This window comes from Corella eumyota, chromosome 2, assembly GCF_963082875.1.
Source record: "Corella eumyota chromosome 2, kaCorEumy4.1, whole genome shotgun sequence".
In the NCBI taxonomy this organism is placed as follows: Eukaryota; Metazoa; Chordata; class Ascidiacea; order Phlebobranchia; family Corellidae; genus Corella; species Corella eumyota.
This window is the reverse complement of record NC_137491.1, coordinates 7,329,247-7,454,798: the sequence shown is the minus strand read 5'-3', so window position 1 is coordinate 7,454,798 and position 125,552 is coordinate 7,329,247. Positions and strand designations below refer to the sequence as shown.

The window sequence follows — 125,552 nt, the reverse complement described above, 5'->3', positions numbered from 1 at the left end:
TTGATCAAAAACAAGCTGTTTTTTGTGAAGGAAATTTTGACTGTATTTTATTTGAGGCAACTTCAAGAAATGAGGTTCCTGGGGTTGGAATTGTACCGGGTAAAAATTTGTTTTTATGTTGATTGGTTATTCTTTTGAACTTTAATTTATTCTTTTTGATATGGTTTAAATTGCACCAAACAATTTAGTGCAAATCCTTAATTGAATTTTTGATGTATATACACTTTTCATATCTATTCTGTTAAATATTAAAAGTTTTAAAATATATATATATCTATAATATTATGTTTCAAACTACTTATTCTAATTTTAATTTTTTGTATGAAAACTTAAATATTAAAATATTTTAGGTAAAGTAACTTATGGTAGTTGCGCTCCTCCTGGAGGTTGTGAGTTAATGACTTGTGAAACCTTAAACAATCAGTTTCAATCAACTGGAGTTCCTATTGAGCTTGAAGGTTGTAATATACATTGTTGTAATGGAGATTTGTGCAATGATGATATTGCTGATAATTCAACTGATGGTATTTAATAAGTAATAAACATAATATTGTAGTTTTTAATAAATAATGTTGTTAAGGTGAATGTAATTGTACATTACTTTTTAAATTTTAGTTGTGTTAAATTTTAGTTGTGTTAGTTACTGCTATTGCTTTATTTAACATGTTTAGTTGAGGTACCTGATATGGTGACACAAACAGAAACCACAACACTTGGAACAACAACAGGTAACATGTTGTTTTAAATATTTTTGTTAAATTTAGGTAAAGCTCAAAAAAGTAAGTATTTTATAACTATTTTTAATAAAATGTTTTAATATATCAATGATATCTTTTCTAGAAATATTTAAAAAAATAATATGACTAGAAAAAATATTAATAACAGAACAATGTACTGGTGGCATGGTTTATTCAACTTGTGGAGGTTGTATAACCACTTGTGCAGAAAGAGGAATACCAAAACCGTGTACATTTATTTGTCGCGTTGGCTGTACTTGCCCACATGATACCTATCTTGATGGGGATCAATGTGTTACTGCCGATAAATGCCCATCTTGTAGGTTTTTACAAAATAGTATACTTAGTGATTGTTATGAAAAAAAAATATTTTACTAGATGAAAATGTTTAATTGGTAACCATGGCCTTGTTGACCTAGTCTTACTTTTTAAAGGCTATTTATAAAGTAACTTTATTTTTTTAAAAGGCTTGGAAATTGTATATACTTAAACATATATATTTTTGTTTTAATAAATGTTTTTGTTTTGCAAAAAAATGGTCAGTTGAAGCACCTGACATGAATACACAAACACAAGCAATGACTCCCCAATCTACAACAGGTAAAAGATTAAGTGTATCATTTTTTAAATAATTTAAATTTTGCAATATAAAACTAGTAATTTTAAACTTTAGAACAATGTACTGGTGGCATGATTTATTCAACTTGTGGAGGCTGTATAACCACTTGTGCAGAAAGAGGAATACCAAAACCCTGTGCTCTATTTTGTCGCATTGGTTGTACTTGCCCCCCTGATACTTTTCTTGACGGTGACCAATGTGTTACTGCAGATGAATGTCCATCTTGTATGTACTTTAATTATTCTGCTACTATTTAAGTCAAAAAACGAACCATATAAAAATTGTTAACATTTTGTTTTATTTTTAAAGGCTATTTTATTCTTAAATAAGAGTTATTTTATTTTTAGCTACTATTAGTCAGTGCTATTCAATTCTTAAAACTACTGCATTTGGCGTTAATGTACTTGAACAAAAGGAAGCTGTTCAATGTGAAGGAGATTCAAGTTGTATTTTGGTTGAGGCAACAACAAGTATAAATACTGTTGCTGGAAATGTTAATGGTAAAAATTCAATACATGTTTTATTCTTTTACTTGTGTATAATTTAAATATATCTGTTTAAAAACACTGTTTTAATATTGATACTTTAAAAATTGTTGTTGTGACTGTTTTAGTACTTATTTTTTTATGTATGTTACCCATTTAATATTATTTTTAGCTGATGTCATTTATGGTAGTTGCGCACCTCACGGAGGCTGTGAAGCCATGACTTGTGACATGTTAAACTCACAACTTCAATCAAGTGGAATGCCTACTAATCTTGAAGATTGTAATATACAATGTTGTAATGGAGACTTGTGCAATGATGATGTTGTTAATAATTCAACTGATGGTAACCAATTAGTGACAATACAATATTTTGTAATTTTTTTTGATATATATTGCCATTATGGCGAAGAAAAATATACATTAATATTTTTTTCAACAATTTTTAATTTTAAATATTATTTATTTAAGTTACAGCTATTGGTATATTTTATATATTTAGTTGAGGTACCTGATATGGTGACACAAACAGAAACCACAACACTTGAAACAACAACAGGTAACATTTTGTTTTAATTATTTTTGTGCTTTCAATGTAAGATTAAAAAAGTATGTATGTTATATCTACTTCTAATGAATTGTTATAATATGTCGATAATATCTTTTAAAGAAATTAAAAAAAAAAAATTATCTAACAACAAATAATAATAACAGAACAATGTACTGGTGGCATGGTTTATTCAACTTGTGGAGGTTGTATAACAACTTGTTCAGAAAGAGGAATACCAAAACCTTGTGCTGCAATTTGTCGAATTGGTTGTACTTGCCCCCCTGATACATTTCTTGATGGAGAACAATGTGTTACTGCAAATGAATGCCCATCTCGTACGGATTTTGATTATCATGCAACAATTTAATTCTATAAACTATATATACATTTAAAATATTAACAATTTGTTTTTGTTTTTTAATGCTATTTTATTCTTAAATAAAGTTCTTTTTTTAGCTACGACCAGTCAGTGCTATTCAATTCTTACAACTACTGCATTTGGCATTAATGTTGTTGAACAAAAAGAAGCTGTTCAATGTGAAGGAGATTCAAGTTGTATTTTAGTTAAGGCAACAACAAGTATAAATACTGTTGCTGGAAATGTTAATGGTAAAAATTCAAACATGTTTTTTTTATTGTGTATAATTTAAATATAATTATTTAAAAATACTGTTTTATTATTAATGCTAAAAAAATTGTTGTGAATGTTTTAGTACTTTTTTTATGTATGTTACTTAATTAATATTTTTTTTAGCCAAAGTAACTTATGGTAGTTGCGCTCCTCTTGGAGGCTGTGAAGCAATGACTTGTGATATGTTGAACTTACAACTTCAATCAACTGGATTGCCTAATGAGCTTGAAGATTGTAATATACAATGTTGTAATGGAGATTTGTGCAATGATGATGTTGATAATACAACTGAAGGTAATATATTTTAATTTTTTTAGTTTGAATAATAAATTGTATTAAATTAAACAATGTTATTCGTCATTTTATTTAATAAACATTAATTAATGTTTAATTAATTAACAAGATAGTTTATTAATTTTACAATATTGATAGTTTAAATGGAAGAAAAAATTTTGTGAGTTTTTTTAACAAACTTTTTTTTAATATCTTAGCAACAACAGAATCTCAAACATTTACAACACCCATTCAGACCACTTCAAGTGGAGGTAAACATTAATATTAGACTTTTATGGTGCAACATTTGGTAATAAAGCAAAATTTATGAAAAATTATCGCTAATTCTAAATATTTTATTCAAATTTATCATTAAAATTATAAAAAAATTTTAAATATTTTTTTAAACATACAGGATGTGGTGATAAAACTCTTTCTGCCGAAATGGGTGTTGAAAAATTTTTGACATCACCCAATTATCCAAATTTTTATTCGTCTCATTCGTTGTGTTATTGGACAGTAACTGCCCCTGCCAATTTTATTGTCCAGTTCACAATAAATGAGTTTATAACAGAATCATGTTGTGATACATTGGAGGTAAACTTATATTATTTATTAAAAGAATATTTGCAAATTTTTTATTTTTTTACTTTAATGGTAATTTTTTATAATGTTTAAATTGAACCAGCTTTATCAAAATTTATTTTTTAAAACCAAATTTAAATTTTAGTTCTATGACAGTCCTGGAAAGCTTAACATATCTGGTTTGCCTAATAATAATTTTAAAGGAATGTTGTCATCAGAATCAACTTATTACACTTCACACAATTATGTTACATTAAAATTTGACAGCGACAGTTCGGTTAACAAAAAGGGTTTTAACATCAGTTACACTGCAGTGGGTATGTAAATATAATTTAAATATTTTGGTAACATTAATTTAAAAATGTTTTTAATTGTTTTATAAATGCAGGTGCTAAATATGTTAATATATTTTTATATTTTGGAACAGCAAAATATATTTTCAAACTAAAATAATTACTTATTATTTAATGATTTGGTTTGCAGAACACATTCAAACAACCACAGTTGCTCAAACTACCCAACCTGGAGGTAAAATAACTTTAAACCTATTTTTATTGTACTAGCTAGTGCAACACATTTATAAGCTTAACAGGGGTTTAAATATTTAATGATAACAAGTAAAAAATATATGATTTAAATACTTGCTTGTAATACTAAGGTATTTTTACAGGCTGCGTGCTAAGTTTAACAGCAGAGATGGGTGTTAACAAAATTTTAACCTCGCCTTATTATCCGTCACTTTATCCAAGTCATTCAAGATGTGAATGGCGAATAGGTGCTCCTGATGGAATGATTGTTATTATAACATTTCATGAGTTCAGCACAGAAGAATGTTGTGACCCTTTAACAGTAATTAAGTATATTAGAAAAATGTTAAGTAAACTGATATTAAAAAAATTGACTTAAATTTTATTATTTTTTAAATCTGTCATTTGTTTAAATTGGTTTTTTAAAGGGTTTTAGTGTTGATAGTGGCAGTCTTGAACACGACCTTTTCAGCTTGGCTGGCGAAAAAATCAACGTTCCATTTACATACTATTCAACTTATAAAGATGCAGTACTTCGTTTTACAAGTGATAGTTCAGTTGAAAGAAGGGGTTTTAACTTGACATACTCAGCCATATGTAAGTTATTACTGAAGTAGAAAATTTTATTCAATTTTCATGTATGTTTTAATGTTACTAAATTGTTAAAAAAATGTATTTTTATAATGCTAGTTCCTGGTGAAATACCTACTACCCCTGCAACAACTACTACCAAGTTAACTAGTAAGTTTATTTATTCAAAATTTTAGATAATTTTTTTTAAATATGTTTAATTAAATATAAATATAAATTTAAAGTTAATAAGAAAATTTTAATGGTATTGTATTTTTACAGCTGAGGCACTATCAATCACTCAACTAGGTAAAGCTTTTTGTTGGTCCTTGTGTTTGTAATATAGAACTATTCTTATTCTATGAAAAAGAAATGTTTCAAATTAATTTGCACAATTAATTTACTAGCTATGCAGTCTGTATTAAAATACAAAACATGTAAATTATTGTTTTTCTAGCTTGCACTGGTCACGTTAATCTAACTGCAACCAATAATTCGGTTGGTGTTATTACATCACCTGGTTTCAGTTCAAGTTATCCACCAAATATGGATTGCTGGTGGATAATAAAAGCACCAGTTGGGTTTCTCATCAAGTTGACAGTAGTTGATTTTCATACTGAGGAATGCTGTGACAAAATTAAAGTAAATAGAATTATATTAAAATGGTATACTAGTTGTTTTAATAGAAGAGTACTTTATGGTACAAAGCAAGGTAAAAAAAAATTAATTCTTAAATTAATATTAAAATGTAAACATGTAATATTTACTAAGGTGTATATTTGTTAGGGATATGACTCAAGTTCTCCAAATGTGAGAAATAGTAATCAACAGATCTTAGAACTTTCTGGTGAAGCTCGACCTGGTATCACAGGAATGTCTCGGCAAAACTTTATTGCAATTAACTTTAAATCTGACTCAAGTGTAACTAGATCTGGATTCAATATTACTTATACAGCAATAGGTCAGTTAGATATGTATTTGCTTAAAAAAAGTAAATTTTTAATTTTTTTTAAAGCACGTTTAATTTATTATTTTTTCTTTTTTTAGCCCATTTAATAAATATACAATATTTGCAGTATGAAAGCTTTGGTTTTTTTAAAAAAAGTTTTTTTAATTTTTTAAAAACATTATAGCTATGAAAATGACAACCACTGTTGCTCCAACAAATCCACCAACAACAACAGATAGTGGTTTGTTTATATTTTAATTAATTTAAGTGAGGTATTATATTGTTTTCAACACAACAATTTATACTTAAAATTGAGTCAGCAAATAAAAAATTATACTTGAAATGAAATAAGAAAAAACATTAAAATATTTCATGTAAATACTTATAAAAGGCAACTTTTTGTTTTGGTAGTTTGTGGGGCTTCTAATCTTTCAGCTTCATTTACACCAAAAAGTTTTTCTTCACCTAACTATCCATCCCCTTACGTAACCGATAAAATTTGTACTTGGACAATTCATGCACCTGCTGGGCTCTTTATTAGACTCGACATTACAGCTTTCGCAACTGAAAGATGTTGTGATAGACTTGAGGTAAATTAAAAAAAAATTTTGATAGTGTTAATATTTTTAAAGTGTATTTATTTAACCAAAGCATAGTTGTAACAATTTTTTTTTTAAATTTCTTGTATAATTATTAATAACCCAATATTTTTTTAAAGTTTTACAACAGCACAGAGGTCGCAGCTTTAGGCGCAACTTTTCTTTCCGACCTTCGTGGTCATCTAGATCCACCAATAACTCGCTATTCTGCAACTAATTTTATCACTTTAAGATTTTTAAGTGACGGCTCTTCTGTTTCTGAGGGATTTAATATTACATATTACACTGTTGGTAAGTTAATATTATTTATTTTCTTGAAAATATAGTAATCACTTCTTCGTGTTATAAATAATTATTTCATCAAGCTTAATAAAAAGTTACTTTGTTACTATTTAAATAAGGAACACAGGATTGTATTTAAAACTTTATATATATATTTTTTTTATAAGTTTTTGTTTAATAAAATTTATAAATTAGGAGAGAACCAACTCCCGACAACAACAACACCTGAAAGTAAGTTTAGGCTATTATATTTAAAACAAAGTAACATTAGTATTTTGTTATATTTTTTTATGCAATAAAAAAGTTTTAATCTATTATAACTTTTTGATTTTTTAGCTACAACACCATCAGCAGCACGAAGAGGTAATATATTTATACTCCTAATTAAAAATTCTACAAAACTTTTTTTACATAAACAAAATCTACTAAGCGTTAAGTAAATAATTTATTTTTATGTTGTTTTTAAATAGATTTATTTCCACTGCATTATTTTTTTTTAGTTTTGTTAGGTGCAACACTTAATATTTTTGCTTTAGCTTGTCATGGTGGTGTAAATTTGGAAGCCACATCTACCGCTCAATTTTTAACTTCTCCTGGATATCCAGGTTATTATCCAAACAGAGCTGGTTGCTGGTGGATAATTACAGCTCCAGAAAATACTAGAATTTCACTAACTTTGGTTGATTTTGAAGCTGAATCATGTTGTGATACACTTAGGGCAAGTTATCACTTAACTAAAAATTAAGCGTAGATATTTTTAGATACAGTTTTCTATATTATTATAATTTACATCAAGCATTACCTAGATAAAATAACTCAAAAGCATTGCGTTTAATTTTATATTATATGTATTACAGTCTAATTTTTTGTTCTTAGAAATCATATTTAGTCTCTTTGTACTGAAATATTTTTTATTATTTTTAGGCATACGACACACGCCGCCGTCATACTGAAAACTTTCTGTTTAGTATTAATTCAATAATGGGAAACACAAAGATCTCTTCAACAAATGTAGTTGCTCTTAATTTTGTTTCGGACGGTAGTGCACAGAGAAAAGGTTTTAATCTCACATACACTGCAATTTGTAAGTTTGGTTTATATTTGTTTATATTTTTTTTTTAAAAAGCTAATATTATAAAATTAACTCGGAATTTTACACAAATTTAAAGCTGATCTTTATTTTAAAATTTTCAATCAGTTAAATGTTTGTGCTAACTTTATTAAATTATATTTGAATATTTCTTTAGCATCAACTAGTACTGAAATTCATCATCGTTTAACAACCACAAGAGGTAATTTTAATACAATTTGATTTATGTAATAAATTTGGTTATAAATTGTATAATTAATAAATGGCATCGCAAGTGAAGTAAAGTAAAAGTTTACTGCAATGAAAATGAAAATTTGCTGCACTAAATAAAAAATAAAATTGTTTTACTTGCATTATTTAAAATTAAAAAAATTGTTAATAGCTTGTGAAGATCAGGTGGAACTGCCAGCTAATAGCAATTCAACAGGTTCTATAATTTCACCGGATTATGGTGGCAAATATCCTAATTTAGCAAATTGCTGGTGGATAATTACTGCACCTGTTGGATACAGAATTCTGTTTACCTTTGCTGCTGAATTTAAAACAGAAAGTTGTTGTGATAAATTAAAGGTAGTCTTATGTCCTCACATAGTTTTTTTACCTTAACAATGTATTGCTAATACTAAAAAAATTAAAATTAAAATTATTGTTTGTAATATTTGAAAAACTTATTGATATATATAGCCACCTATAGGTAAATTTTAATTGTTTAAAACCCGCAACTGATAATTGCTTGCAATACTTACCTGTGGCATACAAATAGCTTTTTTTATTGTAAATGCCTAAGCAGTGAACATATGCATAAAAAAAACTGTACACTTATCTACATTACATAGATGTAATAAAATTTATACATGTCAAATTTAAACAATTTTTGTATTTAGATTTATAATTCTGACTCAAGGTCTTCTGCTATTATTCCATTTTCTGAAAATTCTGGTACTATTGTTTCTGGTACTACGCGACTAACGCCAAGTAATGTTGCTGCCGTGTCATTTACTTCAGATGCAAGTGTGTTTGAAGATGGTTTTAATATTTCTTTTACTGCTATAGGTAATAATTAAAAAGTATTTGTGTGAAACATGTACTAAAATGATTTAATCAATTCCAACTTTTGATAAAAAAACTTGAATTTGTTAAAGGTAAATTTTATCTACTTATTAAAATTCTTTATAAAGATTTAAAAAAAATACTGTTTAGTTATTAAATTTTTTTGTTAAAATTACAAATTTTGTAATCTTTTAACATTGTTTGTTTAGACGAAAATTCAATTCCATCTACGATTGCACCTTTAAGTAAGTTTAATTATTCTAATCAATTTTGTTGAATATAATTTGTAATATAAGTTTGAATAATTTTTAATGTCCTTTTTTCTTTTTTAGCTACAACTGCTTCTGTAGTGGAAAGAGGTAAAAGTTGATATATTTTTAAATTTATTTTTAATTAAAACACAAATTTTCATATTTATATTGTACACAAAATTAAATATTATTAAAATTAAACAGACATTGTTTTTTCTCTTTCAGCATGTAGTAGTAATGGTGCACATTTAATTGCAACGTTCACACTTTCTTCATTCATATCTTCCAATTACCCTGATTCATATCCAAATAGTGAAACATGTTGGTGGATAATATCAGCACCAGCTGGTCTCAATATCGTTATGACACTTGGTGATCTTGAAATTGAATCTTGCTGTGATAAATTACGGGTATAACATTTGTTGTGTGATGTTAATACTAGGCTTACATAGCAGATACAACAAAATAATTTAAATTTTTTTAAATATACAAGGTATTAATTTTTAGCTTAACAATGTTATTGTAATATGATGTTTAAATTAAACTTTTACTTATTTGTTAGTTTTTTTCATTATTTTTTTTACTATTAAATGAAAATGTAAAAGATTCAATAATTTAATTTATTTTTTAAAGGTTTATGACACTAACATTACAGCAGAAGACAATCTTTTACTGGAATATGATACTAACATGATCGGACGAAGAAGGTCTTTTCAAACAAATCATGTTGCTATAAAATTTAGTTCAGATTCATCTGCGACTAAAAGGGGTTTTAATATTTCATATGTAGCAATGAGTAAGTAAAGAATACATAATTGGTATAATTAAAATTTATCTAAAATTTTTAATTTATTTTAAATTTTTGTAACAACTTTCTTATAACGTAGCGATGTAGTACATACTAACAAAAGTTACTTCATGGTTAAGAGAATATGGTTTTAAGTTTTATTGTATATTAAATTTTTTGGCAGATCGGACTGAATTTCAATTACAATCATTACAAGGTAAAACATTTTTGTTATTTCCTAAGTTTACTAATACAATAAAATAACATTTTTTTGTTGTTTTACAATTAAAAAGTAAATCTATAAATTAATTATTTTTTGTGCAATATGGATAATATATAACTTGGTTTTTATAGCATGTTCTGGCGGCATTGACTTATTTGCATCAACGAACATAACCAAATACATTACTTCACCCAATTTTCCAAATGACTACCCATCTAATGCTAACTGTTCGTGGATAATCACAGCTCCTGTTGGTTTTGTTGTTGAGTTTACTGTTGAACAACTTAATACAGAACAATGTTGCGATGAATTAAAGGTGAGTTATACTAAATGTTGATTAAATATAACAACAAACCAAGGCCTGTTAAGATTTACTAAACAATTTTTTATTGTAATTTTTATAAAATCTATTTTTAGATGTTTGACACTAATGTGACGTCGCCTGAAAACCAAATTTTTAAAGTCTCTGGGGAGGCACCTAGTGGTGTGTCCAAACTTTCACTGCATCACGTTGTTGCTCTTCAATTTACCTCTGATCCAACTGCACAGAAAGCTGGTTTCAACATTTCCTACATAGCTCGAGGTAGATTTTGATATGGCTTTCAAAAAAACAATTTATCAAAAACTATTTAAGAAAACTATTGCAAAAGAAAAAATCTCTACATAAGATATTTTGTGTAAACAAAATACAAAATATTATTTTATTAACAGAAAACTCATTTTTAGTAATTAGGTTTTTTATTGTTATATCTATTTGTAAAGTTAAAAAATATATTAATAAAATTAACACATATGTAAATTATGTGGCATATCAAAAATTTATTCAAGTAAGGTAAGTTGCATTTTTTTAACAAAATATTAACCTAGATCGAGCTGCTTTGACTACTACTACAACAGCACCAACCACAATTGCAATTAGTAAGTTGTTATTATTATAGCGTATGTTATTAGGTTATTATAAACTCATACAGTATGTTTAATTTACCTGCTTTTAATATTGAATAATTTTTAATTATTTTGTGTTTGATTTTAAGCTACAACTGGACCAGCTGTAAATCAAGGTAACGTTTTTACTCGACTGTAAATTACTGTATAAATGATCCAATATTTTGTTTAAATAAACATAAAAATAAAACCTTTATTTATTTAAACCTTTATATTTTAGTGTGTAGTGAACAAAGATTGAATCTAACGGCTACAGATGATGTAGGTTACTTTACATCACCTCAATATCCTGGTCATTATCCAAGTTATTCAGATTGCTGGTTGTCTATAACTGCTCCTGAGAACTATGTTATTGGTTTGACTTTTATTGCCTTCAGTACCGAAGAATGTTGTGATAAATTGGAGGTAAATAAAATTTTATTTTTAAACATGTTTTAACAGTTTTTTAATGATTTTGTCAGGTCCATACAAATTTGGGTTATATAATTCGGGTTTTCCTTAAATCGGGTATACTTTTTTATTTTTTTGGTGATGGGGTTATAAAAAAGGGGAAATTCTTTTTGAGGGGGTGGGGATGGGATCTTTTTTATTGTGTTATTTTTTAAATTTTGTATTGGTAATTAAATTACTTTTTTGCAGCTGTCCTATGGCAATTACACAAACAGGGCACTACATGAAGAATTTAAAGGCGAATTGGCTGGAGAAAAAAGGGTTACTCTTACAAATCAAATTTTCCTTCAGTTTGTGTCAGATGGAAGTGTTACAAAAATGGGATTCTATATTTCATACATAGCACTTAGTTAGTTCAAATTTTATATTTTAAAATATATGTTGTTCCACTATATCTATACTTTTATTTATTCGAAAAATACGATCCACTAACTAATTTTAATAAATTTAAACTGATGTCTCAAAATGTCTTTTCAAAGGTATTCATGATGTTGCTGAATTTTCAAGGCAGTCAATTTCGGTTCAAGGTATTCTTTTACATTTAAAATAAGTTTGGTGTGTTGTTGTAAATATATTTTGGTTTTACTTACTTTAATTTACATTTTTTGTATTACAGACCATTAAAAGCAATACAAAATTTTTATTTATTTATTTATTTTACTTAACATATGTTTTTTGCATTTGTTAAGCTTGTGAAGGAACGGTGAATATCAGTGTCGCTCTGAATGAGACAAAATCAATAAGATCCTCGAACTATCCAGAATCTTATAATAGGCATGATTCGTGTTGGTGGATAATTAAATCACCACCCGGAACAGTTATTCAGTTTACTACCGAAGATTTTTACACCGAACCATGCTGTGACAAACTCAAGGTTGCTTTATTTTTTGTGTATTATTATCAAGAGTATGTTAAAATGCTTATACTATTTAATATGAATTCAGTTTAAAGTTTTCGAAAAAAGTTTATGGCAATTTTTATGCAAAATTTTTGTTTGCAATGTTTTATTTGCAACATGATTTATAAATTTTTTTGTTTTGTTTGGGTTATACTTATGGTCACTTTAAATTAATTTAAACTTTGTTTAGATTTTTAGTACGAATCGGTCAGAGGAAGTTAACTTAATCAAAACACTTTCTGGCATAAAAAACACTACAGTATTTTTTTCTAAAAGCAATTATGCTGCTGTACAATTTAAATCTGATTCAGGAGTAGAACGCAGAGGTTTTAACATATCATACACTGTTATTCGTAAGTTAATTTTAAGGTTGTATTTTGTACAAAACAAGGGTTTAGGGGTTTATTAGCCCTTTACTCAATGGTGCTATGGCAGTGGGAATGAAACCTAAGACTTAAAGTAGTAATTTCAAGTATGTTTTATCTTATTATTCGACAGATTATGTTCTATATTTAATCACATTATGTTTCTATAAATTTAATGTTTAAACCTTATTTAGAGTGACAATGTTCAACTTAAGTTTAGATGTTATATAATATATCTTTTAAACACAAACACTAAATATAAACTAAATAAAACACTGTTTATTTTTTAGCTGCAAATTTTGTGCCAACTACAAACATATCAAACACAGTAAATACTACTTCTTCACCACTACCAGGTTGAAATATAAATTAAATTAAAATTTGTAGTTTAATAATAAAATTATCAATTATTGTTTTAAAAATGATTTAAAAAATGGCTTTATTGTTTATTATTTTGTGTCCAAGATTATTTCATCTTTGTTTTAATTGATTTTTGTGTTGTGATATAGAATGTTCCGAACCAGTTCATCTTATTGCAACTTTGTTACCTCAGTATTTCCAATCTCCAAATTATGATAATAATTATCCTAACTCAGCATCATGTTGGTGGCTGTTCAGAGCTCCTGAGGGATTTGTCATCGCCTTTGATTTTATTGAATTCGAAACTGAGCAAACATGGGATGCCTTAAGAGTAAGCCTCCCTTTGGTTAACGTTTTATGGATAAATAAAAATTTTCGTTTGGTTAACGTTTTATGGACACATAACGTTTTTATGTTACCGAGATTAAAGTTTTTGGTAAAAAAATTTTTTTAATTATTATGTTATATTAATTTCTGAAAAAATTTGTTTTAACATAATTTTTATTTTGACTTAAAAACCATTCGTTTTGAACAAATTTAATTAGTTTAAAAATGTTTACTAATTCTTTTTAATTTTCAGTTTTACTCTTCTGAAACAGCAGAGGAGATCAGGTTTGAGGAGGTAGTGTGGGGTTTACGAAGTGGTTTTACTTGGCAGTCAAGCAGGAATTATGTTGCCGCTAGTTTCTTTAGTGATTCTGGGACCAATATGAAAGGATTCAACATTTCCTACAGTGCAATTCGTGAGCAATTTAAAAATTTATTTTTTTTGTTTGGTTAGATTTATGAAACTATTGCGTAACTTTTATTTATTTTTATTTTTTAGCTTTAACAACTACAGAAAGGACAGGTTGGTCTTGCTTATTTTGGTCGAATAATAAATTATTTTGAAACTTAATTTAAAATGTATTGTATTGTTTAAATGGATTTACAACAGTTCTTATATTTTGTATAATTATATTCTTATATTTTGTAAGTAAGAATTTTGTTTCTAAATATTTTTAATTTTGTAAAATTGCAGATTTAATCATTTCATTTTTATACTAAAGAACTAAATATATTGTAGGTTATTTAAAAAAAAAGTTTTAAGTACTTTATTAAGTACTAAGAAAAAAATTATTACATAGGACCCAACTGTCAGACAATGTTAACTGCAGGAGTGGTATCTGGTCATATAGCATCACCAAACTGGCCTACACCTTATGATGCCAACCTTGACTGTCGATGGAGTATTTCATCGCCAGTTGATGGACAACTTGAGCTCACACTTACCAACTTTGAAGTTCAAAAATGTTGTGATTTTTTGGCGGCAAGTTTTTTTATCTTTTTTTAGCATAGTTAATATCACTTATATATCTTAAAAGCCGATATTGTTTTTCTTTGCTAAAAAAAAATTGTAATAAATAAAAACCTTTTGTAACAATATAACAATTACTACTTATAGTAATTAGTAATAGGTTTTAAAAATAATTTTTTTTTTAGATTTTTGATGGTCCTGAAATAGTCTTCAGTTCAAGGTATGCTGATATAGCAGAATTGCCAATGACATATATTTCTAGAACAAGTAATATTGAAGTAAGTTTTAAAACTGATGGCACAGTTAATATGCAAGGATTCAAAATTGAATATAGGCAACGTAAGTTTAACATTAAATGTTTACAGTGAGATAATAAATTTCATTTATCTTGTTAAATATTTTAATACGTAAAAGCTTTTAAAAAAATGTATAAATAAGAGGGTAACTAAACCCTCTTATTTATACATTTTTTTTAAAAGTTTTGTTTTTAGTAATGCAATAATATGTTTAAACATAATCAAAAATGCCTTTTTTAATTTTAGTTCCTTCTGAGGAACCGATATCTACCAGTAAGTTCAATTTTATTTTTTTACTCTTAAATTTAAATAGAAAAATCTGGACTCATATTTATTTATATGTTAGTCCTATATAGTATTTTAAATAAAAATATTTTGTAAATTTTATTTTTTTATTTTGCAGCTGTACCATCTACTGTAACTTCAGGTATGTCAAATTAATTTTTTAATTAATTTTTAAAATTGCGTATCATTTAATATATAGATTTTTAAATGTTTGGTAAAATGAAAATTATTTTGGTGTTTTACTTTAAGGGGGTGAATGTGCATCAGTGTATAGTGCAGGAGTATTGTCTGGTCATATTACATCTCCAAACTGGCCCCAACCTTATGATGCCAACCTTAACTGTCAATGGACTATAACATCACCTATTGATGGTCAAATTGAGCTCACGATTCCTAACTTTGAAGTTCAAAAGTGTTGTGATGTTGTCAAGGTAAGTTCTTACATTTTTAGAATCTTAGGAATAGACATTCTTGACATACAAATTTAATTTTTTTTAATTTTTTGCATTTATTTAAAAATTATTCTATTTATTTTTTGTATTTTTAAAAGTAGTAAGTTCAGCTACATATCCAAACATAAAATTACATTTGTTGGTCTTAAGTTTCATATTTTAAATATATTTCCTGATTATAAATCTACTAATTATTAAGTAGCCTGGCAAAAGTTTAGACTGTTTATAGAACCAACCTTAAAGGTGCTATAGTGTGGAATCAGTGGGAATTAAACTCATGATCTTTTTTTTTTGACTGTCGATGGAGTATTTCATCGCCAGTTCATGGACAACTTGAGCTCACACTTACCAACTTTGAGGTTCAAAAATGTTGTGATTTTTTGGCGGCAAGTTTTTTTTATCTTTTTTAGCATAGGTAATATCACTTATATATCTTAAAAGCCGATATTGTTTTTCTTTGCTAAAAAAATTGTAATAAATAAAAACCTTTTGTAACAATATAACAATTACTTCTTATAGTAATTAGTAATAAGTTTTAAAAATAATTTTTTTTTTAGATTTTTGATGGTCCTGAAATAGTCTTCAGTTCAAGGTATGCTGATATAGAAGTATTGCCAATGACATATATTTCTAGAACAAGTAATATTATTGTAAGAATGCAAACTGATGGCACAGTACAAATGAATGGATTTAGAATTGAATATAGGCATCGTAAGTTTAACATTAAATGTTTACAGTGAGATAATAAATTTCATTTATCTTGTTAAATATTTTAATACGTAAAAGCTTTTAAAAAAATGTATAAATAAGAGGGTAACTAAACCCTCTTATTTATACATTTTTTTTAAAAGTTTTGTTTTTAGTAATGCAATAATATGTTTAAACATAATTGAAAATGCCTTTTTTAATTTTAGTTCCTTCTGAGGAACCGATATCTACCAGTAAGTTCAATTTTATTTTTTTACTCTTAAATTTAAATAGAAAAATCTGGACTCATATTTATTTATATGTTAGTCCTATATAGTATTTTAAATAAAAATATTTTGTAAATTTTATTTTTTTATTTTGCAGCTGTACCATCTACTGTAACTTCAGGTATGTCAAATTAATTTTTTAATTAATTTTTAAAATTGCGTATCATTTAATATATAGATTTTTAAATGTTTGGTAAAATAAAAATTATTTTGGTGTTTTACTCTAAGGGGGTGAATGTACATCAGTGTATAGTGCAGGAGTATTGTCTGGTCATATTACATCTCCAAACTGGCCCCAACCTTATGATGCCAACCTTAACTGTCAATGGACTATAACATCACCTATTGATGGTCAAATTGAGCTCACGCTTGCTAACTTTGAAGTTCAAAAGTGTTGTGATGTTGTCATGGTAAGTTCTTACATTTTTAGAATTTTAGGAATAGACATTCTTTATTTAAAAATTATTCTATACATTTTTTGTATTTTCAAAAGTAGTAAGTTCAGCTACATATCCAAACATAAAATTACATTTGTTGGCTTAAGGTTTCATATTTCAAATATAATTTCTGATAATAATTTTATTAATTATTAAGTAGCCTGGCAAAAGTTTAGACTGTTTATAGAATCAACCTTAAGGGTGCTATAGTATAGAAGCAGTGGAAATCAAACTCATGATCTCATACCACTACATCGTGTTTGCCAAGTTATTGGTTAGTACAAATTAATATTGACTACCATTTGTTAAGGTTTTTGATGGTCCCAATCAAGTGTTTAATTCACAAGAAAATGATATACCAGAATTGCCAATGGTATATGTTTCTAGAACAAGTAATATTATTGTAAGAATGCAAACTGATGGCACAGTACAAATGAATGGATTTAGAATAGAATATCGACAAGGTAAAATAAATTGTTTTAATATTAAAAATAAAATAAATTGTTTACTTTGTGTTATAATCACATTTCTAGTAATATAAGCAAGATATGATATATGTTCTTAGATTTATTTGTAGTAATTAAAACAGTTTGTAAAAGTCCTGTATTTTACTTAGCTTACTTTTGACAGTTTGTCAAATATTTTATATTTAGCGCCTATTGAACAACCTACTGAAATACCCAGATCTGAACGTAAGTTTAAGTTTACATTTGCTGATTTAATTTTAAGTGCAAAAATTAAATAATATATAAGTGAATAATTGTAAAATTTTTCAATAAAAATATATATTTCCAGCGTTAAGGTGCTATAACTTAATGGAAACTACAATATTTGGTGAAAAAATTGGAACAAGAACCATTGAAACTTGTGATGAAGGTTCTAGTTGCATGTTGATGTTTGCAGGGGAATCTGATCCTGAAACTGCGGAAGATATGCAAAGTAGGAACACTAGTTATTTTACCTTTTTTGATGGGAGTGGGGAGGGGTTGTACTTTTGCTGTTTTGTACCCTTAAGGGTTAAAAATAATGTGGCATCAGTTTGGCACCCTTAATCATTTTATGTGTAACCCCTTTATAATTACTTTTCTTGTTTTCAAAAAAAAATTGTGCTTATAGCTCCTGGTGCATTTGGAAGATGTGTACAGACTGAATTATGTGCAACATTAGACTGTGGCGTGCTTAAGGCAGATATGGGAGATTATGTTAATGCTCTTCAGTTTGATATCTGTAATGTAAGATGTTGTGATACTGATCTTTGCAACGGAGATACGCAATATTCTCCAGGTTTGTATTGTATAGCAATAAAAATGTATTTGATTTTTATTTAAAAAAATTCGCCAAACTTAGTTAAATAAATTGTAATCATTTTACAGCTCCTACAACTACAGATGAGCCAGGTAAATCTTTATTTTAACGCTTTACATTTTATACCTTTAAACAACATATTTAAAATTTAAATTATAATCCCTCAATATAATAACATTTATGCTTTAAGTGTAAATTTATTTATATGTTTGCAACCAAGTGTGTGCACTGTGTTTAGACTAAATGCAAATAATTTTAACAATTTTCTCTTATTTTATTAAATTTTATAAAACAATTTTTAAATGTGTAGATTTAACTTTTTTAATTATAAGTGTTTGTAAACAATATAATAGTTTATTAGTTATATAGCAAATTATTATTAAAACACTGTTTAAAAACTTTTATTTGAAATTAATAATTTTGTTAAAGTGAAGGGATTTGCTTCAGTGATTGTAGCAGATGTTGAATCCAAATCGATCACTACACCAAACTGGCCCCAACCTTATGATGCTAACCTTGATGGCCTATGGACTATTTCATCACCATTTGGTGGACAACTCGAACTCGTACTTGTTGAGTTTGATGTTCAAAAATGTTGCGATATAGTGACGGTATGTTTTATTTAATAAATTTTAAACGTAATTTAATTATGTTATATTTAAGGTAAATTTTGTATGTTAATAAATAGTAAAAACACTCTTTTATTAAAGTAATAGAATAAATATTGCTCTTTGTAGGTATTTGATGGTCCTAATGAAGTACTTAATTCTGTGAAAAACGAAATATTCCAGTTACCAATGACTTATGTTTCTCAAACCAGTGAGATTACTATTCGAATAAAAACTGACAATCGTATACAATTGCAAGGATTCAGAATAGACTACAGACAATGTAAGTTTAAACTTTTATATATTATAAACTATTTAAAAATAATAATAATAGAAAAATTTTCTAGTTCCTGGTAGTGTTTTGCCTCCAGCTGTTGTTCCTGTTAACTGTGGTGACGAAATTCAATTGACCACCAGAAATATTGAAAATCCCTACTTTATTCATTCACCAAATTACCCTGACAACTATCCATCCAATTCTAATTGCACTTATAGCTTCATGGCTCCACCTGGCAGCAGAGCTTTGTTAACTATCTTTAATATTAATGTGGAAGCGTGCTGTGACTACTTAGGCGTAAGATATAAATTCAAAAATATTAAAATTATTAGCATATTATACATTTTATTTACACTGCATTTGGCAATTTAAATAATTTTGACAATTTAAATAAGAGGTTTAATTTTTGGTGCGAATATATGAAGGTACGTTCAATTTTTTTGTTGTTGTTTATTATAGGTTTATGATGGAACCGAAAGACGATTAATAAAAAAAGTTAATGGTAGAAATATTCAGCAACAAAATATCTTCACATCAACCTTTTCAACTTTGGAAATCACTTTTATTTCTAATCCCTTTATTAACGGAGTGGGGTACAATGCTTCAGTTACCATTATTCCATGTAAGTGTTTTGACAACTGATACATATGTTTAAAATATTGTATGTTGTACAGACAATATACATAGTCAACTTGCAAACGTTTTTATTTTTAAACAGTCGAAACTAATATTTCCAATTCTGCATGCGGATTTACTGGCTTAAGTGAAACTTATCCTAAAGTTCTAAGTTCACCGAATTACCCATTTGATTATGACTCGAACAGTGAGTGTCAGTGGTTATTGGGCTCTGAAGCTTTTGGCCAGATTGAAATTACTTTTAATGACTTTTTTAGTGAGGAATGCTGTGACATATTATCGGTAAAAAATTCCTAGATTAAATATAGTAATGCAAAACTAATTTTTGAAAAAAAATTAGTTGAATAATTTATAATTATTTTGGTTGTACTTCATTTATTTTATAAATATATATAACTTTTTGACCATGGAATTGAAAGTAAATTATATTTATCTCTGTTAATATAGTGATCAACAATGTTTATGTTTTTGTGTAAATTAAGTTATTTTTACTAATAGATTTATGATGGCGAAAATGAAAATGGAAAGTTGTTGGGTGAATTAAAAGGAAGGTTGTTGACCGTTACAACTTTCACAGCAGAATCTGGAAAAATGTTTTTGAAATTTAAATCAAATGGTTTTAACAATCAGTATGGCTTTAACAGTACTTATAGATTAAGTAAGTGGTGAATTTTAACATACTTGCTAAAATATTTACTAAATCTAAATTAGGTTGAAACTAAATATTTCTTAGTTATAGATCATTTTAGTTTGATTTTGTATTTGTAAACTATATAAATTCTAATAATACAAAAAATTTTATTGTCTTGTCTACAAAAAACTATTTTATTTATTTTAACCTTGAATCAAACCTGTAAAGTTTCTTTTTTTAATAAATATAAGGAAACAAAAACAACAATAAATAGACTAAATCGTTTATGTTAAAATTTGTTTTTTTTTAGTTCTTCCAACCTATGAACCAATTTCTGATCGTAAGTTACATTATTTAAAAAAAATTGTGTGCAATAGGCCTATAGCTTCATTTGAAAATACTTAAAACTTTAATTTTAAAATTATAAAACAATTTTTTGTGTAGGTTTTGGAGAGGATAGTAACGAAGGGGATGGTAAAAACAATTTTTTAAACATTTTATATTTTTAAATAATTTTTTGTAACTAGCATAAATTCAAAGTTAAATTAAATGTTTTTTCAGATTATGGATTACCAATTTTTGAAGGAGATGATGGTCCAAGTAAGCACAACTTAATTTATTTTTATATACACTTTATTTTGCGGGCTTTTCAATATGTTTTTGTAACAAATTGTTTTACAATTTCAGTTGCAAATGTGACCCACGAAGTGATTGTGAATGGAGCTTCAGGTTATAACAGTTTTAATTTCTCTATGCATTTATGATGTAAAAATACATTTTATAGCTTTAATTGTATATAAATATTTGTATAGAAATTAAAAAAAACATCATTGCTAAAATGTTTTGTAGGCCCTGATGAAGAAATTTCTGTAGGCCCTGTGGAAGAAAATGTTTTAGATAATGATGTCCCATTTTTACCTGGTTGTACATTTTCTGAGTTTTATGAAGGTTCTTGGCTATGCACAACTTTGTTTTTTAATGAGTTTCCTTACACCAATCTTAATAGATGCGGGTATGTTTATTGTAAATATCCTAGTTACCAATAAGTGTGATAAAAATATAAAATTTTGAAAATTCTATTAAAATAGCAAGGCTTTGTTTTTATTTAAAAATATTTGATAAAATATATTTTGGTTATAAATTTTGTTTTTTTACTGAAATTTTGTATTATTTATTTATAAATTGTGGGGAAAAATTTAATTTCTTGTTTAAAAATTTTAATAAATTGAAACCCTTTTAGGACCAATTTGGTATTTTATAAGAGTTGTTTAGAGAGGTTTATTAATACATGTGCTATTGGAGATAAGCCATCATTCCTAGGAAAAATATTATCAACTGAGGTAACAATCATAAATTTAAAAACATATTAAAAAACTTAAAAAAAAATCTGGTTGTGCGTGTCTTATTATTGGTTTTTATTTTAGGCGATAGTTGCACAGCTGAGAAATAGCTCAACTGTCCTTGTGCCCACCTATGACTTGTACTGCTTGAAGGAGGTTGATGTGCTTGATAACCTTGAAGATAGTTTGTTAAACTCTTTGCCTGGTCTGCAAGGCTTTGGTCAGGGTTCGAACGAATTTTGTGATTTAGACAAATTGGTTACATTAGGTAATGCATCTTTACAGTTTACAAAACAGCTGATTCTTGCTCCAAGCAAAAACAAATTTTGCAGGTAAGTAAACATAAAGAAAAATGTTAAAATCAATATTAAAGCCAATAATTTGTTTTTTAAATTAAAAGTTTAGTTTAGTTGCTTTTAATTTTTTTTTAGAAAATAAGAAACAATTATTTTACGTAATAAAATCTAAATTATATCTTCTTATTATACTGGTTACTCTCACAGGTTGTACAATGAATTTTCAACACTTATGAAAGATAGTTTCGAGGGACTTTGTGATTTTAAACCCCTGATTGCACAACTTGAAAGCCTTGTACCTCAAGGCAATCCAGCTTTAGAGTCTTTACGGCTTGCTGAAAAGATGTTTAATTTAATACCAGAGCTTGTAGAAAAAAGCTTTTTACCAAGATGCTATGGTAGGGTATTGATAATTAAATTTTAGAGAATTTAAAATTTGCTATTAACTTATATGAGAAGCTCTAATAGTTCTTTTTGTTTGAAAAATGTTAACGATGAAAAAATATTTTTATTTTTAGCTCTTAATGCAATGCAGGCTGCTGTTAATGGTAAGTTGTAAATGTGTTATCTTAGTTAATTATAAATCTTCAGTTCAAGTTAAGCTAAAAAAAAATATAATTTAAAAGTAATAGTGCAAATTAAAAAATAAAAGGAATTTTCTGTACATACAGTAGTTTCCAAAAAATATCTATATACCTGAGTTGGTTATTTTTTGTTTTATATTGTGTTATTAAATACTGTTTTTACCAAATACAGTTTCATTAGATAAACTATGTTTTGCAACATTTTTTTAATTACTTGATTTAGAAAATAACGAAAACAATGAGGAACTAAATCATGAGAGAAGTAAAGATGTTGAAGAACCTGAAGCAATTATTGAAGGTAATTTTCAACCTTGACCAGATATAGTATACTCCAAATGGGGCTAATACTATAGTTTTGGCTAGACTTGGCAAATTTTAAAAGCTCTTTTAATGTATTTGAATTATAATTTAGGCGACAAAATTGACTTGTTATTCTTATTGGATGGATCTGGTTCTGTTACTAGCAAAGATTTTAGACATATGATTGATTTCGTAAAGAACGTTGTAAGAGGTTACGATTTAGAAAGAATAAGAATTGGGGTGATGCAATTTTCCCATTGGTTTCCTAGAAGGTAATCATAAGTAAAGTACTATAAGGTCTATTTATTTTATGTATATAAAACATTGTTCCATTTTGTACTTATCAAATGCTCTTCATCAAATATAGACAATACGACAAACAACAATATTTGGGGACAGAAATTGAAATGGGAGAATTTAGAACACACGCCACATTTCACGTTAGTATTTTACCCTTTCTTATTATAATTTTATAGTATTTAATTATTTATGTTTTTGAAAACTTTTAAATGTTTTTAGCAAGCTATTGACAGCATTGAGCACCATGGATTTACAACATATACCGGCCATGCCATAGAAAAAGCTTTGCTGATTGACTTTGCCAATTCAGAACGATTAAATGATACTGAAACCAAGAATGCTATTGTTATTATTACTGACGGAAGGTATTCTATTTTTAAGATTTATTTATCGAAAGTTAACATTTTTATTTTGTTTAAAAAAAATATTTAAAAATTTTTAGAGCATCTGATCCCCAATATTTGGAAACAAGTGCCAGCGATGCAAGAGCGGCAGGAATTACAATGTTCGCTGTTGGAGTTCGCAACTACAACCCTGAAGAGTTGCAGGTATTCTATTAGGAAATACATATTTATTCAGAAGCATTGATTTTTTACTATAATTTTTCCTTTTGTGGAAATTTCAGGTTATAGTTGGTGATGGTAGTGATAGCAGTTCGAGAATAACAGAAGTTGCGAATTTTAAAGAACTAAATGCAAATGTTACGCATTTAAGGCAGGCTATTTTGAATATTCCGGGTAAGTAAAAACCAAATTTGATTTTTTTAAATTTCTTTAGTAGCCACTTGAGTGTAAAACATCGACTAAATGGTTCTTTTTTTGTATTTGTATTTATAGACATTGATGAAGAATAGATGAACTATTGATAATGTGATCTGTACATAACACCATTCCATGATAAAACTGGCCGAATTTTTACAATGTTGCAAAAACTAAATTGTGTGTATTCATTATGTTGCAAATCGTTCGTAGCTTGTGCATTGAAGTTATCAGTTTACATGTATATATTCAACATAAACAATGCTTTAAAATTGTGTAAAACATTTCACTTTGGTAAAAACACGGGTAATGATAATTTTAGACACGTTTTTATCATTTACTCACATAAAATATTTTTTAGTAATTACTAATGTCACACTAAAAACTGTTTTGTCTATATAGATGTGCCATAAATACTCAAAATGTCAAATAGTTGTATTTTTTCATAGAATCAAGTAGTAGAAAACAGAAAGGCGGTTTACTCGCTTTATATAGACGTAACCTTTTTGACGACATGCGCTGGTTATACGTATTAGAACGGGAATTTTTATCACAGCACGTTTTTGTGGTTGTGTATGAAGCCTGAGTTAAGTTATTCTACTTAGCGGTAAAACAAGTGAATATACTAAAGAAATACCTTTACTACTTTGGCAGTTATATATAGTAGTAGCATTTAGCGCACACTACACAAAAGGATTAAAGTTAAGCCTGTTTTGATAATGTTTAGGCTAGGTAGACTGTTCCGGAAACTTTAGATACCTCATTTCCCTAAATTGTTTGATTGATTGTGTAGCCACAAGCCAACGCTTAATTAATTTTAAACTTAACTATGTTAATATAAAGTTTTAATTTGTTCATTATACAAAAGGGATAAGGTTCATAAAACTGCATTAAAATAAAGCACACCGAAAAATACTGCAAGTGAGTTTGTAAAATATAACAGTTTGTTACATAACGACTACCTTGAAAGTTACAAGATATTTTAACAAACTGTGAGCTTATTCTAAATGAGTTGCAAGGACATAGCAGCTGTTGTACTAACAGTACTAGAATGCGCTTTTCTAAGTGGAATAGGATATGGATGGTCATTTCTGATAGGTAGCTTTGAAGGCGAAAAGATTTATAATAATCTTTGTTACGAAGATACTGTAAATAGAACCCGACATTTGAACATGTCGAATTTAACATTATCGACTTGTTTAAAGCAAAGAGAACATTTTAATCTAATATATACAATTGTAAGCTCAACAGTACCGGGGTGCACTGTTTTGGTTGGATTTTTTTACGACCGTTATGGAACTTGGATTAGTCGAATACTGTTAACGCTTCTATATTGCTTAAGTTGCCTATTAATATCGATGATATCACCTACGCAACAGTGGGTTTTGTTACCAGGCATGTTTTTAATAATGCTGTCTGGCATCGTGGTATTGGTAGTAAGCTTTCAATTTGCGAACCTAATACCAAAACATCGTTCTACTATAATAGGTCTAATTAACGGAGGATTTGATTCGTCTTCAATAATTTTTTATTTTTTTAAACTAGTCGGCGACCAAGGCATTTCATTGAGGACTATATTTCTTTCCATGTCAAGTATATCCTTATATTTTTTGGTGAGAACGTTTGTATTATCGCCTGTTATGCAAATACCATATAACATTCCTGATGATTTTACCTATGGTCTGAAAAATGTTAAAAAGCAATATAAAAATTTTAAACAAATTACACGAGGTGAACGAAGTAAACTTAAATATTCTCTCATGAACAAGTTCTTTTACGGAAATGTTGCTTTTCTTGTTGTTCTCCGAATAAGGGAAATTTTTTTTATGGGTACTCTTTACTATTGGCTGGAAAGTATGAAAATTGAGACAATAGTTGTTGATCAATATTTATTTTATGCTGGTATTGCATCACCCATTGCATTTCTGATATCGCCTTTATGCGGTTACATAATAGATAAAACTACATGTAGATTTAACAAAAATAATAAAAAAGATAATAAATCAAACAACGTCAAATCTATAAGCCTATCATTAGGCATTACGTCATTGCTCGCAACTTTATTTTCTGTTCTAGTTGTTATTCCCTGTCTGCCTTTACAGATTGTATCATTTGTTTTATTTACAGTTTTTCGTAGTTACCTGTATACATGTGTTATTACTTATATATCAATAGCTTTTTCAGCATTTCACTTTGGGACATTACTGGGCATTACGCTTACTTCATCTGGACTAGCAACATTTGTTCAAATTCCACTTTTAAATTTAGTCTTGTACTATTTTAACGGGAACTTTTTTGTTGTTAACTGCACGTTTATATTCTTGTGTTTATTAACGTTTTATCATCCAATTACGCTTTATAATTCTTCCAACAGTATAATGATGACAGCTTTTAAAAATCATAATATTGTCATTGATGTTGATAATAGCTCAAAGAAATTTATTGGTAATAAAACTGTTGTTTAGGATTGTGACTTGTTATTTACCTTTAATTTGAACCTATGAAAAAAAGTATTAAAAACTTAATAGTTATATAAAAAAAATAATAAATAACATGCAGCATTTCTTAAAGTTTAAATTGGTGTAATATTATACAAATTAGGAAACAGTTTAAACAAAAAAATTTAGTAATTTATTTTCTAAAAACAGGAGTAAGCATTTATCCGAAGTCATATGTCGGTTACAAGTTTTACTCTCCAGTTGCGAAATTTTCTTTCCCGCGCCAGCTTTGCCCTTGGCTTATGTATTTTATTTTGATAAATTTATAGAAACTATAAGAAGTGTTGGATACTTTAAATAGTCAAGCAACTAGAATGTTATTAAATAGTGAATTTAAAATATTTGGTTACTAGGTATAAGCTGTACGAGCATAGCAATCAGGCCAACAGAGAATGGCATTTTGAAAATTGAAATCACAAGATTTTGATAATATAATTCGTCTAATATGATCGTAAGCATGTTATTATTTTTTAGAATTGCCTGAATAACTACTAGGTTAAGTTCATCTGTTACATTCTCTGACAAAGTGACAATCAGAAAAACCTTAAAGACCTAACATAAAGATGGCAGATCGACGACGCAGAAGAGCGAATATTGATCATGAAGAAGTTTTGTCAGAAGGAGAGTCACAACATCATAACAGTTTATCACTGACCCAATCGGTAATTTACTTATATTTTAAGATGAAATCATGTTTTATTTTAATTCTGAGTAAAATTTTTTACTATTGTTAATTACAATTTTTAACATTTAATTAGGTCCATGATTATGATGAAGATTATGGTGATTTGTCGGAATATGAAAGTGCTGAAGAAGAAGAAGAAGTCAGTGAACATTCTGATACTGTAAGATTTTGATATATATTTAATCAGTTCATCGTAAAATCTTTTGCAATATATACAATTTTTTATTTCAAATTTTTCAATATTGTATTGAGTTGTTATAAGAAAGGAATCGTAGACAAATTGTGTAATGTGAGTAACTTACTAAGGCCATAAAATATTTTGTGTTAAATTACATTTATAATTTAATGTATTTATTTATAGTCTTGTTACGTTCTTACTTTTTATGAATACAATCTTGTTTTTATTAAACAAAGTTTTGATAATATTGTGAATCTTTTCAAAGAATGTTTGAATTTTATATAAGAATTTTTTATGTTTAATAGGAGGATGAAACAAAAGCTGCAGCACATAAAGAAGAGGATGCAGATTTGAATATTTCCAGAAATGTCAATAGGAATGAGGAACAAGTTTACGAAGAGGATGTTGTTACAAGGGAGCAAGGAGATGGGCAGGTTAGGTTTTTTATTGTTGAATTAAATATTGGAGTTTACAGGTGTGCCAGTGTTTTTTTTTTATAATAAATGTTTTCTAAACATAAGATCAAAAAATTGTGGTATTACGTTCAATTTAAACTTTATGTTATTTTTGTTAAAAAAAATTTGTGATTTTTAGGAACAATCAGATGATGCGGATTCAACCTCCCTAAAGATAAAGGAAAACAAGGACGAAGAAAATCTTCCGACTTTTATACCAACAAAGGGACAATTTTTTCAACATGATGTAAGGAATGATGAAAACTCTCGAGGAGGGTAAATATTTTGTTTTTAATTTTAACAGATGGTTACTGTTTAGCATTTTTAGCAAAAATATGTATAGTTTTTATTGCAAGCTATTATTTGTGTAAATATATGCAGTTTTAAAGTGGTTTATTTTTGCCATTCTTAAAAAAAAATTTAATCCAACCTTATCTAAACATTTATGTCTATTTTTATTTAATGTCTAAACTTTATAAAATGCCACCCCCACCTATATTTTGTTTAAAGCACTATATACTAATAATTCTAACAATAAGTGTCTAAGAATTTAATCTTTATTTATTTTTTTTTCCCAATTTGTATATATATATATATTTATTGAATTTTTGTTGAATAATTTTTTTAGGAAGTCTAATCGAGGATTTCGTGATTCAGACAAGTCAAGATGGTTGCATGATAAATTTGATGAAATCGACCAAACACCAAAATGTAAAGCACAACTTATTGCTGAGTATGGTTATGATATCAGAGCTTTTGATTATAATAGTGGACCAAATTATTCCAGAGGGTAAGTTTTTTTGGGTTTTTAAATGTTTTTGTTAAGGCGAGGTAGTGTTTATAGATCTTAGCTTTTATTTACTGTATTGGAAATGAAAAAAGGGCTTAAAATTATGAAATACTATTCAATCAATGTGTTAAGTCACCATCAAGAAATATTATATATATATATACTTGAAATTAATATTCATAAATAATTTTATAGCCAAAGAGGTGGAGGTAAAAGAAGACCCATCAACAGAAGGGGGATTTCCCGTTCCCAATACAACCAGCAACCACAAAGAGAACAAAGTAGTAAAAATAAGGAGACTGTTTCGACTTCCAACCAACAAGAATGGCCAGAACTAAATCAGGTACAAAATTTAATTTTTTAAAGAACACTTTTATTTTTTATTATTGACTAAATACGGAAATCGATTTAAAATTTATCATGTTATATTTTTATAGCCTTCGAAACCAGAAAAATCCCAACCCATTAAGTCTCAAAATTTCCATTCTTCCAAACAAAACAAACCAGCAGATGACAACTATAAAAGTCAGTTTTTGCAATTTATTTTAAGTTTTGTATTTAAAGTATGTATAATTTTCAAGTTAGAAATTACATTTTTTGCCTAAATATAAGAATGGTGCATGATTACCTATTTTGAATATTATTTGTTATTAAAACCGCAATAAAAAATGATTGTGTTGAACAAGAACCATTCTTAAGGAATACATTTTTATCAAATTTACCTTTTATTTTAGAGAGTAATAGGCAACCCTATCCGGAAAGAAGAGCAGCTGATATTGAGGTATCAAATAAAAAAGAGAGTAGTCACCAAAATGAAAATAAAAACAAAAGTCCTTCCTCAGTAAGTTGAATTCTACTTGCAATCATATTTATTGTTAAATTTTTTATTTTAATACTTATTTTATTTTTTTGAATATTTGAAAATTAAATTGCATAAATAAATGAAACTATTTAGAGTAAGAAAAAACAAAATACCGAAAATAACCTTGAAACAATGTTGAATGTTATTGACAAACATGAAAAGTCAAAACGACAACAACAACAACAACCACCAAGAGACAAATCTTATTCTCATCAAAGGTATGTAGTTATTATCCACAATCAAATAATTTGGGTTTAAAATTTTATGCCATAATGTAATAATTAAAGTTTATAATTTTAATTTTAGGCATGGAAGAAAATATGAGGAGAATTTATCTGACCGAATAAAAAATGTTTCTGTTTCTGGAAGCAAAGAAGTATTCATAATATACATTTCTTTAAATAAAAATTTAAATGTTAACGAATTTTGCCTTGAAAATAACTTAATCTATTTTTGTTTTGTGTTTAGTCAAACCAACCTCGTAGGTATTCATCTCTGCGACAAAAAGCTGTCGAGACCTCGGTTGACCATCAACGACAACCAGTTTTACCTCCTGAATGGTCAAAATCAAAATCAGAAAACAAGCAACAACCCAAGGGTAAGGAGTTAAAATTTAATTTGCATATGCTAGATAACACAACAATTTTTGAATTATTATTTTATATTGTGCTTTAACCATAGTAGCACCAGCCCAAAATAAACCATCACCAGTGCAATACGAACAAAAGGAACAACAACCAGTTGTTACCAACCAGACACCACCTTTAATGCATGGCTCACCTCATAGTGTTTCTACGCCACCAATTAACCAGTACGAACCAGAGCAAGCCCATGAAATTACCAATATGAGTGAACCAATGGGCATGCCTCCTAATATTGGTAATTTTCTTTGATCCTTCTTATTTTTTAGTAAAAAAAATTTTACATTTTCAAAAAGCACTTATTTTTCATGTATTGAAACTTTGGACTTTAGATTTTTAAGCCATTTTTCTATCATAATTTAATTTTTGTGTGTTGTTTTAGTTGGACTGGCAAACCATGTAATGAGCATTCCAAAATCTGATGTGTTGTTAAGTGGCATGGATCCAGCATTAGCATCAATGCAATATTATGAAAGTAAGATTTTATTTCCTTTGTTTAAAGAGACATCATATTTTTAAACTTCATCGTAATAGTTTTCTATTGTGGAAACTAAACTTATGTAATTGCTCACTGATTACTTAACATTTAGTATATTGTTGCAATTGCCACTATGAACACTAAACTAGTAATGTTGTTGTTCTTATTTTGCTAGCATACCAGCAACAACAAAGAATGATGTCAACCTTAACACCTCCCTCTCACCTAAGTTCAATGATGCCACAACAACAACAACCTGTACTTAACATACAGGCTCTTGAACAGGTGCTAACAATTGAAATATACTATTTCTAAGTCGATAGTTATTGTTTATTTGACTTATTCCAAATTAAATCGTCATTTTTGTATTATAAAAAAACAAACCATTTAATTTTTATTAACTAATATTGTTTTAGATGCATCATAATAATATGTTGATGACATCAAGCGAAGAGCATAAAATAACAAGTCCACCAAGATCTCATATTAACACACTTCCTAATGCAGGTTTGTGAAATACTTTATTCAAAATTTTTTTTAGATTATATTTCTTGCATGATAATTTTGCCAATTTTTGTGATAAAGATAGGAATACTATTTCACAATATTATTTTTAGTTATTGCACCAATATCATTATATTTTTTAATTTTAATTTTTTGATTTAAGAGTAAACAGTGAATTGTTGTATTTAGGTGATCTAACTGGGTCTTTAACTTTTCCCCCTCCACTTCCACACAACTTTCCTCCTAATACTTATATGCCGAGGTAAGCTTACCAATTAAGGTTCAGTGTATATTAACAATTCCAGATTGTTTTTTGTTGTAATCTATAATGTTATTAAACATTTTCTTTCAGAAATGTTCTTCAAGAACCACCTCAACTTCCCCCGCTTCCCTTTCCCCCCAACCACCATTTACTTGGTCAACAAGTCCACGGGGTTACTTATTACACCCAACCAAATGTTCCCAATATGGGGATATCTCCAGACGGTTCACCCATTAGGAAGTTGAACAGCAACGCAATTCCAATCAGGCCTCCATTACATTACAACAAGATGATGTGAAGAGTCATTTTTAAAATATATTTTCCAATTTAAAATATTAAGTTAAAACTATTTAGAAATGCAGTTATTATAAATATTAATTATCTATCAAAAAAAATTTAAATTGCTTTTTGTCGAAAGGGCAAATAGTAACTGTTAATGCACATAGTGCAGTAGATAAAGTATCAGTTCATATGATTTTTTATTACTATACCTGATAAATATATACCTTCATTGTGTAAAAAAAATGTGGTGATTAGTGCAGTAATTTTACTGCTAGTGGTGCCTTCATTTTTGCGAATTGTTTACATTTAAAAACCCAACGTGATCAGTATATAGATTCTGATTACCTTTTTTATACCAAACCTGTAAGACTTGAAGTTGACATTGCTGAGAAGTAAGTTTAGTTTATTTGGGAAAAATTAGGCATATTGTATATTTGGCAATTAATTATTAGTAGTAACTGTTTTGTATCATTTTACTTTGTCCTAATTTGGTTCTAAACCAACTATAGAAATTATTTTTTTTTTAATATTCAATTGTAAATATGTTTTTATTTTAGCCATTGCTTATACCAATAATTCAATTGATTTTTTTTCTATTTTTACCAGAATTTTGTTACAATACATTTTCTTGAAGTATTCTTTGTCTTGAAACTAAATTATTGTTGTAGGATATTTTATATTAGAAAAAATAAAAAATGATGCGGTTTGCTAAATTAGTAGCCATATTAGGTCGTTAGATACTTTGTCAAAGTATGACATTGATTAATGCTGTGACCAGCCTTTTTAGGAGTTTAATAATTGTATAGTTTTCTTTTTAGTGAAAGAAGAATGGTTTATTTAAAACAGATATAAAGAGCTTAACAATGCACAATAGAATAAAAGTCGGGCATGGTTACAATTTCAATGGGTTTATAAATGCCTATTTGCAAAATTATCTATTCAATATTTATGAATTATTTTTTATACAATTTTCAGAAATTTTAATATCATTAATCGATTTTAACCTTTTGACTTTTGTTATTAGCAACACAAACATTATGTCATAACACGATCGTTAATGTTGTGGGTTCGTGTTAAGGTCCGCAGAGTTTGTCACCTTCCTTTTTAATGCAGTAGCAATAAATGAACAACGAACGGAAAGTTATTACATCACAAAATTTATTTTTAAAGCAAAAACTACTCAAAAACTAGCCTTCAACCAAAATAACAAAACTGCCAGCCTTTTAATTTTGCATATTTGTAACTTGTGCGGTTCTTGGTTTATAAAAGTGTGAAAACTATACCATACAAGAACATTTGTTTGATTTTTATTAGTTAATACCGGATATTGTTATCGAATAATTCGTTCTGACAACAACGTCATTTGTAGTTAGCAGCAGCTGGCCTAGCGACCTCGCGCAGTATAGTAATTAACTTGCGGTAAAGACGTGTTAAAATGATGACAAGTCGGTTATTCGATTAGTGACGTCATCTGTATTATTGTGGTCGCGTAAAGGTCACAAATCGTGTGAGCAGCGCACGCGTTGCGCTAAAAATTCTATGCATTTTGCCGTTGAATATTGGCACTGTGAATTGTTCGCGGGTTTAAATTTGCTCACAACAAAAAAGTGATTTCTTAATTAGTTTATGACACTTACCGGCTTGTTGTTAACTAGTGCAGTTTGTTTGAATTCAGATTTTTTATATATCGCTCTGTGAGAAAGTGAACATAGTATTAACAGTATTAAGCAAGTCAAAAACAGAACGGGTTTAAAGACTTTAGCTTATATACATTAAAAATGGTTTACAGTTATTTAAATAGAGATTATTTTAGCAAAAATAATTTAACGTGCAAAGTAGTATTTCATTAAAAATCTTCTAGACCAACGAGCTTCGTAAACTCGTATAGATTTACAGAAAAAATCTTCAGCAAAGATACTTTCACTAAATAAAACTATAAAATTTTAAACAAATTCAAGATTACATAGCATCAATAGCAACTGTTTACTTTGGCAACACACGAAGGGAGTTGACTGGTTCAGTTAGAAATCCAACGTGTACAATGCCATTACACACACGCAATGTAAACAGTGAATCTAGCAATCTCTAGCGTTTTATTCCTAACTAAACAAAATGTTTTATTAATAAGAGTAGTAGATAGTTTTATAGTTAAAGTATATTTTATTCAGGAACTAAAAGTTTTTTTCTTCTTTTAGATTTTAAATTAGTTGAAATCAGAAAAGTATTGCAATCGAATAAAAAGTAATATCTAAATTTGTAGTATACTAAATTGTGTTTTAAAATTGTTATAGAAGTTAGTAAAACTAGTAGGGAATGGATTGTGTATTAATAGACCCCCGACATCAAAGAGGAATTGGAAAGTTTGCCAATATCGGATCGTACAGTGATCTTAACGATAACGTAAGACTTTTATTTAAATTTACGTAGGCGGAATATGTATTTCAATCTCAATGGATTCATTTACCGTTTAAAAAAATAAGACTGAAACAACGATAAAATTTAAATATCTTGTTCTAAATAATTGAGTTTACATTTTAGACGTATATTATTAACAATACAAAAAACCTAGGGGCAACTAACTAATCAAAACATTACAGTTATATTGTTATAGTTGTTTAGTGATCGACTTTTGACAGTTACTTGTTATATTGTAAAGACACAATAACAAAACGCGTATCAACTAGGACTAAAAACAAATTTTAAGCAATTTTATTTTTGAACCCGTTTTTTTGTATAATTTTACTTATTTTTTGTGTATTTTTAAAATTCATAGGTTACAAGTTTTTAAAGTCTTATTGTATAAACTTGCTTAAGTTACTTGGTTCTCAAACGGATAAAAAAATGCAAACATTTACACAGTGACGTACGACATTGACGTCAATTGAAAACCATGGCTGCAGTTTAAACACTCTTCTACTGTTTGATATAATAATTGAAGAAGTCGTTTAAATAAAGTGCATATTGCACAACACATTTTTGAACAAACTAAATTAAAATGCGAAATTAGTTTTATGAGTTTAAGTTATGTAAAATTTTGAATTTTATTGTTTAGGTTTCAAGAGCGTCTCTTACTCCGCCCTTTGACAAAAAACACAATGTTGGACATTTTAGCGAATTAAGTCCGCCCAACAAATGGGATTATCCGCAGAATCGTAAGTATTTTATCGCCTTATCACACATGTGTATTAAATTGCGCGCATCCCAATTTTTGCTTTGCGCCGAAAGGTCGAACCTTTGACGACGATATAACACGAAAATTGATGTCACTGTGGTCGTATTAAACCTCATGTACAAGCTCAATACAAATATCAGATGTCAATACACGGTTAGGTAGCAAAAGGTTATTACATTCCCTTAGTATTTGTGATCAGTCATTTAGTTAATTAAATAACGGATAACAATTTTTTCGAAAGGATATGAACGGTTATGGGCATTTTTTACGAACATAATACTTAAATCTCAAAAAATAACAAATATGTGCTAAACATTCTGTGTCTGCAAAGTATTTGTTGTTTTACTGTCTTTTGATAAGAGCGTATCGATGTAAACCTAGAATATTGCTTAAAATAACATGACCTTGACTTCACACCACCCATAAGGCGGATATATCAATTTGTAAATTTCTTTTAACACCATTGAACCGTTTCGATTACTTCCAAGTACGTTAATGAAATAGGGAAATACTTTGTTATATCGTCTTAATATTACTACGTCACATGACGTCAATTTGCATGTTTTTAATAGACTTTCGTTTTTTAATAAAAAAAAACGTTTTTAGCATTATTTGTTCAATCTGTTGGTATTGTGTGGACAAAAGGCTTGTTTGATTTTAATTATAATTTTCCTTATTTCCGCATTTGTTAAAATTTTAACCTAAAAATAGCATTACTATTTTACACTAACAATACGTTCAACTTCCCGTAACCTTTCGAATAGAAAATTAGTAATTTTTGCATACACAAATTCGTTGAACGATGCGTTGAATGTCTGGAGAAAGCGCTTGACCGTTACTTGAACCAGATTTCATTACTTAAGTGAACGATCGATGACCCAAGTAAACTGTTAACCTGTTGTTGGTATTTTTCTCGACACCTACGATTTGGGTGGGAGACAAAAGCCAAAAATAACTTTTCGTTAATAATGTTGAACGTCATTATACCCTTATTTGAACTAAAAACCTAAATGTTTTGTTTTTAATTAAACGGTGATTTGACAAGTTTTTTGTTTGTTGTAATAATAATATAAAATTTAACTTAATAAAATATGAGAATTACAAAGCAATGAATTATTGTCATTAATTTTTATTTAGCCTAACAAATAAACATATTAAGCCTAAAGCACTATAGGTTGAAAAAATTGATATTTGAAATTATGTTTTTTCGTGTAATTGGTGTAAAGTTGCATCTAAATATACCAAAAATGTTGTTGCAAATGTATATTTTTAGAGAGTGTCTGTGGCATAACGCTTAAGGGCATGGTAGCACATATGGTTAAAACAAATAACTGTACATACGAGAACTGGGTTTAGATAAATATATTAATTGTAACGTTTACATTGTGTATAAATATGTAAATGGTTGATACAAGTAATTCAATATCTTAAATAAATATTGAAAACGTCCTTATTGGAAAACATTTTACAACATGTAATTATTGAAATTTTTATTCTTATGTTTTTCTTTTTTCTTAAGACCCAATATTTGTTTTTAATGTAAAACTTTGCTTTTAGACACAAGTAACTCGGACGGCAACAGTCCTTCCTCCAGCGAAAGATCGAGTGATTACGAGGCGATTGGCTATGTGACGTCACCAGAGTCTCCGTTGCCCCCTCGTGTGTACAAACCATGTTTTGTTTGTGGGGATCGATCTTCTGGGTATCATTACGGGGTGGCATCGTGCGAGGGATGCAAAGTAAAAATTTTAAATTAATGAAAATTTTTTGTTTTATGCTGGGGTTGTTAAAATAGATTTTTTTGTTTGTTAAATTTATTTAATGACTAAGTAAATATTTTTATTTTTAAAAATGTCAGTATTTAAAAATAGGTACTTCATGGCGCAATAAGTGCTGTTAAAAGTTCACTTATTGTGTTTTCTTGATAACATGTCATTGTAATTCTCAAGCAAACTTTTAACCCTTAAAATTTTAAATTAATAATAAAAATTTTTCAAAATACAATACTAAAATTGTTAATTGTTAATTTTAGGGATTTTTTCGACGAAGCGTTCAAAAGAATGTGCAGTATGTATGTCACAGAGCGGGTAAATGTGTCATCAACAAAATGACAAGAAGTAGATGTCAGTTTTGTCGCTTACAAAAATGCTTGGAGGTCGGAATGATGAAGGAATGTAAGTTACTTTTTTCGATTATTGCTTTTGACGTTTTTTATTTAAACCCGTCAAGGTAATTTACAACTCTGTCTTTACAACTGTTTTCTATATAGCTGTACGAAATGACCGTAGAAAAAAGCGAGGCAAAGAAAAGAAGGAACTTTCAACCACTGGTGGCGTTAGGGTACACTCGTCATGCTCTTTACCGCCTCGTGTGGAAGGAATAATTCGTGTGATTTCAGAGGCTCATATCAGTACCTCGCCCAGCCTTAGTGCAATAAATCGTTTTAAACTAACGGTATGTTTTAGACTAAGCCTATAGATTTAAACATTGTTTTTAAGCTTTTTTGACATTTCTTTTTAATTGATTTAAAAATTTAAAAACTTCCTACCGCACGATTGTGCTGTAGAGCTACATAGTCAAATTTATTTTGCTTTTGTTATGTTAGTACCAATATTTTAGCACATTTTTTTACTTTAACATAAATGTATTACATTAAATAAACACATGCTCTGTAACAAATACATTTATTTTAGAATGCTAATACCGCCAACAACTTTGATAACATAGATGCCGATCTTTGGGATAAATTTTCGGATAGATCAACAAAATGTATCGTAAAAATTGTCGACTTTGCAAAACTGATTCCTGGTTTTACGGAATGTTTAATTACTGATAAAATAACGTTGATTAAAGCCGCAAGTTTAGATGTACTAGTAAGTAAACATTTATTGTAAAAAATAAACATTTACTCTTTATGATTTGTGTAACTACTTGTAATTTTATGAAAGGGTTTTGAAAATATATTGCCAAGTCATGTTTAGCAAATATGTTATTTTGTATGTTAACTTTTAAACTTAAAATAGCAGAAAATCTATAAAGTTGTTTTACCTTTAGTTGTATGTTGTGTTTTTTATTTTTTTTAGTTTATTTATTTTGTTTTAATTTCAAGGTTTTGCGACTCTGTTCTCGATATGACCCCTTGGAAGACACCATGACCTTTTCCGATGGGTTGACTTTGGATAGGGGTCAACTACGTAGATGCGGTTTTGGACCAATTACTGAATCTGTTTACTCGTTTGCAAAAGGACTTCGGCCTCTCGATTTGGACCAAGTTGAAATCAGTCTGTTATGTGCTATTTGTATAATGTGTGCAGGTAGATAATCAAATAATATAAAATAGAATTCTTTAACAAAATAAGCGCTTCTAAAAATTCTTTTAATCTTTTGTAAATGTTTGACATTTCAAAAATCAACAAATAATAAAAAATTATTGTTTTATCCTAGATCGACCTGATTTGAAAGAAACTTCCAGAATCGAGAAAGCCCAGGAACCTCTAATCGAGGCTCTTCGTCTTTACAGCCGAAGAAGACGTCCAAAGTTCCCGCAAATATTTCCCCGAATTTTAATGAAAATCTCCGACCTTCGCACCATCAGCGTAAAAGGTTACTATTTTATTTCAATTTTCGAATATTAAAGTTATCCAGAAAATAAATGTTACCAATTATTGTCAATCAGTCAAATTATCTGATTTTACTTCAACCAATACAATCATACTTAAGATAGCATCGAGATGTTATCAAATCTGCGCGGTATTGTCTTAGCCTAAATGCGCATTTATTGGTCTTTATGACGTCACTAACATTTGTTTTACGTCACACAGGAGCGGAGAGGGTGATAACCTTGAACATGGAAGTGCCGTGTGGCACAATGCCCCCCTTAATGTCGGAGATGTTGTTGAGGGAAAATTATTAAAGTTCTTAACATATTTGATGTCGACTTTTGTTAAATTCGCGCCAAGTGCCTTAATTCAAGCGGTGTTTGAATGGAAGTATTACTGGTTAAAAGAAGAAATGTTATTTTTATTTTCGATCAGCGTTTTTGATATTAATAAACAAAAATAACAGACTGATAACATGTGATAATTAAACGTTTCAAAATTATTTAAGAAACAAACTATGGAGAACTTTTATGCAAATAATTGTACAATCTTACAAAACAAAAATATCGGCTTATCGTTATATTAATTAAAACAATGTTTTATTAACAAATATTTTCTAGCTTATTAAATCTTGTTTCTTTAAAAGAGATATTATGAAATAAAAACTTTAAAATTTTGTAAAATTATTTTTAATTTTTTTTGCTATTATTTTTTAATATTATTTGTTAATAGAAATGAACTTTAATTCTTTTACGTACTTAAAACTCCTGCATTTATTTTTGTGCTTTTCCACTTTTTGGTTAAGGAAATCGTGCTTTGCGTGTACTTGGATAAAGATCTGATATTAATATAATTGTGTAATTCCTTCGTGGTATTAAACAAGACAACATATTACTGTTTTTTTTGTGGTTGTACAATAAACTTTTTTGACCTTTTGGAAAAATTAAGTAATTCCACGTGATTTGTTGAAGGTGAAATACGTGACTTATTGGTGCAGCAGAGTTCTGCATTTTTGGCCGTGATTTGAAATTTCCAACGTTATGCTTGCCAATTTTGTGTATTTTTGTGCGGTGGTGTTATATAAAATAATTCTAGCCAAACGTAAAATTTGGCAAAACTTTAGGTTTTTTTAAACGATAATATCAAAGATGACGCACGTTGATAAAATAAAATGCTGGCGCTTTGTTTGAACGTGTTTTGCAAATTACGAATTCTTGTTACTTGGTCGGGGAATAAATATCGTATCACCGATATTAATATAAACGCTTTGCTCTTAATAGATGTTAAGTGGAAGAAAGCGAGATGTTCGTAGTATCCTTACGCATCGTCGCTGATCTTATCAGTTAAATTGAGGATAGAAATTAAAGCAGCGAACACGACAGCATTCAAAGCATGTGGTATCTGAATTTGAAATCAAATGGCTCGAGGGTACGGTTTGAAGCAAAAACCATAATAGATATTTAAGACAAAATACTGAAACCTAATTTAGAATTTTAATTGCAAAGACATTGTTGGTTAAAAATGCTTACTAAAAAAAGGCTAGGTAAATAATTTTGCAAAGACTTAGCCTAAAGTGAATATTTAGTATTACGAGCACTAGTTTTTGGACTACAAAATATTATTTACAAAAAGGAAGGGTATGGGTGATGGTATGATGTTTCAAAAGTTAAAAATAACTTTCTTAAGCTGTTATCATATTTTAATAAAAAACTTCGCGTTTCTTTTCTTAATAACAGCAAGTACTTTGATGTTTTCTGAATAATTTTTAAATAACAATATTTTTAGTTTTAAAGAATGTTAGTGTAAGTTTTAATGTTAGTAATTTGTTATTTATAAATATATATAATATAAAAAAATTATTGCATATATTAATGGAAAAAGCAATATGAACTACTACAAAATTTGTATATTTGTAATATATTTAATTTTTGTTACTACAAAAGTAAAATGTCAAGTGTCACGTAAGTACATTTTAAATTAAAAATGTAAATATATTTAAAATTTGGTAATAAAAACAAAAAAAATTTAATTAAATGACAACACTTATCATAGGGGGAACTCCCTTAAAATTAAAATTTAAATTTTATTTATAATTTTAAACCACGTGCATTGTGGCAAACGTTTTCACGTGTGTTGGCTAAAGTTTAATTTTTGTTATTTTTATAATACATAAAACTAGGATGTGGGAACAATAATCTGCGGGGAAGTCTTGCAAGAACCAAGACAATTACGTCGCCTAATTATCCTTCTCGGTATGGGAACAATGAAGATTGCTGGTGGATAATTAGGGCACCACGACGATTCAGGATCAAACTTACCTTCACTTTTTTCGCAACAGAAGAATGCTGTGATATTTTAAGAGTAAGTGATTTATTAACATAACAAAATACTCATCAGAATATTTAGATATAAAAAAAGTTAAATTAAATTTTTAATTGTTTTTGTGGTCTTTTATTCTAAAAGTTATTCTAAACTACACGTAAAATAGCAATCACATTTTTTTACATTAAATTATTTAATAATAAATAAATTTTTTTTAATATTTTAAATAATTAAAATGTATTTCATGTTTAGAGAATCTATAAATTTAAAAAGATTTGGTGTTTTTGTTTAGCACTTTCATGCATAATTTTATTGTGTGTTAAGTAAGATGTCATTATGTAAGTTTAGCTTTATTTATGTTGGTTTTTGCGGTCATACATTTTATTAAATATGGAATTTTTTTAGATTAGATGTTACCAAATATAGTATCCAATTTTATTTTAAAATTTGTTAAATTTTTTTTGCAAAATTATCTTATAAATCGGCAATAGCTAAATAAATAAAATAATGATCAATAAGTCAGCCAATTAAATGAATCATGATGTGGTGACATCGACATTTAAGTTGATCTTATCTACAAGATTAAAAAAATTGATCAACGCACGACGCACCCAAACAAATTTGACATTAAGCTTTCTTTTTTCTTTGTTTGTTGAAGTTCCTCTTTAAATAGTATTATCCATATTTGTTACTTATTTTAAAATGTATTTTTTATATATACACATTTATAATTTATGTCTTTTTATATATATATATATATATATATATAAAATTTAATGTGTATAACAAAATGTGTTGTTATGGTAACATAAACTTAAATGATAAAATATAATACTGATTTACTAACTTATTTTAGATCTACAACAGTAATCAAGCAGTAGCAGAAGATTCTCTGTTAAAAGAAACTTTTCAAGGAACAATTGGCCCTGATCAACTTCAAATTCTTATTTCAGACACTAACAATGTTGCACTTAATTTTGTCTCTGATGGTTCAAACAACTTTAGGGGATTCTCTATTGAATATGAAGCTGTTTGTAAGTAACTGATTATATATATTTTTAAACTTTATCTTTTTACATTAGTTTTTGTATATCATTAGTTTCTTTAAATTAAAACTAAAAAAAAATTGTTTTAATTAAAGCATTTTTTAAATTAGAAATTTGAAGAACATTTAATACTTATTTAGGTGAATCGTTTTTTTATTATATTTATTTATATCTGCAGGTTACGTGTCAGTTTAAAATTTTGTTTTATTTTTTCAGCTGAAAGAGAAGTATTGGGGAGCGGCCTAATTGCAACAACAACAACGCCAACTAGCTCCACACCTCGAGGTAATTTATTTAATTAAATGCTATTTTTGGTATGAAAATTGTTTGACTATTTTGAAAAGTGTCATAATATTAGGTGAGCTGGATCTATAAATATATGCTAATAACTGTAATGTTTTTTAAATATTTTTGTGTTTAATTATATTTTTAGAGTTTAATGTTTACTTAAAAAAGATATTTTTATTTTGGTTTAAAGTAATAATTGATATATTATAATGTAACTTTTTATTGTTAGCAAGGGGTTGTGGTTTGGATATTAGTGCAAGAATAAATGTACACGAGATAACTACACCAAACTTTCCGAGCTTGTATCAACCTAACCTCAACTGTCTGTGGGTGATCAACCCTCAACCAAATGAAATTGTTCAACTTAATGTTGGAGATGTGGACACTGAAAAGAACTTTGATGAAATAGAGGTTAAGTTAAAAAACCACTCAGTTTAAAATTTTTTTAGAGCATAAAATTTGGACAATATTTTTTTATGTTTAAAAATATTTTTGTATATATATATATATGAAAATATTATTTTATTTTAAAATTAAATATTACTTCATTTCGATTCTAGGTAACTGTGGGCTCCAATTCAAGATCTCAGAAGATAAGTGGGGCATTGAATGACCAAGTTTTCATGTTTACATCAGGTGTTGGTGAAAGTATAATGATTATGTTTACAAGTGATGGAAGCATTAACAGAGGGGGATTTCGATCAGCTTTTCGCAGTGGTAGAATTTTAGTTAACTTAAAAATATTTATTCATGATTTTTTGTACAAATTCTTTTGTTGTATTATTTATATAAGTTTTATATTTAAATTTTTCCTCAGTTAAATTTTGTTTAATATTTAGTGCCAACAACATTTCAAGGTGGTCAAGCTAATTTACTCGATATGAGTAAGTTAAAAATTATTTAGTTTTGGTAAAAATCAATGAATACATATATAAACTTTAATTTATTTACAACTTTTCAAGTACATATCTTTAGTTGTATAAATTTATTAATTGTTTTCTAATCATGTTGTTCATTTTTTTGTAGTTACTTGCGGAGTTAACTTGACAGCTTCAATTGGAAGAAATGTTTTATCATCACCTAATTATCCGGGTCGGTATCCTGGCAACTCTAATTGTGAGTGGTTTATTAAAGCACAGAATCCTGGATACCAGGTCGAACTTAACTTTGGTCAAATCAATATTGAATCATGTTGCGACGCAGTTGAGGTAATTCAAGTCAAAGATTAATTTTACAGAGTTTGAAGTTTTTTTAAATTTTAAGTTAGAGTGGATATGTAAAATGATAACAAACATTGATTATTTTTTATTTTATTATTCTAACATTTTTTATATGTAAAATTGTGTAATAACTTAATTTGTATAATTTGTATATCCAGTAAAATGTCAGGAATTTTTGGATAATGTTGATCTCTTAAGTTAGGGTTTCAACTGTTTAAAGATTAAATCTAGTATTAGTCTTATCACATTCTTAAAATCTGTTTTTTACAATGTTTACCAACGCTCTTTAATTGTTTTTTTTTTCATAAAACAAAGGCTTTACTGTTTAAAATTTTTTTATCATAAATATCACGGTTTTGTTATATTTATTTGTTGTTATTCAGGTTTTCGAAGGTGGTTCCTCCACACAAATTATTAAAGTGACAGGGTTGCTTAGAGATGGTGGTACTTACAGATCAACTGGAAATCTTGTTCGAGTTATTTTTTATTCTGATGAGACTAACAGTAGATCTGGTTTCCAAGTTCAATATAGAGAAGGTTTGAATTTGAAATAATAAAAATGTTAAAAATTATCTATGTAATAAAATGTAATTTCTTAACTATTAAAATCATATTGCTTTAGTGTAAAATACAAACCTAAATTTTTAAGCATTTTTATCTGTAAATTAAATTGTGTTAATTTTATTTAGTTGTACCTACGACAACAACTACAACAACGACAACCACTACAACTACTACAACAACAGCACCCACGACTCCATGTATGTTAGAAAAAAAAAAAAAAAAATTCTTAAATATAAAAAGTAAAATATAATTAATCCAAAAAAAACTTTTAAATTGTTAGCTCCTGAGTTAAGGTGTGGCTTAAGTAACAGAGAAGCTCCACTTGGTGAATTTTCATCTTTAAGTATTTCTATTACTGAACCAGAGAGCATTTGTTGGTGGACAATTATTACTTCGGAGGGCAGAAATGTTTACTTACAGTTTCATAAGATCAACTTAAATGCTTGCTGTGACAATGTGATGGTAAATATAATTATAATTAATGTGTAATTATAAATGGTTTAAGTATTTTCAGTGGATTTGAAAAAAAAACATTTTATTTAGGGGATATAGTTTTAGTTATAATTTGTTAATTTTAAATTAAAATAATTTGTGTTTCTTTTGTCTTTTGTCTCTTTTTAGATTTACAATTCAAGGGATCAAGTCCATGATGAAAGTTTATTAATCCAAAGGTTGGATGGAAGCGAATCAACACCACTGCAAATAATTTCATCAGAAAATTATTTAACTGTCTTTTTACAAGCTGGTTCAAACCAGTTGGAACCTGAATGGGGGTTTCAAGCTCAATTTACTTCAATCAGTATGTTAACCAGAATGTTTCTTTCATTTTGTGTTAATTTATTAAACCTACTCAAAAACATTTTAATGTAATTACTGATACTTTTTTATAAGAAATTACTGTAATTATAAAATTATTTATATTACTACTTAGATGGAGGGGCATCAGATACTCCTTTTGGTGAACAATTTGAAGGTAAGGTATTTAAATATTATTCTCTATTTGACAAAACAAAACGTCTAAAGATCTTATTAACACAACTGTATTATAAAAAAAATTTAATGCTGATTTTACACAAAAGTTTTTGTTAAAAAAAATGTCCTTTTTAATTTAATTTAAATACTTAGTTGGATCTTGTGGATTTCGAACAATTGCCGGCAAAAACGAATCTTTGTTTCAATCACCTGGTTATCCTAACCTGTATCCTAGCAACTCTGATTGTGAGTGGAGAATTTCTGCCCCTAGTGGCTATCAAGTTCAACTCACTGTTGGAGAAGTCGCCACTGAAGTTTGCTGTGACTTTTTATTGGTAAGTAACAAATTGTAAAAAGAGGTTTTGTATATAATTTTACCAATTGTTGACTAAGAATTGTTAAAAAGGTTTTTAATAATATTTCGCAATATACTTCATAATTGTATTTTTTTGATTACAAATTACACTACAATGATTGTCAATAATTTATTTAGATTCGGGAGAAGGGAGGTAGAGTGTTAAGTAGAGTGGTGGGTGAAAGAGATAATGAAACTTGGGTGTCAGAAAATGATGGCGGCTTTATCCTCATTTTTCACTCAGATGTGAGCGGAAATTTAAAGGGCTTTAGATCAGTGTACAGAGCAGGTTTGTCTTAATACTATCTAATAATAAAAATTTGCTTTGTAAGAAACGAAGTTATATGTTGATTAATTTTAAATTAAAATTGGTTTTTATAAAGTATTTAAATGTGACTTTTTTATTTTTAGTAAAATCTTCTGAAACTATTCCACCACTGCCTTTACCTCGTAAGTTTTTTATTTAAATGAAAGCCTGTAAAAAATTTCAAACTAAATTTAATTCAATCATTACTGCATTTGATTTATTTATTTTTGTTTATTGTAAAGGTGAATGTGGCTTTGATGTGGAAGCCACACTAGAATTTCAGACGCTCAGTTCCCCCAATTATCCTCAAAATTACATTCAAAACTTGGATTGTGAGTGGAATATAAGAGCCTCCAAAGGTTTTTCTCTTCAATTATTTATAAGGGGTGGCAGGACTGAAACTTGTTGTGACCTTATTGATGTAAGTTTTAATTTTTATTTTTTTTATTGGGGTTGTGTTTAAAGTAAGTATTTGTTAAAATTATTATGATAATGTCAATTAGTAATTAGTTGGAAATATAAATTTTCTCTAAAATTGTATTTGTTGTAAAATTATTTGTTTAAACTTCTGGTATTATTTAGGTAAATCTTTTTGATGGAAGATCATTTCAACTTTCTGGTTTAATAAGACCTCAAAATTATACAACTTTATCAGAAAGAATTCAAATTATGTTTCAAACAGATAACAATCATTTTCAGCAAGGATTTACAACTGAATTTAAACAAGGTATTTCGAATTCTTCGCTTTGTTAAAGTGAATTTAAACAACGCATTTTTAGTTATTTAATCTGTAAAAAATTTAATTTTAAAGCGATATTGCAAAATTAGTTTTTAAATGATTATGAATGTATTTCGAAGTTTTTTATGTTTTCCAAATTTAAATTGTTTTTAAATTTTATTATTTTGTTAGTTGCACCAAGAATAGATCCAATCACTATTCCAACTGCAGTACCAGAAGGTTAGTTAATGTTAAAACTTAAGTTTTTAATATTTTTTTTATTTTAATTTTGTCGATCGTAAATTCGTAGCGATAATTTAAAAAATAAAAATTGGAATGCTTTTATTTAAACAATACATGTTTTTAATATAAATATAACTTAGTGTAGTTATGTTTTTTGTTTAAATGTTTGTTTTATTGTTTTAGGATCTTGTGGGTTTGAAGCATTGGCTATTGGTATTCCCCAGGAAATAATGTCACCAAACTATCCCAACCCATATAATCCAAATGAAGATTGCATTTGGATAATAAGGGCTGCGAATAATGAAAGCTTTGTTCGAGTTTTGTTGACTGATTTTTTAACAGAATTCTGTTGTGATCGATTGGAGGTATGTATACCTTTTTGTTATATTATCAAATAATTTTAATAACTGTCGAAGAAACCTATTTTTGAATATTTTTTAAAATTATTATTAAGCAGCCATTTTGAACTCAAAATTTCCCAGATTTCAGGTAGCAGAAGTGGTCAACCAAGATTAGCTGGAGATCATTCGGGTGAAGAATATTACTCAAGTGGTTCAACTCTCACTCTGTTGTTTCAATCTGATTCTTCAACCGAAAGAAGAGGATTTGTTATCAGTTACTCTAGTGGTAAATATATGATAGTTATATAATTTTTTACTTAAATTTTTGTTGATTCCTTTTCTTTTTGGTGCAACATTGTTTTTTTTTAAATGTTTTGATTTATTATTTTTTATTGTTTATTCTTTTTTTGTGTTAAAAACTCTGTTACATTTTAGTAAATGAATTGCCTGCTGAAACAACTGAGCAACCAACCACTAGTGTCTTAATTGACAGTAAGTTTAAAAAAATATTTTTTTAACAGAATATAAACAGAAAAAACATTGTAAAGTTTAAATTGAAAAATTTTTGCCTTTTATAGGTTGTGTTAGGGATTTAAATGCATCTGAGGTTATATCAGTATTGACATCTCCAAACTTTCCATCTCACTACCCACATAACTCACAGTGTATGTGGACTATTTATGCCTCTGAGGAACACACTCTGGTTCTTAACTTTACTGCCTTTAAAACTGAAAATCGCAATGATGTGTTAGTGGTTAGTAATATTTTACTATTTTAAACGTTAAAGTTGTAACATACAAAAAACTTAAACACATAGAGACAATTTTTATTTTAAATTAAAAAAAAACATATTTATTTATGTTTTTTTAGATTACTGACAATGAAGGAAATTCTGAAACATTAACTGGTGATTTAGATTCAGAAATATCAGCACGATCCTTTGTTTATGAAAATTTACCAATTACACTTCAATTTACATCTGATGACAGCATTCGTTTCTCTGGGTTTCGAACACTTTTTTACTCAGGTTTTATATGACATTGTTTAATTTTGTAACTTTTTTGAATTACTACCGTTAATTATATTTATTATGAGATATAAACTATGTTGTTTTAGTTGCCCCTCCAACAACTACAACAACAACGACAACAACCACTACTACTACAACAACTACGACAACCACAACAACAACTACAACAACCACTCCTGAATCAACAACAACCTCAACAACTACACCAGAATCAACAACAACTACAGAAGTGCCAACAACTACACAATCAACAACCATGCTTACAACTTCAGCACCAGAAGTGACAATGCCAGTTACAGTTGAATTAAAACCAACAATTCCAACAGAAAAAACAACTACAGTTTTGCTAGCCATAGCAACAGAAACACAAACAACACAAGTTGCAGAAAGAATTATTGATGGAACACAGATTTTATCTACAGAAGAAACTACTACAACAGAGCTTATGAATAATTGTAAGAATTTAAAAAATATAAATATAATGAATATAAATTATTTAGTATAAAATACATTTAAAAAGGCTTACATTTTCTCCATTGATTTGTAGTTGGTTGTGGATATCAAATTCCTGTTGGATTAAATTCAACCACTTTCACTTCTCCAAATTATCCGAATTTGTATTCATCAAATCTGAATTGTACCTGGGTCCTTGAAGTGCCCTTTGGAAACAGAGTTTTGTTAAACTTTTCGTTTATTGAACTTGAAACATGCTGCGACTCCATACAGGTGACTAAAATGAGCATTTGTTTAAATGTCCACAACTTTTGTTAGCCTGATGGCAATTTTATGTGATAATATTTTTAGGTTTTTGATATGGGACAAAGAATTGCGAATATTAATTTAGGTTCTTTGAAATCAAATCTAATATATCAGTCAACTGGTAATGTGTTGACTGTTAATTTTATGTCGGATAGTTCTTTGAGTAAAAGAGGATTTGTTGCTTCTACCCAATATGCTCCAGGTAACATTTAACTACTGTAATTAAGGAGTTTAATATACTTTTTAATAGTAATATAAGCCTGGTGTTATGTTATATTATAACAAGAGCTTTTTAAATCGCACATTTAGAAAGCTTTTTAATTTAACTTTTAGTTACTATAAGAAAATGTCTAATACAATTAGTTAATAGTTTTGTTGTTACAATTAATAGATGAACTAAGTGATTCTTGTGGATCAATCATATCTCTTGCAAACAGTCCTCTCAGAATAAAATCAACAAATTATCCCACAAATTATCCAGTTGGAATAAATTGTAGTTGGACGTTGGTGGCTATGGAAGGAATGCAAGTGTTTATAAACTTCACTGATATTCAGTTGGAAGCTTGTTGTGACTATATTGAGGTAATTATACTTAACCAGATTTAGGTTGAAAAATTATTTATTTTTTTGGTTGTGGATTTTGTGGAGATTTTATATTTTATTTTGCTAGTGTAAAAATTTAATTTGCTTAGGAAAAATATGATTATAATTTAAACCACTTCATCTTTTTTTTGACTTGCAACTTAGTTATTTTATTATGTGGAAGCTGCAGATATTTTAAACTATTGTCGTTTTATTTCTCTAAAAAATTTTTTGTTGTTTTTAGTTATTTGATGGAAAAGAAAAGCGAAAAATAGCTAGAATTAAAATGGAGGATTTTGATAAATCTCTATCTTTTCAATCGATGACAAATATATTAACAGTTTATATTTGTTCAGACATTACAAATAGTGAGCGCGGATTTCTGGCCACTGCATCTCAGGCACCTGGTAGGTCATTGAATAATACAGTTGAAACATATTAGTTTTTGAAGCAAAATTATTATGTTGTAATCATAGTTGTGTTATTTTTTTAATTCAATATTTTTTGATATCTTTATAAGATTTTGAGTTATTTTTTAGTTTGTGTTTTATCATTACCTTATTCTTACAGCAAACAAGTTAATAGACACAAAGGGTTGTGGTTTTACAACATTCGCCGGAGAAACTCCAGTTTCATTTAGTTCACCTGGGTACCCACTTAACTATGACCCAAACATGGAATGTCATTGGTTAATTATGTCACCTGACCCTTTTAGACAAGTTCAACTTTTACTCTTTGATCTGAGATTAGAAAGTTGTTGTGATCATTTGGAGGTGCGTATTGCAAAAAAAACTTTAAAATAATATATATACATTCGTATTTGCTAAAAGATCTTAAATTTTTAAATCATTGTTTTAACTAAGATGTGACAATATTCAATAGCTTACAATTCTTTTTTTTAGATTTTTGATGGTACTTCTGCATCTGCTCCCCTTATTCGCTCTATAAGTTATATTTTACCTGATGACAATGCATTCAAGTCTCTGAGTGGATCTTTGTATATCAAGTTAACTACTGATATGACCGATCATTTTAGAGGATTTAATGCAACATTTCAATTAGGCAAAATACATTTTTACATACTGTCAGCTTATAGTTTAGTTTAGTCTGAAAGCTTAATGATCATTTTTTACTGCAGGGCCAAAGTTAAATCATTCTTGTGGATCTCGGTTACCTGCTAAACTAGAACCAACAACTTTAACTTCAGACAATTATCCCGAAAACTATCCACCCAATCAAAACTGTTCGTGGGTCTTGGTTGCTCCTAGTGGTCACATTGTTCAGTTGAAATTCCAGGAATTAAGCATGGAAACTTGTTGCGACTATTTAGAGGTTATAGTTTGACATTTTTATTTAGTTTGATCCTAATTTTTTATTTAATTATTTGATTTTTGGATTAAGAATTGTTTATAATTTAAAATAAATTAAAGTTTGTTTGATTTAGAAACTAAGCACTTAGTTCTCCTTACATAAAAAATTATGCAAGGGTAAATTTAGTAAAATTTTAATATTTTATAAAATTTGTTTAAGATTTTTGATGGAGATGAGGGAAGCAGGCTCATCAGCAAAATTTCATCTCAAGAAGATATTGTTTATACTTCAAGCACTAACCGAATGGTGATAAGGTTTTATTCTGATGAAACTGAGCAAGAGAAAGGATTTATTGCCACTTTTGATGCCATACCAGGTATTGGAAATATTAGAAGCATACATTGTAAAGCTTCTATTAGTATATGTGTAGTATATATTGCTTTTATTCTGGTAATATAAAGACAAATTTGTTAAGTTTATTTATTTCTATACTTTTTTAAAACATATTTTAGTTAAAAATACTTTATTTATAATTTTTATCAAAATTTTTATTTTATTATTTAAGCAACCCTGTCGTTACAAAATGATGCTTGTGGGTTTACAGTAGAAGCACAAGAGAATCCAATTCAGTTTTTATCCCCTCATCATCCTCGTGAATACCCACCCAACTCTGACTGTCATTGGTTAATATTGGCACGTGATCAGGGCAGACAAGTCTCAATTGAATTTGATGATTTAAATGTTGAAGAATGTTGTGACTTTGTCGAAGTAAATTTTTTATTTAGTTTTTTAGAATTGTTTATTTTAAGAAATTTTATAAAATTTCACTGTATATTTTTCTGCCTTATTTTATATTGTTTCTGATTAAATATTGGTTTGAAAAAGATAAGAGATGGAAGTAACATGTTTGCCCCTGTGATTGAGAGACTTGAATCTGTGTTAACAAACAACACAGTATTTACATCAAGTTCTGGATCGCTTTATGTTATATTTCACTCTGATGATTCTGGTCATGAGCGAGGATTTTCAGCTACCTATAAACTTGGTAAAAAAGATTTACATCAAACTATAAAAAAAAACATATACAAAGATATTTATTTACATTTTTAAAAAAATTATTTCGCATATAATGTATATCTTCTATTTTTAGTTGAAGACACATTTTCTTCATTGTGTGCGGATAGGATGTTAGCTTATATTGGAAGTACCCTTGTTGTGAACCACAATGAAGAAATGAGTTGTGATTTGAACTCAAAATGTCTTCAAGTGATTGCCACCACAACAATAACCGTGTTCGGTAGTTTTGTCCCCTTTGAAGGTGATAATTTAAATTTTAAATGTTGAGTATATATGACATATCGTTTTGCTTCAGAATTTTAAAAAACCTACAATTTTTTTTTGTAATTATTTATTCATTTTAGGACAAATATTGTACGGCACATGTGTTCCATCAGTTGTGTGTCCTGTTGCGACTTGTGATTTACTCACCGACAGGTTACCTAAAAACACACCCTACACGATGACACTTACTGACTGTGATCTAAGATGTTGTACTGATGATTTATGCAACAATAAAGATACTATTTTACCTACTGGTAATAGTTTTTGTGTTTTTAGTATTTTTTAAAAATTTTTTATTTTTTTACTAGTCAAATTTTTGTTTATTTTGCTTTGTAATTAAATGTTTTTTGTGCCTTATTTTTGTTAAAACTGAAGAGCCAGCGCCTAGACTTCCAGCAACACCACCTACACCTTCTGTTACTACTGATGCCAATGGTAAGACATTGTTAAAATAACTATAGTTAAGAATTCTGCTCTATTTTAAACAGTTAAAATACATTTCTTTTTTGCACTCCTTTTACAAGGTTGTTATTCTTTCAATTTGGATGTGATGTTTCTGCTGGATAGTTCAGGCTCTTTAACAGATGGCGAGTTTGCGCAAGAAGTCAAGTTTACCACAGACGTCGTGTCTGGGTTTAACTTACTACATACAAGAGTTGGTGTTCTGCAATTTTCACATTGGTACAGAAATAGGTAAATCTAAAATCCTTTTTTTAATATATTAACTTTAATAGATAATAATGTTAATGTGCGTTGTTTTAGGCCGCTTAGTAGTGAAGCACAAACCTTATTTCAAACCCATGTTGATGTGGGCGAATACAACACACATTCTCAATTTAACGTAAGTATTAAATTTTTAAAATAATATTTGATTAAAAATAAATTTATTAACAATATTTAAATTTGTAACTGTCAATCATAGGCGGCATTAAACAACTTGAGACATCATGGTTTCACGTCGTTTACTGCACATGCTATCGAGAAAGCTGTGTTAATCGACTTAACTGCATCACCTAGGTTCACTGACCCGTGTACTAGAAAGGCTATAGTAGTTATTACTGACGGACCGTAAGTACAGATTGTTTACATTATTGTGTTATCGAGTTAAATGTCTTTTTTATCATTTATTTTTGTGTAGTGCATTAGATGGCCAGTATTTATCAACAAGTTCTGGATTAGCGAGAGGTCTAGGTGTTCACTTATTTGCTGTCGGCATTAAAGGATATGTTCCAAGACAGTTACAGGTAAGTAATTGTTTAAAGTATAAACTCAAGTTAAACAATATTGAGACATTTTTACCTATATTTATTAACAGATAATAACTGGGGAAAGACCTGGTGGTACTGAACGAGTTTTTGTTGTCGAAGAGTTCGGTGATTTACCAACCATTGTGGATAGTTTACAAACCGCCTTACTTAGTTTAAGATAATTGCTTTTACGCTATTCTGTTCATTGCCAGCATTTGTATTTATAATCAACTAATGGTTAAGCTTATTAGGTAACACATATTTGCATATTTATATTAAACTTATATACATCTGTATATTTGTTTATACTTTTTTAATTTTCTCATACCCACTAAAGAAGAAAAGAGATGTAAGTTGCTTTTGTATTAGTCTTATGGAAACTATTCTAAGTTCAACTTCTGGCTTTTCTTTAACATTTTTTTTCTTTGGGGGCAAACAAAGCATTTTGGGCTTGAAATCATTTAATCACAAGTTATTTAAATTTAAAAAAAATTGAATGTTCAAACTTGAAAGAAGTATTAATTGGAAATATATTTTAAAGCTTTTTACTATATTAAGTAACTAAAAAATCGAAAACAATTTACAATTAAACGACACAATTCTTGGTTACATTTTTAAAGCACTTTTGTAATAATTGCAGAAGAATTTTGTTCACTGATAAACACAATTTTTCAGTGTCTGTTCTGTTGTTAATTTTTTTAAATTTTTGATGGGATATCTCTGCTGAAATATCTTTTTGTGTTAAATTTGTCTGGTTACATTTCATAGGTTGATTCTTGTTTGGGTTGTTGAAAAGTCATGTTTTGGTATTTGTCGTTGTTTTGAATTGGATCTTAAGAAATAAATCTCGTCATTTAAATTCTTGTTTTTTTTACAAATTTAAAACAAAAGAAAATAGGTCCATAACTAACCTTCGTAATCTGTTACTTGGTTTGGTTTTGGTTCCACATTTTGATAATGAGAACCCAGTGAAACTTGTTCTTGGTTGTTATAAACATCTTTAAAACAAAGTTACGTTAATGCGCATTTAACCAAATATGGTTGATCATTTACAAAACTTAAGACACTGCAAAAATGTTACTTGGAATCGTTGGTTCTGTCTTATTTGATTGTGAACTTCTTTTAAATACCAAAGAGCTTAGACGTGTTCTAGAGATTTAAAAAAAGTTTTTAAACAGCTTTGTTATTTACCTTATTTTATTATTTTTAATGTTTCTTTTTTATTGTTTATAAAAATAAGAAGTTTGTAACCGTTTACTCATTTAAAATATTAACTTTTTACATAAAATATTTTTTTACTTTTTTTGGTAAGCAACTATTGCACACGCAGTTAGTGTGAGAAGCATTACTGTAACAACTACACCAATAACCAGACTGTTTGAATCTGTAAAAAAAATATAAAAAATTGTTAATTTTATTTTTTTGGCAAAAAATTGTTAATTGTAATGTGTTATTCTTTTGTAAAAATTGTTAATTTTATAATGTTGCTCCTTGTCGTAAGTTTTTAACTTACCGTTTGACGAATCAACTTTAAAAAGAAACGGTTTTGAGATCGAACTTGTAGCATATAATATTGTCGGTTCATCATTAAAGTTTTCGCCACTAACAGGCGTAGAAGTAATGACGTAATATTGGTACATAGACCCCGAGATTAAAGGTTGATTTTTTCCCTTTATAATCAAATCAATTTGTTGGCGTTGTTGGTTGGTTTCGATGGAGTCTGAACAGAGTGTTACCGCGTTGCCAGTAACATCACAACATGTTATACGATTGTCTCCTAGCTTTACAGTTTTACTATTAGAAAATCTAAGATAACATTTGGAGGTCGAGTTTAATTTTAGTTATGTCTTTAATCAGTATGTTAATAATTGAAATATTAAATTTATTTTTGTCTCATACCCATTTAGTGCCAATGCAATGTAACTGTTATTAAAAAGGTTGTTTGGATTTTTCGAAAGTGTGATATTTAACTCGTTCTGAGCTAAAGCGATTACGACAAAGTAGCAGCTAAAATGTATAAGGTTTAACATAACTATTTTACTATTATAAAATGGTTTAAATATAACAACATTAAGTTACCTTATTATTCCATTTCTTTCATTTACATTTTTCAAAGTTAAAGTTACTTCACCGCCAGTAACTTTGTGTTGTGGTGATGTAATATATGATGGAACTAAAAAATTACAAACCAGTTGATACATTACATGATTTGTTTTAAACCGTGTTAAAATATCAAATTATACAACAAGAAAAGTTAATGTTAAATATCTGATAAATACCCGACGGCAACGTTATACATATTTCTGAAACAGACGGTGACCAGCTTTTAACGTCACATGTGCTATCACCAACTAATCCAACTTGAAATTTGGAATCGGTATTTGGCTTAGTTAAAGTGACTGTAAAACTAGTTTGATTTAATGGTAATATTATTGTGATAGCCTGATTGAAAGGAAATGTGACGTCATTTCGTTTTATATTTACTTCCTCGTAATAGCGTACCTTAAAATAATAGCGTACCTTAAATACAATTGACTTTAACGAAGTCTTAAAAATTAAAAGTTCTAACAGGTTTATATTTAATGAAACCTTGTATACTTCAGCACCATTGTTTTGTTTTAGTTCTATCCATGAGAAGGTGCAAGCGTTTTTGGTTTTATTAAAAAATAAAGATGTATATTGAGGTGGAATTAAGTTCGTATTTAACGTTTTTACTTCCCTAAACATTTGTGAAGTTGAGTTTTGGCATCCTTCATAAAGAGGAATTACCTTGAAAAACAAAATTATTGCTGTTTTTCCATTTATATAGAATTCTTATAATTACAACTGACCTGTATCAGATATATTGCATTTAAATTAAGATAAGAAGCCAAATAGTTTGTTACTCTTTGTTTTAATATAACTGTGTTATTTGACGTTCTGAAATAAACAAGCGTCTTGAAAAATATGTTTTTTATTTAGTTAGGTAAAATGTTTACGTAAAAAACACCAAAATTAACAAAAGTTTACCCTGATAAAGCTTTGTATATAAGTTTATGTTGGAAAGATAATGCTCCTGGCAAAATATTCCAAGAAATATTTAGTTTTGTTTCATCACAAATATCACTCTCAACTGTAATATTGGGTTGAATTGCGTTTTCAACTAAAAATTTTAATGTAAATAATTAGTAAACGTTCTACCAAATTTTTACATTTAAAATAAAAAAGTAACATTTTATAAAACAAATAAGAAATATTTACCACCGAAATTATACAACATTTATAATTAAATTAAATGCAATAATAAATACTGTACCTGCACAAAGTGCAGAGGCATTACGTACGTATCCAACAAACTGTTTATTATAAACACGAACACAACCATCAGGGTGGGGTTGAGTACCCGGATATTTCCAGTTCGTAAAATAATTAACTGTTTGTGAAGAAATCCAATATGATCCAACTTCTAAATTATACCTTAACATAATATTTTATTATTTTAAAATATTATTTAATTTTTTTACCTAAAAATGAAATAGAAGTTTGACTTCGAAAAGTTGCTAAACTTCCACCTTGTTGTTTGCAGTAATTTGAAGCCTGTTCACAATTTACTATCTTGTCGCCAAAAATTAAATTATTTTTGTCTGTAAAAAGTTAAATATTTTACCAAAAAAACTAATGTGAGGTTTTGTTTTGAATCTCACCTTTATCAACAACAAATTGTTCACTTGTTACAAATGTTAAAGCTATAGAATTTAAAGACAAACATTGATATTTCATCAAAGCAACTTGTTTGCAAGATGTTCCATATACAGTTAAAGTACTTTCCGTTCGAAATATTTTAGAATATGTTGTGTAATTCAGCTACCAAAAATCAGCAAACAGTAGATTAGAAAAACTATAATTTAAAATAATATTTTTTTACCTTAAATTGACTTGTGGTTGGAATAGTTGTGTTGTCAACAAATCTCCATTCAATATTAGGTAAAGGATTTCCATCAAAGGCACATGTAAATTGAACTTTGTTGTTAGACGGAAAACCCAAGTAATTTAGTGGAACAACAATTTCCGGGATTCCTATCATATACAGTGCATTTTAAACATAAGTTAGAAAATTTATATTCTTTAATACCCATTTATTCATGTTAAACTAAATATACTCATTAAATTTGTGTGGTAATAAAAAAACGATTTGCATACCCATTACAACAACCGTAATAGTTTTCGTTACTTGATGTTGTGTCATAGTCATACCAATAACATTTGATGCAATACAGACATATTCACCTGAATCTGTAAACTTAGCCTAAAAATTTTGTTGTTGGTAATAAAGTGCTTTTAGAATCAAGTTTTTTAATTAATCCACATTTTACTTACATTTTTAAAAGTTAAAGTCGTTTTTTGTATTGGGTAGGTGGATAACCGAATTTGATAAACATTATTAGTATTTGTCGTTATATCAACTTCATTATTTTTCCAAGTAACACTTGGTATTGGATTACCAGTTGAAGTACATTCAATTGTGGTTTGTTGAGATTGTAAAGTTCTTGTTATTTTAACGTTAGTTTTAGATACTTCTATATTTGCAGGAACTGTAAAAATGTTTACAATCGTAAATTTAAAAATAAAAATGTTAGGGTCATTTACATTTAACTTTTTTTTATAAAGTTTACGTTTACACAATACTCAAATTGAGTTGTTGTTTTTGTATTAAAAATAAATCAGAGCATTATTTAACTTACTATGTACCACAACATGTAATTCATAGGTTACTTCAGAAACATCTCCACTAGGTGATGTAAATTTACATCTTAGCAAATAATTACCGCCATTATTAGATTGTACATTTTTAATAACATGAGTTACATTCAAAGATCTAAAAAACAATAATAATTGATTTCTTTAAAGTAATAAAATAAAAGTACCACCCACCTTTGTTGATATTGAATAATAAGCGATGTAAATATAATATTTCCGCCAAAGTTTAAGTAACAGCGAACACTTCCTTCAACATTTACAAAAACCTTAAACCACATTGTTAAGTCTTCACCTTTGATTACAGTTCGGGAACTTGAATAACGAACCTCAAATTTAACTATAAAATAAGTTAAAATGTTAATAGTGAGTCGATTATATTACTATATATTTATGCACTTTCTTATACCACAATTTTTTCCAGCATAACCAGTTGGACAACTGCATTTATAATCATTAATCATATCAACACAAGTTCCAGCGTTTTGACATGGGTTTGGTTGACATCCGTTTATATCTAAAATTACAACCTTTAAACATTTTTTATTTTTAATGTTGTCTATCTAATTTCAATCGAATTTTACTAGTTTGACATTGATTTCCAGTAAAACCAGCGCCACACAAACACTCGTACGAGTTAATGAGATCGCTACATGTTCCACCATTTCTACATGGGCTCGAGTTACATTCATTTATATCTTAAAAAATGTTAAATGTTATATTTTTTTAAAAAGTTTATTTTTTTTAAAGTTATTTTTTTTAAATCAATTTTTTAAAACTAACGCAGTCTTTTGAATACCCGTTTGACATTGATTTCCAATATAACCATGTTTACAATTACACGTATAATGATTAACATTATCAATACAAGTTCCTTCATTTCTACATGGACTTGAATTGCATTCGTTTATGTCTATATTCGTTATAAGTTGTAAAAATATTTATTTTTTAGTAAAAATTTTATGGTAAAGTAATTTAACATAACATAATAAGTTGATTATTTTAATTTAATTAATGTTTGTTAATATATATTAAGGAAAGTATATTTTACTTGTTTGACATTGATATCCACTATACCCAGGTATACAATTACAAGTATAACTATTAATAACATCAATACAAGTTCCACTGTTTTGACATGGATTTGGAGCACAATCATTTATGTCTGTAAAAAGCATACAAAGTAACGTAAACAATAGATAAAATAATTAAAAATTTAATTTTAGGGATTAAATTTAAACTAAAGAACCATGAGTATGTAAAATATACAAGCAAGTAATTTTGTTAATTTACTTATATGACATGTTGATCCAGTATAACCAGAATTCCCACAATCACAGCTAAACATGTTAACTCCATCACGACATGTTTGCCCATTACAGGGTGACGATAAACACTCGTTTATATCTAAAAAATCAGTCTTTGCTTAAAATAAAAAGTAAAAAATATTATTATTAAAACTAAAGTTTAACAATAATATATAAACATTTAGCAAGAATACGGGCTAGACTTTAAAAATGTGTAAACAAATTTACAATTGTTACCTGTGATTTATACATAATACCGAAAAACATTTAAAAAAAATATTATTACATTTTTTAAATTATTGAAAAGGCGAACAAGAAATACATAAAGAAAACCTCCTGAATGTAGTATTTTTGTATTGAGAGATTTTAGAAATAATACCTGTTTGACACCCGTTTCCATTATAACCAGGTTTGCAATTACAAGTATAACGATTAACGTCATCAATACATGTTCCACCGTTATAACATGGGTTCGAATTACATTCGTTTATATCTGTTTATCATGTTTTTAGTTTAAGAAAAAATAAGAACTATAAAAATAATGTTGGTATGTACATTGATAAGACGATAAAGTACAATGAAAACATTAACAGTTAATGTTATTTATTTTAATAAGATAAACCTGTTTGACACTGGATTCCATTATAACCAGGTTTACAATTACAATTATAAGTATTAAGACCATCAATACACGTTCCACCGTTACTACATGGATTTGAAGCACATTCGTATATATCTATTTTTAAAAAATAGAGTTTTTCAAAGCGATTGATTTAATTTAATTTGTAAATTTAATAGAATGTAAATTTAGTTTAATTGTTTTTATCTACAAGTTGTTAAATACATAGTTAAAATCAGTTGCAAATTCTTTCTAATTAAAAGTTCTAAAATTATCAGAAAAAACTTTTTTACTTATATGACACGTTGTTCCAGTATAACCAGAGTTTCCACAATCACAGCTAAACATATTTACTCCATCACGACATGTTTGCCCATTACAGGGTGACGATAAACATTCGTTTATGTCTGGAATTATAAAAGTTTGTGATGTTTTGTTAAATACAAGTAAGGTAAAATATTTATTGTAATAGAATTAAAAAAATAATTTTGGAAAATTAACCATTACCTATGCTTTACTAGAATGTGGTTAAGTTGACTTTTAAATTTGAATATTGTTAAAAATATGTATTTATATATTTAACTTCTTTTTTTTTATTAACAATTTATTAGCAAAAATGCAAAATCTTTTTATATTAAATATAAAAATTACTGCATTAATTTTATTTTACCTTTCGAGCACGCTATTCCAGTATATCCAGGTGTACAATAACATGAATAAGAATTAACTCGATCTACACATATTCCATATATGCATGGGTTAGAGCTACATTCGTCTATGTCTGTTAAAATTTAATAACTAATAAAAATCTTGTTTTAAACATACTATTTTTTTCCTTTTTTTAAATATGACAAATTTTGTTTAACAACATGTAAAATAGCTTTGTGATAGCCCTCTGTTATATTTTTACATCATTATTTGAAATTAATATAAAATCACATACCTGTTTGACATTGGTTTCCACTATAACCAGGTTTACAATTACAACTGTAAATATTACTGCCACTAATACACGTTCCACCGTTTTGACATGGGGATGAGTTACATGCAATTCCTTTTGTTAATAAATAAAAAACTATTAACAAGTTAAAGTTTAATAAATTTAAGATTAACGTAGACTAACAACGCAATTTTTAATAAAAATTTTAAAAACTTTTAACAAAATATACAATTTTTTTACATGAACTAATAACCAGAAATTATGTAAATGTTTTTTTTATGATCATGCAACTTACCCAATTAAAACTGATTTTTTATAATAAAACTGTTTTAAGTAAAAAAAAAATATTACTTTGTCCAAGTTTTTTAAAACTATGCTTTAAAAATGGGAAATTACTATTAAATTAAATGGTAATATCTATATTTTACTTTTACTTTCTGAACAAGTTGTTCCTATATAATCTGTACTACATGAACAAACAAAACCTCCAGTAGGAGCGGTTGAACAAACACCTGCGTTTTCACATGGGTTTGACTGACAAGGACCAGTGTCTGTAAATTAATTTTTATTAAATTTAAAATAATTTGACATCAACAATTAAGGTGTTTTTACTTACTTACACACTGCGTTTTCTGAATTGTTGCATAAATTATTAACATGACTCCTACATACCAACTAATCATTGACATTTTATCCTTTTATTAACATAAACTAAAAAAGATTGTTTGATCTTATTACATTATACTATAAGTTTGTTGGTTATTTTAAACTTATATTTTTAGACAGTAGATGTACAAGGAACGTTAGTATATTTATTTAGATTTATTAAATGTATATTGTTTTTATAAAGCGTAGTGTTTTTATAAGACTAAATTGAAGAAGTTCTGGTTACTAACAAAATATTGATGTTTACCCCACACACAATGCAATATAATGCATGCGATTTATTAATGACATTTACTTAAGTATAATATTCTTTTATTTATACATTTTAATGTTTTACGCAATTACATAAAATTAGGTTAGCCTGTGAAACCCACATTTTTATTTTTATGATAATTGCCAAAATGTTTATAAACGTTGTTAGAAAATATTATATATATAAAAAAAGATATTTGTGTATTATTGACATAAAATCCTAAAACAAAATTAAAAAAATGTTAGATTAATTTCTTTTTTATCTATCGTTTAACGTAATTTTTGATTTGCGTATTTTGCTCTAAAATTATTGCACGATTTTTACCTAAATCAAAAATAAAACCTCTAGGTTAACCAGCACAACTTTATTGCTTTAAAAATTAGCAATTAGATTAGAAAAATACAAAGTTTAACTGGTGCAACCTATAAGCCTAAGGTTATCAATGAGAAAGAGTTATTCTAAATGTAAAGTTGTATATTTTATGAATATAAAAGATAATTTTAAATAAAACAACTAACATGACAAATATAACAGCTTGGGGTAAAAAAAATAATTTAACTATAACTTGAAATGGTAATTATTCATTTTATATGCAATTGTTTAAAATAAAAATAACCACGTATAGATTTAAAAGTTTACTTTATATGCACGTAAAAAATAACGTAACAAATTAACCTTCAATTTTTTGCAAACAAGATTGACTCTAACACATTAAATTATAAAATCGTTACAAAAATATTTAGCATTTTCTTGTATAATATTTATATGATTAATTAAGTATATTTATATATAGTTGTTAGGTTTTTTTTGCTGTTCTTGAGTACTAGCAAATTCATATGGATTTAAGTTTTGCATCTTTACTGCATAGAAATTGAAAACCATAAGGTTAAAAAATTAAAAAAAGGTTAATTTAGTTACCTAGATCTCCGTTTTGCGGTTGTTGATTTTGAAAATGCACTTGTACTAAAAAAATAAATTCGATTTTACAGTAGCTTAAATTAAAAAAAAAATGTTTATAAAGTTACTTCTTACCAGTTATAGAATGAGGTGTCTCTGTTTGTCTACTATTTTTGACTACTGTGTTGCACACCCTAAAAAGTTATGTATCGTTTGATTTTACCATTTTTTACAATAAGAGTTTAAAGTATTTCAATAAGTTAAAGTTATGCATGTTCAGGACTTACCTTTTTTGACAGACAACTACTGCAACGACACCTAGCCCAAGAAAAGTTACTACTCCGACTACGACGCCAAACATAAGGATACCATTTATACCTACAAATATATAAAATCTTTAACTATGGCTCTTCTAATTTTAATTACATATAGCCTATTTAATTAACTAGGCACCAGTATAACAGTAATAAAATTATTTTCTGTTTTAATTTTTTCTTAAATTGCTATTGTACATAAGTTACCGCTTGGTGGTGAGTTGATTGTATTTAGTACAAATATAGAAGTTAAACTTGTAGCAAATAATATTTTTGTTTCATCATTTACGTTTTCACCATAAACGGGCGTAGAAGTAATAATGTAATATTGATAAATTAAACCCGGGGTCAAAGGTCGATTTTGTCCCCATATCAAGCCGGTTTCACTTTTCGTATCGTTTTGACATTGCGGTTCTTTGTTACCAGTGACGTCACAGCAAGTTGTGCTGTTGTCACCTAAAACTATTACAGTTGATCCGGAAAATCTAAAAGGTTTTGTCGAATAAGTTTATGTATTCATTAAAAATATATAAAGAAAGGCATGTGTCTGCATTACTTAAGCTGAATAAAAAGGAAAAATGTTTTATACCCAGGTATAGCCAAAGCAACATAACTCCCGTTCGAAATATTATACGGATTGCTATTAGTTGTAATTTTCTTGTTCCTTTTTTGTTGCTTAACTATTATGAAATAACAGCTGGGACATAAAAAAAGAGTTAATTTTATGTTATTATATATATTTTTATATTGGCAATTTATAGTTGCTTGCTCACCTTATCAAACCATTATTTTCGTTAGTACTTTGTAAGGTCAGGGTAACTTGGTTGTTGGTAATAGAAGGATTGGTCGGTAGATCAACGGTTTTAGGAACTTAAAAAAAACATTGTACAAGTACTCTGTTAACTATTTAATTAATATATTTCACCAAACCTATAACAGCGTCTTACTTTTGCTTAAAAATTTCAATTACCTTTCGGTAATGTTATACAATTTCCTGTAACGTTGTAAGAAAAGTTTATTCGAACTTTATTGTCACATGGACTACTTGCAACTGATCCTACTTGAAATTTGTAGTTTGTATTTGGTTGAGTTAGATTGATTGTATAACTAGTTTGTTTTAACAGTAATGTTTTTGTTTTAGCTTGACTGGGAGAAAATGTGACATCATTTCGTTTTATGTTTACTTCTTCGTAGTAGCGTACCTTAACAAGTTTTATTCAAAATCTTTGATTAAAAATGATTTTATTCGATTTTTCTTTTATAATCATTGTGTTTTATACATATATTTGCTGCATAGGCAATATAATGTTTTGCAAAATTTAGTTTTAAATATTTACTTGATATGCTCCAAGGTAATTGTAGAAAGAAGGTTGGGTCCAAGATATTGTACAAGTAAGCTCATTATTATTTTGAGTTACATAAATATTTTGTGGTGGATAAAGTTGCATGTCTGATGTTTTTGCTTTTGTTGGGACTTGTGTAATAGAACTTTTACATTCTTTAAATAATGGAATAACCTATAAACCCGATATTATTTTTTTAATTTACGCTGAAATACGAATTTTATACTAAAATTCTAGGTGTATTTTACCTGTATTTGATATGTTTTATTAGGCTTAAGATTGGAAACCAAATAGCTTGTAATTCTCTTTTCTGTGATAACTGTCATTTTGGACACTCTGTAATTTAAAAAATTGTATAAACAAAAAACCTATAAAAAATCAAGAAATTATTATTAAAATGAATTATTAATCTCATTAATTAACATTTGGGTTTGTGGTAGTTTAATTAGGTAAAAATCTAAATATTTTAGTTTGTATTTTTTAATTCAAATATTTGCTGGTTTTTTCTTTAAAACCAATACGTCTTTAACTTTTCTTCTGCACTCATACCACTTTAACAACATTAAACATTTGTTTTACAGTTTCTTAAAATATATAAAATACATGTTAACACGTTTTTATACTTTAAATAAACAAATATATTACCCTATTATGTTTTGGTAAATAACCTCATGTTGTAAAGGAGAATATCCTGGTAAGATTGTCCAAGTAATATTTAGTTTTGTTCCATCACAAACATCATTTGTAACTCTAATCTTTGGTTGTTGCAACGTTGTGTATATGTTGCATTTACTATTTTCTAACAAATATTAACGCTGTTAATTTTAGAGGTATGTTTTTATTGGGTGTAGCTTTGTTCTTACAAAAAAAAGGATTGTTATGCTTACCTGTTTGGCATTGTTTTCCAGTATGTTCTATTGGACAATTACAAGTATATTTGTTAACACTATTAAGACACGTTCCTCCGTTTTGACATGGATTTGAGTTGCATTCGTTTATATCTGCATATAACAATTTCTGTTTTTTTAGCAGGCATAACTGTTAATACTTTCATTTATTTAATTCGTATTTTATTACAGATTTTAAATATATTGGTAATTTTTGTAAAAAAGTTAATTGGTGTACCAATATAAATGCTTAAGTTATACACACTTTAACTATAAGATTTGACATTAAATAACCAAGGTCAAATTTATATAATAAACCTTGTAAGCATGTAGTTCCGATATAACCAGATGAACACGAACATAAATAAGAATTCACTTGGTCTTTACAACTTCCATGTATGCATGGGTTGGAGCTACATTCGTCTATGTCTGTTTATTGGTCAAAATATGATTTTAATATTTAACATTTTAACTTTTAAATTTTTACGTATATAATAAAAACTGACAGGTTTTCTAAAAATCCACCTGATTGACATCTGATTCCATTATAACCAGGTTTACAATTACAAGTATAGTGATTAACACCATTAATACATGTTCCACCGTTATAACATGGGCTGGAATTGCATTCGTTAAAATCTGTTCAATACATTTGCTTAATATGTGTCTTTAGTATTGTAACATATAATAGTATTACAGGTATAACTGGTAGAACCTTAATATATTTGTAATTAATTGTTTTCACGAATTTTAGGCTCATTTAAATATATGAGCTTGTTTTGGTGAAAAGTTAATTAGTAAATATAGTTTTTACAAATATAATTTTTTTTATAAAATAAACAAAAATTAACCACGTATATTAACATTAAAGTCCTAGATCGAATAAATAATAAACCTTGTGAGCATTTAGTTCCAATATAACCAGGTGAACAATAACATAAATAAGAATTAATTTTATCTATACAAGTTCCATGTACGCATGGGTTAGAGCTACATTCGTCTATGTCTGTTAAATAATTAGTTTTCTAATTTAAAAACTTATTAGTTGAACATGAGATTTTTCATTCTAATTTTAGTTTACGTGAGTAACAAAAATTTAAAAATTGTAATTGTTTGCAATTATTTTAAGTTAAAACATATAAAACTATGTGAATCGACCTGTTTGACACCGGATCCCATTATAACCAGGTTTACAATTACAAGTATATCGATTAACACCGTCAATACATATCCCACCGTTGTAACATGAGTTTGGTACGCATTCGTTTATATCTGTTTAATGAAAAAATCTTCCAAAAACATGTACGCTTGGAATAAAGTTCGTTTTAGATAGATATATATGTAAGGTTTTTAACAAAATTAGTTAAATATGCCAAATATATTTCATGTATTTTTTAGTATTTTTTAAAAGTTTTGTACATTAAACAGGGTTTTTATTATAAACTAACCCGAAATATTGTTACGGACTTTTATGAGTGTAATGGTTGACGTAAAAATCGATTTTTACTAACTTGTTTGACACCGTATTTCATTATACCCAGGTTTACAAATACAAGTGTAATAATTATCCCCATCAACACATGTTCCACCGTTATAACATGGGTTTGAATTGCATTCGTTTATATCTGTTTAAAGATGTAAAGTTGTTCAGATAATGTTCTCTTTTAGGTAACAATATAAACTAAATACTAGATTTAATAATATTTGTTTTAGTATTAAAATTACTTAATCGTTTAGTGGTTAATCATATGTCATTATTATTGTTACACATTACAATATAACATGCGTAACTAATAGACTTCAAAAATATATTTAATTCGCTATTGTAGCAAATCTCACGCTTATTTGAATATCGGCTTATTCGTTAAATAGTTAATTTGTAAATACAGTTTTAACCAGTATTTATTTTTTTTAAATGAGCCACACTTTAACCATGGGATTTAACAATAAATAACCTAGATCGTATTTACAAAATAAAACACACTTAAACTACGTGAATTAAATTTAAATAACCTAGATCAAATTGATATACTAAACCTTGCGAGCATGTAGTTCCAATATAACCAGGTAAACACGAACATGAAAAAAAACTCACTTCGTCATTACAACTTCCATGTACGCATGGGTTAGAGTTGCATTCGTCTATGTCTGTTAGTTGGTCAAAATATAATTTTAGTATATAATGTTTCAAATTTAATATTTTAACGTTTGTGATAAATCTGACATCTTAATTTTAATTCATTTAAGTAGCGATTTTTAAAAATTACATTTATTTGCATGCAAAGTAAGTTAAACTTTTAAAAATATGTTAATTTTTTATAAACAGACCTGTTTGACACTGGATTCCATTATACCCAGGTTTACAATTACAAGTGTAATGATTATCACCATCTATACACGTTCCGCCGTTATAACATGGGTTGGAATTGCATTCGTTTACGTTGTCTGTTTTATGCAGTACAAAAAATAACCTTACTGTGTGTTTAATGACTTGCTCAAATTATTTCTAAATTTTCTATAAATGTTAGTAGTTTTGTATTAATTAATTTAAAAAATAAAACGCGTAATTTTTACGGGTATTGGCTACTTTCATTTGTATTTGTTTAACTGCTCTTAAACTAATAGAATATTTTAAATATATTTTATAATGGTAAAGTATACATGTAATATTTTCAATATTTTACCGGGTACTTGACACTGAAATCCAATATACCCCGATGTACAAGTACAACGATAGCTAATAAAGTTTTTTGTCGAACATGTTCCACCATTTTTACATGGATTGGGAAAACATGCTTCTAAAATAAGTTTTGTGTTAGTAAAATTTGTTCAACGCTTTGTTACGCATGCAATTGTCATTTACCTATTGGGCAGGATTCATAATCAACCGTTTTTTGACAAGGTGTTATGGTAGAAACTGCAATTTATTAAAAATATTTTTTTAAATTTTTTAAATTTATTTTTTTTGGTTATTTTTATTTAAACATATATTTACCTGAAAAATAAATTGTTTCATAGAAATAAAGAAAAATTAAATTATAACTAAAAGCTGACACCATTGTTTAATTAAAAATTAATTACACTTTTCTTAACAATTTGCACCATCTTATATAATGTTAGGTTAAGGAAATGACTTGAAAAAACAACCCACATGTTAAAAAAAATATAAAAATACTTCTACAGGGAGATGGTGGGTGTGATAATTCCGCTGTTTTATTTAATTTAGACACTACTCAATTTACAAAACGTTGCAAAGATTAATTGCAGCCTATAAAAAACAGCGTTTTAAACAAAAGCATAAAAATATGTATTCACCTAAAATGCTAATGATTTCTTATAAATGTTTTAAAATAAATTTATATTTTATAAACATCAAGCATGCTTTATGAAATTATACGATTCATGTAACGTTAAATTAAAATACTAACATTTACGTTTCTAAGTTTTTTACCACTTTTACGCTTAAAAAATGTATATATATTTGTACTCCAACTACACCCTAATATATATTTCATAATCCGAACTTGTTAATTACTATATTTTGGTTTTTTAATTAATTTATATATACTAATAAACATCGTTGTTTTTGTTATATTTACGGTTTTTGTTTCTAACTTATTTTACGGATACAAATGAGCTGTTAAGTACATACTTTCCAATTATATGTATTCACATATGAACCATAAGTACGCATGTGTTTGCTTTTTTGTGTATATTTTATAAAGATTTAAACGCCTATAACAGCGTTATAAAAATACAAATAATTTGCAATTTATTTTAGCATTTCTTCGCCTTTTTCACATTTTTCCTTAAACTAAATTCTATGTCTGTCTTGCCTGCGTGTATTGATCAATCCTTTGTTTAAGCTTAAACAATCTGTGCTACATTTTTGTAGTCAAGTAGAAAAATAGCTAACAAAAAATTTGTTAAAATGTAGAATAGTATATTTCAAAAATAATAAGCAAAATTTATCTTAGCACACGATGACAATGTTTTGGATATATAAAAAAGGAACATAACTCTCAAGGTAAAATATTTAATTTCATTTTTTAACTTTGTAATCTTGAATTAATTTAACTGTTTAAGACTGTTAATTGCCCTGCTTTTTTATAAAATTTTTCAAAGTTTGTATTTATGTTAACTGAGTTTTTGGTAATTTTATTGTCGTTGGTTTTGCAAAGCTATACTGAGTTGATTTTTTACTCGCAATCTCCGTACAACAAGTTTACATTTCGTAAGCTGTTTCTTGTTTAGTTCGTTGTTCAAAGGCGATATTTTCGTATTGAGTGTGTTGTATTGGTTCTGCACACAATATAATATGTTGTTAATGTTTTAATAAATATTATAAGACAAAAAACTTACCTTCGTAATGTGATGATGGATTTTCTGTTTTTGTTTCCACGTTTTGATAATGGGCTGACACTATAACAGGTAGTGGCACTGCAAAAAATTAAAATTTAAACATTTAAGATATTTTTTTATTATGTTAATATTTGATAATAATATTATGACTTTTTACCGATATTGGAGTGAGTTTCTTCTGCGTTTGCTACCTGACCACTTTTAAAAATAAGAAAGTTTAGCGTTGTTCTGAAAAATAAGATAAAATCGACTTTTGCTATACTTATCTTAATTTAATAAATATTATCTGAAAACTTTAAAAAAAAATTTACGAGTTGTAAAGAAACCTACGTTGTGGCTTAGGCAATTTAAAACTTACCTTTTTTGATAAATAACTATTGCACACACGCTGGTTACAAGAATTAATAATCCCACGACTACCCCGGTCACTATACCGCTGGAACCTATTTAAAATTAACTTAAACATCATTTAATTAGAAAACAACTGTATAATGATGTAACTATTATAGATCAAACTCCTGTTATTTGTTTAAAATGTTTGTATTTAAAAAATCAGATTACTGAGTAGCAACTTAATTCGTTACTATAACTAACCTTTTGACGAATCAGATTTGAAGAGAAAGGGGTTAGAAATTGAACTTGTTGCATATAATATTGTTGGTATATCATTTGGGTTTTTACCACTAAGAGGCGTAGAGGTAATAACGTAATATTGGTACATAGACCCCGAAATTAAAGGTTGATTTTGTCCTCGTATTACCAAATTAATCTGACGTCGTCGACGGTTGGTTTCATTTGAGTTCGAGCAATGTGTTACGTCATTACTTGTGACGTCACAACAAGTGACGCGATTGTCTCCTAATTTAACACTTGAGTTGTTCGAAAATCTACAATTACGTATATTTAGGTTTAATATGTTACAGATATTTAAGTAGAGAATGTTATTATTTCGTACCTGGAATAGGCTAAGGCTACGTAACTGTTGTTGGCAAGACTGTTCGGGTCTTTTTGAATTGTAAAATTCTGTGTATTTTGAACTGATGTGACAATAACAAAAAAGCAACTAAAATTAACAAATAAAATAAATAGTTAAATGTTTTAAGTATTTGTTTAACAGAATTTTGCTTACGTCACTATTCCATTTCTTTCATTGACATTGTTTAATATTAAAGTTATTTGATAGTCAGCATTAATGTACTGAGGTAGTGTAATCGTTGATGGAACTAAAATAAAAGGAAACCGCATAAACTTTTATTTTTTGGCTTTAAGATTTCGGTGTTTATGTAATTTAAATATAATTGTAAATACCAACCTGTTTGTAGCGTTATGCATATTCCGGAAATAAAACCAGACCAATCTCTGACATCACATATACTATTGGCAACTGAGCCAACTTGAAATTTGTAGTCGGTATTTGGTTGAGTAAGATTAATTGTTAGGCTTGTTTGATCTATATACAATGTTGTTGTTTTAGCGCTAAAAGGAAATATGACATCACCTCGTTTCATGTTAGCTTCTTCGTAATAGCGTACCTTGAAATAATAACACAACTAAACCATGACACCTGATTCAGAATCTAAAAAAATAAATTATTTAAAATTGTAACTTACTTTGTAAAACTCTGCATTGTTCACTTGTTCATTTTTAATCCATGAAAAAGTACACAAATTTGTTGTTTTGTCATAATCTAAGCTCGTGTATTGGGGCGGACTTTGATTTATATTTAACGTTGTTGTTTTTGTGAATGTTTGAGAAATTGAATTTTGACAACCTTCGTACTGTGAAATGATCTAAAAAGTAAAAAAAAATTGTTGCCAATTTGTTTTATGGTTTTATTTGTTTATTTATAGTATTAGTTTAGACCTGAATCCAGTAAGTGTTGTTTGGAGTAACATTAGGGATCAAATAGTTAGTTACACCTTTATCCAAAATAACTGCTGTATTTAATGTTCTAAAATGAATATATAATTTAGGTAGCTTAACAAACAATCTTTTTAAAAAATTATTCGAGGTCTGATAAAAGTTATGTAATATACGTTGCATTAAATTAAAAAATTTACAATTTTATGAATAAAAAATTAAAGAATGTATATTACAAATCATTGTAGTTAAGTTTTTGTTGAAAATATGAAGCCCCTGGTAGAATTGCCCATGAAATATTCAACTTTGTTTCATCACAAACTACATTGTTAATTTCAATCGCAGGTTGAATCACATTATTGACTGAAATTAAAATGTGCCGCTTTTTACAAATGTTAGCATAAGTAAAATTAAATGTTGAAGGTAATTACCTTCACAAATTGCAGAGGCATTATGTGCGTATCCAACAAATTGTTTATTATGAAAACGAAGACAACCATCAGGGTGGGGTTGAGTACCCAGAAATTCCCAATTTGTAAAATAATCAACTGTTTGTGAAGAAATCCAATATGGTCTAACTCCTAAATTATACCTTAACATAATACTTTGTTATTACAAAATATTATTTAATTGATTTACCTAAAAATGAAATAGAAGTTTGACTTGGAAAAGTTGCTAAACTTCCACCTTGTTGTTTGCAGTAGTTAAAAGCCTGTTTACAATTTACTATCTTGTCGCCAAAAATCAGATTATTTTTGTCTGCAAATAATTGAGGAATTTTTACCTTATTTACTTTTATCCCTTATATAAAAACGACACGTTCTAAACAACAATAACGTAGGTTCTCCGACCCAATTTTGAACTACCCGTCACAGTTTTGGATTTTATTGATAAATATTCCCAAAATTTATTGGGCCAATAAGTTTATAACTTACTAGAAATTTTTATGACAGCCTATTTAAGAGCGTTACATTATGAAAGCAGCTGGTTCGAGAAGGACCTTAGAAGTTGGGGTCAAAAAATGTAATTAAGCTTATCGTTCTTATAAATACGCTTACCTTTATCAACAACAAATTGATCACTTGTTTCAAATGTAGAAATTATCGAATTCGAAGCAAAACATTTAAATCTCATTAACGAAACTTTTTTACAAGAGGTTCCAAACACAGTTAAAGTACTTTTCACTCGAAAACGTTCAGAAACAGTCGAGTTACTTATCTATTGAAAATTATACAAAACATTAGTTATGTGCATGTTGCTTTTAAAAACAATAATGACATTACCTTAAATTGACTTGTGGTTGAAATAGTTGTGTTGTCAACAAATCTCCATTCAATATTAGGTAAAGGATTTCCATCAAAGGCACATGTAAATTGAACATTGTTGTTAGATGGCAACACCAAGTAATTAAGTGGAACAACAATTTCCGGTGTTCCTTCAAATATATATTAGAAATTTACATATATGTATTTAGCTTCAAATTAAATACAGGTTGCATACCTGTAACATCAATTGTAAGAATTTTTGTAACTTGATATGTTTTTGGGTTCGATCCAATGTTGTTTGTTGCAACACAAACATATTCACCTGAATCTGAAAACTTGGCCTAAAATACAATTAGAGTTTTTCAATTTTTTAAATTAACACTGGAAATTTCCTATTTAAATATTTTGTTGTCTCACTTACATTTGAAATTGTTAAAGTTGTGTTTCGTTTTGTGGAAGTAGTAGAAAAAATTTGATAAACATTGTTTGTACTACTTGTTATATCAACTTCATTTTTTTTCCAAGTAACACTTGGTGATGGATTACCAGTTGAAGAACAACCAATTGAAGTTGGTTGAGTTTGTGATTTTGTTTCCATTATTTTAACGTTAGTTTGTGATATTATGATAGTTGCCGGAACTTTAAAAATAAAACCATAACATGTTAAAAAAAAATTAATAAATTATAGATTTTATATATTGTTTAAAAACATATGTTTATGTGACATTAGTTCTACATATTTTAATCTGTTGCGTTACATTACGTTTTTCCTACCATGAACAACAACTTTTGAGGTGTAGTTTATTTTAGCAATATTTCCACTACTTGGTGTAAACTCACATATTAGCAAATATGTACCAGAATTATCAGATTGAACATTTTTTATCATATGAGTCACATTTGAAGATCTAAAAATGATATTACTTTGTTTTTTTGTTAAGTTACAATATAGTACACCTACGTCTGTTGAAATGTTATAACATCCGATGTGAATATATTATTTCCCCCGAAGTTTAAGTAACAACGAACACTTTCTTCAAATTGTTAAGTCTTCACCTTTAATAACAGTATGTGAACTTGGGTAAATCACTTCAAACTGATCTAAACATAAAAATGACAGTTCAGAAATTTTGCAAAAATCTAATAGTTACTACAAGGTTAAAGTTTAATGTTTGTAAAGTAGTCTGAATTTAAAATTTTTTTAAACTGAAATTTTTTTAAACTGTAACGAGGAAAATTTTAATAATAAAAAAACGCAAATATTTTTTTTTCTATTTTATAACACATCGTAAAACATCTTTATTTTGACCATAATATATAAATTTTACCCTCATAAAATTTGTAAATAACATTAACTTACTTTGATCGCAATTTTTTCCTTGATAACCGAATATACAATTACATTTGTAATCATTAACTTTATCAATACAAGTTCCTTCATTTTGACATGGATTTGGTTGACATTCATTTATATCTAAAATGTTACAGAATTTTTTTTTCTATGTACCTTTCTTAAAATCATTTTTACTATAGCAATAGTAAGTCATCTGCTTTAATCAAACATTACCTGTTTGACATTGGTTTCCAGTATAACCAACAAAACACAAACACGCATAAGAGTTTATGCCATCGGTACATGTTCCACTATTTAAACATGGGTTTGGGTTACATTCATTTATATCTGCAAATAGTTTTATGTTTTATTGTAAAATTATTCAGTCAAAATTAAAGTCACACTTACTAAACTTAAAAAAGATGCAGTGTACATATTTACCAACTAAAAAAAAGCAATCGCTTTTAAATAAAGTTGGTTGTGTTTACCTTCACACCATTAAATAAAGCTTGGTATTCTTTAATTGAATAACATTAGCACACTTTTATGTATTTTTTAATAACTTATCATTAACTTTAACACAAGCGTTTCTGTATTGACATGGGTTTACATTTATTCAAGTCTTAAAAAATTATTAACTTGGTATTAAACAAGTTTTTTTTATATAAAGTATCAGATTGTTATGTTAAAAACTGTTAAAGCCATACAATTTTGGAAATTTATATTTAAAATATTGCATATTTAAAACGTGTTTACTTGTTTGACATTGGTTTCCAGTGTAACCGGCAGCACACGAACACGCATAAGAGTTTATACCATCGGTACATGTTCCACTATTTACACATGGGTTTCCGTTACACTCGTTTATATCTGTATTTAGATTTATATTTTATTAAAAAGTTTATATGTCGCTAAAATTTTTTATGAACATAATTAAAATTGTAATTTTTAAATATATTTACTTATTCAACTTTTTTTTTACCTGTTCGACATTGATTACCGGTATACCCAGGTATACAATTACAAGTATAACTATTAACACCATCTATACATGTTCCACCGTTGTAGCACAAGTTTACAGCACAGTCATCTATGTCTGTTATTACGAAAAAAAATATAAATTTGTTAAAAAACCTGACTACTAACTTAAACTTATTTCTTTAAACAAATTTTAAATTTGTATCAATTTTAATTTTGTTACTTGTATGACATGTTGATCCAGTATAACCAGAGTTTCCACAATCACAGCTAAACATATTAACTCCATCACGACATATTTGCCCATTACAGGGTGCTGACGCACATTCGTTTATGTCTAAAAAGTATGATATTGAAGATAAGTTTTGTTATCTATAAACGTTTAAACTTATTGCATAATACCGTCTTGAAATAAACAACATTATGCTTTGCCCTACTTATTCAACCTAACAAAAATTTTTAAAATTGGTAAAATATTCACCTGTTTGACACCGGATCCCATTATAACCAGGTTTACAACTACAAGTATAAGTAGTAAGACCATCAATACATGTTCCACCGTTATGGCATGAGTTTACAGAACAGTCATTTATGTCTGTTAATTAAAAAAAATTATAACTATGTTAGAAAATCTGACTACTAACTAAAATTTATTTCTTTAATGAATATTTGAAATTGTGTCAATTTATTTTTTTTACTTATATGACATGTTGTTCCAGTATAACCAGAATTTCCACAATCACAGCTAAACATATTAACTCCATCACGACATGTTTGCCCATTACAGGGTGATGATGCACATTCGTTCATGTCTAAAAAGTATGATATTAAAGATAAGTTTCGTTATTTATAAATGTTTAAAATCATTTTATAAAGCCTTTATTTAATTTATTACGTTAATTTTTAATATTATCGTCTTAAAATAAACAACATTATGCTTTTATTATTTTGCGTGAAAAAACTTTTAATCAAGTTATAAAAAACTTGCAATACTTTTTTTAAACAATCAATGTAACAATTTATAGTTAAATTAATAATTTTAAGCAATGGATACTAACAATTTAAAAATATTGTTTTAATTTTACTTAATAAGCATGTTGCACCATTTAAACCAAATTTACAGTAAGGTTTTTATTTTTGATTGACAGTGTAACTTATTTATATTTTTACAAATAATTAATACATATTCCTAAAATTGTTTTACTTACTAATTGAGCATGTAGTTCCAGTATAACCAGGTGTACATGAACATGAATAAGAATTGACTTGATTTACGCAAGTTGAATTTACACATGGGTTGGATAAACATTCGTTTATATCTGTTGAAATGCAATATAAAAATATATCAAATAATATTAATAATACATTTTACATTATTTAATGTTTAGCAACATCTATGTCCCATTATGCAATTTTTTTTATGCTTATATTTTTTTTAGTTGATTTTTTATAGTGCTTACCATTTTGACATTGATTTCCGGTATAACCTGATATACAGTCACAAGTATAACTGTTAACACCATCAATACACGTCCCACCGTTATTACATGGGTTTGTAACACAATCATCAATATCTGTTAAAAAGGGGTTATTTTTAATATAATAAAAAAAAGTTGTTGTAATTACTATTTACTATACTTGTTTTACAGTATTTAATATGTTAATATCCATTAGTGGAAATTAAGACTATTTAAAATATAATTTCGTTATAAATTTTTTTTTATATTTAAAAAAATTGTATCATTATGTTAGATAAACAAAATCTTCAGTAAATTATGATCTTACATAAAACATAATTTTGATATTAGGCTAAATATTAAAAATCGCAAACTTTGTAAGGAATCACATCATTTTATTACATTACTAACTATTTGCTTTCAAACACAGTCAAAAAAATAAGCTTAAAAGGGTATATAAACACATCACACCCAACCACAATGTAAAAACGTATTTTTACAGTAAAATCAGATTTTGTAACAAATATTTACCTTCTGAGCAAGTCGGCCCTGTATAACCTTCATTACATGAACAAACAAAACCTCCAGAAGCAGTTGAACAAACACCTGCGTTATTACATGGGTTCGACTGACAAGGCCCGGTGTCTGTAATTTTATATTTTTGTACTTAAGACCTAACTAATATGCAATGACTTAAGGTATAAGCTTTTTCGTATTAATTTAAGTTTAACTGTGGTTAATACAAATCACGACGGCAAACAAAAAATGTTAAAAAAAATGTATACTTACTAACAGCATTTATACTTACTAACAGCATTAGTTGTTAATACGTTATTCTCATAAAGAATAACAATAATCAAAATAATACAATAACTTAACTTCATTTCTTTATATATTTTTATTAAATTAGTTTTTACCAACAAAGGTTATAAAAATACATGCTGAGTTAATTAAAAAATGTTTTAGAAATATTATCCACATATTTATAATATATTATTTTATATATAAAGTATTAATTTAAGTTTTTAATTTATACCTAACTAATATTAAGTTGCGTTATAAACTTAGTAAAATAAATCCTAACCAGACATAGATTGTATAGCCCACACGTTTAAGGAATTTCATATCATCAAATATCAAAACAAAGAGATTGCCTACTTTATACTGTTGTAATGACATGGGGTTTTTAATTTAGTGAGCAATAAATGTTGGAGATCTTTTTTAATAAATGTTTTTTTTCATAAGTAAAACTAATTTTACAACCCAACACATTATTAAAACCAATATATTCAAAATTAAGCCAAAAAAATGCTTTTTGTTACTTTTATTAAAGTCCGGACGTTTTAAAATAAGCCAGGTTAAGCAATAGAGTCGATATTGGTACGCTTTTATTTTATTAACCCATATTATAAATTATGTCTTGTGGTTTTAGTATTATTGATTTGTTTTATATCACTTTATACCAGTTATTATACTGTCAATATTAGTAGCACTGATATATCAGGAAACAACCACACGGAAATGCTGCTCGCTGTAGGGCCTCCTTTAAAAATATTTACAGGTAGTAAGCTATTTTTTAAACCAAAAATTTGCATTGCGTGGTGTTACTCATCCTTTGTTAAGCTGGTATAACCTATTTTTATTTTTATATTATAATTTGTTGTTGTTAGTAGAAAAGTTATATAATATTTTAAGTTATACTTTGTTTAAGATACATACATGTGTTTTAGAATTTTTTTTTGTATTTATATATAATCAATTTATAAATAAAAAATTATATAGATGGTGTTTCCCATATTTTTATGAGAAACTTTAAAATATATTTATTACATGAAGTTGAGTTTATACATTTAAGCAATATACATATGTAATAAATATTAATAAACTAATGGAGTTACGTTATCGACTTTTTTTGGTAATTGTTATTTTCTATGAAAACGATGTATCAACAACCAACGCTGTTAGTAAGTTAAAAACAAAACTATTATCTTAACTTTTAATTTTCCTTTATTTAAATATAACAATTTTGGTTTGTTTTTTTACTTTTTAAAATATCATATGTGTGAAAAGGTTAAACGTTAAGCCTTCGCTTATTAGGTTTATTACATAATCAGTAATAAATAATTTATTAACAGACACCGGGCCTTGTCGGTCAGGACCATGTAATAACGCAGGTGTTTGTTCAACTACTCCTGGAGGTTTTGTTTGCTCATGTAATGCAGGTTATACAGGAGAAACTTGTTCAATAGGTAAGAATACTTTTTAATGGAGGTGTTATTATTCCTCGTGGACGTAATATTTATAAACATTAATAAGAAAAGAAAAGCTTATCATTCAGGAACAAATTTCTAAACTAAAATTGTAATTATGTTTGGCGTCTTATCGCAATTACAACCTTTTACAATGTAGCTCTTATTAATGCGAGCTACTCTTATTAAATTAAAACTAAAATTGTAAAAGCTATAAACTTGGATTTTGAATTTTAAATCTTTAATTTTTAAATCGTCGTTTATAAAGTAAAAATTAATTATATTTTTGAATAATTTTTAAAAATTATTTTATGAAAATCTATGAAAATTTTTTATGTGTTATCAAAATATATTTTTTCGCTATTTGGTTTGCTAATGATTAGTTTTTGCGTTAAAGTTTAAACAAAAAGTGTCATTTATCAATTCGAAGCGGGATGAATGATGCGATTAGTCTCCCATCACTTTTATAAACGTTTAAATCGATTAAATTAATTGAATAATATATAATTTGGCAAAGGTGTACTAAATAATGTTAATGCAGTTAATTTACCAATCATGTTATCAAATATTTTATTTTTTTTTTAAATTATTACTTAAAATTTTTTGTTGTTGAGGTAGTATATTTAATTATTCAAAAATTAAATATTTTTAATTTTTATTTTAAAATTGGTTAATTAATCGCCTAAACGCTATAAAATACGGCTTAAAACACTAATTTACGTACGTTTGTCAGAAATAGCAAATTTACTACTATTTGTTTTAAAGAGACTCATTTTTTTTTATTTTAAAGGCCTACTTGGACATACGTACGAAAATTAAGTTTAAGCTTTACTATTATATTCTTGTTTATATTATTGTTTGTTGAAATATATAATTTGGCAAAAAAACAATATCGTTCAATTTTTTAAAATTTTATAAATTTTTTTTTATTTTGTTCTCTCTTTATAAATATCTATTTTGTTTTTTTAACGACATTAGTAAGTATGTTAAAAAACGTATTTTCAGATATGAACGAATGTGCATCATCACCCTGTCATGGGCAAACATGTCGTGATGGAGTTAACATGTTTACCTGTGATTGTATAAACTCGGGCTATACTGGAGAATTATGCGAAATTAGTAACTTTACAAAATATTTTTTATATTTATAAAAAAATTTAAAGGTTGTTAATTTAACACGGTAAATTTGTTATTTTTAAAAATTTAAATTCTGTTTATATAAACAATATAATTTGCACAATGAATTGATATGGGTTAAAATAACGTTTATTAACATTAGATATAAATGAGTGCCAGCCAAACCCTTGTCAAAATGGAGGAACTTGTAGTGATGGAGTTAATGATTACATATGTAGTTGTTCGATTGGATATGAAGGAAAAAATTGCGAAAAGAGTAAGATATATTTTGATATTTATCATTATAACAATAAGGATTAATTTGAGATATAATTTTTTAAGAAAAGGGTTTAAGCGCCAAACATAAAATTCATTTTAATTAATATTTTTTTATTGCAGGCGATTTTTTTTAAATACGCACATTTCACATTACTTTATTCTCTTTATATACTGTGAATTAATATGACTATAACGTTTAAATAAGGATTATTTATTGTGAATTTAAAATAATCGTCAGCTTTCTAATTTTGTTATAGTTCAATTTAAAGTGGTTTACCCGAGCTCACAAACTATTATTCAGGGTCAAGACCTAACAATATGGTTTAAGGTCTTTGTTTATGCTAGGGAAAGCGTTCGTTGTTACTTAAACTTTGACGGAAAAAATATATTTACATCTAATGTTATAGCATTTGAACAGAGGTAGATAAACTTGATTTTTTATTATTAATAAATTAATATCATTTTAATAAAAAATAAATTAATATCATTTTAATAAAAAATAAATTAATATCATTTTAATAAAAAATAAATTAATATTATTTTAATAAAAAATAAATTAATATCATTTTAATAAAAGCAATAAAAAATAATAATAATGTGTTTAGATCTTTAAATGTTACCCACGTAATTAAAGACGTTGATTCTGGTAGTGCTGATAGCTATTCACTTAGATGTGAATTTACATCAACTAGTGAAGATGTTGCTCAAGTAAACTACAAATTAGATGTTGTTGTTCATGGTAAGTACAGAACATTTTGGCGCCTCTTGTTAGTTTTAACGTTGATAATTTTCGTTTTTTGCGTATACCCACATATTTTAGATAAAAGTTAAGTACAATATTTTATCATGATTTTTTTTACCAATGTCTTAAATTTTATAAAAAAGATCACTTTACAAAACTTGCATTAAATACGTCCCTATTTAGATATTTTCACATAAAACACAAGAAGTATAAAGCCTACCATACTTTATAAAAACCATGGTTGCTTAAACTGGCTGATTGCCAGTCTCTGAAAGGAAATGTGAAATCGCCTAACTTTACTGCAAGTGTTAGAAAGAGTATTTAAAACGATAATCTAATAGAGTTATAACAAAACGTTTTAATTTGTATTTAAAATAAAGTTTTGAATCATGATTGTGACTTATGTAACGAATTTGCCATTTTCTTGTTTACGCTAAGTGCTACCTGTAGTCACGTGTTTAGACCTTAAAGTCACATGTTTACACCGTATTAACTGTATTTGATTGTAGTGGATCAAAGTATTTATGATACGAGTTAATGGGGATTGTACGAAACTTTCCGCTATAAAGTACTAATAAATGTACAACCGCCCATTATACAAAATCTATAAGGTAATTTACGTTACGCTAATTACATCACATGCATTGTTTTACAGTTCCTGCAACAATAGAAATATCTCAAGCAAGCGTAAACGTAACAAGAACTTTATCACGAACTCAACCAACTACAATTGTTTGTTCCTCATCTGGTTATCCACTACCAAGTGTTACTTGGAAAAAAGGGGGAGTTGACATAACAAGGAACACAAACGATGTATATCAAATTTATTCTCCTACATACCCAATACAGGCAACAACTTTAATGATTTCAAATAGGGTAAAAGCATAAACATTTTAAAACATAATTTTATAAGCAATTTTGATAGAACATTAAATTTTAATGTACTTTTACATTGTAGGCTCAATTTACTGATTCAGGTGTATACAATTGTGATGCTTCAAATGTTATCGGATCGACCATGGCAGTATATCAAGTTACTCAAAACACAACTGTGGTGGTGTTGGGTATGCGAGTATAAGTAAAAATATTAACTATGTTATTTAAATGACTAGCTAAATAAATATTTTTCGTTAGGAATACCGGAAATTGTTGTTCCACTTAATTACTTGGGTTTTCCGTCTAACAACAAAGTTCAATTTACATGTGCCTTTGATGGCAATCCTTTAGCTAATATTGAATGGAGATTTGTTGACAACACAACTATACCTCGCACAAGTCAATTTAAGGTAAATATTTTTTTACATTTCACAACAATTTTGGTTAAATAAAATTGTGTTTGAATTTTATTAGATATTTCATAAAAAAAATTCTGAGATGTATCGAGTAGAAAGTACTTTAACTGTTTATGGAACATCTTGTAAAGAAGTTGCTTTAACGAGATATAGATGTTTTGCTTCAAACTCTTTAACTTCGACATTTATACAGAGTGAACAATTTGTTATTAACAAAGGTGAGATGTGAATTTTTTTTTATTAGGCACATTTTAGTAAAATTTTTATGTGAATTGCAGACACCAGTAATTTAATTTTTGGGAAAGAAAGGTTAAGTTGTAAAGAGGCTTCAAACTACTGCAAACAACAAGGTGGAAGTTTAGCAGTTTTTTCAAGTCAATCTTCTTTGGTATCATCCTCAACATCTATAGGTAATTAATTAATTTTATATTAAATTAATAGTTTAAAGTAGCATGTTATATAAAATATAAAAATTCAACACTTTAAAGTTATATTAAATAAGGTAAAAATAGTAGTGTAACATTGAAATGTATAATTTAGGAGCCGGACCATTTTGGATTTCTTCACAAACAGTTGAATATTTTACAAATTGGAGATATCCTGGTACTCAACCCCACCCTGATGGTTGTCTTCGTATTTATTTAAAGAAATTTGTTGGATATGCATATAATGCCTATGTAATTTGTGAAGGTAAATATACTTACCGTTTATATTTTTCCTTAACAACGTTGTCGATAACGTACGAATAATAAATAATAAACACAATATTTGTTAGTGGAAAATGTGATTGAACCAGAAATAAAAGTTAAAAGTGAAGTTTGTGATGGAACTAAACTAAATATTTCGTGGTCCATTATACCAGGAGCTTCATCTTTTCAACATAAACTTATTTATCAAGATTTATTCGGGTAAAAAGCTATTAAAAATAAAATTAGTTTGTATGTAATTTATATTTTTTGTATATACTTTAATTTTATTATAATCAAAAAACTAATGCATTTTTTATTAAAATTTTTTTTTTAGTTTAAAGATATAATTTAAACACTAAATGTTCATTGCAAAAATGTTGGTAATTGTAGGGTTTATCCAACCTTACCCCACGTGACCAACAATAGGTTGATCGGAGAATAAAATACGCCCCCTGATCACAGATTGATTCCAGTTAATATAAAAATAATGCCAATAACGGGCCCAGAATTGCAACTGTCTAACTCGACTGAAACAACAATTGAAATACTCTAAAATGTATTCAAATTCAGTACATAAGAAAAACAATTAACAAAAACAATACTGGCCTAACACTTACAAATCGATATTACTTTTAACAAAAACTAACTAAAGACCATTTATGAATTATTAGAACAGAGCGAATCGTATTCTAAAATATATGACGTACTAAAAATAACTCCGAAATCATTCCAAGTTGCCACACAAAAAATATAACACAAAAAAAGCGAAACACAAATCACGTGATTTCCTAAGAACGTTGGAAAACGGAAAAAACTTAAATGACCAGGCGATAAGGCGATACAAAAAAGAAACGCACAAAGGCGGCTAATGGTGTCCAACTGAGTGTAAAATTGCATTTAAAATTAATGGAAAATATAAATTGTTTTTTCATATAAATGGACTTAACAGTAATAATTTCAACTATTTAAAAACTTTTGGTGTTTTGTTAGTTTTAACATTTGTAACTGTTTATAACATTCTATTATTGCGGATTTATTTAAGTTTTTTTACTTTAGCACATCAAAAAAGACAATCTTGACAGATGTTAAAGTTGCAAATTATTTGGTTTCTGATTTACGGCCAGATAGTATTTATCAAATACAGGTTTGTACTATATTTTTGTAGTAAATATTTACGTTAAAACAATTTTAACATGTACAGGTTATTCCACAACTTGAAGGTTGTCAAAATTCAGTTTCACAAACATATACATATGCAACTACGTCTAATTTAAAGTTAAGTCCGCCATTTAACCCCAAATTGACTTACAACCCATCTGTACAAACTTGTACTCTAACTTGGACAAAACCAAAATTTTACAATTTTACAGGATTATATCAGGTATGAAAATTTATTAGGTGTTAGGTATATAAAAAATAAACAAGCTGTAAAAATTATATTTTAAATTGCTAAAACTACCTTTATTTTTGATGTACTAATGATTCCAAAACAGGCTTATTTAAAAGTTTAAGTTGGATGTATTTTTCAGGTGCGTTACTATGAGGAAGTAAACATAAAACGCAATGACGTAACGTTTCCTACTAGTCAAGCTATTACAGCAGTTTTGCCGTTAAATCAAACTAGTTTTACAATCACAATAACCAAACCAAATACTGACTACACATTTCAAGTTGGAGCAGTTGCTATTAGTCCGTGCGAAAATAGAGTGCCAAAAAGTTTTTCTGAACACTTGATTGGGATCTGCATTACGTTATCAGAAGGTGTGTTACCAAGTTACTTCATAAATCGTTAAACAACTTATTTTAAAATAACTCCTACAATTGTTATATGTTTATTATTTAGAAAACGTTAATTAAGATTCACTTTTTAATACTTTTAGCGCCAATAAATGTCAATGTTCCTACTGAATCTTCTATAACCAACAATCAAGTAACTTTAACCTTAGAAAGTTCTAACGAAAGAAATGGAGCAATAAGGTAAGTTGACAAGTTGTAAAATTTTTCTGTTTTTTGTTTTAATCACAATTGTAATGAAACTAAATTGACTACATTTTTTTTTTATTTTTAGCTGTTATTTTGTAATAGTTAAACAAGGGCAAACAAACAAAAGTTATAAGACTAAGGACAATCCAAACGATATCTCAGATGATAGTTATATTGCCTTGGCTCTAGCAGGGTAATAAAATAAAATGTATTTTAATTTAAAAGATTATACATTTTTTTATCAAGAAATGAAACATATTTATTTACTTTGTAGATTTTCTGAAACCATTGAAATAGTTTTAGGAGATAACACAGATACATGCTGTGGTGTCAATGGTGAAACCACGTCCTGTAATAACGAAACAAAACGTAAGCGACGGCAGTCCAACCCGGTAATAAGAGGACAGAATCGACCTTTGACCCAAGGTTCTACATATCAATACTACGTCATTACTGCGACAGCTGTTGGTGATGGAACTATTGACTATAGAAGCAGTCCCATATCTGAACCCATAATTTTACCGTTAGAAAAAGGTAATTTTTTTAATCTCGTTTAAAAAAAATACTTTAGTGCACTTAATTATTTTAAATTTAATCATATTTAACAGAAGGCAACAACACGGGCTTAATAATCGGAGTTGTGATTGCTGCTGTGTTGATATTCATTATATTTGGAATTGTATTTTTTCAAAGGTGAGATTAAAAATAATTAACATAAGTAATATTCGATCAATTTTAATTAAGTTTTTTATTGTTAATTTTATTTATGTTTAATTACAAGAACCATTTTTGAATTCTTTGTTTAAGATGTATATTTATTTTAGAAATAAAATACAAGGTTATTTTATGAAACAAAAATCAGCAACACCAAATACCCATGAATACGGGGGACCAATTTCTATGGGTGGTATTATTGATCACAGAGGTAAACTGTCAGTTTAAAAACACAATCATACAATTCACTAAATATATTCTTATTTTTTCATAGAAAGCCAGGAGCTTGTAAATGCTGATATCTATGAAAACGTTGATCGTGTTGATCAATTCCAATCTTATGTAATACAGGCTAGTGATCTCATTACAGTTTATAACTTTAAACGTGAACAAGAAGACAAAGAATTTGTAAAAGAATTCAAGGTAACTTATAGTTTTTTAAAAAATTTTAATGTACAAATTGTGCTAATAAATAAATATTTTTTTGTAAAGCAAAACAAACTGGCCGGGGCCTATTTCAGTGAGTAGATTGTTGTACCTTGTTGGTACCTTATGCTGTAAATTATTGACACAAGACAATATAATACTATCACACTAAGATTATTTAAAGCAATATTTTAAACGAGGCAAACATATAATAGCAAGTTGTATTAGTAAGGGGGTAGCTTAAATATATTTAAAAAAAATTTTTGTTATGTTAGTTTATTGTTTTATACGTTATTTTTAGACGGATTTGCCTGAGGTGCTCTCTAACTCTAAAGTAACAAACGTGGTTGCAAGAACGGAGGAAAATATAGCAAAAAATCGATATAAAAATATAAGTCCAAGTAAGATCTTATTTTTAATCGAAATATTAAAGTAATGTTTACACGATCTTTAAAACACTCAATCATAACGACAATTTAAGATTTTTTTAATAAAAAGTATCATTTTTTTGTTGAATGGTTTATAAAAAGGTGATATTTCTCGAGTTGTGTTGCAAAAGATTGGGGGAGATTCTCATTCAGACTACATTAATGCATCGTACATCGACGTAAGTTATGTAAATCCCATTTTACTATATTTTTTATATTGTACAAGATACTTATAGTTTATTTATAATAAAGGGCGCCAATAAGGCAAAGAAATTCATAGCAGCTCAAGGACCTAAAGATAATACCGTAAACGATTTTTGGAGAATGATACTGGAAAATAATTGCAATGTTATAGTTATGCTAGCGCTAGTTAGAGAAAATGAAAAGGTAAAAAATATATTAATAAATGAAATTCGCCTCGATATGTCATTTTTTAAAATTTAACTTTTGTCAATTGTTGAAGATAAATACAAATTGTACAAATTTTAATTGTTGCATGTACCTTGAAAATCAAGACTGCTGCACTTTTGCTCTAGACTTTGTTGGTTATCACTATAGTGCTTCGCTATAATAGATTATAATAGAACAAATCGTTATAATAGATTGATTAAGACCTATTACTTTAAGGATAAATGTGCCAAATATTGGCCTGATCTCGGGGAGAAAGTAACTTATGGTTTAATAATAATCAAGTCAGTTGTTGAAGTCAATGTTGGAGAATATACAAAGAGAACATTTAAAATTTCACTAAAGGAATCTAAAGTAAGATTTTTTGAAAATTAAATTAAATATTTCAAATTTTGAGGGATACCGATTTTTAAGTTTAAAAGTATATTATATACATGAAGTGATCTTTATATATATGTTGGTATTTTTTTATTTTTAATATATCTATTGTATCAGGTTTAAACCTATTTCATGTAATATATTTTTTGTTACATTGCTCTTTTAGAAAACCATGGCTGTTGAACAATTTCAATATCTGTCCTGGCCAGATCACGGTATACCAGACACAACATCTACTCTGATAAGATTACACCGAGCTGTTGTACAAATGTCTGTATCTGGACCTATAGTTGTTCACTGCAGGTTTTTTGTTTGTTTTGATAAATTTAAAAATTTTTAAAGCATAAATAAAACTGTTTTATTAAAAATATGTGATTGTTAGTGCTGGAGTAGGAAGAACTGGAACGTTTATCGGGCTTGATTTATTACAAGAAGAATTGCAAAAAACTAATAGCGTTAATGTGTTTAAATGTGTTCATGATATGAGGCTGAACAGAACCGACATGGTGCAATCAGTGGTAATTAAACATTAACTAAATCACTTTTTAAAATATTTTCTAGTCGCCATGCAAAATAAATTGTTTAACAGATCTGTTTAAAACGTGTTATAAATTTTAACATAAGGATTCAACATATTAGACAAACCCTTTAACAAACAATTTTTTTGTTTGTGCATTAAAAGTTTTTATTCCAATTCAATCCAAGTTTTACAATTTTTATGTAGGGACAATACATGATGTTGCATAAAATGCTGGCAGAAATAGCAACTTTCGGAAATACTGAGATTGGTGCACAAAACTTTAGTGACCATTTGGCAATGTTAAAAAAGTATTTTGAAATATAAAATTTAAACATTGTTTAACTTTTAAAGATTTTTTATAAAGATACTAACGCAGCATTCATATTTATAGGGTATCTCAAGAAAGAGATAGGACCATCGTTCAAACTGAGTTTAAAAACCTGTCTTGTATACCACCATCATTTACGGAAACAAAACGAGCTTATCAAGAAACAAATAAGATAGTTTACAAAAAATCGTCGATTATACCATGTGCGTGTAAAAAAAAATTGGCATAAATTTTTGCTTACATTTATTTAAATACATTTAAACACTGACTGACATTTAAATATAACTTATACATTTTAAATGTAGATGACCACAACGTGCCTTCAGTTAATATGTGCGATGACCTCGGAGTACCAATGTACCTTAATGCGTCAACAATTAAGGCAAGAATATGTCGTTGATTCATTTTTTAAGTAGGCCTATAATTTATAAAAAAATGAATTTTATCCTAATATAGTTTTATTTCTAAAATTATACCACCGAGCTTTTATGTTAAAAATTGTCATGTTACAGGCATATGCTAACGGATATTACTACATTGTCGCTGAAGATCCTCTCCCGAACAGAGTTGAATTGTTTTTGAGATGTATAATCGACAACCGAATAAGCTGTGTTGTTATGTTGGCTGAGGTATTTCTATGGTTTATTAAGAAAACAATTAGTAATTGTCTTTTAAATCATTTGTACATTTTTTTAGTCTGATTCATCTTGTGTTAAATATTGGGCAAAAGATTTGGAATCTATTAAATTCAATGACGTTACAGTCCACACTGTTTCGACTACCAACAACCCAGAATATATCGAACGAACCTTGGAAATTTCACTTGAGGGTGTACCGGTAAGATTTATTTTTTCTTTCGTTAAAAAGTTTATAATAGTCATTTACAATATTTTTTTACATTTGTTACTTTTTTACAACTTGGTAAATAATTTTTTTTCACAATTTAGGAAACACACACAGTTCAACAGATTTCGTACACAAAATGGAAAAAGGAAAATGGGCCACCCGACTGTTCAACTGCCCTGGAAATTTTGTCTAAAGTCGAAGCGTTTTTGCCAAAAGCTGTTCCAGCAAAGGGAAAGAAACACATTGCATTGTATCATTGCAGGTAATTTTTTGCTATTATAAAATCGAGCTTCTTTAGTTAGATGTTATAATTAAATAGGGTCACATTTTATTTAAAAAATAATTGTATTATTGTTAAATGCGACTTGCGTATGAAACCTCGATAATTCCACTTTTCTAGGTTTTCACGTTAAATAAAATCTTAACATTGTTATGGAATTGCATTACGGGACGAAAACCTAGCAAAATAAATAAATTAAAACTTATATTTTATCGTCAGTGACGGATCGGATAAATGTGGCACAATGTGCGCGATTTCGAATCTTTTGGACCGGCTCAAAAACGAGAACAAAGTCGATGTATTTCGAACAATTAAGGACCTGAGAGACGCGAGAGAGAACATGGTTGGCAGTGAAACGAATTACGAGTTTTGCTACAAAGTAATTTCTCAGTATATTCAATCGTTCGATCTCTACGGAAATTTCAAGTAACAATGGTGTTCTGTTTATTCACCGTTTTGCTGATTTTAGTTCACAAAAAAAAACTTTGCACATTTTTTGCATTTCGTTTTTTAAGACGATATTGTTTCGGTCTTATAATCATGATCAATTTTTTGTGCAATTGTTTACAGACATTGTTTTTTTGCACTTTCATCATGCATGTTATATAGCGATTTTTATATAGAAGTCTATATATATATATATATATATATATATATATATCATAAATATTAACAATGTGTTACCAAACAAAACAAAACCAAAATTAAAAAATAAATACATTATATGCTGTACAAAGTTAATAAATTAATGGTAACAACCCACATGTTGCAAAAATTTATTAAAAATATATATTATTTATTAACGGGTATGTTAAGTTTAATGTTTTTTGATTAGGAGAATACCTAACTTGCTAATTACTATTATGTTGTTTTTTTATTAATATATATTTACCGATAGACAATATATATTGTTCTTGTTATATTGACGAATTTCGTATCTAATTACTTTTACCGATACCAAATTTAAAAAAAATTGTTGAGTGCATACTTTCCAACTATATTTATTAACATATAAACCAAAAATGTGGGTGTCTTTGTTGCATTTTGTTAAGCTTTAAACGCCCTTTGCAGCGTGATTAAACAAAGAATTTTAAATTTATTTTAGCTTTTCTTTGCGCTTTCACATTTTTCCTTAAGCTAAATTCTATGCCAGTCTTGCCTATTGCTCAATTCTTTGTTTAAGCTTAAACAATCTGTGCTACATCTCTGTAGTCAAGTAGTAAAATAACTAACAAGAGAATTGTTAAAATGTAGAATAGTTTATTTCAAAAATAATAAGCAAAGTTCATCTTAGCACACGATGACAATGTTTTGGATATATAAAAAAGGAACATAACTCTCAAAGTAAAATATTTGATTTTATTTTTTAACTTTGTTATTTTAAATTAATTTCAGTGTTTAAGACTGTTAATTGCCCTGTTTTTTTATAAAATATTTTAAAGTTTGTATTTATGTCAACTGAGTTTTTGGTAATTTTATTGTCGTTGGTTTTGAAAAGCTATACTAAGTTGATTTTTTACTCGCAATCATCGTACAACAAGTTTACAATTCGTAAGCTGTTTCTTGTTTAGTTCGTTGTTCAAAGGCGATATTTTCGTATTGGGTGTGTTGTATTGGTTCTGCACACAATATAATATATTGTTTATGTTTGATTAAATATCATAAGACAAAAAACTTACCTTCGTAATGCGATGATGGATTTTCTGTTTTTGTTTTCACGTTTTGATAATGGGCTGACACTGTAACAGGTAGTGGCACTGCAAAAAAATTGAAATTTAAACATTTACGATATTTTTTTATTATGTTAATATTTGATAATTATATTATGACTTTTTACCGATATTGGACTGAGTTTCTTCTGCGTTTGCTATCTGACCACTTTTAAAAATAAGAAAGTTCAGCGTTGTTCTGAAAAATAAAATAAATCGACTTTTGCTATACTTATCTTAATTTAATAAATATTATCTGAAAACTTTAAAAAAAAATTAACGAGTTGTAAAGAAACCTACGTTGTGGCTTAGGCAAATTAAAACTTACCTTTTTTGATAAATAACTATTGCACACACGCTGGTTATAAGAATTAAAAATCCTACGACTACCCCGGTCACTATACCGCTGGAACCTATTTAAAATTAACTTAAACATCATTTAATTAGAAAACAACTGTATAATGATGTAATTATTAAAGACATAATGATGTAACTATTATAGATCAAACTCCTGTTATTTGTTTAAAATGTTTGTATTTAAAAAATCAGATTACTGAGTAGCAACTTAATTCGTTACTATAACTAACCTTTTGACGAATCAGATTTGAAGAGAAAGGGGTTAGAAATTGAACTTGTTGCATATAATATTGTTGGTATATCATTTGGGTTTTTACCACTAAGAGGCGTAGAGGTAATAACGTAATATTGGTACATAGACCCCGAAATTAAAGGTTGATTTTGTCCTCGTATTACCGAATTAATCTGACGTTGTCGACGGTTGGTTTCATTTGAGTTTGAGCAATGTGTTACGTCATTACTTGTGACGTCACAACAAGTGACGCGATTGTCTCCCAATTTAACACTTGAGTTGTTCGAAAATCTACAATTACGTATATTTAGGTTTAATATGTTATAGATATTTAAGTAGAGAATGTTATTATTTCGTACCTGGAATAGGCTAAGGCTACGTAACTGTTGTTGGCAAGACTGTTCGGGTCTTTTTGAATTGTAAAATTCTGTGTATTTTGAACTGATGTGACAATAACAAAAAAGCAACTAAAATTAACAAATAAAATAAATAGTTAAATGTTTTAACTATTTGTTTAACAGAATTTTGCTTACGTCACTATTCCATTTCTTTCATTGACATCGTTTAATATTAAAGTTATTTGATAGTCAGCATTAATGTACTGAGGTAGTGTAATCGTTGATGGAACTAAAATAAAAGGAAACCGCATAAACTTTTATTTTTTGGCTTTAAGATTTCGGTGTTTATGTAATTTAAATATAATCGTAAATACCAACCTGTTTGTAGCGTTATGCATGTTCCGGAAATAAAACTAGACCAATCTCTGACATTACATTCACTATTGGCAACTGAACCAACTTGAAATTTGTAGTCAGTATTTGGTCGAGTTAGATTGATTGTTAAGGTAATTTGATATATAGACAACGTTGTTGTTTTAGCGCCAGAAGTAAATATGACATCACCTCGTTTCATATTAGCTTCCTCGTAATAACGTACCTTAAAATAATAACACAATTAACAATGACACCTGATTCAGAATCTAAAAAAATAAATTATTTAAAATTGTAACTTACTTTGTAAAACTCTGCATTGTTCACTTGTTCATTTTTAATCCATGAAAAAGTACACAAATTTGTTGTTTTGTCATAATCTAAGCTCGTGTATTGGGGCGGACTTTGATTTATATTTAACGTTGTTGTTTTTGTAAATGTTTGAGAAATGAAATTTTGACAACCTTCGTACTGTGGAATGATCTAAAAAGTAAAATAAAAATTGTTGTCAATTTGTTTTATGGCTTTATTTGTTTATTTATGGTATTAGTTTAGACCTGAATCCAGTAAGTGGTGTTTGGAGTAACATTTGGGATCAAATAGTTAGTTACACCTTTATCCAAAATAACTGTTGTATTTAATGTTCTAAAATGAATATATAATTTAGGTAGCTTAACAAACAATCCTTTTAAAAATTTTATCGAGGTCTGATAAAAGTTATGTAATATACGTTGCATTAAATTAAAAAATTTACAATTTCATAAATAAAAAATTAAAGAATGTATATTACAAATCATGGTAGTTAAGTTTTTGTTGAAAATATGAAGCCCCTGGTAGAATTGCCCAAGAAATATTCAACTTTGTTTCATCACAAACTACATTGTTAATTTCAATCGCAGGTTGAATCACATTATTGACTGAAATTAAAATGTGCCGCTTTTTAACAAATGTTAGCATAAGTAAAATTAAATGTTGAAGGTAATTACCTTCACAAATTGCAGAGGCATTATGTGCGTATCCAACAAATTGTTTATTATGAAAACGAAGACAACCATCAGGGTGGGGTTGAATCCCAGGATATTTCCAATTTGTAAAATAATTAACTGTTTGTGAAGAAACCCAATATGGTCCAACTCCTAAATTATACCTTAACATAATACCTTATTATTTTAAGATTTAATTTATTTAATTTACCTAAAAATGAAGTTGAAGTTTGACTTGGAAAAACTGCTAAACTTCCACCTTGTTGTTTGCAGTAGTTAAAAGCCTGTTTACAATTTACTATCTTGTTGCCAAAAATCAAATTATTTTTGTCTGCAAATAATTGAGGAATTTTCACCTTATTTACGTTTATCCCTTATATAAAAACAAAACGTTCCAAACAACAATAATGTAGGTTTTTTTCTCAGTTTTGAACTAACCGTCACAGTTTTGGATTTTATTGATAAATATACTCAAAATTTATTAGGCCAATAAGTTTATAACTTAGTAGAAATTTATACCGTTTATAACAGCTTATTCAAGAGCGTTACATTATAAAAGCAGCTGGTTCGAGAAGAACCTTAGAAGTTGGCGTCAAAAAATGTTATTAAGCTTATCGTTTTTATAAATACGCTTACCTTTATCAACAACAAATTGATCACTTGTTTCAAATATAGAAGTTATCGAATTCGAAGCAAAACATTTAAATCTCATTAATGAAACTTTTTTACAAGAGGTTCCAAACACAGTTAAAGTACTTTTCACTCGAAAACGTTCAGAAATAGTCAAGTTACTTATCTATTGAAAATTATACAAAACAATAGTTATGTGCATGTTGCTTCTAAAAACAATAATGACATTACCTTAAATTGACTTGTGGTTGGAATAGTTGTGTTGTCAACAAATCTCCATTCAATATTAGGTAAAGGATTTCCATCAAAGGCACATGTAAATTGAACGTTGTTGTTTGACGGCAACACTAAGTAATTAAGTGGAACAACAATTTCCGGTGTTCCTTTAAATATATATTAGAAATTTACATGTATGTATTTAGCTTTAAATTAAATTCAGGTTGCATACCTGTAACATCAATTGTAAGAATTTTTGTAACTTGATATGTTTTTGGGTTCGATCCAATGTTGTTTGTTGCAACACAAGCATATTCACCTGAATCTGAAAACTTGGCCTAAAATACAATTAGAGTTTGACAATTTTTTCAAATTAACACTGGAAATTTACTATTTATTTGTTCTGCTGTGTTACTTACATTTAAAATTGTTAAAGTTGTGTTTTGTATTGTGGAAGTAAAAGAAAAAATTTGATAAACATTGTTTGTACCACTTGTTATATCAACTTCATTTTTTTTCCAAGTAACACTTGGTAGTGGGTTACCAGTTGAAGAACAACCAATTGTAGTTAGTTGAGTTTGTGATTTTGTTCTCGTTATTTTAATGTCAGTTTGTGATAATATTATAGTTGCTGAAACTTTAAAAATAAAACCATAAAATAATAAAAAAGATTAATGGATTATAGATTTTATTTATTGATTAAAAACATATGTTTATGTAACATTAATTCTACATATTTTAATCTATTGCGTTACATTACGTTTTTTCCTACCGTGAACAACAACTTTTAAGGTGTAGTTTATTTTAGCAATATTTCCACTACTTGGTGTAAACTCACATATTAGCAAATATGTACCAGAAATATCAGATTGAACATTTTTTATTATATGGGTTACATTTGAAGATCTAAAAATGATATTACTTTGTTTTTTTTGTTAAGTTACAATATAGTACACCTACGTTTGTTGAAATGTTATAACATCCGATGTGAATATAATATTTCCCCCGAAGTTTAAGTTACAACGAACACTTTCTTTAGCAAATATAAAGACCTTAAACCAAATTGTTAAGTCTTCACCTTTAATAACAGTTTGTGAACTTGGGTAAATTACTTCAAACTGATCTAAACATAGAAATGTCAGTTCAAAAATTTTGCAAAAATCTAATACAATTTAGGTGTTTTTGAATTGTAGTTAATTTTTACGATAGTACCAAAGTTAAAAAAAAGTTACTACAAGGTGAAAATTTAATGTTTGTAAATGAGTCTGAATTTAAAATTTTTTTAAACTATAGCTTTATAACAACGTTATTGTTATTTAAAAAAAATAAGAAAAATTTTAATAATTAAAAAAAAACGCAAATATTTTTTTCTATTTTAAACACAACATAAAACGTCTTTATTTTGACCATAATATATAAATTTTAACCTCATAAAACTTTATAAATAACATTAACCTACTTTGATCACAATTTTTTCCTTGATAACCGAATATACAATTACATTTGTAATCATTAACTTTATCAATACAAGTTCCTTCATTTTGACATGGATTTGATTGACATTCATTTATATCTAAAATATTGCACAAATAAAATTGAAGTAACTTTATTAAGTTATTTTTTCTTCAACATTAGTAATACTTATTAACTTTAAACAAATATTACCTGTTTCACATTGGTTTCCAGTATAACCAACAGCACACGAACACTCATAAGAGTTAATACCATCGGTACATGTTCCACCGTTTACACATCGATTTGGGCTACACTCATTTATATCTTAAAAAGATTAGTTTTTTATTATAAAGTTTTTATTTTTAATTTATTTCACGAAATTTTTTATAACTAGTTTACTTTGACATTCGTGTCTAGTATAACCAGCGGCACAATATGTTTAACATTGCTCAAACCTGTTTGACATTGATTTCCATTATATCCCAGTGTACATTTACATAAATAACTATTAAGACCATCAACACAAGTTCCACTGTTTTGACATGGATTTAAGGCGCAATCATTAATGTCTGTAAAACAAAAAACATACAAAATAACATAAACAATAAATAACATAATTTTAAAAACAAACCTTTTAAGGATTCGATTTAAAGTTAAGAAGCAAACAAACCTTTAGTTAGCAATTAAAATTAGTTAGCCATTAAAGAAGATGGAGCTATTAACTGCTTTGAAGCGAGTTCAAAGATGCGCTCCGTCTGCTGGGGTATTTTCATTAACGCTTGAAGCGATCAATGACAAAGTCTTAATTTAAGCAATAACACTTTTTGAACACAAAAAAACTAAAATGTTTGGTACATTTTATTGGATGTAAGCACGATCTAGACATAGAGAAACAACCGTTGCCCCGACCCATCCTTAGCGGTTTGGGTTATTGTAGATTATAACTGACCGATAATTTAGCTGCTGATTCAATGCTGGCCTAGCGGGAGTTTACAGGGTCGAACCCAGGACCTTGTGTAGTGTGCGAAGTGTTTTGACCACTTCACCAGGCTGACTTTATGTAGTATAGAAAGTGTTTTAACCACTTTCCACGCTGCCGGTTCAAAAATAACCCCTAAAACACCACCTAAAAGACTTCTTCAAGCGTTAATGAAAATACCCCAGCAGAAGCAATGTAGAAAATTTCCCCACCCTTATTCCGCTTCGAGGGGTTACTGGGTAACTAAACGGGTGAACAAAAGGAATACTTAATATGCAATCAAAGAATTTTGTTAAATTTACTTGTATGACATGTTGGTCCAGTATAACCAGAATTTCCGCAATCACAGCTGAACATGTTAACTCCATCATGACATGTTTGCCCATTACATGGTGATGAAACACATACGTTTATATCTAAAAACCAAAACAAGTTCAGGAAAATATGTCTAACTGTTTTATCTAAAATAAAAATAAAATTACCTTTATAGTAAAAGTTGCTTAAATTATCGGAATTGTTATGGAGTTTATTAATTTTTGTTAAAAAAATATTACCAATTTTAAAACTTAATCTGCTCTGTTAAATATTATATTTTTATAATGTATGTAATAAACGTTTTCGGTGAATTAAACTATCGATGTAGAGTATAAGAGTAAAGCCTAGCTTTACTTTTAGGTATAATAAGACTAAGTCTAACCCAAGTCTACTTATGCAGTCTTGGCGATTGGCAATTAAATAAGGCTACTTTTAAAGGTAAAAAGCAAGATAGACTTAAAATGCGTTAACGAGAATATCTAATGGACGCTGAATATTTGGCACAAGAAAATAATATTAGAACAGACCACAAGCTACTTTATTATGCTAATCTTTTAATTACAATTTAAGTTACGTTGAAGTTCAAGTCAAATAACAATTAGATAACGTTTAATTACAATTGATCACGTTTGAATACGATTTTTTAAGTGTGTATCTATAACCTTATTCTAATAGTGGTTAGTATAAAGAAAATAGTAAAATTAACTATGCCAAAATTTAAATGTATAGTAAGCTATTATAAACTACTTGTAAATTGGGCAACTAAACACATACAGTAGGCAACTACACATAACTCTAACATAAGATACTGGTATCTCATAAAGAGCTAAAGCTTTACGGTTAGACATAACTAAAATATAGGTATTAATAAGAAAACCAGATAATTTAAAGACAAACTAAAACAAAGGAAAAGGGGAAAGGAAGCGATTTAAGCGAAGAACATTAAATTGTATGTTCAGTCGCGGTCTAGAACCACTGACAAGTAATAAAGAAAACAATGGAAATAATCAGGCGTAAAGCCGTTTAGAAATTAAAAGCCACAGTCGCACTGCGTAGGATGTAGCGACACCGTGCTTCGCAATACACTAAACAAAACATAAAGATAAAGTAGAAAAAATGGGTAATTGTCTATAACAATCGACATTAATTAATGCTTTTCATTACAGTTTAAGCATATTTTATCCTCGATATCTTTAGACGATTCTTATTTTGTTATTGTACAACATAAATTTCTATGCCTGTAGTGATATTAATTTTAAACAACATATTTTTTAGCTTAGCTTTAGCATTATATCAAAATTCAGTAAAAATTTACAGAAAAGTAAAATACTTTGTTAAATGTAAAAAAAGGTATTAATTTACTTCTAGTTTTCAGAACAAACTAGTTTTGTAATTTGATAGTATGTTTTTCTTACTAATTATAAATACAGACGGTTTTCCCATTTATAAAAAATAGTTTAAAGAATAACTATAGCCACTTACTTTCGCAGTTATAACCGTTATACCCAGATGTACAGTTACAAGTATAAGTATTAATACCATCCACACATGTTCCACCATTTTGACATGGGTTTGAAGCACAATCATTTATGTCTGTAAAATAATTTTTTGATACTTGTATCTATCTAAACTTTTTTTGCTCGAACTAAATGAAACAAAAACCGGCAGCGTGGTGTAATGGTAGGAACACTTGCTACACCACACATGAGGTCGTGGGTTCAATCCCCACTGATCTCATGCTGTAGCGCCCTTGAGTAAGGCGTTATAAACAGAATGAACTTCTGCTGAGCCAGCACTTAATCAGCAGCATAATTATCGGGCAATTATAATCTATAATATCCAAAACTGTCACAGGCAACTCGAGACTGGGTCGGAGTAACTGATGTTACTCTATGTTAAAGTCGGGCATTTGACATTCCCACATCGAGGATAAAGATATATACAAAAAAAAAAAATAAATAAAATTTGTAAAAGTGTCTTATGTAGTAAAGCCAAATTTATTTACAGATACAAAATATTACAATTACATTTTAATTTTTGTTTTAGGCAAAAAACGTTTTACTTACTTGTTTCACACAACAATCCAGTATATCCCGGTAAACAAACACAGGTATAGCTATTTAGACCATCAATACACATTTTATTAACACCACATTGGACTTCAACACAATCATCTACGCCTAAAATGTTATTTCAATAAAGTTTTTTCGATTTTAGCTATTTTCAAAATAAAGTATTTGTTTATTTATGTAAGTAATGTTATACTAAATTAGTTATTTAATTTACAAACAGTACAAAAAATTAACTGTTGATTATTTTTTGAATTGTTAACGTATATTTACTTTCTAAGCAAGTTGTTCCTGCATAACCTGCATAACATGAACAAACAAAACCCCCAGTAGAAGCAGTTGAACAAACACCTTTGTTATTACATGGGTTTGACTGACAAGGCCCAGTGTCTGTAAATTAATTTTTTTTTTGTTCAGGAATACCTCTTATACAACTTAACATTTCATTATTAGTACACGTTTTTAAGTTTAGATGTTACATTAAATTTTACCAAGCAAAAAATGAACTAATTTAAAATTTTTTATTTCTAAATATAGTAGAAAACAAAACGATAAATCTAGTCTCCGTTTTTTTACAGATAACAATAATTAATTACACTTACTAACAGCGTTGGTTGATAATATATTATTTCCATACACAATACAAATTAGTAATAAAATACGATTTAGCATTTTATTATTTTCACACATGTTTTAAAAACACCTCTATACTGTTTAAATGTATTTATTTACAAAATTCATGTAAACAAATTCATATTGCTGAAAAAAAAATAGAAACACTATTTAAATAATTACGGTATTTTAAAATTACATAGAAAAACACATACGTGAAGTTTTTAAACATACCTATAACTAATATCAAGTTGCCTTATGAATGTAATAAAATAAATCTTCACGCGGTATAAGCTATACCCACACATTAAAAGGATTGTAAGAAACTGCAAATATTTTTTTGCCACGTAATATTGTTGTAATAGCATATAGAACTTTAAGTTATGTTTATAAGCAGACTAGTATTTACTAAAACAACCTTTTATTACTTCAATATGTTAGTTAAAAGAAAAAAAATATTAAAAAATTAGTTTAAGGAATTTGTTTCGTTCTATTTATTACAATTAAGTCATTTAAAAATGGACCATTTACGTACATGTTATGTGATATTGATTTATATATACTTTTATTGTTTTAAACTACTTTAGCCTATAATAATGGAACATGGTTAAATGTTATCGATGTGTTATATATCGCTTTAAACTAGTAATTATTTAGTTATTATTAGTAGCACTGAAGTATCAGGAAATAACCACACGGAAATGCTGCAGGCTGTAGGGACTCCTTTAAAAATATTTACAGGTAGTAATGCTATTTTTAACCCTAAAACTTGCATTGCGTGGTGTTACTCATCCTTTGTTAAGCAAGTATAACCTAGTATTTATTTTTATATTATAATTTGTTGTTGTTAGTAGAAAGGTTATATAATGTTTTAAGTTATACTTGTTTAAGATACAAACATGTGATTTAGAATTTTTTTTGTATTTATATAATCAATTTATGAATAAAAAAGTTATAAAAATTATATAGATGGTGTTTCCCATATTTTTATGAGAAACTTTAAAATATATTTATTACATGAAGTTGAGTTTATACATTCAAGCAATATACATATTTAATAAATATTAATAAACTAATGGAGTTACGTTATCGACTTTTTTTGGTAATTGTTATTTTCTATGAAAACGATGTATCAACAACCAACGCTGTTAGTAAGTTAAAAACAAAACTATTATCTTAACTTTTAATTTTCCTTTATTTAAATATAACAATTTTGGTTTGTTTTTTTACTTTTTAAAATATCATATGTGTGAAAAGGTTAAACGTTAAGCCTTCGCTTATTAGGTTTATTATATAATCAATAATAAATAATTTATTAACAGACACCGGGCCTTGTCGGTCAGGACCATGTAATAACGCAGGTGTTTGTTCAACTGCTCGTGGAGGTTTTGTTTGCTCATGTAATGCAGGTTATACAGGAGAAACTTGTTCAATAGGTAAGAATACTTTTTAATGAAGGTGTTATTATTCCTTGTGGACGTAATATTTATAAACATTAATAAGAAAAGAAAAGCTTATCATTCAAGAACAAATTTCTAAACCAAAATTGTAATTATGTTTGGCGTCTTATTGCAATTACAACCTTTAACATGTAGCTCTTATTAATGCAAGCTACTCTTATTAAATTAAAATTAAAATTGTAAAAGCTATAAACTTGGATTTTGAATTTCAATCTTTAATTTTTAAATCGTCGTTTATAAAGTAAAAATTAATTATATTTTTAAATAATTTTCAAAAATTATTTTATGAAAATCTATGAAATTTTTTTATGCGTTGTCAGAATATTTTTTTTCGCAATATTTGGTTTCCTAATAATTAGTTTTTGCGTCAAAATTAAAACAAAAAGTGTCATTTATCAATTCGAAATAATGCGATTAGTCTTCCATCACTTTTTTTAACGCTTTAATCGATTAAAGTAATTGAATTATATAATTTGGCAAGGGTGTACTAAATAGTGTTAATGCAGTTAATTTATCAACTATGTTATATTAAATATTTTATTATGGTTCGAAATCTTAGATTTCGAAACATATTGTTATTGTCATTATTATGGTTCGAAATCTTAGATTTGGAAACATATTGTTATTGTCATTATATTTATTATTATTATTATGGTTCGAAATCTTAGATTTCGAAACATATTGTTATTGTCATTATATTTATTATTATTATTATTATTATGGTTCGAAATCTTAGATTTCGAAACATATTGTTATTGTCATTATATTTATTATTATTATGGTTCGAAATCTTAGATTTCGAAACATATTGTTATTGTCAGTGTATTTATTATTATTATTATTATTATTGTTTTTATTCTTTTTAGTCAGAATTTTGAAAGACGATAACTTTTGTTCTTTAAAACTAAAAGTTCTAAATTTTTAGTATGTTTGTTATTATCCCAACGAATCGCAAACCTCCTATTTACGACATTTAATTATCACTAATTACTAATTAATAGGTGTTTGTTTATTAAAATTTAAAGGTTGGTATTAATTTTCTAAATCTTGGTCAATTGTATATTATGATATTACTAACTCAAAAATAAATTAAAATTTTAATTTTTATCACTAATTACTTAATAATAGGTGTTTGTTTATTAAAATCTAAAGGTTGTTATTAATTTTTTAAATTTTTGTCAATTGTATATTATGATATTAGTAACTCAAAAACGAATAAAATTTTAATTTTTGTCACTAATTACTTATTAATAGGTGTTTGTTTATTTAATGTTAAAGATTGTTATTGGGTTTTTAAATTTTGGTCGGTTTTATTTTATAATATATATAATTCGAAAATGAATTAAAAAATAATTCTTGTTTGTTTTTTTTATTGAAATGCTAGTTTGTTCATTAAAAATTAAAGTTCGATATTAAGCATTAAAAATTTGGTATGGTGTATTTTATAATATAAGTAATTAAAAAACATATTAGAAAAATAATTTTCGTTTATTTATCATATTTAAATGCTTGTTTATTTAATAAAAATCAATTTTAAGAATTTAAAATTTACTATAATTTATATCCTAATATCACCAACTTAAAACTGGGTTAAATATTAGTTTTTGTTTGTATTATATATATACAAATGCTTGTTTGTTTATTAAAAATCAAAGGTTTGTAATATTCTTAGTTAATGTTTATGCATATCTTTTTGTTTTTATTCTTTCTAGTCAGAATTTTGAAAGACGATAACTTTTGTTCTTTAAAACTAAAAGTTCTAAATTTTTAGTATGTTTGTTATTATCCCAACGAATCGCAAACCTCCTATTTACGACATTTAATTATCACTAATTACTAATTAATAGGTGTTTGTTTATTAAAATTTAAAGGTTGTTATTAATTTTTTAAATCTTGGTCAATTGTATATTATGATATTACTAACTTAAAAATAAATTAAAATTTTAATTTTTATCACTAATTACTTAATAATAGGTGTTTGTTTATTAAAAAATTCAAAAACGAATTTAATTTTTGTCTTTAATTACTAATTAATAGGTGTTTGTTTATTTAAATTTAAACATTGTTATTAGGTTTTTAAATTTTGGTCGGTTTTATCTTATAATATTTATAATTCGAAAAAAAATTAAAAAATAATTCTTGTTTGTTTTTTATATTTAAATGCTGGTTTGTTCATTAAAAATTAAAGTTCGACATTAAGCATTAAAAATTTGGTATGGTGTATTTTATAATATAAGTAATTAAAAAACATATTAGAAAAATAATTTTCGTTTATTTATCATATTTAAATGCTTGTTTATTTAATAAAAATCAATTTTAAGAATTTAAAATTTACTATAATTTATATCCTAATATCACCAACTTAAAACTGGGTTAAATATTAGTTTTTGTTTGTATTATATATATAAATGCTTGTTTGTTTATTAAAAATCAAAGGTTTGTAATATTCTTAGTTAATGTTTATGCATGTCTTTTTTTATTTATAAAAATTTATGTTAAAAATAATCAAATATTTTCGAACCATATTTTATTTATCAAATAAATCTAGTTATTATTATTATTGTTTTTATTCTTTCTAGTCAGAATTTTGAAAGACGATAACTTTTGTTCATTAAATCTAAAAGTTCTAAATTTTTAGTATGTTTGTTATTATCCCAACGAATCGCAAACCTCCTATTTACGACATTTAATTATCACTAATTACTAATTAATATATTTTATTATTAAAATTTAAATGTTAAATTTTCTGAAATTTTAATATGTTGTTGCTATTATTATTATTATTTTGTATGTTGCTGTTTAAAATAAATATTTAACTTTAGCTAATTATCGTTTAATAATTTTTGGTTTATTTATAAAATAATGGATCAGAGTGAGTTTAACGCTTGAATGATTCAATAGCGTTCTGGTCGATGTCAAATATCGTCTTTTTCGCTGTCTGTGTTGAAGTAAAAAGTATTGGTTGAAAGTATAAGTAAAATATGAAAATCTAAGTTAAATGTGTGTAAAAGTTTCTACTCAAAAACGGTATAAAAATTAATTTTTGGTTGTTTATAATAAATATTAATTGCTTGTTTTTTATTAAAAATCAAATCAATATTTGGTTGTTACATTTTTATTGATTTAAAATCATGATACGAATGATAAATTTTATAAAATCTCCATAATATTGTGCAAAGAACATTTATTCGATAATTATATTATAAAGTTTAATACATAAAATGGAATTTTGTGTTGGTTTAATGAATTTTTATCACGTTGGTTATGCTCTATTTTTTCTTTGTTTAATAAGTTTTATCTTTTCTTATTTTTAGGGTCGCGGGACTGGACTAGTTTTATTTCTATTGTTCTAGGGTCTAACTTGATTTTAAGGTCGCGGGTCTGGTCTAGTTTTATTTCTATTGTTCTAGGGTCTAACTTCCTATGCGTGGTCTTTATCGCCTTGGTCACGCCTTCATTTATCTTTGTTTAATGATTTCTTGTCTTTTTACGGTGTCGAGACTGGATTCGGTTTGTATTGTTCTACACTATTAATTTCTGTAAGCGTCGTAAAAAATTTCCATCCCGTAGTTTGTGCTCCATTTGCGATTACTTAATGAGTTTTTTGTTTAAATCTAGCGTGTTAATCTTTCTTTAATTATTATGGTTCGAATTCCCAGAGAATTTTATTTTGGTCATTTTTTCTTTTTTTACTTTTTGTCTTATATAAACCGCTCCAGTCCCTTGTTAATCATTGTTATTTTTAAATTCTAATGGTATTTTGTTTTTAGTTATAGTAGTATTTTGTTTGTTGGCAGGAGATTCTTTATATAGTCATCAGATTGTTGTTATTTTATTTGTTCATGATTATATTTTTTACAGTTTACTATATGGAGGCAATTATTTTAGATTAAGAATGATAATTTAGCAAATTTAAATTATAAAAAAATTATAAATTTCTTGTAGTTTTTTATTGCTGTTTTATTCACTAAACGATGTATTTCGAAAAGTGTAGAGTGACTAGCACTATAAAAAATGTTTGTAGTCTATTAAACATTAGAAGTTAAAATACTTATAATTTATATTTCAGCACAGTTTATTTCAAATATATTATTTTTTCAACTATCATTACAATGCCAAAGCGAAAATCTCACAATCAAATTTTGATTGATCAAAAACGAAAAAGAAGAGCTTTAAAAGCAGCTAGTGAAGCTGATTTAGAAGACCCCTTTAAGAGGGCTAAAGACAAGAAAGAATATTATAAAGACAATAAGTCGTTGTATTCACAAAGAGATCGTGTAAGGTACTTAGCAAATCCACAGTACTTTAAAGACATTGCCAAAAAAAATTACGAAGAAAATCCCGAAAAAAAGAAACAGACGAGCCGCAATAAATATTTGTCGAACCCGCAATACACTATTTCAAAGATGGTTTCACGGTATAACGAAAATCCCGAGTATACAAAGGAGAGAACACGACAACGTTACCAAACAAATCCCGCTTATGTTAAGAATATGACAAAGGAAAAATACAGAATCAATCCCGAGTACACAAAGAATATGACACAGGAAAAATACAGAACCAATCCCGAGTACACAAAGAATATGACACAGGAAAAATACAGAACCAATCCCGAGTACACAAAGAATATGACACAGGAAAAATACAGAACCAATCCCGAGTACACAAAGAATATGACACAGGAAAAATACAGAACCAATCCCGAGTACACAAAGAATATGACACAGGAAAAATACAGAACCAATCCCGAGTACACAAAGAAGATGACACAGGAAAAATACAAGAAAAATCCATCATACACGATCAACAAAGTTTTAGAATATAACAAGTTAAGACCGGATCAACCACAAAAAAGAAGAAAAAAACAATACGAAAAAGTTAAACTTGTCCAAAGTAAAAACGTCGAAGCCGCAATTAGTTTGTTTCAAGCCAAATCAAGAAAAATGTGTGAATATCCTTGCAATATTTGCCATCGCATTTTTTGGAGGGATTCTGTGGTTCAACTAAATATTATAAAACACCAAGCCCACGCTTATACTACCGAATTGGAACATCATGGCCTCAAATGGATCTGTTCAACCTGCAAGCGACATCTTCTAAAGGATTCCATTCCTCCCCAAGCCTATATAAACAATTTTGCCTTACCTACACCAGATCTTCCAGCGTTAAATGACTTGGAAAGACATCTGATATCTCCAGTCATTCCTTTTATGAAAGTAATTTCGTTGCCGAAAGGAATGATGAAGGGTGTTCATGGTCCAGTCATTTGCGTTCGGAGTGACGTCGAAGAAACCGCCAAAGTTTTGCCGCGATCCCTAAATGATGACACCTTTATCAGGGTCAAGCTGAAACGAAAACTCAAGTACAAAGGGTATCATTTATATCGTTACGTCAACGTGCAAAACATTCGTATCTGGTTGAAATATCTTAAGGAGAATCACCCAGCTTACAAAGGTCAGTAACATGTTAGCTAATTTATATAATATTGTGTTAAGCTTAATATAAATTTCATAATGTGAAATTTCATCACAAATCGTAAAATCGCAACAAGTATTAAGCCTGAAAAACACACAATAAACGTTATTTTAAATCGCTATAAAGGTTAACTAATCACTAATAGTTATTTTAAACGTAAATTTAGGCGATTTTGGTAAATTATGACGTAACAATGGCAAAGGCTTAGTTTTTAAATAGGTTTTGTGTAACTTTTTTGCGCTTTAAATTTTTGCAATATGTTAACGTGAATATGTTTTAGCAAAAGGTTATTTAAGTATAACTTATATTTATTTACTAAACAAGCCTAGAAAATAGGTAAGAACTACCCTAACGATAGACAAATAAAACGGAGGCTAGTCAGCGTGTAAAAATCTTAATCTGTCTGACTGCCATTTTTTTGGTTGCTTAAAAGGAAATTAAACTAATTTAAAATACAAAAAAATTTGAACAACACTGACTATTTTTTTTTATAAAAAATTGTGTTATTAACCAGACTTGTAATGACTTTACAGATATAGTAATTGACGAAGCACAGTTATTGGAATGGAATCCTGAGGTTGAACAAGAAAGGTTAAATGAAGACAAAAATTCAGGTTAAGATTTTAAGTAACTTTGGTATAAAGAAATTTTACCTGTAAGATATATATATATGTAATTTTAATTTGACCCAAAAAACTTTTTACATAATTTAAAGTTTATTTATAGAAAGTATATAATAGTTTATAAAATGATTTATCAAGCTAGTTAACCTTGTATTTTTAATAATTATTTTTTTACTATCTTATTTATAGTGTTTAAAATAAAATTACAGATGAGGAGCAAGTAGGTATGAGGGAAAGCAACAGTGGGGGCATATATAAAATCATCGTTGAAATTCTTTTTGGAGATGATGAGTTAAGTATTGCTTCAACTGATGGTCAAGGGGTGAGTATTGCTTCGACTGATGGTCAAGGGGTGAGTATTGCTTCGACTGATGGTCAAGGGGTGGGTATTGCTTCAACTGATGGCATAGGGGTAAGTAATTTCACTTTTGATGGTGACCAGGTAAGTCATGAGGTAGGTATGGATAAAGTAGAAACAGATTTTACCCAATCTACTGCTCCTCTTTATACTTGTTTTCAGCCTACAGATTTTGCCAAGCATGTTAGTGATGCAATCCATGATGATGTACTGTGCCTGGCTCCAGCTGAGAATAACACTCCACTCATGGCTATCCGAAATGAGGCTTTGGCTTTTCCATCATTTTTTTGTGATGGAGCAAACACTTTCGAAGAGGAGCGGCCTCAAAAAATTGGGATTGGTGCCTATTGTAACCGTCAGCTTTTTTCTTATTACAATATTTTTTCTAGTGACCCCACTTATATTTTTTATTTACAGTATGTTAAAGAGATAACCGAGTTAATGTCTTCAATTTCCATTGCTATGAGAAAAAATAAGTCGCCTTTGTTAACTACTATTACTCCTAAAATATTACTTAATCAAGATTCTTTAAGAAATATATTTAGGAATGATGAAGGTTACAAGTTTATGAAAACTGTAAGAGGATCACCAGCCTACTGGGAGAAAACAATGAATGATTTGTTTGCTATGATCAGGCAGCTGGGATTACCAACATTTTTTTGCAGTTTTTCAGCAGGTATATTTTACATTTATTTTTATGGTAATTTTAAATATAATTTTTTAACATTTATTATATAAAAAATTGTAAATAAAAAAGCAAATTATTCATATTTTTTAATGTTTTAAAAAATGTTTTCTCTTTTATTTTAAAAGGTGACCGCCGTTGGAAGGAGATTGTTCAGAGCATTTGCAAGCAATTAAATGTGGAGTACAAGGAAGACTTTAGTTGGTCTGAGTACTGTCAGTTGATTGCGAGCAATCCTGTGATGGCTGCGAGGATGTTTGATCGACGAACCAAATGCTTCTTTCATGATTTGTTGATGAACAAATCAAATCCAGTGGGAGAAGTTGTTGATTATTTTTACAGGGTAGAGTTTCAGGCTAGAGGTTGGCCACACATTCATGCTTTGCTGTGGATCAAGGATGCTCCTGTGTTTAAACATGATGATCCTGAAATCATCCGTGCGTTCATTGATCAACATATAACTTGTGAGATTCCTGATCCAGAGGTCGATCCAAAGCTTTATGAGATGGTCACTTCTACACAGACTCATAGCAAGAGACACACCCGATCCTGTAGAAAGAAAAACAAAACTTGTCGTTTTAATTTCCCTCGTAAAATATCTAATCGTACTTTTATATCTAAACCTAAAAATACAGCAAACAAATTAGAGGATGCTAAAAAAGTATTACTTCTTATTTTGGAAGCTATTAAAGAGCTAAATGAGAGTAATATTTTTTCTGCATCTGAAATTTTTAAGTTTGCTTGTATATCTCAAGATGAATTTGAAGACGCTGTTAATATTTTAGGTACACGAAACCAGGTTGTTTTAAAACGCAATTCGGAAGAGATGTGGATAAATCCCTACAACCCAAATTTACTTCGCGCATGGAATGCAAATATGGACATCCAATATGTTTTAGATCCATACAGGTATTATAATATATACAGTTTTATAAATTTTTTTTATGTGCTATAAAGTTACATTTGACCTAGACAATATCAATTGTAAAAGTCATAATTAATTTTTATTTTAATTTCACAGTTGTGTTATGTACATTCTCTCCTACATTACTAAGGAGGAGAGGGAAGTTGGAATGTTCATTAAACAAGCACAGAAGGAGGCGCGTGAAGGAAATTTGGATGCGATGAAAGAACTGAAGTCACTTTCTAATGTCTATCTTAGTCATCGGGAAGTGTCTGTGATGGAAGCGATCTATCGTGTTGGGGGTTTACCATTGAAATCGTGTACCAGAGATGTTGTTTTTATACCTGTGGATGCTGACAGTACCAGGTTAGTTTCGTTAGTCTTACAAATAACATGAAAAATAAAGAATTTTTTATATGTTTATTAGCTTTCTATAATTGTATAATTTAAAGTTAATCTCAGGTAATTTCAATATTAAATTAGTGCATTTTGTTAGATCAGATGTTAAATATCAGGTATAAAATATGCAATATTATTGTTATGTATGGGTTATCGAAGAGCTTTGGTTTTAAACTTCACTTTTATTTTAAGGATTTCTTTACCATTGTCAGTATTACAATCGCAAGCGGAAGATGGCATTCAAAATATGTGGATGACGAGTTTAATGGATCGTTATCTTAATCGACCTGATTTGCAACAATTCCAGAATCTCTGTTTGGCGGAATTCTGTTCCAAATATAGAGTAATTTATGATGATTCAAAAGATGGAGCAGATGATGGAGATGTGTCAGAGTATTCTGTGTTTTTACTAAAAAATGACATGGGTCGTATTAAGAAACGGTGAGCTACACGTTTTTTCATGATGTATAATGTGTTTTACCTATTCCAATTAAAAATTACATAAAATATTTTTTTGTTTTAAAATTTTTTTTTTGTCTACATAGCCTATAAAGTAAGAATAACAACTATTTTTATACCGTTTTTTTAATTATATATTTAGAATGGGACGGTCTGCAGTGATTAAACACTGTAAGCTCAATAAAGAACGAGACGGTGATCAATATTTTGAAAGAATCTTGCGATTGTACTTTCCTCATCGTAATATAAAAGAACTCATACCTGATGGTCATAGCACTTACGAAGATTTTTATGAAAACGGAGAAATTTTCACAACAGATTCTGTTTTGAATGTGAAGGATGTTGTAATTAACAACATGGCGGACTTCACAAGCCACATTGAAGAAGCATTGGAAACAGCGGCAGAATCGATGGATCTGGAAGATTATGAAGATGCTTGGGCAAACTTAGCTCCCCAAACTGAATCAGATCGACTGGAATTGAAGGACCTTAAAAAATCTGACGTTGTTGATAGTGAAGAAGAAGAGGTGCCAGCTGAACTGACTGTTGTGAAAAATCTCCCAACTTCTCAAATTTCCGAATGTGTGAGTGCTCAACCATCAATTGCTTATGCTGAGGGTATGAATATGATACGGACTTTAAACGGTAATCAACATGCTATATTCAACTATGTACGTCTTTGGTGTTTAAAAAAATTACATGAAGACACTCCTGAACCTTTAAGACTATTTTTGACTGGTGGTGCTGGAACTGGAAAAAGCCATATGATTCACTGTATTTTCTTTGAAATGCAACGTGTTTTTCAAAGAGCAGTTGACACTCCAGATAGTTCTTCTGTGTTATTAATTGCTCCAACAGGTGTCTCTGCTTTTGCCATAGGGGGTCAAACCATTCATCATGCTTTCCGTATCAGCCCAGGAATGAGGCTGAATCACATGAAAGGTCTTACTGAAGAAACTGCAAACACACTACGATCACAATATCAAAATCTTAAACTTTTAATTATCGATGAAATTTCAATGGTCAGCAAGGAAATGTTAGGTGTCATTAGCGAACGTCTTAATCAAATTCTTCGACCAAATTTAAAAAATTCTTCTTTTGGAAATGTTGGTGTGATTGCAGTAGGTGACTTTCATCAGCTTCCTCCTGTCAAAGCTCGTGCTTTGTATGATGTTGATCCTGGCTCCCTCCTTCCTGAACACTGGCTTCTTTTCAAAGTTCACCATCTTGATGAAATTGTGAGGCAGAAAGGTGACCAACAGTTTGCGACAATGCTAAACAGACTTCGAGTCAAAGTTAACACAATCATTCAAAAATCAGACGATGAATTACTTCAATCTAAAATTTTAAACAAAGATACTAATTTGGGTAGTAATATTTTGCACATATTTGGCACTAATCGTGAAGTTAATATGCACAATTCTAGAGTTATTGAAAAACTGGACAATCTGTACGACTTGAAAGCTGTTGACATTTCGAAAAATTTGAGTGGAAAAACCTGTATTGAATCTGTGAATTTTAAATATCCTGCAGCAGCCTATCAAAAAACTATAATTTTTGATGGGGTTATTCAAGTTGCCGTGGGATGTCGTGTCATGATCTTGGTGAACATCGACGTAGCTGATGGTATCTGCAACGGTTGTATTGGAACTGTAAGATGCATCATTGAGGGTGAAATGAAATATGGTCTTCCCCAATACATCGGAATCTCATTTGATTCCCCTAAGGTTGGGAAAAATCGTAGATTAAAACAACCGTACTACAAAGAGGTTGGTGAAGATTGTCTTTTGATCGAACCACATCTTTGCCAACCAATTAGATCTGGGACCAAAACTTACAGCAGATACCAGTTTCCAATACGTCTTTGTTATGCCTGCACTGTTCACAAAATCCAAGGGATGACACTTCAAAATGCAGTCGTTGACATGGCTAAGATTAATCGCGCAGGTAACTTGATTAGTTTAATATTGTACATAAAAAATGTAAAGTCAATTTTTTATGTTAAACTACATTTCTAAATAAATTATTTATGTTTTTTAGGACAAGCTTATGTCGCTTTAAGTAGATGTCAAGAATTAAAAGGATTGCATCTCAAAAATTATAATTCGGACTTTATCCATACCAAACATTCGATTATTCAAGCTGTGGAAAAAATGCCTAAAATTATTTCGCATCAACTATTCCCCATTCAAACTTTAAAGCAACATGATTCTCATTTAGTAATAACTGCAATTAATGCACAATCTTTATCTTTGCACATTGATGATTTCAAATCCTATCATGAACTTTTAAAATCAGATGTTATTTGTGTCAGTGAAACATGGTGTAAAGAGACAGATTTAACTACGAGGTACTTTTACTTTATTTAGTTATCTATATATTTACTTGTTTGTTTTAATAATTTTTAGTTGATGAACTGATAATCTCTTACAGTCGCTAATTAACTCAATTTACATTATTTTTAGGTTTGAAATCGAAAGCCATTTCCTTTTACGATTTGACCGAAACAAAGGATCGCGAGGTGGTGGCATAATTATTTACATAAAAAACAATTTGAATCATCAATTTCTTGAACAATATTCGGACTCCTATTATAATCAAATCATGTGTGTCAAAGTTAAAGATTGTGTTATATGCGCAGTGTACAGGCCCCCCAATTCAACAACTACCAACTTTCTAAGATTTATTTTAAAAATTCAAAAATCTTATGGCACTGTAATTTTATTGGGTGATTTCAATGAAGATTTATTAAGGTAATTTTTAATTCATTATAAGGTTTAATAGGAAATATTTTTAAATTATATATAGATTATAATTTTCTTATACACTAATTTTATTATTGAACATATTGTGGTTATTTAAAAAGATTATTTTTAAATTTTAGTGATCGGAGACTTCCTATAAATGAAGAATTGGTCGAAAACAAATTTCTGCAATTAATGAAGACTTCTACAACAACAAACAACACCTTGTTAGATCACATTTATACTTCAAAAAAGCTATCTTGTCATGTGGGAATTCTTTCTGTGCATTTCAGTTACCACAACGCCATTTATATCGCCTTATGCAACAATGAAAATTGTGAATATAATCAAGGTAAATCACTAACCAAAAATAAGTTTAAAATTTTTAAATTTTTCATAAGTTTATGTTGTATTTATAATATTTTTTTTTACTCTACAGCTGCTGCAAATCATTTTTCTTTGGAACATATCAGTAATAAGACTCTACAAACTAATTTTAAATCCGAAACTCCAATCATTCAAGTTAAATCTAGTAAAAACCACATAAAACTTCAAGTTAATTCATACAACCTTTCGGACAACACTCTTATTCGTGGCAAAGCTCGAGTTATCGATTTTATGGCAAGTAGAGTTTCTCATGATTTGGTTGATTCTTTAAGAAGAATTGGTTTCAACGTGACAGAAACTATCAACGATTCTCAACGTGGATATTCTTGTGGATACATCGGCATTGGAGCAAGCTGGTCAATCTATCGGGCTGTGATGAACGACGAAGATTGGCTTACCTGCTCTGTTTCTAATGTGGATGAATCAACGATTAATCAATACAATAACATTATTGACAAACAACCATTTCACACTGCACACTTTTTAAGTAATGATGACATAATTCAAATTCTTACACAGATACATATTTCACATTATGGTATTAATACACCCACACATTGGATAAACTCACCTATACCAATTAATTTGTTAAAACGGGACATTTTAAATGGCCCCACATGCCATTCAAGGCGACGACACCCACACAATAATGTTAGAATTGTTATAGTTAACACTGTTGAACAGTCGGCTGAGCGTTGTAATGAAGTAGCTGGTGCACATTGGTTTACTGTTGCTTATGAATTCGATTGATGCTTTTAAATTATTTAAATTTTAAAATTCTTTTTTATTTATTGTATTATGATTATTTATTTTTATTTTATTTATTCTATATTAGCTGATTTTTGTTTATTTCTGCATTGACCTATACCCTTTTATTTTTCTTTGCTTTAATTGATCTTATTTTTTTCTTTTTGATTGATCTATACACTTTTCTTTACTTTAATTGACTATACTTTTTCTTTGTTTTTAATTGACAAATTTTCTTTTTTTGTAATTGATCTTTACCCTTTCTTTTCTTTTCTTTGTTTCTGTTAACCTAAAAACTTTTTACTTTTAAACATATTATACACCTTTTCTACACTCTTATTAATCTTTAACTATTTTTTTTTAACTTTTTTTATATATACTTTACTTTTTACCATTTTTTCCTGGATAAAAGCAACCCCTTGTCGTGGGATCTGGGCTTTAAACTAAGATTGCTTATTTATTTTAAAATTCGTTATTAACACTTCTTTAATTGAGAGTCTAATGCTTACCAAAAACAAATAAATACATATATTTTTATGTGATTACCAACAGCATCTCTATATTAAATTTATATATTGTTTTTTTTTCCAATGTTTAATATATATTTACTGTTGCTATTGATTTTTGTATACTTTTTTAGAAAATGTTGGTTGTAAGATTAATTTTTTAGCAATTTGTACCATTCCTAAATCTTTTAAAATAATGCTACATCTATAAAACATATAAATATATATTTTGTTGCATTTTTTCAACATTTCTTTGTCACTTTTGTTCTTTTATTATTCTTCAAGTAATTTTAGGAACGTGTTTACAATTTTGTTATGTTTTACACTTTTAAAGGCAGTCAAAACTTAAAAATTTCCAAAGCAATAAAATAGTTTCCTTACATAACTTAAGGAAAATATTATTTTTAAGAAAACTTTGTGGGAACAAAATTTTTTTTAATGAATATTTCTATAATTACTTTTTCAACTAATTCATAACTTTAACAATGTCCCAACAATTTGTTGTAAACCTAATTTAATTACATCAAGGCATTTATGGGAACAAAGCCCCATTGTTCTTAGCCTTGGTACTAAAATATATTTATTAAGCAAAGTTATTTAGACTTTAAAGGGAGGTTGAATTTGCTAGCTAACCAAGTAATAAAATTGTTATTTTTCAATACATTATGTAAAAACAATAAAATGCAAACACAGTATAAGAGAAACATGTAAAATTGTTTTTTTTTATAATACTTTAAACTAATAGATGTTATATTCGCTTGTTGAAGAATGTGGTGTTGTGGTGTGATTAGGATATTTATTTATAAAGGTGAGTCGTATGGGCTTTTAACGTGACATTAAGGCGACTTGAACATAAAATCTTATGGCTTCCAATTTAGTGCAGTGACCGATATACTATGCTAATAAACAGACACACGTTAATTGAACTTAAAAATATATAATAAATTCCAAAGTGTTATATATTAAAAATTATTTGCTTTTTTGTATAAATTAGGGTGTCCTAATTGTTACATGTAATCATTCACACCAAAGCCTGTGTTGCAAAAGCCTAACAGAACCCATCTATTTAATAAAATTATTTATTTAAAGCTATCAAGGGTTAAACTTATTTTGGCCTTTTTTAAAAAAGGGAATGTGTTGTACGTTTTTTTCCTATTTAAAATTTTAACATGAAAATAAAGAAATTGATTATTTTAAGTTCAACTTGTATGGTTAAAACTGCCTTTTAATTTAAGATAAGACTATTTTATACAGTTTATTAAGCGAAAACATGAAGTACACATACATTAGCACACGAAAAAACAAAATATTTACATTTATTTACACAGATCACTTTACTTTTTAAAATTTAAAAATGAGGCAGTATTTAGTGTCCACAATAATTTTTACAAAATCATTGTCCAACAACAAACAAGCAATATCTTCGTCTTCATTGGTTATGTCAATATTGAAAAAATTTGTTAGTACAGTATTACATAAGGAAAGATTGTATTGTTTGTCACCGTCAAAGAAGTCGAGGTTAATATTGCAAACTAGAGTAAGGTTTTTCATTTTTAAAAGTCTGTGACATAGTTGGCATTTGCCAACCTTTGGGTTTGCAGTAACCGAAACTTCGCCCTCACACTTGTTTGCATTACATTTAAGGTAATGTTTTATTTTAGAAACGGAATTAATTTCCCCATTTAGAGCAAAGGGATCACTTGCTTCTATAGTTGAGATAGTTTCAACTTCACCTATCTCCACTATAGAAGTCAAGTGATTAAATTTGCAGTAAGTAAAAACTCCAAACTTAGTATGCTCTAAATAGGTGATCTCGTAGCTTTTATTTATTTTTAAGGTATTAACAAATTTTTCCCATAAAATTATGCCGATTGAGTTTGTATTGTCGGCGACAACAACAAATTGCCGTTGCACCGAATTGCCTTTAAGAAAAGTTAACAATGGCGAGTCCACTTGAACCACTTTAATTCTAATGGAACATGGTTCGACGTCGTTGGTGACTAAAATGTCGTTTAAAGTTAAAAGTTTAAAATCTTCGGGAATATATACCAAATTTCGGTTGGAAGCTTCACAGATATTGCCGGGATTGACAATAATTTGAAGTTTGTCGCCATAATTTGCCCCCGATTTTCTAACTGAAACCCCGCGAGCGATAATCGGCGTTTTATCATCGGCAAATTTTGCAAATTTCGGTTGTTGTTCGTGGTCAAACGAAATAAGGGGTAATTTTCGTTTGCCAGCAGCAACTTCTGCGGTAAAATATGATTTTACTCTGCCCTGCTTTACCGGGGAAACCTTCATCGGAATGATATGCAAGCTAACGTTTTTGCGCTCTTCGTTGATGTTTTCTGCGTCTATTTCTTCGTGCGAGGTGGATTGTTTGTTCATTTTTTAAATTGTTTATATTGTTAATAGTAATAGAGAATCTTGATCTTAAAGCAATATTTACATTAATAATTGATAAGTTTAATTAAAAAAAAAAATTTACTTACTTTTAGTAGTTTGACACGTTACAATTTATGCAAAACTGTTTTACTAACATTACACGACTTTCGCTTGCCTATAATTACTAACTGTTTTTAGGTGGCCGTTGTACTATGCTTTACAAAACTGTTGTAACTAGTTATCCTGCTTATAAATAAACATAATGTAACTGTTTTCAAAGTGTTTTACCGAAGTACAATTACACTTTTTAAAGTGTTTTATTGTTATAGCTTAGACAGGGTTTTTTTATGGTTATGACTGATAAACTCTGTACAAAGATTAGTGTAAATTATTTTTGTCAATCATAAGCTTCTTGAAAATTTACGAAAAATTTAAAAAAATAAAAAAAATTATATTGAATGAATCCAACTGCATTTGTTTGTTAAAACATATTAAACTTAAAAAAAAAAACAGTTTAAAATCATTTAATTTTTTTTAATTTAGTACTTTACATATGATTATAAGGCGTTTTCATTTTTAATATAAACGCAATGATTTTAACGAAATAAAAATGTTAAATTAGTAATTTTATTTAAATTTATCTAAAATATTAATCGGGTATATTTTAGCTAAAAAAATTTAAAGTAGGCCTAAACTATATCATGTTCTTTTTTTTTTAAATGTGAAATTTTTTTTGAAAATGTAATTTGTGTCCAGAGCTTGTAAGTGCGATTAACACTTTTGGTGTTAGTTAAAGGTGCAAAAAGATCTGGAGTCGCTGGACTATTACTTAAATGTGCGAAAAAATTCTTAGTTTTTTTGTAAATTACACAGGAAATGGAAATCACGCTGTTAAATTTTGTTTTGTTAAAAACATTTTACATACAATATTTTTTCTTAAAGTTTTATATTATCAGTAAAAAATAGTAATAAAATTTTGTAAAACTTAACTTTTCCAATAAAACACTTCTTAAGTAAAATGTGTATAAAAGTTAATTTTTGTTTTTTAATTATATTTTAACACTTGTTTATTAAATAAAACTTAAATATCGATATTTTGCTTTTAAATCTTGCTTATTTGCGTATCTTAACATAAAAACTCTAAAAATAAGGAGACTAACTACACATAACACTAACATAAGATACTGGTATTGCATAAAGAGCTAAAGCTCTACGGTTTAGACATAACTAAAATATAGGTATTAATACAAAAACAAGAAAATTTAAAGGCAAAAATAAAATAAAGGAAAAAAAGGAAAAGATGCGATTTAAACAAAGAACAACATTTTTCCAAGTGAAAATCTTTAGGATTTCACGCATTAAACCGTATGTCCAGTGGCGGTCTAGAACCACTGACAAGTAATAAAGAAAATAATAGGAATAATCAGGCGTAAAGCCGCTTAGAAATTAAAAGCCACAGCGCCGCACTGCTTACGATGTAGCGACGCCGTGCCTCGCAATACACATAATAAAACACAAAAATAAAAATGAAAAATTAGGTTGATGTCTATGAATTAAAAATTAAATATTTGGTCTAATGTATATTACGATATTAGTAAATTACAACCATAATTAAAAAATATTATTTGTTTGGTTACTATATTTAAATGTTTATTTATTAAATAAAACTCAAATATAAATTTAAGGCATTTAAAATTTTGTCTCATGTTTATCTACAGAAATTTATGTTAAAAATAATCAAATAATTTCGAACCATATTTTATTTATCAAATAAATCTAGTATTTATTATTATTATGGTTCGAAATCTTAGATTTCGAAACATATTGTTATTGTCAGTGTATTTATTATTATGGTTCGAAATCTTAGATTTCGAAACATATTGTTATTGTCAGTGTATTTATTATTATTATTATGGTTCGAAATCTTAGATTTCGAAACATATTGTTATTGTCATTATATTTATTATTATTATTATGGTTCGAAATCTTAGATTTCGAAACATATTGTTATTGTCAGTGTATTTATTATTATTATTATTATTATGGTTCGAAATCTTAGATTTCGAAACATATTGTTATTGTCAGTGTATTTATTATTATTATTATTATTGTTTTTATTCTTTCTAGTCAGAATTTTGAAAGACGATAACTTTTGTTCTTTAAAACTAAAAGTTCTAAATTTTTAGTATGTTTGTTATTATCCCAACGAATCGCAAACCTCCTATTTACGACATTTAATTATCACTAATTACTAATTAATAGGTGTTTGTTTATTAAAATTTAAAGGTTGTTATTAATTTTTTAAATCTTAGTCAATTGTATATTATGATATTACTAACTCAAAAATAAATTAAAATTTTAATTTTTATCACTAATTGGTTAATAATAGGTGTTTATTTATTAAAATTTAAAGTTTGTTATTTATTTTTTAAATCTTGGTCAATTGTATATCATGATATCAGTAACTCAAAAATGAATTAAAATTTTAATTTTTATCACTAATTACTAATTAAAAGGTGTTTCTTTATTAAAATTTAAAGGTTGTTATTAATTTTTCAAATCTTGGTCAATTGTATATCATGATATTAGTAACTCAAAACTGAATTAAAATTTTAATTTTTAATCACTAAATACTAATTAATAAGTGTTTGTTTATTTAAATTTAAAGGTTGTTGTTAATTTTTTAAATTTTTGTCATTTGTATATTATGATATTAGTAACTCAAAAATAAATTAAAATTTTAATTTTTGACACTAATTACTAATAAATAGGTGTTTGTTTATTTAAATTTAATGATTGTTATTAGATTTTTAAATTTTGGTCAGTTATATGTTATAATATTTATAACTTGAAAATGAAATAAAAATTAATTCTTGTTTGTTTATTATATTTAAATGCTTGTTTGTTGATTAAAAGTTAAAGTCCGATATTAAGCACTAAAAATTTGGTATAATGTATTTTAAAATATAAGTAGTTGAAAAACATATTTGAAAAATAAGTTTCAATTGTTTATCATATTTAAATGCTTGTTTATTTAATTTAAATCAAAAATTAATTTTAGGAATTTAAAATTTGGTATAATCTATATCCTGATATAAACAACTTAAAACTGCGTTAAATATTAGTTTTTGTGTGTATAGTATATATAAATGCTTGTTTGTTTATTCGAAGATATGTAATATTCTTAATTAATGTTTATGCATATCTTTTTTTATTTATAAAAATTTATGTTAAAAATAATCAAAAAATTTCGAACCATATTTTATTTATCAAATAAATCTAGTTATTATTATTGTTTTTATTCTTATTTGACGAATTTTGAAAGACGATAACTTTTGTTCTTTAAAAGTAAAAGTTCTAAATTTTTAGTATGTTTGTTATTATTCCAACGAATCGCAAACCTCCTATTAACGACATTTAATTATCACTAATTACTAATTAATATATTTTATTATTAAAATTTAAAGAATAAATTTGCTGAAATTTAAATATGTTGTTGGTATTATTATTTTGTATGTTGCTGTTTAAAATGAAGATTTAACTCTAGCTAAATATCGTTTAATCATTATTTTTGTTTTTTTATAAAATAATGAATCAGTGTGAGTTTAACGCTTGAATAATTTAATAGCGTTCTGGTCGCCGTCAAAAATCGTCCTTTTCGCTGTCCATTAAAGTAAAAAATATTGGTTGAAAATTTAAGTAAAATGTTAAAATATAAGTAAAAAATGTGTAAAATTTTTGTTTCAATTGTTTTGTTATTATTATATTTTAATACTTGTTTGATTACTGAAAATTAGGATCGGTATTTTGCTTTTAAAATTAGTTTACTTTTATATTACAATATCAATGAGTGCGTGTTCGCTTGTTAAAATTAGGTTTAAATATAAAAAAGTTTATATTTAAATTTATAATTTAATTAATAAACCTACTAAATAAATTATATTTATAAAAAAGAATCAAACAATTTCGAACCATATTTTATTTATCAAATAAATCTAGTTATATTTATTATTATGGTTCGAAATCTTAGATTTCGAAACATATTGTTATTGTCATTATATTTATTATTATTGTTTTTATTCTTATTTGACGAATTTTGAAAGACGATAACTTTTGTTCTTTAAAACTAAAAGTTCTAAATTTTTAGTATGTTTGTTATTATCCCAACGAATCGCAAACCTCCTATTAACGACATTTAATTATTACTAATTACTAATTAATATATTTTATTATTAAAATTTAAAGATTAAATTTTCTGAAATTTTAATATGTTGTTGGTATTATTATTTTGTATGTTGTTATTTAAAATGAAGACTTAACTCTAGCTAAATATCGTTTAATCATTATTTTTGTTTTTTTATAAAATAATGAATCAGTGTGAGTTTAACGCTTGAATAATTTAATAGCGTTCTGGTCGCCGTCAAAAATCGTCCTTTTCGCTGTCCATTAAAGTAAAAAATATTGGTTGAAAATTTAAGTAAAATGTTAAAATATAAGTAAAAAATGTGTAAAATTTTTGTTTCAATTGTTTTGTTATTATTATATTTTAATACTTGTTTGATTACTGAAAATTAGGATCGGTATTTTGCTTTTAAAATTAGTTTACTTTTATATTACAATATCAATGAGTGCGTGTTCGCTTGTTAAAATTAGGTTTAAATATAAAAAAGTTTATATTTAAATTTATAATTTAATTAATAAACCTACTAAATAAATTATATTTATAAAAAAGAATCAAACAATTTCGAACCATATTTTATTTATCAAATAAATCTAGTTATTATTATTATTGTTTTTATTCTTATTTGACAAATTTTGAAAGACGATAACTTTTGTTCTTTAAAACTAAAAGTTCTAAATTTTTAGTATGTTTGTTATTATCCCAACGAATTGCAAACCTCCTATTTACGACATTTAAATGTCACTAATTACTAATTAATATATTTCATTATTAAAATTTAAAGATTAAATTTTCTGAAATTTTAATATGTTGTTGGTATTATTATTTTGTATGTTGCTATTTAAAATGAAGATTTAACTCTAGCTAAATATCGTTTAATCATTATTTTATTTTTTTTTTTTATAAAATAACGAATCGGTGTAAGTTTAATGCTTGAATAATTTAATAGCGTTCTGGTCGCCGTCCCTTTCGCTGTCTATTAAAGTAAAAAATATTGGTTGAAAATTTAATTTATATCCTAATATCACCAATTTAAAACTGGGTTAAATAATAGTTTTTGTTTGTATTATATATATAAATGCTTGTTTGTTTATTAAAAATCAAAGGTTTGTAATATTCTTAGTTAATGTTTATGCATATCTTTTTTTATTTATAAAAATTTATGTTAAAAATAATCAAATAATTTCGAACCATATTTTATTTATCAAATAAATCTAGTTATTATTGTTTTTATTCTTATTTGACGAATTTTGAAAGACGATAACTTTTGTTCTTTAAAACTAAAAGTTCTAAATTTTTAGTATGTTTGTTATTATCCCAACGAATCGCAAACCTCCTATTCACGACATTTAATTATCACTAATTACTAATTAATATATTTTATTATTAAAATTTAAAGATTAAATTTTCTGAAATTTTAATATGTTGTTGGTATTATTATTTTGTATGTTGCTATTTAAAATGAAGATTTAACTCTAGCTAAATATCGTTTAATCATTATTTTTGTTTTTTTATAAAATAATGAATCAGTGTGAGTTTAACGCTTGAATAATTTAATAGCGTTCTGGTCGCCGTCAAATATCGTCTTTTTCGCTGTCTGAGTTGAAGTAAAAAGTATTGGTTGAAAGTATAAGTAAAATATGAAAATCTAAGTTAAATGTGTGTAAAAGTTTCTACTCAAAAACGGTATAAAAATTAATTTTTGGTTGTTTATAATAAATATTAATTGCTTGTTTTTTATTAAAAATCAAATCAATATTTGGTTGTTACATTTTTATTGATTTAAAATCATGATACAAATGGTAAATTTTATAAAATCTCCATAATATTGTGCAAAGAACATTTATTCGATAATTATATTATAAAGTTTAATACATAAATTGGAATTTTGTGTTGGTTAAATGAATTTTTATCGCGTTGGTTATGCTTTATTTTTTTTTTGTTTAATAAGTTTTATCTTTTCTTATTTTTAGGGTCGCCGGACTGGACTAGTTTTATTTCTATTGTTCTAGGGTCTAACTTAATTTTAAGGTCGCGGGTCTGGACTAGTTTTATTTCTATTGTTCTAGTATTTAAATTTATAATTTATTTAATAAACTTACTAAATAAATTATATTTATAAAAAGAATCAAACGATTTCGAACCATATTTTATTTATCAAATAAATCTAGTTATTATTATTATTGTTTTTATTCTTTCTAGTCAGAATTTTGAAAGACGATAACTTTTGTTCTTTGAAACAAAAAGTTCTAAAATTTTAGTATGTTTGTTATTATCCTAACGAATCGCAAACCTCCTATTTACGACATTTAATTATCACTAATTACAAATTAATAGGTGTTTGTTGATTAAAATTTAAAGATGTTATTAATTTTTTAAATCTCGGCCATTTGTATATCATGATATTGGTAACTCAAAAATGAATTAAAGTTTTAATTTTTATTGCTAATTACTAATTAATAGGTGTTTATTTAATAAAATTTAAAAATTGTTAATTATTTTCTCAATCTTGGCCATTTGTATATCATGATACTAGTAACTCAAAAATGAATTAAAATTTTAATTTTTATCACCAATTAATAAATTATGGGTGTTTAGTGATTAAAATTTAAAGGTTGTTATTAATTTTTAAATTTTTGTCAATTGTATATCATTATATTAGTAACTCAAAAACGAATTTAATTTTTGTCACTAATTACTAATTAATAGGTGTTTGTTTATTTAAATTTAAAGATTGTTATTAGGTTTTTAAATTTTGATCGGTTTTATCTTATAATATTTATAATTCGAAAAAAAATTAAAAAATAATTCTTGTTTGTTTTTTATATTTAAATGCTGGTTTGTTCATTAAAAATTAAAGTTCGACATTAAGCATTAAAAATTTGGTATGGTGTATTTTATAATATAAGTAATTAAAAAACATATTAGAAAAATAATTTTCGTTTATTTATCATATTTAAATGCTTGTTTATTTAATAAAAATCAATTTTAAGAATTTAAAATTTACTATAATTTATATCCTAATATCACCAACTTAAAACTGGGTTAAATATTAGTTTTTGTTTGTATTATATATATAAATGCTTGTGTGTTTATTAAAAATCAAAGGTTTGTAATATTCTTAGTTAATGTTTATGCATGTCTTTTTTTATTTATAAAAATTTATGTTAAAAATAATCAAATATTTTCGAACCATATTTTATTTATCAAATAAATCTAGTTATTATTGTTTTTATTCTTATTTGACGAATTTTGAAAGACGATAACTTTTGTTCTTTAAAACTAAAAGTTCTAAATTTTTAGTATGTTTGTTATTATCCCAACGAATCGCAAACCTCCTATTCACGACATTTAATTATCACTAATTACTAATTAATATATTTTATTATTAAAATTTAAAGATTAAATTTTCTGAAATTTTAATATGTTGTTGGTATTATTATTTTGTATGTTGCTATTTAAAATGAAGATTTAACTCTAGCTAAATATCGTTTAATCATTATTTTTGTTTTTTTATAAAATAATGAATCAGTGTGAGTTTAACGCTTGAATAATTTAATAGCGTTCTGGTCGCCGTCAAATATCGTCTTTTTCGCTGTCTGAGTTGAAGTAAAAAGTATTGGTTGAAAGTATAAGTAAAATATGAAAATCTAAGTTAAATGTGTGTAAAAGTTTCTACTCAAAAACGGTATAAAAATTAATTTTTGGTTGTTTATAATAAATATTAATTGCTTGTTTTTTATTAAAAATCAAATCAATATTTGGTTGTTACATTTTTATTGATTTAAAATCATAATACAAATGGTAAATTTTATAAAATCTCCATAATATTGTGCAAAAAACATTTATTCGATAATTATATTATAAAGTTTAATACATAAATTGGAATTTTGTGTTGGTTAAATGAATTTTTATCGCGTTGGTTATGCTTTATTTTTTCTTTGTTTAATAAGTTTTATCTTTTCTTATTTTTAGGGTCGCCGGACTGGACTAGTTTTATTTCTATTGTTCTAGGGTCTAACTTAATTTTAAGGTCGCGGGTCTGGACTAGTTTTATTTCTATTGTTCTAGTATTTAAATTTATAATTTATTTAATAAACTTACTAAATAAATTATATTTATAAAAAGAATCAAACGATTTCGAACCATATTTTATTTATCAAATAAATCTAGTTATTATGGTTCGAAATCTTAGATTTCGAAACATATTGTTATTGTCATTATATTTATTATGGTTCGAAATCTTAGATTTCGAAACATATTGTTATTGTCATTATATTTATTATTATTATTATTGTTTTTATTCTTATTTGACAAATTTTGAAAGACGATAACTTTTGTTCTTTAAAACTAAAAGTTCTAAATTTTTAGTATGTTTGTTATTATCCCAACGAATCGCAAACCTCCTATTAACGACATTTAAATGTCACTAATTACTAATTAATATATTTTATTATTAAAATTTAAAGATTAAATTTGCTGAAATTTTAATATGTTGTTGGTATTATTATTTTGTATGTTGCAATTTAAAATGAAAATTTAACTCTAGCTAAATATCGTTTAATTATTATTTTAGTTTTTTTATAAAATAACGAATCAGTCTGAGTTTAACGCTTGAATAATTTAATAGCGTTCTGGTCGCCGTCAAAAATCGTCCTTTTCGCTGTCCATTAAAGTAAAAAATATTGGTTGAAAATTTAAGTAAAATGTTAAAATATAAGTAAACAATGTGTAAAATTTTCGTTTTAATTGTTTTGTTATTATTATATTTTAATACTTGTTTGATTACTAAAAAATTAAGATCGGTATTTTGCTTTTAAATTTAGTTTACTTTTATATTACAATATCAATGAGTGCGTGTTCGCTTGTTAAAATTAGGTTTAAATATAGAAAAGTTCATATTTAAATTTATAATTTAATTAATAAACCTACTAAATAAATTATATTTATAAAAAAAATCAAACAATTTCGAACCATATTTTATTTATCAAATAAATCTAGTTATTATTGTTTTTATTCTTATTTG

General features: G+C 27.4%; 8 protein-coding genes across 10 annotated transcripts; 5 read left to right on the top strand and 3 right to left on the bottom strand.

Annotated features, from left to right (window-relative positions):
• Nucleotides 1–26,981: 26,981 nt before the first annotated feature.
• LOC145744148 (uncharacterized) lies at nucleotides 26,982–32,240 on the top strand. 2 transcript variants are annotated; one of them, XM_082562266.1, is made up of 17 exons: nucleotides 26,982–27,162; nucleotides 27,259–27,345; nucleotides 27,669–27,797; nucleotides 27,958–28,094; nucleotides 28,447–28,608; nucleotides 28,804–28,951; nucleotides 29,046–29,133; nucleotides 29,343–29,449; nucleotides 29,564–29,688; nucleotides 29,777–29,846; nucleotides 29,939–30,068; nucleotides 30,155–30,349; nucleotides 30,494–30,586; nucleotides 30,765–30,874; nucleotides 31,006–31,096; nucleotides 31,283–31,355; nucleotides 31,446–32,240. In XM_082562266.1, exons 1-17 carry the CDS (start codon nucleotides 27,064–27,066, stop codon nucleotides 31,651–31,653), a joined length of 2,052 nt encoding a protein of 683 aa, XP_082418392.1. In that variant the 5' UTR covers nucleotides 26,982–27,063; the 3' UTR covers nucleotides 31,654–32,240. The 2 variants fall into 2 exon arrangements, with proteins under 2 accessions (XP_082418392.1, XP_082418391.1); XM_082562265.1 differs by having other exon boundaries at nucleotides 30,152–30,349.
• A 1,686-nt stretch (nucleotides 32,241–33,926) lies between these two features.
• LOC145744149 (retinoic acid receptor gamma-like) lies at nucleotides 33,927–39,022 on the top strand. The gene is made up of 9 exons (XM_082562267.1): nucleotides 33,927–34,037; nucleotides 34,690–34,789; nucleotides 36,367–36,548; nucleotides 36,842–36,983; nucleotides 37,079–37,263; nucleotides 37,503–37,682; nucleotides 37,919–38,123; nucleotides 38,254–38,412; nucleotides 38,631–39,022. Exons 1-9 carry the CDS (start codon nucleotides 33,951–33,953, stop codon nucleotides 38,720–38,722), a joined length of 1,332 nt encoding a protein of 443 aa, XP_082418393.1. The 5' UTR covers nucleotides 33,927–33,950; the 3' UTR covers nucleotides 38,723–39,022.
• Nucleotides 39,023–40,287: 1,265 nt separating this feature from the next.
• Nucleotides 40,288–54,776, top strand: LOC145744145 (cubilin-like). Its single transcript, XM_082562259.1, has 43 exons — nucleotides 40,288–40,369; nucleotides 40,588–40,769; nucleotides 41,587–41,764; nucleotides 41,993–42,061; nucleotides 42,294–42,475; nucleotides 42,625–42,781; nucleotides 42,904–42,948; nucleotides 43,091–43,272; nucleotides 43,668–43,821; nucleotides 43,974–44,045; nucleotides 44,129–44,310; nucleotides 44,470–44,647; nucleotides 44,780–44,821; nucleotides 44,974–45,155; nucleotides 45,314–45,464; nucleotides 45,587–45,625; nucleotides 45,725–45,903; nucleotides 46,065–46,209; nucleotides 46,393–46,440; nucleotides 46,627–46,808; nucleotides 46,926–47,070; nucleotides 47,220–47,276; nucleotides 47,363–47,538; nucleotides 47,655–47,811; nucleotides 47,901–48,269; nucleotides 48,362–48,540; nucleotides 48,619–48,775; nucleotides 48,965–49,155; nucleotides 49,400–49,562; nucleotides 49,726–49,928; nucleotides 50,058–50,217; nucleotides 50,294–50,487; nucleotides 50,686–50,842; nucleotides 51,032–51,234; nucleotides 51,352–51,511; nucleotides 51,617–51,784; nucleotides 51,888–52,061; nucleotides 52,183–52,242; nucleotides 52,332–52,500; nucleotides 52,570–52,648; nucleotides 52,730–52,875; nucleotides 52,946–53,051; nucleotides 53,123–54,776. Exons 1-43 carry the CDS (start codon nucleotides 40,294–40,296, stop codon nucleotides 53,234–53,236), a joined length of 6,312 nt encoding a protein of 2,103 aa, XP_082418385.1. The 5' UTR covers nucleotides 40,288–40,293; the 3' UTR covers nucleotides 53,237–54,776.
• LOC145742290 (uncharacterized) lies at nucleotides 53,507–67,785 on the bottom strand. Its single transcript, XM_082560074.1, has 49 exons — nucleotides 67,728–67,785; nucleotides 67,343–67,459; nucleotides 67,028–67,162; nucleotides 66,526–66,639; nucleotides 66,173–66,286; nucleotides 65,910–66,020; nucleotides 65,540–65,653; nucleotides 65,333–65,443; nucleotides 65,015–65,128; nucleotides 64,773–64,926; nucleotides 64,376–64,463; nucleotides 64,122–64,301; nucleotides 63,755–63,986; nucleotides 63,558–63,654; nucleotides 63,374–63,481; nucleotides 62,992–63,269; nucleotides 62,758–62,848; nucleotides 62,606–62,664; nucleotides 61,785–61,792; nucleotides 61,271–61,349; nucleotides 61,089–61,205; nucleotides 60,658–60,768; nucleotides 60,385–60,495; nucleotides 60,008–60,121; nucleotides 59,718–59,831; nucleotides 59,475–59,588; nucleotides 59,082–59,195; nucleotides 58,840–58,953; nucleotides 58,588–58,701; nucleotides 58,373–58,486; nucleotides 58,198–58,305; nucleotides 57,966–58,128; nucleotides 57,776–57,909; nucleotides 57,411–57,625; nucleotides 57,234–57,339; nucleotides 56,959–57,110; nucleotides 56,738–56,897; nucleotides 56,558–56,677; nucleotides 56,350–56,499; nucleotides 56,064–56,196; nucleotides 55,886–55,973; nucleotides 55,334–55,823; nucleotides 55,134–55,227; nucleotides 54,954–55,061; nucleotides 54,568–54,860; nucleotides 54,354–54,438; nucleotides 54,136–54,203; nucleotides 53,966–54,052; nucleotides 53,507–53,886 (listed from the first exon to the last, which is right to left on the bottom strand). The coding sequence occupies exons 1-49, from the start codon at nucleotides 67,783–67,785 to the stop codon at nucleotides 53,810–53,812; spliced, it is 6,330 nt and encodes a 2,109-aa protein (XP_082416200.1). The 3' UTR covers nucleotides 53,507–53,809.
• Nucleotides 67,786–68,998: 1,213 nt separating this feature from the next.
• On the bottom strand, nucleotides 68,999–73,236 carry LOC145744147 (uncharacterized). 2 transcript variants are annotated; one of them, XM_082562262.1, is made up of 17 exons: nucleotides 72,923–73,236; nucleotides 72,737–72,842; nucleotides 72,520–72,671; nucleotides 72,295–72,454; nucleotides 71,876–71,995; nucleotides 71,668–71,817; nucleotides 71,473–71,599; nucleotides 71,240–71,327; nucleotides 70,987–71,166; nucleotides 70,689–70,908; nucleotides 70,506–70,599; nucleotides 70,332–70,439; nucleotides 69,971–70,263; nucleotides 69,735–69,819; nucleotides 69,534–69,604; nucleotides 69,377–69,454; nucleotides 68,999–69,316 (listed from the first exon to the last, which is right to left on the bottom strand). In XM_082562262.1, exons 1-17 carry the CDS (start codon nucleotides 73,097–73,099, stop codon nucleotides 69,240–69,242), a joined length of 2,286 nt encoding a protein of 761 aa, XP_082418388.1. In that variant the 5' UTR covers nucleotides 73,100–73,236; the 3' UTR covers nucleotides 68,999–69,239. The 2 variants fall into 2 exon arrangements, with proteins under 2 accessions (XP_082418388.1, XP_082418390.1); XM_082562264.1 differs by having other exon boundaries at nucleotides 69,534–69,574.
• A 4,893-nt stretch (nucleotides 73,237–78,129) lies between these two features.
• Nucleotides 78,130–89,559, top strand: LOC145742289 (receptor-type tyrosine-protein phosphatase T-like). The gene is made up of 35 exons (XM_082560073.1): nucleotides 78,130–78,233; nucleotides 78,405–78,518; nucleotides 79,524–79,637; nucleotides 79,798–79,911; nucleotides 80,171–80,333; nucleotides 80,519–80,652; nucleotides 81,311–81,531; nucleotides 81,614–81,719; nucleotides 81,790–81,941; nucleotides 82,006–82,165; nucleotides 82,226–82,357; nucleotides 82,488–82,637; nucleotides 82,723–82,855; nucleotides 83,693–83,780; nucleotides 83,838–84,017; nucleotides 84,166–84,397; nucleotides 84,517–84,613; nucleotides 84,705–84,812; nucleotides 84,894–85,153; nucleotides 85,228–85,312; nucleotides 85,444–85,544; nucleotides 85,608–85,756; nucleotides 86,061–86,160; nucleotides 86,290–86,366; nucleotides 86,440–86,574; nucleotides 86,815–86,949; nucleotides 87,140–87,276; nucleotides 87,356–87,491; nucleotides 87,698–87,801; nucleotides 87,885–88,024; nucleotides 88,127–88,203; nucleotides 88,334–88,450; nucleotides 88,518–88,658; nucleotides 88,769–88,929; nucleotides 89,167–89,559. Exons 1-35 carry the CDS (start codon nucleotides 78,158–78,160, stop codon nucleotides 89,375–89,377), a joined length of 4,740 nt encoding a protein of 1,579 aa, XP_082416199.1. The 5' UTR covers nucleotides 78,130–78,157; the 3' UTR covers nucleotides 89,378–89,559.
• Nucleotides 89,560–90,242: 683 nt separating this feature from the next.
• On the bottom strand, nucleotides 90,243–99,354 carry LOC145742288 (uncharacterized). Its single transcript, XM_082560072.1, has 27 exons — nucleotides 99,205–99,354; nucleotides 98,876–98,992; nucleotides 98,600–98,713; nucleotides 98,016–98,126; nucleotides 96,521–96,634; nucleotides 95,695–95,808; nucleotides 95,450–95,563; nucleotides 95,244–95,357; nucleotides 94,745–94,907; nucleotides 94,557–94,690; nucleotides 94,204–94,421; nucleotides 94,017–94,122; nucleotides 93,800–93,951; nucleotides 93,575–93,734; nucleotides 93,150–93,269; nucleotides 92,942–93,091; nucleotides 92,746–92,872; nucleotides 92,513–92,600; nucleotides 92,259–92,438; nucleotides 91,962–92,181; nucleotides 91,779–91,872; nucleotides 91,605–91,712; nucleotides 91,244–91,536; nucleotides 90,985–91,069; nucleotides 90,785–90,855; nucleotides 90,627–90,704; nucleotides 90,243–90,566 (listed from the first exon to the last, which is right to left on the bottom strand). The coding sequence occupies exons 1-27, from the start codon at nucleotides 99,290–99,292 to the stop codon at nucleotides 90,490–90,492; spliced, it is 3,510 nt and encodes a 1,169-aa protein (XP_082416198.1). The 5' UTR covers nucleotides 99,293–99,354; the 3' UTR covers nucleotides 90,243–90,489.
• A 905-nt stretch (nucleotides 99,355–100,259) lies between these two features.
• On the top strand, nucleotides 100,260–113,458 carry LOC145742287 (uncharacterized). The gene is made up of 13 exons (XM_082560071.1): nucleotides 100,260–100,365; nucleotides 100,537–100,650; nucleotides 104,744–106,128; nucleotides 106,683–106,763; nucleotides 106,982–107,806; nucleotides 107,944–108,724; nucleotides 108,837–109,085; nucleotides 109,311–109,559; nucleotides 109,720–111,524; nucleotides 111,618–111,927; nucleotides 112,043–112,330; nucleotides 112,462–112,673; nucleotides 112,761–113,458. The coding sequence occupies exons 3-13, from the start codon at nucleotides 104,787–104,789 to the stop codon at nucleotides 113,456–113,458; spliced, it is 6,840 nt and encodes a 2,279-aa protein (XP_082416197.1). The 5' UTR covers nucleotides 100,260–100,365; nucleotides 100,537–100,650; nucleotides 104,744–104,786.
• The last annotated feature ends 12,094 nt before the right edge of the window (nucleotides 113,459–125,552 follow it).

Excerpts from the sequence above, each read along its gene's own strand:
- LOC145744148 (XM_082562265.1), top strand. The coding sequence starts at position 27,064 with ATGGCAGATCGACGACGCAGAAGAGCGAATATTGATCATGAAGAAGTT. Across the intron at positions 28,609-28,803 it reads GGACCAAATTATTCCAGAGG|CCAAAGAGGTGGAGGTAAAA; the intron begins GTAAGTTTTTTT and ends ATAATTTTATAG. Across the intron at positions 31,097-31,282 it reads TAACACACTTCCTAATGCAG|GTGATCTAACTGGGTCTTTA; the intron begins GTTTGTGAAATA and ends TGTTGTATTTAG.
- LOC145744149 (XM_082562267.1), top strand. The coding sequence starts at position 33,951 with ATGGATTGTGTATTAATAGACCCCCGACATCAAAGAGGAATTGGAAAG. Across the intron at positions 37,264-37,502 it reads TAAATCGTTTTAAACTAACG|AATGCTAATACCGCCAACAA; the intron begins GTATGTTTTAGA and ends CATTTATTTTAG. Across the intron at positions 37,683-37,918 it reads CCGCAAGTTTAGATGTACTA|GTTTTGCGACTCTGTTCTCG; the intron begins GTAAGTAAACAT and ends TTTAATTTCAAG.
- LOC145744145 (XM_082562259.1), top strand. The coding sequence starts at position 40,294 with ATGAACTACTACAAAATTTGTATATTTGTAATATATTTAATTTTTGTT. Across the intron at positions 46,210-46,392 it reads TACAACTGAATTTAAACAAG|TTGCACCAAGAATAGATCCA; the intron begins GTATTTCGAATT and ends TTATTTTGTTAG. Across the intron at positions 51,512-51,616 it reads TTCAGCTACCTATAAACTTG|TTGAAGACACATTTTCTTCA; the intron begins GTAAAAAAGATT and ends TTCTATTTTTAG.
- LOC145742290 (XM_082560074.1), bottom strand. The coding sequence starts at position 67,785 with ATGGTGGAACATGTTCGACAAAAAACTTTATTAGCTATCGTTGTACTT. Across the intron at positions 65,654-65,909 it reads TGGAACTAAATGCTCACAAG|ATTTTAACGAATGCAATTCC; the intron begins GTTTATTATTTA and ends TGTATTGAACAG. Across the intron at positions 55,824-55,885 it reads ATGCAATATATCTGATACAG|GTAATTCCTCTTTATGAAGG; the intron begins GTCAGTTGTAAT and ends TTGTTTTTCAAG.
- LOC145744147 (XM_082562262.1), bottom strand. The coding sequence starts at position 73,099 with ATGGAAACAAAATCACAAACTCAACCAACTTCAATTGGTTGTTCTTCA. Across the intron at positions 70,264-70,331 it reads GTAGCCTTAGCCTATTCCAG|ATTTTCGAACAACTCAAGTG; the intron begins GTACGAAATAAT and ends ACGTAATTGTAG. Across the intron at positions 69,317-69,376 it reads TCCATCATCACATTACGAAG|AACCAATACAACACACTCAA; the intron begins GTAAGTTTTTTG and ends TATTGTGTGCAG.
- LOC145742289 (XM_082560073.1), top strand. The coding sequence starts at position 78,158 with ATGGAGTTACGTTATCGACTTTTTTTGGTAATTGTTATTTTCTATGAA. Across the intron at positions 88,025-88,126 it reads AAAATCGTCGATTATACCAT|ATGACCACAACGTGCCTTCA; the intron begins GTGCGTGTAAAA and ends TTTTAAATGTAG. Across the intron at positions 88,930-89,166 it reads ATTGCATTGTATCATTGCAG|TGACGGATCGGATAAATGTG; the intron begins GTAATTTTTTGC and ends TTTTATCGTCAG.
- LOC145742288 (XM_082560072.1), bottom strand. The coding sequence starts at position 99,292 with ATGTGTGAAAATAATAAAATGCTAAATCGTATTTTATTACTAATTTGT. Across the intron at positions 98,127-98,599 it reads TGGATTGTTGTGTGAAACAA|ACATAAATGATTGTGCTTCA; the intron begins GTAAGTAAAACG and ends ATTATTTTACAG. Across the intron at positions 92,439-92,512 it reads ACACCACTTACTGGATTCAG|ATCATTCCACAGTACGAAGG; the intron begins GTCTAAACTAAT and ends TTTACTTTTTAG.
- LOC145742287 (XM_082560071.1), top strand. The coding sequence starts at position 104,787 with ATGCCAAAGCGAAAATCTCACAATCAAATTTTGATTGATCAAAAACGA. Across the intron at positions 107,807-107,943 it reads TTTTTGCAGTTTTTCAGCAG|GTGACCGCCGTTGGAAGGAG; the intron begins GTATATTTTACA and ends TTATTTTAAAAG. Across the intron at positions 112,674-112,760 it reads AAATTGTGAATATAATCAAG|CTGCTGCAAATCATTTTTCT; the intron begins GTAAATCACTAA and ends TTTACTCTACAG.